Source organism: Phodopus roborovskii, unplaced genomic scaffold (assembly GCF_943737965.1).
Source record: "Phodopus roborovskii unplaced genomic scaffold, PHOROB, whole genome shotgun sequence".
NCBI classification, from domain to species: domain Eukaryota; kingdom Metazoa; phylum Chordata; class Mammalia; order Rodentia; family Cricetidae; genus Phodopus; species Phodopus roborovskii.
In genome coordinates, this window is record NW_026126480.1 from 55,283,176 (window position 1) to 55,420,119 (window position 136,944).

The window sequence follows — 136,944 nt, forward strand, 5'->3', positions numbered from 1 at the left end:
CTCCTTGCACTGTGAGGATTGACCCAAGGCTGTTAGGCTTGGTGGCAAGTGTTCCTATCCACTGAGCCAGAGTCTTCCTGTGTAGACCATGCTGGCCTGGAATTTAATTAGCCTCGATCCTCCTGCCTCTGCTTCCTAAGTGCTAGGATTATACTTATGCACAACCCTATCTGGGTAAAAATTTTAAGATGGAATTGCAAAGGCTTAGTGTTACACTTCTGTTTCCCTTCAGAACTGAAGTGTGGTCTGGGCTCATTCAGCTTTCACTAACAAGTCAGCAACTGGGAAGCTGAACTCATGAACCTTGGGGTGAAGAGTTGACAAGGAGGGAAGTACTGACGTCCCAGTTAGTTTGTTCAGAGGGAGCAGAGGCTGAAAAGCCCTCCCATCCTACCTGGATCAATGTCAGCCTCACTCTGATGTCTCTCTGGCTTTGCTCTCCTGCAGGTTCATGTGTGCTCAGCTGCCCAACCCAGTCCTAGACAGCATCAGCATCATTGACACTCCTGGGATCCTGTCTGGAGAGAAGCAGCGCATCAGCCGAGGTAACCAGGCTCTGCTGGGGAGCCACTCCCCATGCTGCCTTCCAGGTCTCTTCCAGCCCCAGGCTTTACAAAATTGTGTTCAGGTGACAGACTTCTTACCTCATCTATGAAGTCATGACCTTAGGGGCCACAGCTGCCTCCCTGTGTTCAGGTGACCAGAATAGTCCAGCTGAGATCACAGTTTGGTCTGTGCTGGATAGCCAGCTGCTTTTGAGCCCATTGAAGCTTGAGCCTTGGGCTGTGAAGCAGAGTGGCAGGAAGTTTACTGATACCTGTGCTCAAGTGTCCCAGCCAGCCTCAGCTGACCCCTGGACTCCTTGCCCTTTTGCATGGGAACACTGTGCCTCTCAGGGTCATGTCAGTTCTCAGTTCAGCCAGCCAGGCAGAAGGAGAAACCTGTGTGCAGCCTGCCTGAACACTGGTGGAAATTTGCTTACATTTGCATAGCCCTTGCTGGTCAGCAGCCTCCCAGGGGCTGTCTGCTGGTGCAGGGGGTTTCCTGCTAGGTTCCAACGCCCTGGCCAGTCCAGTTATGTCAACTCTGGCTAGCTTTTTCCATGCTTTTAAAAATATTTTAGGCTTTGTTTGTTTGTTTGTTTTATGAAATAGAACTTTATTTCTATAAACATAAAGGTAACACCTTTTCCAAAGTAGTTTAAAAAACAGGGAGTGGGAGGCTGGGGATGTAGCTCCGTTATAGAAGCCCTGGGTTCAGTTCCCAGTACAGCATGAACAGAATGTGGTGGCACATGCCTATATTCTAGCACTTGGGGTGGCATAGAGGCAAGAAGATCAGTAATTCATGAAGGGTCATTCTTGGTTATATAGCAAGTCTGAGGTTACATGAAGCCCTGTTTCAAAAAATAGGCCCCCATCTCAAAAAGGGGCTGAAGCCTCAAGGAAAACTCTCCCAGAATGTATTTCTGACCACAGAGGCTTGGGGGTAGAGTGGGGTTCCTCTGATCTATCTGTCCGTCATGTTACTTTGAGGTCCTTGTTCAGGGCAAGCCCAACTTTGTTTTATCCTTGGTAGAGGGGTAGGTACCAGCCATTGGGTTGGAATACCTCCTAGGAGGAGACTAATGGCTGGTCAGAAGTGGAGTTAGCCACTACAGAGGAGGAAATAAAATACCCTCACTAGAAATGTAGTTCAGTGGGCACTGGGCTAGAATGCACAGGGCCCTGGGTTCAAACTGCAGCACTTCAAGGAAGGAAGGAGGCCAAAGTGTGTGTCGAGGGGCAGTGCTAGAGAAAGAGAAGGAAAAAAGAGGAAACAGTGAAATAGCCCAACGTGTAAACACCATACCTGGTGACCTGAATTGAATCCATTTCCAACAAGTTATCTTGCTGACCTACATATGGATACTACACGCACGCGCGCGCGCGCACAGACACTCACACACACACACACACACACACACACACACACGTAATTTAAAAGTTCAGAAGAGCCCATCGGTAGTGGTGCACACCTCTCAGCACTTGAGAGGTAGAGGTAGATGGATCTCTGAGTTTGAAGCCAGCCTGGTCTGCAGAGCGAGTTCCAAGACAGACAGGGTTACACAGAGAAAAGAAACCCTGTCTCAAAAAAAAAAAAAAAAAAAAAAAAAAAAAATGGTGGAAAGAAAGGAAAGGGGGAAATACAAGAGCCTGATGTAGCAGCTTTAATACCAATATTTGTGAGGCTAAGGAAGGAGAGTTATGTCCATTCTCAAATTCTACAAGCACCAGTGGTTAAACTTGTTTTCATTAACTTACCCTTTTCTTTGTCCCTTGCCCTGGGTGGGGGACATTGAAGCATGTGTGTGTCTGCTTGGCTGTGCTAGGCGGTGCTCTCTCTTTTCTAGGGTTGTGGGGCCCCAGCCATCTTGGTGGGGCCGTGTACAGACTACAGAGCAGTGAGCTGGCTGTCTCCAATCAGGTTAGAAGCTGCCAGTTTTTTTTTTTTTTTGAGACAGGGTCTCATGTAGCCCAGACTAACCTCCAACTCTTTCCCTCTGTCTCAGTATCCCAGTGCCAGGATTACAGGTGGGCCTCATGCCTGACACTGGTTAAGCTTTCAGTCTCACCCACTCTTACAGAGTGACTCTCTTGGAAGTTCAAGGGAACAGATTTTGAGACCCTGTGCAAAAAAGCAGGGGTCACATTTCTTCTTTCTCACTGCTGTTACTATTCAACTTGTTGTAAGAGGACATCTTAAAACAAGGTGAGCAGGTGGTACAAGCCTGTGACCGCAGCTACTTGGGGATGGGGCAAAAACATGACATGCTTAAGGCCTGCCTGGGCTACAGAGTAAGCCCAGAATAAAAAGAAGGGGGGTTAGAGAGATGGCTCAGTTGGTAAACTGCTTGCCACACAAGCTTGTTCCTGTAACCCATGGCTGGGTATGGTTGTAGACAGCTATAATACCAGTACTGGAGGACAAAGACCAGCTAGTCTATTTGAGTTAGTGAGTTCCAGGTTTGGTGAGAGACGCAAAAAAAAAAAAAAGGTAGAAAATTGACAAAGGAAGACACCTGACATTGACCTCTGGCCACCACACAAGAACACACTCACACACTCATTAACGTGTATACACACAGAGAACTAGGAAGACTAAAAATATAGCTCAGTGGTAGACCCTTCACCTTGCATGCATAAGGCCCCAGATTCAATTCTCACCACTAAAGAGAAGAGAAAAGGCTTGGTAAGCAATACACTTTTCTTTCTTTTTTTTGTGTGTGTGTGGATGTTGAAATAGGGTTTCACTATGTAGCTCTCTGGCTTTCCTGTAGACCAGGCTAGCCTTGAACTCAGATCTGCCTGTCTATGCCTCCCCAGTGTTGGGATTAAAGGTGTACATTGCCATGTTTGACATGTATTACACTTTTCTTGCTAGAATGGCATTGCTCATGGACCTTCAGGGCTGAAGTGAATGAAGGTGTTGGGGCTTTGGGATTCTTGTGGTCCTTGTAGATTCATAAAGGAAACCCAGAAGTAACTCTTGCCAAAGCCAGAGTAAAGCTGGAAAATCCAAGTAAGCCTCTCTTAAATAAGAGAAGAGCTGCAGTAGGAGCCTGTTCAGCCTGCATTAGGCTGAGGCATGCTGGCCATTGTTTGAGGCCCACAGACTTATCTTTTGGCTGAGCCAGACTCCAGCAGGCTAGCTTTGTGGTGAGAGCACTTAGATAAGTGACAATAGCTCACCCTCAAAGGCTTATCTTGCCAGAATGCTGGGGCTGGTATGGCGGGGAGGCCTTCAAGCTTAGAGGAAGGCATGGAATGGAAAGGGCGTGAAGTTCTTGTGGCCTGTGTGGGCTCCTGAAAATGAGCTCAGAGGTCACCAGTACTAGGCAGGTGATGTTCATACGCTCTGCTGTCTGTTCTCAGTGTTTTCCAGGCAGAGCAGCTTGGACGTTATGCCCTGGGATGCCCAGCCTGCCACTGGGGTCCCTGGGATGTTCCTTTCCTGTTGCTTTCCTAGGAGAGTGACATGGCAGGATCTAAACGTGCTTGTGTCTGGGGGAAAACTACCAAAGTGATGCTTTGAGAATGTGATTTTTATTTTTCTCCTGTGCTGGAGATGGAATCCAGAGCCTCCAGCATGCTAGACTAGTGCTCTTATCACTGAGCCACACCATATCCCCAGCAGTGCTTTGGTTGGCACTAAAGAAGATACCAGTGTACCCAGACAGGATACACTTAGGTAGCCTGTGTAGGTGACATGGCACATTAGTACTGTGCCCTCCAGGTGGCTCATGAGTCCCTGCAACCAGGTTCTTCTCTATCTGTAGGAAGCTCTCTCTGATTAAAGGTAGGTTTTACAGTGAAATACCAAGATGAAACCAACTTTTCCAAACCATTTTCCCCCTCCATAGTCCTAGCAGTCCCCATTTAAATGTTACCCAGTTAGGATTTGAGCGTGAACATTTTATGGTGATGAGTATTGTGTGGCCCTTCAGAGGTGCTCAGTGTAGGCTCCAAGGTGGTCACAGGGTTATGGAGGAAGGAGGCCCCCTCTCAGAGACCCCACCCAGCAGTCTTCCTTTTGTACAGTGGAGGTCAACTGGGGAGTGTGTTCCTGTGGAAAGCAGGCATCTCCACTCAGAAAGGTAGGCCCTGAGGAGCGGGTGACATGTGACAGGCCTTGCTGCAGTTGGTAGTTGTTCCTTGGAAAACACAGCATCCCTGTGGAGGTCCTTCACACTGGAACGTTGCCTATTCCCTTTAGGTCCATCCCCACCCTGTTGGCTATCCCCTCCTAACTTTTTGCCCTTTTCCTTGTGGTCACTCATATGTGCAGGAAATTCAATCAAGAAAGACAAGTAGGGCTGGCATAGACCAAAGTGGTCAAGCTGCCCTGGCTCTGCTAGGGACTGTTGATAATTGTGTCCGTTTGGGGTCCCAGGCTCAAGTTGCCTGACATTGCTTATCTGCTGTGGCTTGAAAGATAACATTCTCTCCTGTCAGCAGGGTAAGGTGGCCTTTCTGAGCACCATTTATTCCTGAATGCTACTCGTGTGACTGATAAAGGGATTCAAAGGGCATCCAGGGCTGTATGGGGCTAGTGCCCTGGGTTCTAGGGTCATTACCACTACATAGCCATCACACTCTGCCTAGAACTGGGGTCTTTCCATGAGACTGTGAGCTTTACTGTAACTTTGGTGCCTTGCTTAACCCCAGGAAAGTTATATCAGCAAAGCGAGTGTGGCTTCGGCTTAGGTTACCAAGTGCTGTCCTGTCTGATCTAGTGCCTGCCTTCTTGCTAGCATTGCCTTGTCTGTGTGCTCCTCGCTGTTATCTCTGCAGCTATGCATAGAAGGAAGCCATTGTTTTTCTGAGGAGCACTGAGAGATGAGCCTGGGGACAAACAGATGGCTAGTGTCTGCACAAGACTCAAACCTGGAAGGGGCTCTCTGCCTACTGCAGTGTAGCCCAGAGAAACTGTCAGCATGGACTCTGAGTAGGGTCAGACCCTGCCGAGGCTGTTGCTGGGCTGGGCTTCCTGGAAACAGACCACCATGGCCATAGAGTAGCTATGCTGTGTTTTGGTTTCCCTCTGCCCTGCCTCTAGCCAGAATCCACCTCACACTATCCAAGGAAGGCTCGCAGAGCTCAAAGCCAGCCTGGCTATTCTTCTGAGTTTTCACCTGCCTTCCTACCACTGTCATGGTTCCCAGGCTCCAGCTAAGCTATGCTGTTCCTAGAGGTTGGATAGGACCTTTGGCTCAGACTCCCATCCATGCATCCTGGAGCCCAGTGACACAGAAGTAGGGTTACACCTTGGGTAGTTCTTCTGCCCTTGTGGCTATCTCCTGAGATGCTTGCCATGGACACCCTCCAGCCCAGTCTCACAATATTTTGTAGACTTCAGGGGTTGCCCAGAAGCCTGGGGCCAGGTTCAGTGCTGCACCCCTCTTGGTTTCACAGTGCTTACCACACAGTATGATACGGTGTTAACTCACAGGTTAGTACTGCAGGAGCCAAGTGGCTATAGCACATGGGCCTCTCAGGGTTGTTGGTAACCATGGTAGGGACTTTTGCATGCTTGGCTCTTACCTAATGCCTGGCGCACAAGTAAGTGTGCAAATGTCAGCCAGTTAATAATGAGACTGAAAACTCCAGGGTTTCCCAGACTTTCCTGTGTTCTGAGTAACGTCGCAGAAAGGAAGCTTAGGCAATACTGCTTCAGCTGGGCTTCTGAAACTCTGCAGCCCCCTGAGGGCTGACTGGGCCCAATGCCTTCAACTCCCATCCCTCCCTTTCTCCCTCTCTACGCAAACATGCTGCTTTGGCCTTGCTTTCTAATGTGGGTGCGCCGCCTCTGCCTGTGGAGGCGTCGTACCAGGCTGTGCTGGCCTTGGCACCTGTTCCCCAGGCTGTCAGTCGGCGGCGGTCTAGGGAGCAGCTGGCCCAAGTGCCTGCAAATGTTGGGTTTATATTTGGGGTAAGCAGCATTCTTCGTGCCTTAGAAGCTGCCCTTGCCTACTCATCCATCAGATCTGTGCTTTTTAGGCCCAGTGCAAATGCCTGAAATAAGTAGCAAACCCTTACAGAGTGCTGGCTCTGCCAGGCTCACACTGCACCCAGCTCTCTCAGCAGTCTCAGAGGCAGGAATTTACTATGTGTTACAGAAAGGGGCCTGGAGATTCAGAGAGGGCAAGTGGCCTGCTTCAGTGGCCCAGCTGCTTCCTGAGTCTAAAAGGATTCAAGATTGAAATGTGGGTCCAACCAGAGTCTGTCTGCCCCTTCTCCCCAACCCTGTACTGTCACTTATTTTCAGGTCAGATAATATATTTAGGGCCACATTGCGTGTGTTGGATCAACCCTTTTGACAACAGCCATACCCCTGCTACCAGGATAGAGAACATTCCATGAACTGGAAAACTTCCCTGTGCAGTCCCTCTCTCTCTGATGGAGCTAGGCACTTTTGAGATTGATCCATGTGTATAAGATCAAGGGTTTGTGCCTTTATAAAAAAGATTGTTTCTAGAGATGGAATCAGATGCTAGAGCCTCGTGTTCTTCAGAGAAGCTCTGTATTGGCTAGGCCACACCCCAGCCTTCGGGCTCTTCCTTCTGGAAAGGGGTGCCTCCTCTCTTTACCATGTTTTCTCACTCTCGAAGGAGGTCTGGGCCACCCCTGGTTTGAGGCAGTGTTTTGGTTTTTCGAGACAGAGTTTCTCTTTAGTCCTGGCTGTCTTGGAACTAGCTCTGGCCAGGTTGGCCTCATACTCACACAGATCCACCTGCCTCTGCCTCCTGAGTGCTGAGATTAAAGTCATGCACCACCATCACCTGTTGAAGGTACCAGAAACATCTTTGTAGAGGGCTTGATGTGGACCTGAGCTTTTGTTTCCCTGGGGCAAATGTTTAGGGGTGGAGGTCCCTTGCTTAACCTCTGTGCTATTTGGAGTAGACCTTTCTTAAGTTGAGCATGAGGAGGGGGCCTCTTTATGCCACTTGTCCCAGCTCTGAGCTCCTGTCTCCAGGGTCAGGGTAGTTGGAAACTGTGATGTAGCTCTTCGGTGAGAAATAATGAGGTCCATGCAGTTTGAATGACAGGAAGTAAGAGTGTATGGGAGAAAAACACTCCATTGTTTTATGTTCTAGAAATTTTTGGAATGTGTGAAGCAACTTTCCCTGGCTGCTGAAACTACCTGTGTTTGGAAGAGTGCTGCTGTAGGGTGGGGCTTCATCATAGCCTGAGTCCCCCTCTGAACCCCCTCTTGTCAGGAAGGTCAGCTAACTTGTCTCTGAACAGTAGCACCTGGGGCGACTTGGACTTCGCTCTCTGGCCTATGGAAGCTTGCTGGGAACAGCTCTTGTGATGGCCTTTGGCTTCTGTCACCCTCTTAGCAGCATCAGTACTTGAGGCTCGGCTCTGCTCCTCCTCCTCTCTATTCCTACTTCTCCAGCACCTGGTTTTTAATTTTTAAAAATCATTATTTTGAGCCAGGCGATGGTGGTACATGCCTTTAATCCCAGCACTCTGGAGGCAGAGGCAGGTGGATCTCTTGAGTTCAAAGTCAGGCTGGTCTACAGAGCTAGCTCCAGGATGACTAGGGCTGCCTCAATAAATAAATAAATAAATAAATAAATAAATAAATAAATAAAGCGCATAAATAAATAAATATATACATACATATATGTATATATATGCACACACTAATTTATGTATATGTTGTGTGTATGCATATTTGTGCAAAACATACCTGTCTGGTGCCCTTGAAGTCCAGAAGAAGGTGTTGGATCTGTTGGAACCGGAGTTACATACGGTTGTGAGCTGCTATGTGGGAGCTGGAAATTGAACCTGTATTTTCTGTAAGAGCAACCAGTGCTGAGCCTAGGTTTTAATTTTTTGAGACATCCCTAGATGGTATCAAACTTGTGTTCCTACTCGGCCTCCTGAGTGCTGGGATTATATGACATGTGCCACAATGCCTGTCTTATCTTTGTTCTTACAGACAGAGTATCACACAGGTGGTAGTGCCATAGACTTTTGGTTTTTGTTCCTTTTTGGTTTTTCGAGACAGGGTTTCTCTGTAGCTTTGGAGCCTGTCCTGGAACTTTCTCTGTAGAAGAGGCTGACCTTAAACTCAGAGATCTGCCTGCCTTTGCCTCTGAGTGCTTGGGACTAAAGGCATGCACCACCACTGCCTGGCAGTGCCATAGATTTTAATTCCAGGACTCAAGAGGCAGAGGCAGAGGCAGGAGGATCTCTGTTCAAGCCCAGCCTGGTCTACATAGTCATTTCCAGGGTGGCTACATATTAAGGTCCTGTCTTTAAAAACCAAGCAAGCAAAAAAACAGACAAACAAAATAGCATATAGCCTGGGCTGGCCCTAACTCCTTATTTCCCCTAGGATGACCTTTAATGCCTGATTCTCCTACCTCTACCTTCTAAGTGCTGGGATTATAGGCACGTATTATCACACCTGAATTTCTTTTTTTTTTTCTTTTTCTTTTTAATTGTTGTAAAATGTACCTAATATATAAGGTATACTGTTTTGTTTCATACATTCTTAGGGTATAGTTGAGCGGGTGGTTACCTTCACATTGCTGTGCAGTCATCACCCTATCTATCTTAGAACTCTTCCTTTTCCCAAAAACTTGTCAGTGAACACTGATCCCTTGCCTTATGCCCCAGCACAGACTGCACCACCCTTTCTGAGTGTGACTGCCCTGGCTTCTACATAAGTGGATCCCTGGTTGTTGGGGTTTGCCCTCTTAGGCTGGTTTATTTCATTTATGGACATGGCCACTTGTCCCTTATCTGAGGTGGCTTTGGTTTCCACTGAAGTCCCTCTGCCTTCAGCTTTGCTCCTCTGTCTCACCTCCTGGACTGTATGTGTGTGTTGTGTCTTTGGTGGAAACTGGTGTCTACTCTGTCTAGCCAGTCAGTGCGGTGTACCTATGTAGCACCTTCTTTTCCTTAGTGTGCACATGGTTCCCTTTGTGCTGTGGGCTTGCTTCTATGTGTATGTCACAGACATATGACCCTACCTGGTATGTCTAAAGAGTCTGAGGCCTATGGCTTTGCTAGCCCTTGTCACCTGCCTGAGCTCCATGCCAGACAGTGTGCTATGAGGCTTGGGCACTGTGTGGATCTCCTAAACCTCACACTGCTGCTGTGCTATGGTCTCCAGTGTCCCTGGAAACTGGTTTGTGCCTGCTCTCTAAAGCCACATAAGACACCTCTAAAGGCAGTGAGAGACACTGGGTTCAAGAGTGTCAGACAGGGGCTGGAGAGATGGCTCAGCAGTTAAGGGCACTGACTGCTCTTCTAGAAGACATAGGTTCCAATTCCCAGCACCCACATGGCAGCTCACAACTGTAAATCTAAGATCTGACAGCCTCATACAGACATACATGCAGGCAAAACACCAATGCATGTGAAATAAAAATAAATTATTTAAAGAGTACCAGACATGCCTGTGGGTGGCCTGCAGTTATATAGTCATATTCCTGTACTACGGTGGCTGCTATCCTTTAGGTAATCAGTGAGTGTATTTGATCACCCATAGTGGCTCCCTTCCTTTAAAAGCATATTTCCACAGTGAACAGAAAATCAAACATGGCAGCTCTTGCTATAATCCTACCCCCCCCACACACACACACATCACACACACATACACTCCAGGTTGAGGCAGGAGAATTGCTGCCACCCTGGGCTATGGAGTAATAGCCTGTTTTAAAACTCCAAAAATACCCAGGAGGTAGTGGTGCACACCTTTAGTCCCGGCACTTGGGAGGCAAAGGCAGGCAGATCTCTGTGAGTTCAAGGCCAGCCTGGTCTACAGAGCGAGTTCCAGGACAACCAGAGCTACACAGAGAAACCCTTCTCAAAAAAACAAAACAAAACAAAAAACCTCCCCAAATAATTAAATAACCAGAAAATTCTCTTCACCTGTGGGAGGGGAAAAAAGAAGAAAAAGACTGGAAAAGACCTTAAATGACGCTGGACACGGTGACTTGGTTCTTTAATGCCTGTACTTGAGAGGCAGAGGCAGGTGATCTCTGAATTTGATGCCTGTCAGCCTGGTCTCATAGTGAGTTCCAGGCCAGCCAGGGCTACATAGTGAGTCCTTGCCCCCCCCCCCCAGTAATAGAAGAAGAACAAAACAAAACAGAAAGACAACTAACTTGAGGTGATGACCAAGAACCAGCCTTGTGGATGGAGGAGGAGCAGGCAAAGAGCCTCCTCCCATTTCTGTGTTCCCTTCCCCCAGCCAGAGGGAAAGGGGTTGAGGCCTTACTGGGTAGGGCTTGGGAAGGTGACCTCAGCTTCCCTGCTGTAGTTCTGGCTGCCTAGCCAAAGCCAATAGGACCAGTGGTGCTTGGCCCAGAGTGCCTCTGTTCCCAGGAACTGGAATTTGGCCTTGCTGCTGCCCCAGCTGTGTGAATTAGCTTCAGTTTTAGATGAGGCCAGATGTGTGGCTGGGAAGGAGTGGAGGCTTCACTTTGTTGAACAGTAGAGTCATAGTTCCTGAGTCAGCACTTCTTTAGCACTGTGCTGTGTTCCTAGAACTCACTGGAGGCTTCAGGGCCCCAGGCAGGCCCTGGGGGTAAGCTGGGGTGCAGTCTAGGGAGCCTTGGGCGATAGCTACCTCTCCTGGCCTCTGCTTCCCCACTGTTCTGCTGCTCTAGACCTTCCCTTCCGGCTTTCTGCTGACATATCACTCCTTAGGTATCCCCTCCCTACTCTAAGAGCCAGCTGCAGGGAGCAAGGGAGCCCTGGGCCTTGTACTTTGGAACTGACCATCTGTGCTAGTAGCTACCTGCTGACACTCAGTGACCTTGCACTTGCTGGAGCTGTGCACAGAAACCTGAAGCTGTGACACCTAACCAGCCACCCACAGAAGAGTCCCTTCTCTTCCCAGACTGCAGCTTAGTGTACCTCCATCTGGGAGGAAACCCAGCTTGCTGACCACTGTGCCCCAAATCCCTGGGTGCTGGGCTTGTGGAGGTCAGCAGACAACCTTATACAGAAGGTTCTCTCCTTCCACTGTCACATGGGTGACAGGGATCAAATTCCAGGCTCCTGTGGCAAGTGCCTTTATCTGCTGAGACATCTCTTTGGACTGGCTTAGTTTTCGTTACACGTTTTCTGGCATTGCCTGGGATTGAACCCAGCGCCTTCCTCATTCTGTGCAAATGTACTGCCATGTTTCAAAGCCTGTGTACTTCCTGAGTACCTCATTGTGGGAGAGAGACTCACTTCTCTGTGGCATTGGCTGCTGTCTAGTCTGAGCTTCATTTCTGCTTGGCCTATGTAGCCTAGCACCTCCAGAATGCCGTCATCCCAGAGCCTAGGAGTTTTATACACAGGATGGGGAGCACTGGCCAGGCCAGGGCCATGCTGCCTCCCTGGCTGGATGATGCAGTACCTATCAGTAGGCCTTCATGAATGGGATGGTTGTGTGATGTGTGCCAGTATCCTTCCCCCTGCAGCCTTCCTTCCTTCTACATCTGGAAATTGCATGTCAGCCCTTCCAAGATCAGGCTTGGTGGAATAGTTTTTCCCAGAGAGTGCTAGAGCAGGCTGTGGGACAAGAGCCTGCCTGCCAGGGTCCTGGACTGTGGTCTCTCTGAGTGTCTTCTCTGGCTCATCTTTTGGGGTCTTGAAAACTCTCTGGGGAATACTTAGTGGTTCTTAGAGGGCTGGCCTACATCTGGGGTGACCTGGAACCTGTGCATATTAGGTGAGTGACAGAGACTGAAACCAGAACCAAGGTGAGTTTTGACGGACAGGTCAGGCTGTTCCTGAGACTCTAAGCTGTTGTTTCTAGCCTTCCCAGCTCTGCTTAGTGTTCTTAAAAGATGAGGAGTCCTCACTTCTTGAAGCAATGTGAAAACGTTTGAAGAAGCATAATTGGGATGAAAGTTCAAGTGCTATTCAAGTCCAGAAGCCACTGACCTAAGTTTATATGGAGAATGACAGGCTCAGGCTGTGTCAGCCGTGCAGCTTTCTTTTTGAATCTCAGGCTGTGACTCCAGGACCTAATCACTACATCTGCATCACAGTCCTCAGAAAACCACAAAAGGCTCATGCACTTTTTCACACTCATGCATTTAATTTTCTAACTTTATTTATGTGTGCATGAGCACATGCCACAGTGCAGTTGTAGAGGCAAAAAGGACAGCTTTCCGGAGCTGCTCCTCTTCCTTCCTCTGCAGGTCCCAGGATCATGTCAGCAGTCATGCATGGCAAGTGCTTTACCCACTGAACCATCTTGTTGGCCCTAAATCAGACTTTATTTTGGTTGTTTTGTTTTGTTTGAAACAGTTGGATGTCTCCTAGGCTGACCCCAAATTTGTTCTGTAGCTTGGTCTTTCTGCTTCTGCCTTCCAAGGATGCCAGCATGTAGTAACCACCATGCATGGCTAATAGTACTGTTATTAGTGGGGAAATTCCAGTTATATGTCTGTCATAGGTGACTCAGGTCACTCCCTCCACCCCACAGTTTCTTTGTGTAGCCCTAGCTGTTCTGGATGGAAGGCTGGCCTCGAACTCACAGAGATCTGCCTACGTCTGCCTCCTGAGTGCTGGGATTAAAGGTGTGTGCCACCACTACTAGGCCTCGGGTCACTTTAATTGGGGTGGGAAACAGCATAGAGTATGTACAATTTAGGCCTAGAGTCTGCCCAGATCAGCAACTTGGTTTAGAGAAGCAGTTAAGACCTACTGAAAAAGGAAGTGGTCTGTGGTACTTTTGAGGGCTTGTTGGAAAACAGAGGTCAATAGACCTTCTGGGAGGGTTGAGAGTTGGTATTGTCAGCAATGTAGATCTTTTGATTGCTGTTGCAACAACTGAACTCAGCTATTACAGATAAAAGTTGGCATAGATATGTAATGAATACCTTTGTTTCAATAAAAAACATTATCCATACAAGCAAGTGATGGGCCAGTTTTAGTCCCGGAGCTTGCAGTCCCTATTGTAAAAAATAAGTGAGGCTTGCACAAGGATCTAGTGTTTATAGACACTGGATGGATAATAGTTGCAGTTGCTTATTGTGAGTGCTGTTGCTTATTGTCACTACTGTTCAGGGCACACAAGTGGCAAGTCTATCTCTGCATGTGTTACTGTACTGAGCTGTCTCATAAGCTTAGTGGCTTGCTTTACCTGAGAAGCTGTGAATGTCATATGGGTAAAAATACCCCTTGAGGCAGGAGAGATCAATGAGTCTGCCTTTGGGCTGCTATACTGTTCAGATCAGAGCATTTTAGGAATTTACAAAATAACCCCTGGCCTAGAAATTCCAGGCCACATCTGTGCTCAGAAGCACTAGGGAAGCCTTGGGGCCATGCTCAGTCCTCTCCTCCCTCAGGTTATGACTTTGCGGCTGTCCTCGAGTGGTTTGCTGAGCGCGTGGACCGCATCATCCTGCTCTTTGACGCCCACAAGCTGGACATCTCAGACGAGTTCTCAGAAGTTATCAAGGCCCTCAAGAACCACGAGGACAAGATCCGTGTGGTGCTAAACAAGGCTGACCAGATTGAGACCCAGCAGCTGATGAGAGTGTATGGAGCTCTCATGTGGTCTCTGGGGAAGATCATCAACACCCCCGAGGTGGTCCGGGTCTACATTGGCTCCTTCTGGTCACACCCATTGCTCATCCCTGACAACCGCAAGCTCTTCGAGGCAGAGGAGCAGGATCTCTTCAAAGACATCCAGTCTCTACCCAGAAATGCTGCCCTTAGGAAGCTCAATGACCTGATCAAGCGGGCCAGGCTGGCCAAGGTAGATCCTGTGGCTGGGTGAGGGGACTGGCTGCTGCCAGATAGGTGCAGGGGCTCTGGGACTGGCACTTGGGGCCCAGCTTTTACCAATCATGTGTCACTTTCCCTGTGTGTGGAAACCACTACCTTGTGTACCCACTGTGCAACCTGCTCTTGACTAAGTCCTTATTTAACCTGTGTCATCTTAGCCTGTACTCTGAGGCTTATGCCCCACCTAGATCAGAAAAAAATGCAAAGAACATGCATTCGACTTAGAAATGTCAAACAGGAAGTTACTACAGAACAAAGGAGGCCACCAGGAAGTGGAATGTGCTGGCCTGGTTGGCTTCAACAAACCCCTTGGGTTTGTGTGTGTGTGTGCGTGCACGTGCACTACTGTGCTCAGCTCGGCACTGAACAGTGGGGACTAGTAGGGAGAGGGAGTGAGACACACAGCATCATTCAAGCCTTCGTGGGAGAACAATGCACATACGAAGTAGAAACATGGATGATTTCGTGTTGGTGGTTAGGTACAAGGTTCTGTCTGAGTGGAGGACTGGGGAGCCATCCTGGTGGCTTCCGTGGGACTGCTGTGTAAGCTGGGACAAGAAGTAGCTAGGACAAGATGGATGCCAATCTGTGGCCTAAACAGTGCTGGATGCTACAGTCCAGACCCCTGGTGACTGCTTTCTGCACAGGCCATATAAATACCCTTTCCCCTTGGTGGGAATGTGGGCCTTAGGGTATCCAAGTCTCTGCATCATGGGTTGCCTAGACAAGTCACTGGGAAGGCTGTTCAGTAATGGCTCAGGTGACCCTTTGAACATGGAGTGGATGGTAGGGTAGTGACCCTGTCCAGACACTGTTAATAGGGTTCCTGTTAGCAGGGTTCTCATTGTCAGACTAGTCTGGAGGCTGAGGCAGGAGGATACCTTGAACACTTGGTTTGAAAGTAGCCTGAACAATATAGCAAGACACTGTCTTAAAACAGAAAAGTAGGCTTCTGCCTGGCCCCTCCCTTGAAAGGAGTTGACTCAAGAGACCTGTCCTGTGAGCCACCTAGTCTCCAGGGAGACATCTCAGGGCAGGGTGTTTGCAGCTGGCTGAGGCACATGGAGAAGGAAAGGCAGACATCAACTGCCTATGGCCACCGAGACAGTCACCTCAGGACCTGAGAAGTACTTCCCAGCCACCCTGTGCCATGACTTTTGCACTGCCGAGGCTGGTGTCTGCATACCAGATAACAGGCACTTACCTCTGCCTCAGGACCAGTCATGAGGTGTCTGGGGGATTCCTTGGCCAGGGCAACCTAGGCTGACACTTTATCCTTCACTGCTGCCAAGTATATGCCATTGTCACTCAAGTACTCCAGCTTTTCCCTTCCTCTTTACAGGGTACAGGGGTGGAATTTTTTTCCCCCAGTATCTCCAAATGTCTGTGTATGTAGGGCCTCCTCATGAGAACACTCATGTGACTGCCCAGGTTCCTAAAGAGCTAGCAGACAGGTAGTACACAGCTCTCTGGGCTGTAGTGCCCACAAATGGAAATCCTATGGTCTCCAGTGCTGCTCCACACAGGTTGTATACCACTGCTTTTCCTGGAGTGAGAGAGACTCCTTGGCTTGTGCAGGCAGAGCTATGACTGGCTTTGGGTAACCTGCCTACCATGGCTCTCTTGGGAAGGCCTAGACACTAGTCCCAGGATCTGGGAAGGGCTGCTCCTCTTGGATAGTCTTGGGCCAGGCTGTTCCCTGGACTGAGTAGGTAGGTAGCAGTGGATTGGGGGGGGGGGTAGTTGAAGAGAGCTTTCATGGAATTTTCTGGTTCTGAGTCATCCAGGCCTATTCCGGTGACACCTACCTGGCTTATTGCTCAAATGGGATTCAGCTTGGGAACCAAGCACTGCACAGAGGCATGCTGGGATGAGGCTTCCACACCACACAGCTCTCTGTGGCTGTCAAGTGTGTTGTATTTTTGGGAGGGCAGTGCAGGGAGACCACAGGTAGAAAAATGGGCAGAACTGAATTGTGATTCTGTACAAATGTATCATCTGTCCTCTGAAGTGCCCTTTCCTCGTTTCCGTTCCCATGTCATTGAGCTGTAATAGCCCTTGTCAGAATTGTGTGCCACTCTTAGGCCTTTGGGTTCTTGTAATAATCTTCAAATTTTAGCTTAACTTTGACCTTTTTGCTTCCCTCTACTCAAGCAGTGAACTTCAGGCACTAGAGGCCTCAGAGACCCTGAGAGCAGTGTGCCAAGCAAGTCCCTGATGCCCACTGCTTCCTGTCCATTCAGGTCCATGCCTACATCATCAGCTCCCTCAAGAAGGAGATGCCCAATGTCTTTGGGAAAGAGAGCAAGAAGAAAGAGCTGGTGAACAACCTGGGAGAGATCTACCAGAAAATTGAGCGGGAGCACCAGATCTCCCCCGGCGACTTCCCAAGCTTGCGCAAGATGCAGGTACTGTCTCCAGGCCAGATTCTGAGTGCCCTTGTGTGGGGCTGAGGCAGGGCCAGGGTGCTGGCAGTGGTTCTAGGGGAACCACAAAAGAAAGCAGCTGGGTTAGTCACCAGTTCCCCACCCGAATCAGAGTTGACCTGGGTCGAAACACTGACACAAAAGAGGGGAATGTGGTGACTCAGCTTGGAGGTGTGGCATGGCTGTCGATGAATCTGCACTGCAGCTTGGGCGAGGATGGGTGCTGCTGTGACCTCATGTACAGCGTGAGGAGCCCAGGTCTGCAGCACTAGCTTAGTGGCCTGAACTGGTAAGTGGGAGGTGTACTCTCCCTACCTGGGTAGCCTGGCTCTGTCTACTGTACCTGGAGTCTAGGAGGCTGCCCCACCAGGCTTTCCTTTCCACTCACAGGAACTCCTGCAGACCCAGGACTTCAGCAAGTTCCAGGCCTTGAAGCCCAAGCTGCTAGATACAGTGGATGATATGCTGGCCAACGACATAGCCCGGCTGATGGTGATGGTGCGCCAAGAGGAGTCCCTGATGCCTTCACAGGCTGTGAAGGGTGGTGCTTTTGATGGCACCATGAATGGGCCCTTTGGGCATGGCTACGGCGAGGGGGCTGGCGAGGGCATCGATGATGTTGAGTGGGTGGTTGGCAAGGACAAGCCCACCTATGATGAGATCTTCTATACACTGTCTCCTGTCAATGGCAAGATCACTGGCGCTAATGCCAAGAAGGAGATGGTGAAGTCCAAGCTGCCCAACACGGTTCTGGGGAAGATCTGGAAGCTGGCTGATGTGGACAAGGATGGCCTGCTGGATGATGAGGAATTTGCTCTGGCCAACCACCTTATCAAGGTCAAGTTAGAGGGTCATGAGCTACCCTCTGACCTTCCTCCACATCTCATCCCACCCTCCAAACGGAGGCATGAGTGACAGCCATGCCTGACAATACCCCCAACCCCCAGGGCTGCTGGCACTTTCTACCCGCTAGCTCCTTGCCTGCCCATTTGGGCCTGGGCCTAGAGGGGCAGAGATAGGGGGAGGGAAAGGGTCACCATTTTTTCAAGGTCCATAAAGACTGAGCAGTGTTTCCTCAGCTCTTGAATAGGAAAACCACCATCTTTCTTTTAAGGCTGTCCGGGCTTCAGCGGGAGGCATGGGTGATACTTGGATGTGAACAGTGGGATTTTGTGCATAAGAACCATGGATATTTTTAATATATAATGTTAGAGGCAGCCGTCTTTCTTGCCTCTTCCTCTGTCTGACAGCCCCACACTTAGTCTCTCCCTACCCGAGCCTTTCCTTCTGTCCTACCCTGGCCAGGCGGCAGCCACAGGAACTCTAGGGAACCCCTCTCACAACCTACTCTGGCACGCCCTTGTGGCAGCTGCCCCAGGACTACGCAGACAGGAGAGCCCCCACCCAGCTTCCTCAGTTTGTTTTCAGACTGAGGTTAATTCATGGGGGCAGTGGCTTGCTTTCTACTAGTGTTCGGGTAAGCTGCTTCATGCCTCTGCTGTGGTCCGGGGTGCACACCCTCTCTCCCTTTGCTTCCACACCCTGTCTCTGACATCCCAGCCATCAATAGCAGCCACAGGTAGAAGACCCAGCCACTATTAACTTTTGTGGGGATTGCAGAGGTGAGAGACAATGTCTTCCAGGAAAATACATAAGCTAGGTATTGTTCTGTGACATTTTATACTTGACCAAATTTTCCAGTAACTTCCACAACACTGTTCAAAGCTGTGATTTTTGTCTCCCCTTTCCTATACTCCAGCCTTGGATCAGTTCCACCTCAGAGCAAGCATAGAGCAGACCCCTTGGGCTTGAGTTGCTTTCTGGCTGAGGGGAGGTCATCCCAGCTCCTGATCTGAGGGGTCTGAAATGTACTCAATTAAAATCAACCTTCATGGCAGCTTCCTGGAGCCCCTGGCTTGGGGTGGGCAGTGGGCCCTGTGACCTGGGGTGGTGTGCTGGTAAGAGGAAGCCTGTGGCTCTGGTCTGGGTGTAGTATCCAAGCAGCAGGACAGGGGAAAACCCAACCCCTTCCCTCACCCTCTCATTTCCTTCCTCCCCTCCTCCCCTGCTGAGCCAAGGTCTGGGTGTCCTGAGATCCCCAGACTGAGCAATAAGAATCCAGAGCTAGCAAATGACCACTTTAGCCACCTCACTGCAACCTCGGGAACCTGGACACACCCTATGGCCAGTGGTTGTCTGTCAGGGTGGGCTTTATACTGAGGTGATGGAGCAGCTGCAGCCTGCTCATCCGACACTGCCGGTGGGCTTCAGGGAGCTGCCTGCCATCACCCAGGTCTGTGCTGGGCCTTGCTGGGGCTGAGCTCCAGCCTGGCCTGTTAGCTCCCTGCCTCAGCCTTCCACCCATACCGTTGTCAGAGGGTAGGTGAGATGTCCTCACAGGTCCACTAAAGTCCAGCTAGCTTGGTCCTCATCTGTGGGGAGAGTAGCTGAGCGAAGACTTTGTTCCTTGCATTAAAGAAAGTTTAATTGTGCCAAAGCTTCTCGTGCTCTATTGTCTTCCTAGCCCTGGAGCCTTTGGAAGGGGTGCCCCTTGGAGCCCATGACTACCCACCTGCTGTGCGGTGTGGAAACTGGCAAGACTATCTGGAAACTGAACTTGATGGTGTACATTCATAGTCCCAACTCTTGGCATTTGGAGGGAGGACCAAGAGTTCAAGGTCAGCTTGGGCTACGTGAGGAACTGTCAAAAAATCAAAACACCAATAGAGATTGACAGTAGAATTTTTCCATTTCCACATTATTACCTCCACTCAAGAGTTCTTTAGCCACAGACTGGTGAATGGACTCCATGGTTAGTACGTTTAGGATTTGGGAGGGATCTTCTAAACAAAGGTTCCAGGGCTCCTGAGGCTCCTGGCTCTTCACTTGCCTCAAGGCAGGTTTGGAGACGGCCCAGCCAGCACTGAAGACAGACAAAGCAAACAAAATCCACAGTTCTGGGTGGGGTAGGTTAGAGCCAGCTGATGTCACAGATAGGGACCTGTTTATGACAAGAGAGGAAAGGATGACAAATTGGGAGTGACATGCCCGGGAGGGTGCAGATGGGAAGTAGGGCTGGGGAGAGACTGTTCTAGGCAAGGCTGGGACAGAAGTTGGGACAAACAGGTGTTTATCTCTGAGCCAGTGCTGCCTCCAGGGTCCTGCTGTGGCTAAGACAAGCCTGATAGTCAAGGCGTCATACACTTGACGGAAGGTAGTGTGGTCCTACCATGTGCCTGAGTTGTTCTGTGTTCTCCTATTTCACAGATTAAGGGTCCAGGACAGGGCAACATGAAGCACTGGTAGCCATGGGGATTCAAACTCGGGTCTACCAGCTCTGGTCCTGTTCTTGAAGTAGTTCTCAGGGAAACAACTTGTAAAGCTAAGTCGGTTTCTGGATCCCCAGCCCACCTCACCCATAAGCCACTTTTCCCAGGCTCAAAAAGATTCAAAGTTGCCGCTCCACCTGAGGTTTTAGACCCTTAGGGCCATCTGTCAGCTTGCAGAAATGCCCTGTGCTTGCTCAAGCTGTCAGCACCTAAGAAAATGGGTCCAAGTAGCTGCCTGGAATGTGGTAGGACCCACCTTTACCCTAGCTGTGGGGGCTCGTGGTATTCTGTCCACTCAGCCCCATCTCTCTCAGGTGATACCCCCAAAGGACACCCAGATGATACCCACTGGACAAGAAGTTTGAGGGAGCTGGGCATTGGTGGCACATGCCTTTACTTCCAGCACTGGGGAGGCAGAGGCAGGCAGATCTGAGTTCAAGGCCAGCCTGGTCTACAGAGTGAATTCCAGGACAGCCAGGACTGCTTCACAGAGAAACCCTGTCTCAAAAAGAGAGAGAGAATAAAGGCAGGCATTGTCTGATTGCTGCCCCTGCCTCCCCTGAACTCAGGTAGGGTATTTTGGTTCCACAACTTGAACTCCTCAGGGTTTGAAGGAGAGATGTGGGATGTCCACCTCAAGGGCTGGCCTTACCCCTTTGCTCCCTTGTCCCTTGTCCCCTTGTTCCCTTGCCTCCTTTCTAGTTTCCTAGAAGCCAAAATCTATCTGGAAGCAAATTCCACTTCTCTCAAGCCCTAGGATAAGAGGCCTTCAGGACTGTCTGTCATCCCGGCCTACAGCACACAAATCTGAGACCAAGGAGGCATCTGGCCCTCTGCTGTTTAGGGTGATGAGGCTTCTTGCAGGGTCATTCTCACCTGGTCACAGGACTTGCCCAGGGCCAGTGGGCTGGTAAGAGGACAATGGAGACTGAGGATTGGAGAGAGGGTTTGGCAATTTAGAGCACTGGCTGCTCTTCTAGAGGCACTGGGTCTGATTGCCAGCATTCCCATGGAGGCTCACAACTGTCTATAACTCCCAGCAGATCTAATACTGGCTAATGACTTCTAAGGACATTGCTTGAATGTGGTACACAGACATGCAGGCAAAACACCCATACACCTATAATAATAATAACAACAACAACAATAAAGGACAACCAACTACTATTCCTGTCCTCTGCTTTCAAAACCAAAACTTCCAAGCTTGGGCTGGGGTAATGGCAAGTGTGAAGACCTTTGTTCAATCCCCAGAACCCTCTTAAGAGTCAGGGTAGTGGTACATGCTCAGAATCCTTGTACTGGAGAGGCAGAGACAGGCAGACCCCTTGGCTGGCCAGACAGCCAGTCAAACCCATGAGAGACCCTGTCTGAAAACAAGGTGAATGGTATCTGAGGAAGGACACAGGCATATATATGCACCTATACATATAACCTGCACACATACATGCTTTATAGCTTGTATGTATAGCACCCATGAGATAATGGGCTTAATCCCCCAGCACTGCAAATAAATAAGTAAATTAATGAATCACTTGTCAGCTATCAGCATTCAAACAGCAGCCTTGACCAAGCAGCTGTATGTTTAAATTCTAGCTCTGCTACTTGCTGGAGTGGAGCCTGGCTTTTGCCTTCTAAGCCTATTCTTTGGGCTCCAAAGAAACCTGTGCTTAGCTTCCCTGAGCACCTTGGGTAGGGCTACTCAGGGGTAGGGAATGTGGGGAACATGGTACCCCACCCAACACTCAGAATAAAACGGGGACCCACCCTTCCCTGAAGCATCTCAGACAGGGTGGCGCCCATGAGCTGCAGGGGTACAAGGAAAGGGGGCTCTGGCCTGGCTTCCTGTGCACCCTGAGAGACTGGCAATTGCAAAACCACATGGGCTGCAGCTGAGCAGAGCGTGGGAGCCCCTGTGGTGAGCTGGAGCAGCACAGGGGAGGATTTGGGAAGAAAAGCCAGGATGATGAAATCACCATATGTCCACACATTTGGAACATTGGACATTTCACAGGAAATACCCATAGTGTGGCCGGCAGGGAAGTGGTGTGGGAGCTGATACCGGTTGAAATATGAGGAGTCTGCACTGGCCCGACAGAAACCTTCGAACAAGCCCTGAGCAGTAGAGGCAAGGATATTGAGCTCCCCATACCATAGCTATTCCTAGATAGAAATGTCACGACAGGCCAACAGGAACCCCATGCCACCTCATTTTCCCTAGTATCCAAGCAGGTGCCCCTCTCCATTATACATAAAAAGTGATTAGAGAGAGGGCATGGACTTGCCCACAGCACGCAGACCTGTGTGACCTGTCACACAGCCATTCTTGGAATGCAGAGCCAGAACTTTTGCACTGCTTCTGAAACTAGGGCTAGGAGACTCAGCCACCCCCATGGGGCCAAGTCTGGATTTTAGAAGGGGGAACTGCAAACCTGGGCTCAGGAAGCCTGAAATGTGGCCACAAAAATTACAGGCATCCTTCCCTTAGCCCATCTTGAATCTGGGTTCCTTCCAGACTCAGAGGGTGTCAGAAGCACCTAGGTTTCCTGCTCCAAATACCTTCCCCTTCTGGGTCTCTCCCTGTAGGAAGTTGCTCTATTTCTCCTAAGCCTGGGGCTCTGAATTGACAACTTTTCTTCATCCAAGGAATTTTACAGGAGTATTTACCCAGTCCATCTAGGTAGGACTTTGCATTGTTCTTTATGCCTCATAGCCCATGGTACCCTTCTGCTGCTGGCAGGGTGTGGACTACAGGAAAAATCTAGAGCTGTTTGTCACTGCCTTCTGGCCTCCCTGTGTCGATCTGTGAAGGGGGTGGATAATAATATGCCTGTCTCTGGAGATAAGAGATCTCTGGCCACTTTGAAACACCAAGGATCTTCTTAAGAGAGTAAGGTGTTATCTACTGCCAGGGCCTCTCCCAAGAGCTGGTGCCAACACCTCCACACCAAGGAAGCTTGGGAGGCAAGGGAAGGCTGTGGAGTAGCAGGTCCCTCCTGCAGACCTGGTTGAGCCTCTAGGAGGCAATGACACAAGAATAAGCCTTTTGAAGAGACAGAATGACAATGCCTGACTGCTCAGAGTGGCTGGGGCCCAGGCTCTGAGCTGAGAGATTCCCTCATGGCTGGGCTGGACCATGAGCCAAGTGCAGTGCTCAGCTGTGAGCAAGGCCTCTCTGGTCTGGGAGCCTAGTCCACTGGGCATCAGAGAACAGAACAGTAGGATGAAGGTTGCCAGGTGTAGGAGTGTTTGTGAGTGTTAGGGCTAGGAGTCTGGCTATCTATTGAAGCCAGAACAGTCTGGAGGAGAGTGAGCCTGCAAGGGCTTTGTGAGACACAATGAAGTGTGCAGAGGGTCCTGTTATACAAACAAGGAAGCAGCATCTTGCAAAAATGATGACACAAACACTAATACAGGGGCTGAAGGTGCAGCTCAGTTGATTGAGGGCTTCCCTAGCATGATGAAGACATGGGTTTGCCTCCTTGAAACTTCACGAGACAGGCACACAGGAGGAGGTGGAGGCAAAAGAATGAGTTCAAAGTCAACCTTTGCTAGATAGTGTGGAAAACTGAAGTCCAACCCAGGATACATACAACTGAGTTTCAAAACTATCAAACAAAAAATTAATACAGAATCTAAAAGAATTGAGTGCCTGACAGGTCTGGAGTTCTCATTTATTTACTTATTGAGACAGGGTCTTTCGTTTTTGTTTTGCTTGTTTTTCTTTTTCCCCACAAATAATTCTTTTTACTTGTCACTATTAAAAATTTGGCCAGGTGGTAGTGGCACACACCTTTGACCACAGCACTCGGGATGCAGAAGCAGGCAAATCTCTTTGTGAGTTTGAGACTAGCCTGATCTACAGAGTGAGTGCCAGGATAGGCTACAAAGCTACAAAGCTCTCAAAAAAAAAAAAAAAAAAAAAAAAAAAAAGAATATGGAATGCTTTGAGAATTTCATGTCATCCTTATGCTTCTCCATATCGTTTCATTTTTACTAGATGTGCTGCCCAAGCGAGCACTTGTTTGTTGTTGGGTTTCTTTGTGTAACATATCTGGCTGTCCTGGAACTCACTATTCGATTTGTAGACCAGGCTGGCCTCAAACTAACAGAGATTCACCTGCTTCTGCCTCCTGAGTGCTGGGATTAAAGGTGTGTGCCTTTTAAAAGTGTGTACCTGGTTTTTTTTATATAGCCCCTGGCTATGGTAGAACTCACTCTGTAGACCAGGCTGGCCTCAGTCAGACTCAGAGATCTGCCTGCCTCTGTTTCTGAACAGCTGAGCCACCATGTCTAGTTGGAGTATTCAATACAAATATGAGTCCCCTCTCTGCCCCTGCACTTTGGTATGGTGTTGAAGGCTGCTTGGAGATGGGCTTTTCTCAGAATTCAGCTTTCAGAGAGGTTAAGGACCTTGTGGAAGTGATGCAGGGAGTGAGCCAAGACTTGGAGGCCTGGGCAGACTGACCCCTATAGCTAGAGAATCAGCATTCCTGGACCGGGTCCCAGCCTCCTAGTTGTCCAATGAGAACGTGCCTACGCCAGACCAATCCTCCCCTGGTCTCTGGCGCCGCCTTGTGGTTTCATACCTTCTGTGGGCCCCGATCCTTGCCTGGCACTGAGGAAGGCTCAGAATCCCTCAGGTAAGACCCTGCAGGGCTCCGTCAAGCCACCAAACAATGTCAGAACCTCTTGGCTACTTAGTGTGTCGCAGACCAGCCTGAGTTATCTGAGACCCTATCAAAAACATAAACAAACAAAAAACATCAATCCCAACTCTTGCAGCAGTGCAGAGGCTGCTCAGATTTGAATTTGAATCTAAAGTCTCCTTCCCAGCCTGACTGATCTGAAAAAGAAATATGCGCCCGTGTTTTCCCTCATTTCAAACTGTGGACCCCACGGAGAAGGGGCTCTGCAAAGATCAAATGAGAGACCCGCAGTGTTTCTTAACCCCGTGTTTGACAGGAGTGGGGTGTCCCATTCAGTTTGTCCCTGCAAACATCCAGAAGGATTCCTCCCTCAACACTGGCAACCTGATCCTGTCATGCACCCTTCCATTTAGTGTCTGGTTCTGATGAGAACTATGGTCTCGTAGGGTCGAGGCCAGCACAGCTGGACACAGCTGGCCAGAATCAGAAAATTCGCTGGACAGAGCCAACACCTCCTCCCTCTTCTTTCAGCACAACTCGGACTTCTCGCGCCCTCCACGTTCCAGGTCAGGCCGCTGGCCTTGTTCCCGCCAAAGCCTTAAAAAGCGGTACCACCTAGGTCCACACGAGGGTCTAGTTTTCAGAAGCCGCCACTCTTTCTTCCAAGCCTCAGTGTATTCATCTGCTAAATGAGTGTGTCCATCCTCAACTACATGTCTCTGAGTTAACTTTGACGATGTAAAGGAGATCAGAATCTTTTGCGGGGGAGGTGGGTGTGTTGCCTTAGCGCGGCTTGCAAACCCGGGCGAGAGCGGACTACAACTCCCATCCGGCTCCAGGGCCGCAGCGGTCCCTAGCCCCTCTGGCCTGGCTAAGGGACAGACCGCTGCCCGGGGCGCACGGGAAGTTGCGGTGCCCTGGGCATGCTCCACCTAGGTTAGGGCCCCATGAGGGTGTAGGTGGGGCTGGGACTGAGGCAACACTGGGATCAGATGGTCTTTTGCGACCCCAATGGAACCCCTCCAACCCCGCCCAGGAGTTACTTTTCGTGGCCCGCCCTCCCACTTCCTGGCCGAGGGTCGGCCCCGCCCCTGCGCGCCTCCGCCTTCCCACCTTCACCTTTAGTCGCGGCTCCCATTGGTCGGTGCGCACCTGCCCGTCCGTCGGGGGCGGGCTTGGAGGGCGGGGCGGGCGGCCAGGTGAGGAACGCGGGTAGCGACAGAGGAAGGTGACAGCGGGGAGGGCGGGAGGGTGGGGGGAAGCCGTGCAAAGCGAGCCGCGAAACCACGGACGGACCGCCGGACGACGGACGGACGGGGCATGCAGGCGGCCTGGCTCTAGCCTGGGTTGCGGGGCTCCAGCCGCAGCTATGGAGCAGCGGCTGCGTGCGCTGGAGCAGCTGGTACGGGGCGAGGCCGGTGGCAGTCCGGGGCTCGACGGCCTCCTGGATCTGCTGCTTGGGCTGCACCACGAGCTCAGCAGCGCCTCCCTGCGCCGGGAGCGCAACGTGGCGCAGTTTCTGAGCTGGGGTGAGTGGTCAAGGCAGCACCCGGGAAGGGAGGCTGGGGGGACGCCACCCCGAGCTCTACCTCTCCGGACCCTTCCCCAGAGATGGCACACTCCAGAAACTTCTTCCTGAAGACACACTAACTCCTCGCGTTGTCTCTAACGCTTGCCGTGGGACTCCACAGCCTGCTCACTCACCTGCACCTTCTCTCAAACTCCCAGACACAGGGACAGGTACACAACGCACACTTAATGCACACTTTCATTCCCAGCTGCAGACCCCAGACATAATGTTGCCAATACACATCCTCCACAACGGTCACCTACAGGATTCCTTGATCACACGTCATGCTCCACCCAGAACACACATTCAGGTGGACGCCCGTTTTGTGTCACAGAAACACACAGACTTTCTTAATCTCCTTCGCTCTTCAAGAAATTGCGACTTTGCCCTGGGACCCCTCCTACCTGTCTGGCTCTGTCACACACTCACAAATCTTCACACTTCACCTTGCAGACCAGACTCCTTACCCCAATCCCTAGCCTGGACTAAGGACAAACCCCGACCCCTTTGGGGACTTGGGTCCTCATTGGAAGTGGATCTGCACCCTTTTCTATTTGACTCATCTGAACTCTTGGGAACAATGACCTAGGGTGACTCTAAACCCAGAATAGGCACTAGTGCCATCACAAGGGTTCCCTGGTCACACCTGGCCAGGCTTTGGAGGGGAGGGCCTGGAGGGTGAGGTGTTTGCCCAGTAGACGATCAACGTTCCTGGCGCTCCTGAGCCATGGACAGGTACGAGACTGGGCCTGGTGTGGATAGGGTCTACCACCCAGACTTGCCATTTCTGCCTGAGAGCAGTTTAGGGCCCTGCTCCTGTTGCCTTCCTATTTCCCTGTGACTTTTGTGTATTATGCATGTGTCTGAGTTGGCGTAGCCTGGGACCCCAACATAGGGGATGTCTGTTGACATCTGAGTTAACTCCAAGGCCAGCCGTGACTCACGCCTCTCCTGCCCCAACTTGTCCCTTGCTCCTGCCCAGAGCCCCCACCCCTCTGGCAAGACAAAGGTACTGGGCATCTTGTCCAGAGGGTTGGATAGTCTTGGTTCTGGGCACCAGGTTTGGCCTATGTGGCTGGTGGTCACCCCTGACAGCCCCACACGGCTGGTAGCTGCTCCTCCTGAGCTCTGTGTACAAACCTAGGAAGAGACAACTAATTTCTGTAGTGACGTTTTCCAAACCGCCCCCGCTGTGGGGTTCTGCCTGATAAACCCGTGGAGCAGCTCTCTGCCCCACCCACAGGCCCGCCCAGCTGGCAGGGAGTTTACCTCTTGGCAGGGGGAAACTGAGGCAAAATGCCAGAAGATAACCCCAAATCCTCACTGGTCACTCCTGTCTTCTTCATTTCCCAACCCTCAATGACCTCCCTCCTGGGGAGAGCCTGGGAGTGGCCAGATATGGCCCTTGTGGAGGGGGGGTTGTGTGCAAAAGCCCCATCCAGAGAGGAGGCAGGGCTCCAAGCAGCAGGGCTGTGAAGCCTGGAAGGAACCCTGTGTGCACACGCCCTCAGGTGCTGGCATTGAGCACCAGGTGGAGGGTTTGGCCCTGTTTTCAAGTCTTGTGTCTTGTGAGTACCTGAGCAGACTGGCTCTGTTCCTGACCCAGAGGCCCCACTTAGGGAGCACAGAGCCCGTCTTTCTGGAGCACAACAGAGTGTCTCCCTGCCCTCAGGGGCTGCCCCAGACCTTTCCTCCACCAGATTGCTCTGTGCATACAGGGTCCCCAGACCCAGGCCCACAGCTCCTGAATGGCAGAGAAGCCTTTCTGGGGACAAGGAATGTCACCTATCCAGTTTCCCAGATAGGCTCTGGGCTAGCCATGAGCTGCCAAAGGCTGTGAACTAGGTAGGGTAGGAGTGGTATCTTCTGTTGTCTCTGGGGTGAACTGGTCAGCTAGGATCAGGACCCTGGCTGGGGAGGACCACAAAGTCCCTCTGTATCTCAGATAGAGGTAACAGGGTCTGGGGCATGGTGATCCATGGACTCAGGACCATGACCAAATGAGCCCTGGCTCTGATCTGCCTCTTGGCTGGGCCGCCTCTGGGAAAGTAATCCTGGTCCTAGTCTCATGGGAGGTCCCAAGGAGAAGGCTCTGAGTCCACTCTGTCCGTCCCCTCAGCCAGCCCCTTTGTAACAAAAGTGAAAGAGCTGCGCCTGCAGAGAGATGACTTTGAGATCTTGAAGGTGATTGGCAGAGGGGCCTTTGGGGAGGTAAGTGAATGTCCTGGGTGGCTGGGAAAGGAGGGGCATTATACTCAGTCTGGTCTAACCCAGTGCATGCTTGGTGCCCTCAGGTTGCTGTGGTTAGACAGAGGGACAGTGGCCAGATTTTTGCCATGAAGATGCTGCATAAGTGGGAGATGCTGAAGAGGGCTGAGGTCAGTTTAGGGTACAGGCACCCTGCAAATGGGTAGGGGGACGTGTGTGTGCTGCCAGAAGAAGGGGTGGGGTATAGGATGCCATTCTCAATAGTTACTTATCTCCTACCCCTCACAGTAAACTTTACTTATGATGAATTGGGATGAGTTCCCACCACCAGAAGCTGGGCTCAGGCTCATCCAAAGCCAGCCAGCCCAGCATGGGGTCTAGCAGAACTTCCTTTGATCAGCCTCTGGGCTTTTGAGTCCTCCATTCTCTGGGCTGGGGAAGGGGAGTCTCTGGGAGTTGGTCCCATTCTACCCCCTGCTTTCTAAACTTGCTTCAGACGGCCTGTTTCCGGGAGGAGCGAGATGTTCTGGTGAAGGGAGACAGTCGTTGGGTGACTGCTCTGCACTATGCCTTCCAAGATGAGGAATACCTGGTGAGGATCTTTGAGTAGTGGAGGAGCCATGCCTGGGAGGAAAGGAACAGTCTGTCTCATTTCCTGGGCCTAGAATCTCCTTCCTTAGGTCTGTTGGGCATGGTGGTGGTGGGCATATTTTAATCCCAGCACTTGGGAGGAAGAGGCAGGCTGATCTCTGTGAGTTCAAGGCCAGCCTGGTGTACAGAGTGAATTTCAGGATAGTCAGCCTCCAGTAGTTGCCATAGTCACTGCTCAGCCCTGTCTTCCCTGGGTCTCCAAGACACAGTGTGAGGTCAACAGTTGTCCCCATTCTGAGTCTGACTCTTGGCTCTACCCACTGCCCTCTAGTACCTGGTGATGGACTATTACGCTGGGGGGGACCTCCTCACACTGCTGAGCCGCTTTGAGGACCGCCTCCCACCCGAGCTTGCCCAGTTCTATCTGGCTGAGATGGTGCTGGCCATCCACTCACTGCACCAGCTGGGCTATGTCCACAGGTGAGGCTCAAGTTCTGTCACTTCCTAGTCTTCCTCCCAAAAGTTGTTTGGTAGGGCCTGCTAATATGTCTATCTTACAGTTAAGCAAGTCAGAGATTAGTACAAGTAAGCCCCTGGCTCAAACCCACCCAGTTCATGGTGGCAGATGAGTGGTGTGGTGTCCTTTCAGGGGACAACTAATTCCAGCATCCTTCACAATACACTTTGCAGTTCCTAGAGTCAACACTACAAGCCTTTTCCTCCAGCCTCGCTGCCTGTTTCCTCCTTGGCTCTTGCCTTCACTAACTCTCACGTGCATATACACACAGAATATGTGTGAGCACATACACAGGCAGGTGTGCACCTGAGCACCTGTCTAAACACATACACACATATTAAGCCCTTCAATCTCCCACCTTCCTTCAGGGATGTCAAGCCTGACAACATCCTGCTTGACATGAATGGCCACATACGCTTGGCAGACTTTGGCTCCTGTCTGCGTCTCAACAACAATGGCATGGTAAGGAAGCCCACCTAGAACTGGAGCTGAGGGTAGCAGGCCAAGTGCAGGGGCATTGGGTTCCAACGGGGGGGGGCACCTGGAGAGTGGGGTGCCTGGTCCAGTCCCATGGCCTCATGGCCTCTAACACCCCTGCCACAGGTGGATTCATCAGTCGCCGTTGGGACCCCAGACTACATCTCTCCTGAGATCCTACAGGCCATGGAAGAGGGCAAGGGTCACTATGGCCCACAGTGTGACTGGTGGTCACTGGGAGTCTGCGCCTATGAGCTGCTCTTTGGGGAAACACCCTTTTATGCAGAATCTCTGGTAGAGACTTACGGCAAGATCATGAACCATGAGGTTAGACTAGTCCTGGGACCTCCACGCTGTATGAGTATAGGTGACTTCAGGCCAAAGTGGGCTCCCAGCCTGACCTGGCTCCTCCTGTGACCCACAGGACCACCTCCAGTTCCCCTCTGATATGCCTGATGTACCTGCCAGTGCCCAGGACCTGATCCGACAGCTGCTGTGCCGCCAGGAGGAGCGGCTTGGTCGTGGTGGGCTGGACGACTTCCGGAACCACCCTTTCTTTGAAGGAGTGGATTGGGAAAGGCTTGCAACCAGCACAGCTCCCTACATCCCTGAGCTCCGTGGGCCTATGGACACCTCTAACTTTGATGTGGATGATGATACCCTCAACCATCCAGTGAGTGACAGATGCCTCTGAAAGAAGTTTGGCTTGACCTTCTGAGCTATGAACACCTACCCCAGATTTTCCCAATAGCAGTTGAAAGGCTAGGGTGAGGCTTTTGGATCCCTGGGGCTCATGAGAGTTATGGCTTTATGGCTCACCTTGGCTGGCTCATCTGCATGGTGGATTGTTCCAAGTACTTTGGCGTTAGCTGTTTGGAAGAAAACTCCTTGCAGCCTCTAGGACATCTTGAATACAAAGGCTCATGGGAGTTGTGGTCCCTTTCTTGGGGGTGGGTGGGGGTGGGCAGGCTGTGTTATTCCCCAGGTGCACACCTGAGTAAATGCCCAGTTTGTGGGGCTCTTCTGGTTCTCACTTCGTCTGTGGTCCTGACTCTCTTTCCCTTTCCTGTAGGAGACACTGCCACCACCCTCCCATGGGGCCTTCTCAGGCCACCACCTGCCGTTTGTAGGCTTCACTTATACCTCAGGCAGGTGAGTCTGGTCTTTACACCTGCTGGGAAGATCCCTGAGGGAAGGGACAAAATGGCTTCAGTGTGTGAAAGGCACTCCTCAGTTCTCTGTCCTTATGGTCAATCAAAGTCATGGCTATGCCCGTGGGACATCACCTTGTTTGACAAATTGTTAAATGTACTAGGCCCATGAGAGAGGCTATGCAGGGCCTTTACTGTCCAGCCTCATTGGCCTCCGTAAAAAGGGTGAGCATCACCCATTCAAATGGGTTGTCCTGAGACCCAAGAGAAGCATAGGTAGAAGGAACACTTAGAGCGGTGCACCTGAGGGCCACTGGGTCCTGGGTGTGGACTAGCACACTCATCTCTCCAGTAGCTTTTCAGACCCTTGTTAACTTTGTTGCCTTTTTTTACATTTTTTTATTTGATTAATATTTGTGTGTGTGTGCACATGCGTGTGCACGAGCGAATGTGCACATGCTCTAATGTGCGTGTGGACATGATGGCCGCAATGCACTTGTAGAGGGCAGAGAATAACTTTCAGAAGTCAGTTCTCTCTTTCCATCTTGCGGGTCTCAGGGATGGGATCAGGTGGTTAGGCTTGGCAACAGGCGCTCTTACCAGCTGATACAGCTCACTGGCCACTGAAGAGCCCTTTGGCTTTTCGAGACATGGTTCCTCTGTGTAGCCCTTCCTATCCTGGAACTCACTCTGTAGATCAGGCTGGTCTTGAACTCACAGAGATCTACCTGCCTCTGCCTCCCGAGTACCGGGATTAAAGGCGTGTGCCACTGCCTAGCTCAGGCCTTGTTTTCCATTTCCCTGTGAGGAAATAGGCTCAGATGTTGTCCATGACTGACCAGGTCACCCTGGTCCCCAGGGTCCCCAGCTCGTCCAGGTCCCCAAAGCCAGGGTATAGTCTGATGGTTCTCTCCCAGCATAGAGCCCAGGCCTGGGTCTAGAGCGATGTGCTATTTCTTGGATGGACAGACGACTGGTACATGAGGATGGTTTTCTGCTGACTGTTCCCTTGTTCCCTTTCAGCCTCAGAGATGAAAAGAGCACTGAGCTATTGGCTGTCCCAGAGCAGAAGCTCCACGGTGTGGAGCAGGAGAAAGTGGAGCTCAGCCAGAAGTGTCAAGGTATGAGGGCGTCTGGGCAAGGTTGAGACTGTCAGGCCAGGGTGAGGGTTGACTGCTGCAGGCCTGGCTACTCACCCAGAGGCCCTTCTCCTGCCAGAGGCCCTGCATGGCACCTTACAGCCCCAGGAGCTGGTGCGGCTGCAGAAGGAAGTACAAATTCTTCAGGAGAGACTAGCAGGTATCCCTTTCCTGTTCTTGTAAATGTCTGGTCCTTTCTGGGTACACTGTGTGATCAGGGACATAGATCATCCCCTCTAGCTGTGGAGAAAGTCTGTGAGATCCTACACATGGAATGTTTGACTGAGATGAGGTGGTCCTGTGTGCAAGTCTCAATGACTATTCCTGACAGAGACACTGAGGGACAGCAAGGCCTCCTTCTCACAGACTGACGGCCTCCCTGCTGAGAGCCCAGGCCCAGATATCCAACTCCAGCAGGAGAAGGACCGCCTCCAGCAGGTGAGCCATAGGTGAGGTGGGTGAATGACCTAGGGTTTCATGTCCCTGAGGTCAGTGTCCTGACTTGGCCTTGTCCTTCTTGCCCTGGCTCTCAGGAGCTGACTGAAGCTCAAGCAGCATTGCAGGTGCAGGCTGCCGAACTGTGCCAAGCCCAGGACCGGCAGGAAGAATTCCTACAGAGGCTATGGGAGGCCCAGGAGAGAGAGGCAGCCACAACCAGCCAGATTCAGGCCCTGAGCTCCCAGCTGGAGGAAGCCTGGGTTGTCCGCAGGGAGGTTAGTGATGGTAGTGGGAGGGGAGAGCAGCCAGGATTTAGGTTCAAAGTGTTGGGAACCCCCTGTCCTTTTGCACCCTGTGAGGCTGGTATATGCCAAGCAGGGCCTGGTGATAAATGGGTACCTGGGGCCATCTGTGTCTGCAAGTCTTTGTCAAAACGACACAAAGAGGGTTAGAGCGACAGGGTTAGCATTACCTTGACCCTGTATCCCATCACAGCTGGAAAGCCAGGTGGCCACCCTGAGCCAGGAGGTTACACGGCTCCAGGGACAATATAAACGAAGCCATGAGAAGGAATCTTCCCAGGCCAAGGTATGGAGTGTCATGCCCCCACACACACACTTCCCCCCTGTGGCAAGAGACACTCCCCCTTAGTCTAACCCCTCTTAGAGTCCCAAGGTGAGGTGGGCCATGGCTCCTGAAACCCCTGCTTTGCTTCCTCTCTACATTGTCAAGGTCATCCATGCAGCCGTTGAGACCGATGGTATGGGGTCACCTGAGGGTCAGTCTCAAGAGGCCCAGCTGAGGAAGGAGGTAGCTGCTCTGAGGGAGCAGCTGGAACATGCCTGCAGCCAAGGGTGAGCACATGACAGGGACGGCCGGGAGAGAACAGGGCAGCGCTGGCCTGGGAGTCAAGCCCAACTCCTTGGCCTTCTCCCCAGGATCAGTGTTGGGAAAGAGGAGGCTCTGTGCCGACTCCAGGAGGAAAACCAGCGGCTGAGCCGGGAGCAGGAACGGGTGAGCAGAGGGGACAAGCAAGGCATAGGCTGGCTGCCAGCAAGGTCAGGAAAGAGCTCCAGAGTCCCAGCTGCTGGGCACACTATAGCATGTGGAAGCATGGACAGAAATGGGGCTCAAAAGGGTGGGTGACCTGTGGGGAGACTGAGGGGTGAGGCAACTGGTATATAGGCAGGACTGTGAGGTCTCCTGGGGACTGAGCCCTCCTCCCTCTGTGACCCCAGCTGGCAGAAGAGCTGGAGCTGGAGCTACAGAGCAGACAGCGTTTGGAGGGCGAACGGCGGGAGACTGAGAGCAATTGGGAGGCCCAGATCGCTGACATCCTTACCTGGTGCGTGCCTTGGGGCTGGGTGGGGCCTGGGCACGGCTAAGGACCCGGACCATGACACATAGCCCATTCCTATTCAGGGTGAATGATGAGAAGGTCTCAAGAGGCTACCTACAGGCCTTGGCTACTAAGATGGCTGAGGAGCTGGAATCCTTGCGAAATGTGGGCACTCAGACACTTCCTACTCGGCCTCTGGTGAGCCCCATGCATAAAAGCATGGCATCTGTGTTTGTGTAGAGGTCAGAAGACAGCTTATGGGAACTGGTTCTCTCTTCCTACCTGGGGGGTCCCTAGGGATTAAACTCAAGTTCTCAGGTTTGGCAGCACACTTGCCTTCTGAGCCATCTTGTCACCCCCCAAGCTCCAGGTTCATGCTGAGGGTCAAGGAAGGGAAGAGTGGGGTCTTTGGGTCTGGCCAAGTGGCATTGGCAACCATGTGCTCTCGTGGGAGGGAGGGAGAGAGGGAGGGAAGTCTCTGAAGCTGCCAGTCCCAGAGAACACCCTTGACTGCTACCAGGACCACCAGTGGAAGGCACGGAGGCTGCAGAAGATGGACGCCTCAGCCCGGCTGGAGCTTCAGTCAGCACTGGAAGCTGAGATCAGGGCCAAGCAGGGTCTGCAGGAGCGGCTCACACAGGTGCAGGAGGCTCAGTTGCAGGCAGAACGGTGAGGCCAAGGGCAGATACTACAGGAGTGGGATCCATGCAGAAGCCCGTAGTGAGCCATTGCTCTCTTCCCCCAGCCGCCTGCAGGAGGCTGAGAAGCAAAGCCAGGCCCTGCAGCAGGAGGTGGCTGAGCTACGGGAGGAGCTTCGAGCCCGTGGGCCAGGAGGTGAGTGCCCATTGCCTGCCTACCCTGGAGCCAATCCCCTGCTCCAGTCTCATGGATGCTAGGGAACTCCCATGGCAGCTGTGCTCATATGAGAGAACTGTGTTCCTCCTACACATTGCTGTTTACACCAGCACCTGTCTGTCACCCAGCACTTAATGAACACTGTTGTGTGCCAGAATCCCCCCAAACCCCACCTGTGGACATTTCCACATCTTACTGAGATAGAAACTGAGGCTCACACCCACCCCTGGCTCCTGAGGCTAGGGACAGCAACCTCAGTTACTTGTACTCTTTATCTACAGATGCCAAGCCTTCCACCTCCCTCATCCCTCTCCTGTCCTTCCGGAACACAGAGGTAAGAACCAGGTAGAGGGACCAGTTAGGGAGGAGTCCTGGTGAGGAACATGGTGACTCGACTTCCTCCCATCCTCACTCATCTCCCAGAAGGATTCTGCCAAGGACCCTGGCAATTCAGGAGAGGCCCCGAGGTCTGGAGCAGAAGCAGAGCTGAGGCTGGAGGGCCGCCGCAGTCTGCGCATGGGGGTGAGAGCAGACAGGACGTCCCCAGGTGGGGCTGGGCTCTCAGCCCACTCCCTTCTCATTCGCTCACTCACTTTCTGCAGACTGTGTTCCCCAGAGTGCCTGCTGCCACCACTACCCCTGCAGAAGGTCCTCCCGCTAAGGTCAGTGGCCAGAGGGCTACTGTCCCACGTTCCTGTAATCCCTCTGGGACATTCCCATCTCTACCCCACCCCTGCAGGCCATGTTTAGGGTGATGGTGCTGGTTTCTTGACATGGCCTCATAGGCACTCAGAATTGACATGGCCACCTGGCTCATCTTCTTGGCCATCCTAACCCTTTGGGGTGGAGCTCGGGGTGCCCCAAAGGCTGGGAGGCCCTGGCAGAATTGGTGACAGTATGTACCCCTTCACAGCCTGGCTCACACACACTGCGTCCCCGGAGTTTCCCATCCCCTACCAAGTGTCTCCGATGTACCTCGCTGATGCTGGGCCTGGGCCGCCAAGGCCTTGGCTGTGACAGTAAGAACCCTTCTCCTTCAGCATCTTCCCTCACACCACAGCCCCCAGGGTGTGACCCTGACACACCCAGGCTGTTCCTCAACCCAACATTACCCATGCCTCTTGGTCAAATTTCCCCTACTCCGTTATTCCTTTCTCACTTGGTGGCAATGGGTGACAGTTCAGGGAGCTGTTCAGCAAAGCTCAGGTCCTTGTTCTGAGCTCCTGACCTGCCTCATCCTTCCAAAACTCTCCATTTCCCCACAGCCTGCGGCTACTTCTGTCACTCAGCTTGTGCTCCACAGGCCCCGCCCTGCCCTGTGCCCCCTGAACTCCTCCGCACAGCCCTGGGAGTGCACCCCGAAACAGGCACAGGCACTGCCTATGAGGGCTTCCTGTCGGTGAGCTGCGGCTAAGGGCTGAGGACGATAGGCATGGGAGCCAAGGACCTGTGCAGCCCTCCATGTTTGTCTTCCCGTCAGGTGCCACGGCCGTCAGGTGTCCGGCGGGGCTGGCAGCGAGTGTATGCTGCTCTCAGTGACTCCCGCCTGTTGCTGTTTGATGTTCCTGACCCACGAGGAAGCCTGGCCAATGGGGTCCTCCTGCAGGCTTTGGATCTGAGGTAGGTGCCAGGCAGTGACATGGGACAAGGCCCAGGTGATGAGGGGTTCATTCAGGGACAGTACAATCTCTTGTGTATCCTTTGTTCATCTCAGGGATCCTCAGTTCTCAGCTACCCCTGTCTTGGCCTCGGATGTCATCCACGCCCAATCCAAGGACCTGCCACGCATCTTTAGAGTGAGTGCTCAGGGCAGGATTGGCCCAACCGCCATTTGCCTCCTATGCTGGCCCTATCTTTGCCACTGCTGCATCTCTACTCTGTCCTCTACCAGCCATCTCACCTTCACACATTTGTCCACAGCCACACAGCAACCTGGCTATGTCTTGCTTTGTTTATGGCCCTTGAATGGCTGCCCCGTACATTCAGGAGGCTCTCAAGCAATAATTACAGACACCCAGCATCTGAGCCTACAGACTTTCTCAACCCTCAACCCGAGTCCTTACCTTACTAGCCATACCTTGTTCTTTCCCAGAGTGCCTTGCATTCATGTATAACTCCTCCTTGGTCTCATTCCTCTGCACAGAATTGCCAGAACCTTCTAGGCCCAGTCCCTTGGACCCAGGTTCACTAACACTGGGTAGTATTCTTGTCCCCTGGACAATTATCCTTCATCTCTTGGCTTGCTTTAGGGATTCTATTCTGCGTTCCCACAGTGCTTATCTTTCCTGTTATGGCGCCCATCACTGGGCTCTGACATTGCCAGGGTGCTTGTCTGATACTCTGTCTGGCTTACTCCCTGCCTAGCACTACAACCAGCTAGCGTGCTAACAAACATCAGGAGGGGAAGGAGGGAAGGACAGATGAATGCATGGCTCTTGGTTGTAGCCCTCCAGCCTGACTCCTTCTCTGCAGGTGACAGTCTCCCAGCTGACGGTGCCACCAACCACATGTACTGTGTTGCTGCTGGCTGAGAATGAGGGAGAGCGGGAGCGTTGGCTTCAGGTGTTAGGTGAGCTGCAGCGGCTGCTACTGGATGCACGTCCAAGGCCCCGGCCTGTGTACACCCTCAAGGAGGCCTATGACAATGGGCTGCCACTGCTGCCTCATACTCTCTGTGCTGCTGTCATTGGTGAGTCTTACACTGAAGGGCTGTCACTCTGAGTGGCCTGTGGGGAAGTTTAGGCTAGTAGGGAGGTACTGGCTTAGGTCTGTCCCTGATACGTAGCCTCTCATCCCTCCTCTGTGTTGCTATGTGATGAGCCATTATGGGTCATGGACCACACCCTGGTTTCTCTCCACTTCATTTCTGTAAGTTCTGATTCTCTTGTTGTCAATGTTTTGTTGAGACAGGGTCTCCCTACATAGTTCTAACCCTGTTTCACAAAACCAAAAAAAAAAAAAAAAAAAAAAAAAAAAGATTAAAGGTGAGCACTACCATACCACACCCAGCCGGTTCTCCTTTTTCTAAGAGAATTTCAAATAAGTGGAAGGGACAGGGGTTTTAGGGAGAAGCAGAGATGTCCTGAAAGGCTGAGGCAGAAAGCTCCAGAGTTTCAAGTTAGCCTGAGCTGAGCAACATATAGAGACCTTGTCTCAAAAAAAAAAAAAAAAAACAAGCATGGCTTGGTGCCTGTATATAATCCCAGCACACGTAAGATCACAACAGAAGGATCAAGAGCTCAGGGGCATCCTTAGCTAATAAGTAGCTTAAAAAACAAAACAAACAACAACATCAAACTGGATTGGAGAGCTGTCCCAGTGGTTAAAAGCACTAGCTGCTCCTCCAGAGGACCTGGGTTCAATTCCCATCACCCACGTGGGGAGTTCACTATCATCCATAACTCCAGTTCTAGAGCATCCAATACCACCTTCTGTCCTCTACTGACACCAGGACCACACATGATACACAGACATTACATGCAGGCAAAACAAAACACCCATACACATAAAATAATTCTTTATATACATACACATATATACATATATCAGGTGGGAGGACACGCCTTTAATCCCAGTACTCAGGAGGCAGAGACAGGTGGAGCTCTGCATTTGGGGTCAGCCTGGTCTACTGAACAAGTTCCAGGACAGGCTTCAAAGCTACAGAGAAACCCTGTCTCTAAAAACAAACAAAATATATGTATGTATATATATATGTATGTTTGTATATGTGCATACATGCTTGCGTGCATATATACGTATACACACAAACAAAACCACCCGAGTCAGACCTGGGAGTAGCACCACACACACCTATAAATCTGGCACTTGGGAGAGGATAAGAAGTTCAAAGCCAGCCTCATCTACAGTGAGTTGAGTGCAGCCTGAACTATTTAAGCCCCTGTTACAATAAAACAAAAGGAACAACCAATTAGGGGAATTACCCAAAATTCATGCTAGCTTGGGCCAGCTACATAGTGAGTTGTAGGCCTGGGTTATGGAATAAGACACTGTCTCCACGGAAACGCAAATGAAGCTCTTGACTTTCTTCCTGGCAGCTGGGTGAACAAAAGGGTAGGTGCTTGTTATAGAGTTAAGTGAGTTTGGAGCCTAGGCCTCAGTAAGGGTCCTCCCTCCATAGCTGACAACTGGGAAAGGGGCTGGAAGCTGAGGCCCCGAGCCAGCTTGCAGGTACTCTGGTCAGGTCAGGAGCCATAGCAGAGACTGTGGGTCCCCTGGGTCAGTCAGGGACCAGAGATGGGGGTATTTGTGGATCTGTGTGCTTGCTAGTGCTTGCCCTCTCCTCTGTCATCTCTTCTTATGGCAGCTCTGTAAGAAAGGTGCTGTCCTGACTTTATAGAAGGGGACACTAAGATTTACCCAGAATGCCACAGCTCAAGCCAGTGGGCCTCACCCTGACCTCTGCCGCCAAGCCCCTTCCTCATTACAGCCAGTGTAAACTGAACAAGGAGGGCACAAGGATGGGGTTGGGTGGACAGTGTGTGGGATCACCGGTTCTATTGCCTCAAGGTGTCACTGACAAGCTCTCTGACCTCTGATCTCTCTTCCTCTATCAGATCAAGAACGGCTTGCCCTGGGCACTGAGGAGGGACTGTTTGTGATTCATCTTCACAGCAACGGTACCACATGGCTGGACTAGGGTGGGTGTGGGCCTGGGCAGGGTCAGCCCCCGGGTACTCATGACTGTGGTCACTTGCTTCTTACCCACATGCTTCTCCCTCCTGCCCACCCCACAGACATCTTCCAGGTGGGGGACTGCCGCAGGGTGCAGCGGTTGACTGTGAGCTCTGCTGCTGGTCTGCTGGTCGTGCTCTGCGGCCGTGGTCCTAGTGTACGCCTCTTCCCCCTGGCTGAACTGGAGAATGCTGAGGTGGCAGGTGCCAAGATCCCGGAATCCCGAGGTTGCCAGGCTTTGGCAGCTGGGCGCATCCTACAGGCTCGGACGCCGGTGCTCTGTGTGGCAGTCAAACGCCAAGTGCTCTGTTACCAGCTGGGCCCAGGACCAGGGCCCTGGCAGCGCCGAATCCGAGAGCTACAAGTGCAAGCTCCAGTGCAGAGCCTGGGGTTGCTGGGTGATCGGCTCTGTGTGGGTGCTGCAGGCACCTTCGCTCTCTACCCACTGCTCAATGAGGCTGCGCCCTTAGCGCTGGGGGCTGGCCTGGTGCCTGAGGAGCTGCCAGCGTCCCGCGGGGGCCTGGGTGAGGCACTGGGTGCTGTGGAGCTCAGCCTCAGTGAGCTCCTGCTGCTCTTCGCCACTGCTGGTGTCTACGTGGATGGCGCTGGCCGCAAGTCACGAAATCACGAGCTACTGTGGCCAGCGGCACCCACTGGCTGGGGTAAGGCCAGTAGAGGGCCTGGCAGGGTGGGGCCAGGCACTGGAGGTCCAGCCACCCTGTTCTGTCCTGAGTGGCTTGGCTAGGACCTTCCTCTTCCTAGCCTTTGCATTTATTCTTCCTGACTTCGTTTTCTACCTGGCCAACTTCAATGGCTGCTTGGGCCTGGAGCAGTTATGCCAGTCCATAAATGCCCATTGTGATTGCTGTCGTTGACAGCTGCCTTTGCGTTCCTTCCCTTGCCCATCACCACTCTCTGGCTTCTATTCTCACGCCACCTCTTGGTTTGGTTCAGACCTGTGTCCTGGGTCTTGTCATCCCCATTGTGACTGCTTTTGTGCACTAGGGCCTGTAGAACAGGCTAGGGTTGGCTCCTTCATCCAGCACTAGCCTGGGCAGGCACACCCTGGGGGCTATGCTTCTTTGGAAGAATGAACAGATGAATGGAGCAGGGTCATGAGCTGGTGTGGTCACTTGTAGCTGGTGTGATGGGGTGGAGGCTAGAAAGAAGGACTGTCCTTCGTGATTGAGGCCCACAGACTGCCATTGGCCGTGTCCTGCTCTCCATCACTAGCTGTATGACCTTGACCATGACTTTGCTCTGAGATTTCCATTACCTCATCTGTAATGTCCAAGATTCAGGTGATTATAGTACCTGCTCCTGCTTGGAGCTGCCCAAGAGTTAGGAGAGGACAAACATACCAAGTATTATGAACTGTGTGGGCATGTAGCGAATGCTGGCTATTATCTCATCTGTTAAAGAGCTGGGTGGGGCAGGCCTCCCTGTGGGACAGACAGGTACCTGGCTTGCCTGTGGCCACACAGTACATATAGGCTGTTCCTCACTGCAGGTTACACAGCGCCCTACCTAACAGTGTTCAGTGAAAACTCCATTGATGTGTTTGATGTGAGGCGAGCAGAATGGGTGCAGACTGTGCCGCTCAAGAAGGTGAAGGTCTACCCCAACCTGGGTGGGGTAGGATGGCTGACGTGGCCTGACCTCCGTTTTCTGCCTCAGGTTAGACCCCTGAATCCAGAAGGCTCCTTGTTCCTCTATGGCACCGAGAAGGTCCGCCTGACCTACCTCAGGAACCCATTGGCAGGTGAGGGAGTGTGAGCCTGTCTACATCTGTGTGCGTTCACTTGCGCACAAGTGTGAGCTCGTGCACCAGCTGGCTGGGACATGTGAGCACCTCCCCAGCTCCCTGAATTTCCACAGAGAAGGACGAGTTTGACATTCCCGACCTCACTGACAACAGCAGGCGCCAGCTGTTCCGCACCAAGAGCAAGCGCCGCTTCTTCTTCCGGGTGTCTGATGAGCTGCGACAGCAGCAGCGCAGGTATGTATGTGTGGTGTGGCTGTGGCTGCTGGGCAGAGCTTTCTGCTCTTAGGGGCGAGGCGTGGTTTGCAGCCCCCCTCCCCCTATTGTTTACACCCCCTCTGCCTTCAGGGAGATGCTGAAGGACCCTTTTGTGCGCTCCAAGTTCATCTCACCGCCCACCAACTTCAACCACCTGGTACACGTGGGCCCTACAGATGGGAGGCCTTGTGCCAGGGACGGGGCCAGGGTGAGTCCTCCAGAGCCAGTCACAACCTCCCTGTAGTGGTTGATCCAATCACAGGCTTCTGTTGATTGCTTGGCTGTTGAGGCAGGTGACTCATCCCTCTGATAACCAGACCTCAATACATCCATGCCAGAAGCTGAGTTCCCATGGCCAGTGCTTCCTGGTCCCAACCATTCTGCACTGTTCTCTTCCAGGAACAGAAGAGCAGAGGTCCTCGCAGCTCCGGACCGCAGCGGCCCCACAGCTTCTCAGAGGCATTGCGACGCCCAGCGTCCATGGGCAGTGATTGCCTCCCTGGAGAGACAGACCCCAGTAAGGACAGCCCTATAGCCTCTAGTACTTGCATGCCTCCTCCAAGTTACCACTCCTTCCAAGCCCTTAGATCTAATCCAGGCATTTTGTCTTTCCATCTCCCTAACCCTGCTAGTAGTGAAGAGGAAACCTTGGACATCTCTGTCCAGTGAATCAGTGTCCTGCCCCCAAGGGTCCCTGAGCCCTACAGCATCCCTGATCCAGGTGAGCCAGTGGGTAGGGCTTTCCTTCCCCCACTCAAAGTTTGGACACTTTTTGACTAAGCTCTGCACTGGGACAGGAAGTCAACGACCCCTCTGAGCACATAAAGCCGCCAGAGTTACTTACCTAGGCCCTGGAGGCACATGGACCCATCTGCAACTCTTAGCTCTCCTAGCCGTAGCTGTGTGCTCCCAATCAGGGAGGACCAACTGCCCTGACCTTGTCTGACCTGCAAAATGATGACGTTATTCTGGCACCTGTGTGAGGTGATGGTACCTGCACAGTATCAGATGCATGGAAGGGGTGCCCCATAACAGGAGCTCTTGAGATTGTGTGTGTAATGTGTAAAAGTGCAGGTGTGTACATGCCACAGCACACATGGGGAGGGAAGGTCAGAGGACAAGCTGGTTCTCCCCTTCTGTTAAGACAGGGTCTCTCTTGTTTCTGCCTGTGTGCTCCAGGCTGGCTGGCACACAAGCTTCCAGCTGATACTCCTGTCTCTGCTTCCCATCTCATGGTAGGTGTGCTGGGATTACTGATATATGCCTGCATCTGGCTTTTTGGGGGGATTTTTTTTCCCCCATGCAGGGTTTCTCTATGGCTTTGGAGGCTGTCCTGCCTGGAACTAGCTCTTGTAGACCAGGCTGGTCTCGAACTCACAGAGAGCCACCTGCCTGTGTCTCCCAAGTGCTGGGATTAAAGACTTGCACCACCAACACCCGGCCTGCATCTGGCCATTTAACCTTGGTTTTGGAGCTCAAATTCAGGTCATCAGGGTTGTGTGGCAATCATTTTTATCTGCTAAACCATGCCTACCTCTTGAGCCATTTCCCAAACTCTAGAATTTTGTTGTTTGTTTTTGTTTTTTTATGACAGGGCTTCTCTGTGTAGCTTTGTAGACAATGCTGGTCGAACTCACAGAGATCCGCCTGCCTCTGCCTCCTGAGTGCTGGGATTAAAGGTGTTTGATGCCACCACCACCACCTTTTTAAAAGAGCCTCCTGTAGCTCAGGCTAACATTGAACTCATGATTCTCCTGCCTCCACCTTCCAAGTGCTGGGGTTACAGCCATGCGTCTCTACACCGTTTGTGCGGTGGTCTTTGTTCTAGGCTTTGTTTCTTTGTTCCTCTGTGGGATCCATGGTGGATGGGCCTAGTTTTCATTTTTCTGCCTAGAGTAAAGCATGTTTTTGCCTGAATGTGGAATGGGACGAATGAGCAACAGCACCCTGGGTTTGTTCTTGGCAGTTCTGGATTCTTTGAGGACTGTCACCACACCTCAAGTGCACCTTCTTTTATGGTCCTGCTATGGCAAGTGCTGGGTCCTTAGAGACCTCTGAGAGGCACTGGCACCATGAGAAAAAAGTTCTCTGTTGCTTTCCCGTCTGACTATCTGTTCTTCCCCACAGGTCTCAGAGCGGCCCCGAAGTCTTCCCCCAAATCCCGAGTCAGAGAGCACCCCCTGATGCCCTCTGGCAGTGCCCACCCCAGTCCCAAGACAGAAGGAGTGAGGAAGCAAAGAGCTTGTGGGATGCCATACTCCGGCTGGCCCGGACATGTTGAAATTCAGACTCAGGGAGAGCCTGGGTGGAGGGCTAAGAGTAAGGCTTGCCTGGGTCTCCAGGAATAGGGGTCTGACCACTTGCCCACATCCTGCCTTTCCCCTGGGCTTCTAACATTGGCCTCTGCGAGTGCCATGGCTCTAATGCCCAGGGATGATTGTGCCAAAGCTGTGCTTCAAAGGGCCAAGCCCTGGGAAGCTGGTAGGAGTCCGGATGAGGAGTGGGAAGGGACAGGTCCTTGGGAGTATGCTGGGTGTCTTGTCAGTGTGGCTGGGCCCCAGTGAAAGCCAAGATGGAGCATGCCCAGGTCTCTGCCCAGGGTCAGGCTAGGAAATATGGACTCTGATTTAGACGGAAAGGATGGAAAGGAGAAGGAATGGTGCAGGTGAAAGGGGTGAGAGAAAGGCGAGGGAGCAAAGGATGCAGAAGAGGAAGTGATGCCGGCGGGGGACCCGTCTAACCGAGAAGGAGGAGAGAAGAGTGCTGGAGAGACAGAAATGTGAGGAGGTCAAGCAGCAAGGAGAAAACCAGACCCAGGAACTTTTCTCTGGGGAGGGGCTTAGGATGAGAACAGGACTATTGCCAGCTAATCCGTCCAGGAAAAATGGTTCCTAGGCAGGGAGGGGAATGGGAGGGTATTTATAAGGGCTTCTTGGTGGGAGATGGACACCCTGCGGGGGCCGCTGTAAATCTCCAGACACACTTTGGTCCTTCCCAGCAAGGAGGGTCCTTTTTTTGGAAGCTTCAACCAAGTGTATTAGGGGAACATAGGGGGCATTTTATTATTGATTACAGTCATTATTATTGTTATTATATTGCTATTTTTATTAAACCTCACCCTGCTACAGTGTAGGGAGTAAAATAAGTATTTATCTTATTAAATGGCACATTCCCGGGAGGGATGGACCATAATGCTCTGATATGCAGCAAGAAACCAATAAAGCCAACTTTGTAAGCTGCTGGCCTCCCAAACTGGGTCTGTCTTGATGTGCAAACATGTGAGTGGGAGGTAGGAAGAGTGGTGGAGATCATGGACAGTTGAAAGCTGGCCTGTGTGTGTGTGTGTGTGTGTGTGTGTGTGTGTGTGTGCGCGCGCGCGCCTGTGAGTGTGAGTGCAGGAGCATGCATGAGCCCTCAAGAAGGCCATAGGACAGCTTTGAATGTTCTTCAGGAACTGTGAATCTTGGGTGTTTTTGTTTGTTTTCTGGTTGTTTATGTTTTTTTGTTTGCTTTTCAAGATGGTTTCTTTGTGTAGTCCTGGCTGTCCTGGAACTAACTCTATAAACCAAGGTGGCCTCGAACTTGATAGAGATCCACCTGCTTCTACCTCCCAAGTGCTGGGATTAAAAGCATGTACTACCACCACCTGGCATGTTTTTATTTTTGAGATGGGGTCGTAATTGTGTCTCTGTCGGCTAGTCTGGAACTCACTGTAGACCAGGGTCACCTCAAAATGACTGAGATCTTCCTGCCTCTGACTCCCAAGTGCTGGAATTAAAAATGTGTGCAACCACACCCAGCCATGTTAGGTTTTGAGATGGGATCTCCCTATCCTGGAGTTGGTAGGCTGGCCTGCTGCTGCCCATTTTCCTCTCTTAAAAGCTGAGATTATAAAATGTGCCACCATGCCCAACTTTCTCGCCTATGTTCTGGGAATCAAACTCAGGTTCTTAATGTACAGAGCATTTTACCAACTGAACCATCTCTCGATACCCTTAGTCTGTGTCTTAAAGAATCAATGACTGAGGCTGAAAAAAAAAAAAATGGTTCATCGGTTAAGAGCACTGGCTGCTCTTCCAGAAGATCTGGGTTCAATTCCTGGCACCCACATGGTGGTTCACAACCATCTATAACTCCAGTTTCTAGGGATCTGTTACCCTCTTCTGACCTCCAGGTACCAGATACATACATGGTGCACTTACATACTTGCAGGCAAAGAATGCACATAAAATAAACCTTTTACAGCTAGAGAGATGGTTTAACAGTTAAGAGCACTGGCTGCTCTTCCAGGGTCCTGAGTTCAATTCCCAGCACCCACGTGGTGCCTCACAATCACCTGTAATGAGATCTGGTGCCCTCTTCTGGTGTGTATGAAGATGGCACACACATATTTATTAAATAAATAAATCTTCCAGCCTGGTCTATAAGAGCTAGTTCCAGGCTAGCCTCCAAAGCCACAGAGAAACACTGTCTTGAAAAAACCAACCAACCAACCAACCACAATCAATCAATCAATAAATAAATCTTAAAAAGATTTATATAAAAAAGAATCAGATGACATGCTCAAATAGGATAAATGAGGACAATTTGATAATGAAAGGCTGGCTTAACCATGTGTGGGCAGTGTTAGGGAGCCTCCCCAAGAACGGTGGCACCCCAGGGACCTGGGGGAGGGTGTTAGTGCCCCAGACTGTCCATAGGAAGACATAGTGTTGCTATCTGACAGCTGTGGTCTGCCCAAGATAAACTTGGCTGTGGCTGAGCAGGAAAGGAGGCCTGTAGGTAATTTTCTCTTTTAACTCTGCCCCCACCCTTCCCTCTCCCACCATAGGGGCAAACAACCAGCATTAGAGGCCCCAAGAGTTCAGGTTTGCAATTGGCAGAAGGCAACCTTGAAGGCAGAGGCTGAGGACAGTGTAGGAATGGATCTGAGGCTTGCTAACATCCTCTGCAGTCCAGTGTTTATACTTGTAAGCCTCTGTGGAAGTGTCTTGTTCTTAGCCAGAGTTCCCATGACTGGGAGCCCCCACACTGGGCTGGACAGAGAAAGAGGGTAAGGTCTAAACCCTGGGAACGGGCAGGCCATAACGCTGGAGGGAAAGTGGGTCAAGAAGTTGGGGCGCCACCATGTGGTTGAGAGGAGGTCACAGGTGCACTATAGTAATTGGGGCTAGAATCAGACCCAGATTCCTTTCCCAGCACCATTCATGATTCCAGTTCCAGAAGATCCGTTGCCTTGGTCTGATTTCTGTGGGCATCAGGTGTGCACATGTGGTACACAGTGACAAGCAGGCAAAGTACACTCACAAAATCAACAGTGTAAAAAAACAAAACCTACTTCACAAGAGGCTCTAGAGAGAAGAGTGAAATGACAGTGGCAAATGCTGTCAGGCTGTTTGGAGAATGTTTCTTCTGTTTATTGGGAGATGCTGTCCAGATGGAAGGGATGTTCACGCCTCTAGCAAGTTAAGACCTGAAGCCATCCCTCGTCAAACTGGAGAAATGGCTGCTGCCCTGGCTCCCAGAAAAAGTCAGTCAAGCTTTTACATTTGTAAATATTTTCTTAATTAATTACATTTTAAAAATTGCATTTCCTGGGGCTGGAGAGATGGCTCAGTGGTTAAGAGCACTGTCTACTCTTCCAGAGGACCTGGGTTCAGTTCCCAGCACCCACATGACAGTTCACAACTATGTGTAATTCCAGTTCCAGGGGACCTGACACCCATGACAAAACACCAATGCACATGAAAATAAATGATTTTTTTAACATTGCATTTTCTATGACCATGCACGTATGATGTGTGTGATTACAGGTATGGAGGTTAGATGATAAGTGTGTGAAGTCAGTCCTCTGTAACTTTTAGGTGGGTTCCAGGGATCAAAGTCAGATCCTCAGGATTGTCCTGGCTGTCCTGGAACTTACTCTGTAGACCAGACTAGCCTCAAATTCACAGAGATCCACCTGCCTTTTACTCCTGAGTGGCAGGATTAAAGGTGTGAGCCACCACTGCGTGGCAATTTCCTCCAATACTTCACAAAAAAAAAAGATTTATCATTTTTACTTTATGTGCATGAATATTTTGTCTGTGTATATATGCACCTTGTACATTCAGTGCTCTTTGAGGCCAGATGGTGGCACTGGATCTGCTGGAACTGGACTTAGAAATGGTTGTGAGTGGTCATGTGGGTGCTGGGAACTGAACCAGGGTCCTCTGCTGCAAACGTGGAACCATCTCTATAGCCCTGAGAAATTGTTTTTAGATTTATTTACTTTATATGTATGAGTATCACTGGAATGTCTTTCCCATCTGGTCCCATAGCTGCCCTTCAGCCCCTAATAAACACACAGAGACTTATAATCATTATACATTGTTGGCTGATGGCTAGGGCTTCTTATTGGCTAGCTCTATCTTAATTATTAACCCATAACTACTAATCTATGTATTTCTACATGGCCTTATGTTACCAGAGAACGCCTGGTGTGTCCTATCTTCCCAGTCTGTACATGGCATCTCCTTGAGTTATTTCTCTCTGCCTACCTTTCCCAGAATTCTCCTCATCTCCTACCCAACCTATTTTCCTGCCTCTATTGGCCAAACAGTGTTTTATTAATCAACCAATAAGAGAAACATATATACAGGACACCCCCCCATCATATGAGTATTCTGCCAGCATGTATGTCAGTGTACCACATGCATGTGTCTGTCTGGTGCCCACCGAGGTCAGAAGAATTATAGGCTGACTTGCTCCAGCATGTGGGTGCTGGCAATGGCAATTGGTTCCTCTGCAAAGGGCACTGAGCCATTTCTCTCTTCTCTCCGGTCTATGAACTGAGGCCTGAAGTTGTCTTCTGACCTTGACACATGTGCACTGTGGAATGCATGCCCTTAACTAATAAATAGGTGTAAAAAGAAAGAAAAGGCAGGGCTGGAAAGAAGGTTCAGCAGTTACCAACACTGGCTGTTCTTCCAGGGGACCCCGGATCCACATGGCAGCTCACAACTGTCTGTAACTCCAAGATCTGACACCATCACATAGACAAGCATACAGGCAAAACACCAATACACATAAAATAAAAATAAATACATTTTTTAAAAAGACATGGGGCCACCTAGGGGTGTGTTGCTGTGTCACTGAGGACGGGGTACTGCCTCGGCCCTCAGAAGGGATTAAGGTAATTCTGTGTGACCCTGAATTGTTATTTTACAAGAAGTTGTTGTTAGGGTGTTCACCCCAAGTAAAGAGCCTCTGGACAGACTGTCAAAATGTTCTGAAGATTCTGGTAAGTCCAGGTTGATGGAGTAAATAAATATAAGCAGCATGCTTGCCTGCCCACCCGCCCACCCTCCTCCTCTCCCTTTCTTTCTTTCTTCTTCTCCTCCTTTCCACTTCCCCCTCCCTTATTTCCTTTGGTCTGACCATTTATTTATTTGTTACTCTTAAAGACTTATTTTTGACTGGACTAAGTAAGACCTAGCAGTAGACACTCTCAGTGAGGATAGCCTACACCTGTTTCTGGCATTTTCCTTGGCTTCTTTCATGCTCTTGGCCAAATGGTGAGCATATTCTTCTACAGCCTCCTCATTTTCTTAGTGCATTATTTCTTCAGAACAATGTGAAATAACAAGATGCTGAATCGTGGGAATGTTGGTCCTGGCCTTGTTATCTTCTTTGTTTAAGGGCTTTCTGAAAACATTTGGGGATATCATCTTCAGAGAGAGTGAAAAACATGTGGACTCTGCTAGATCTTTTCAGCTCTAACCACTGAGACACAGTATCTGTTGATCAAGAAATAGTCTTCTCTCTTTTGGGGGGCAGGAAGCTAGTTTCTTAGACAGAGTTTTTCTGTGTAGCCTGGCTGTCCTGGAACTCCCTGTAGACCAGGGACTCACAGAGATCCGCCTGTCTCTGTCTCTGCCTCCCAAGTGCTGGGATTAAAGTTGTGCTCCACCATCACCCAGGCAGTCTCTCTCTCTTTTTTTAAACAACCAATTTGAGAACATTAGTCAGATTGGAACCCAGTATGCATCTGCACTTCCTCTCTCCAGTTCCCCTTGGTCTGTAACAACAACCGCACTGTGCTGTGCTGTGGGTTAAGACAGTGGTGGTGTACACTTTTAATCCCAGCACTTGGGAGGCAGAGGCAGGCAGATCTCTGTGAGTTCAAGGCCAGGCTAGCCTGATCTACAGAGTGAGTGCCGGGGCAGGCTCCAAAGCAACAGAGAAACCCTGTCTCAAAAAAACCAAAAACCAAACAAACAAAAAGACATACATTTATTTATTTATTTAGGTTTTTCAAGACAGGGCTTCTCAGTATAATAGCTCTGGCCGTCCTGGAACTCCCTTTGTAGGTCAGGCTGGTCTCAAACTCACAGAGATCTCCCTGTTTCTGCCTCCTGAGCACTGGGATTAAAGGTGTACGCCACCACTGCCCAGCTAAAATGAGATGCTTCAGTGGAAAATTTTGTTTATCATCCTCACCACTAATTCAAATGCAAAACCGCAAAACCCCTTCCAGATTCACTGTGACCATCAGCAGCTACATCTAACCCCATAAGTTTCTCAAAGAAAGTACAAAGTTTGCCGGGGCAGTGGTGGTACACATCTTTTATCCCAGCACTGGGAAGTTCTCTGTGCATTCTAGGCAAGCATGGTCTACAGATCGAGTTCCAGGACAGACTGCAAAAAAGAGAAACCCTGTCTCAAATAAAAAAGAAAGAAAGAAAGAAAAGAAAAAAAGAGAAAGTTTGAAGTTTGCATTCATCATCTGTTTCAGTGAATTTCTGACAGTTCGTGCCTGGAAAGGAGATACTCAGCTTCATCCAAGCCTAGGAGATACCTCGAAAAAAAAAAAGAAAAAAGCCTGTATGAAGTAACTTTCAAGATCACAGGCCACACCACACCACTACACCACCCACTATGCACCTATTATTTTATATGGCTTGAGGTCCACAGCAGAATCAATGCAAACCTGTGTTCAGAGCGCCACCTAGTGTTAAAGACATAGAGGAGACTTTGGGCTCCGACTAAGAAGACAAACAAACAGTCTGGGAAAGCCAGTTTCTGGGAAGTCTGGGAAAGCCGGTTCTGTCAGACAGAACAGCTAAATGACCTTTTGTGGCAATGTGGAGTTATTCTAAGACTGGCTGTAGTGGCACATTCTGTAGTTATAGTACTCTGGAAGTAAAGGAGTTCAAGGACATCAACTACCTAGCAAGTTTGAGGCCAGGGGTCAGAGGACTACTACTAACGTTAGTGAAACCTTGTCTCAAAAAGCAAACTAAAGTACTAGAGATTGTTCAATCATTAAGAGTATGGTCTTTCAAAAGAACCAACTTTGAGTCCTAGCACCCCTGGGAAACTCAAAACTGCTTATAACCCCAGCTCCAGGGGATCTGATGGTCTATGGCTTATTTAGCACCTACACTCATGTGCACATTCTTACACACACACACACACACACACACACACACACACACGAAATGCACAGAGAACTGAGAGAATGAAGGTGGATGACATTCCTGGGATAGCCTTGGACCCCTGGGGCTGATCAGAGGGTTAAGGTTGGTAGAACAAGAAGAAAGACACCTACTTCTTTCTCACAACAAGGAGCCACAATTGCAGCCAAATCTGCACAGAACCAAAAGACCCCTAAGTTGTTTCATTCACACTGTTTTTGTATTTTCTGTACCTTCTGGATGATTAATCTATATTAATTAATATAGATTTTTGCCTTTGTCTTTCCCTGCCTGTGCTGGCTAGTTTTATGTCAACTTGACACAAGCTAGAGTCATTAGAGAGGAAGGAGCCTCAACTGAGAAAATACCTCCATAAGATTGGTCTGTAGGTATTTTCTTAGTGAATGATGGGGAAGCACCCAGCCCATTGTGGGTGGGGCCACCTCTGTGTTGTGGTTCTGGGTTCTATAAGACAGTAGGCTGCACAAGAACAAGCTAATAAGCAGCACCCCTCCATGGCCTCTGCATTAGTTCCTGCCTCGTTTGAGTTCTTATCCTGACTTCCTTCAATAATGGATTGTGATGTGGAAGTGTAAGCCAAATAAAATTTTTCCTCCCTCCCCCAAAAAAAGAAATAAAAAAATAAATATTTAAAAAAAGCAAAATAGAGCCGGGCTGTTGGTGGTGCATGCATGCCTTTAATCCCAGCATGTGAGAGGCAGAGGTAGCTCTCTCTGAGGTTGAGGCCAGCCTGGTCTATAAAGTGAGTTCCAGGACAGCCAGGGCTACACAGAGAAACCTTGTCTAGAAAAACAAAACAAAGTTTGTCTCTGTGTATACATGTGATGTCTTTGTGCCCGTGCAAGGACTTGTTCAGATTGGGAAGACAGAAACACCTCAGGCACCCTGCCCCAAGATTCTCTGCCTTATCCCTTTCACACAGGCTCTCTTGTTGAATCTGAAGCTAGGTTGGTAGGCAGGAAGCCCCATGGACCCTGCTGTCTCTAACCCCCACCCCACCCCAGTTCTCTGCCCATGCTCCACAGTGCTAGGATCCCAGACACATATGTGAAATCTGGGAATTTGAACTTAGGTCCTCATGCTGGTACAGCACAGTGCTCATACCCGCTAAGTCATCTCCTTAGCCTCATATACTGAAGTCTTGGTCTCAAACAGACTTCATTTGGGGAAATAGGGTCGTTAGTTAAGATGAGATCATAAAGGTGAAGAGTTTGTACTGGTAGTGTGCATCTGTACATCTCTAATCCCAGTGTAGTGGAGGCTGCAGCAGGAGCGGAGGGTGGCCAGTTTAAGCTAAAAAGCAAGATTTTGTCTAAAGTGAGACTGACATTGAACTCCTTATTCCTTTCCCTCCTAAATTTTATTTTACATATGTGTGTGCTTAAGATGCCTGCCTGAAGCCTGCAGAGGTCAACAGAAAACAGTGGATTCCCTGGACCTGGGTTAAAGACCCAGTTGTGGGCTGATATGTTTCTGCTGGGAACCCAGCTCCTCTGCAAGATCAGCCAATGTTCTTAACTCTGACCCATCTCTGTAGCCCACCTTTATTTTTTCGCCTCTAATTCCCAAGGGCTGGTATTGCATTATACTTGGCTAGCATGAAGATCAGACTGGTCTTAAACTCACCAAGATTCTCTTGTCTGTGTCTTGTCGTGTCCAACTCGGCAGTCTTTTTAGGTGCCAATGTTTTGTCTGCATGTTTTTATGTTTGTGCACCACGTCGGCGTTTGGTGGAAGTCAGAGGAGGGCATGGATTCTCTGGAAATTACAGCTAGTGAGCCACAATGTGGGTGCTGGGACTTGAATCCAGGTCCTTTGCAAGAGCAACAATTGCTCTAAACAGCCTTGCCAGGTCTCCAGCACTCTTGTAGTATTTCAAAGCAAGTCCCCTTGTAGTGTTTTAAAGTACCAGTTTCCCTGACATCTTGCAAAATGGCCATAATGTACAGTGGAGCAGCGCCACCGTAGCTTTAGAGCGTTTAGTTCCAGGACTACAATCTCCCAGATGGCACCACGGAACCTCTGGGTTGCGTGACCATAAAATGACCAATAGCTGAGGAGTTCGAGAAGATAGCGAGGTCCCTCAGTCTACCAGCACTGGAGCAGCAAGACTACTTATCCCATAAGCCATTGCGGGCTTGAGTCTCATCTTTTCCCGACTTGGCGAGGGCGGGGCGAATAAGGACTCCTTTTTCCCGGCAGGCGGTGCGGCCAGAGGAGGCGCGGGACTTCATTTCCCAGCAGGCTTCAGGCGGCGGGCGCCGCGGTGCCTTGTGTGGGATGTAAGCGCGGAGGTGGGCTCGGGGGACCGAGGCCAGGACTCTCCTTGGGATTTGTGGGAGGCTGGTTTGGGTTCGTCTTGTGGACAGGCTCCAGAGGGCCCGGTAGAGGTCATAGGGACCTGGAGGGGTGACCTTTGAGGGTCCTCACTGAGGTCTTTGGGACGCAGCCTCATCGGGGCTGGGGGTCCCGGGATTGTAGGGAACAAGAAGGCCCCACAGCCTTGGTTGAAGGGTCTCAGCGACCGAGCCTCCGCCCGTGAGCGCAAGACGAAGAGGCTGGCGAAGCAGAATTGTGGCGGAGGGTAGAGCCTTAGCTGAGCCTGGGAGGGGGCTCTCCCTCCGAGCCCGACCCTCCCTCCCTCGGCTCGCCCGCAGGCCACCGCCCGCCGCCATGGGGCTGAAGGCCGCCCAGAAGACGCTGTTTCCTCTGCGCTCTATCGACGACGTGGTGCGCCTGTTCGCTGCGGAGCTGGGCCGAGAGGAACCTGACCTAGTGCTCCTCTCTTTGGTCCTGGGCTTCGTGGAGCATTTCCTGGCTGTCAACCGTGTCATCCCCACCAACGTGCCCGAGCTCACTTTCCAGCCCAGCCCTGCACCTGACCCTCCCGGCGGCCTCACCTACTTCCCGGTGGCCGACCTGTCCATCATAGCTGCCCTCTATGCCCGATTCACCGCCCAGATCCGCGGCGCTGTCGACCTCTCCCTCTATCCTCGAGAAGGGGGCGTTTCCAGTCGCGAACTGGTAAAAAAGGTCTCCGATGTCATATGGAACAGCCTCAGCCGCTCCTACTTCAAGGACCGTGCCCACATCCAGTCCCTCTTCAGCTTCATCACAGGTTGGAGTCAGACAGGTGGTCAGGGGAGCAAACGAATGTTGGCTTACTTCTTCTAGTGTCTGAACAATATAGTTCACAGCCAATTTGAGACCTTGTATAGTGGGGGCAGGTATTGTTTTTCCTTTGCAGCTGTGGAAGTAGAATCCCGAAGAGGGCAAGTGATGTTCTAATGACAGAATGACAGGGCTGGGACTGGAACCTGATCATTTGGTTCCAGATCTTACCCTCTACTCCTTCAGCACCCCCAGCCCTGCCATTGATTAGCCACAGGAATCCGGCAGCCCAACACATGGGGAAAGAGGGTGGCAGCCGATTGGGAAAGTAGGACAAAGGGATGGATACATTTGAGAGAATTAAATGAGATGATACCTATGAAAATATTTTGAAAGTAAACACAGGCTTGAGCTCAAGAAGGCTAAGAACTTGCAAAGTGCTTCAGGTCCCGGTGCATGGTGTTGAGCGAGAATCTGAGGCCATTTCTGAGCTTAGCGAGGATTAGTCAGGGCATGGGCCCAGGGTGTGTGTGTGGGGGGTGGGGGATTCGTGGGACCATGGGTTTTTTTCTCCCTGTTACAGCCTAATAGATATATAGTAAGGCTTTGGGTTAAATCATTATGCTAGTAGAAGTACATGATGTAGAAAAGGGAGGGACAATTTCTGGCTGGATGGAGCTGGGACCCCCAAAGGTTTGCTGCTGGGGTTGGGTTAACAGGAGGGAGGGGTTGTGAACATAGAAGTATGATGGGAAGAAGCATGTAAGGCTTGGATACAGGCTTGGGAGGTGTTGGAGGGGCATGTCCCTTTTTCCAGGCCAGCGCTCTTATTACCACCCTCTTCTACAGGCACTAAACTGGACAGCTCGGGCGTGGCCTTCGCAGTAGTGGGGGCCTGCCAGGCCCTGGGTCTCCGAGATGTCCATCTGGCCCTGTCTGAGGATCATGCTTGGGTGGTGTTTGGGCCCAATGGGGAACAGACAGCTGAGGTCACCTGGCATGGCAAAGGCAATGAAGATCGCAGGGGCCAAACAGTCAATGCTGGTGTGGCTGAACGGGTATTGCATTTCCCCTCAATCTCACCCTTTTCTTACTCTGTTAGCCCAAGTCATCTGAGGGATTCTACTTCCCTGGCCATGCTCCTTATCACAACAACCATCTGTGTATTTGTATCAAGGGGGAAGGCAGGTTGAAGTTGCCATGCCCTAGAGCAGGCACAGGGTGGGACATCCTGAGATGTCTACTTTTGTGCCTTTCCAAGAGCTGGCTGTACCTGAAAGGATCATACATGCGTTGTGATCGCAAGATGGAGGTGGCGTTCATGGTGTGTGCCATCAACCCTTCCATTGATCTTCACACTGATTCCTTGGAGCTTCTGCAGCTGCAGCAGGTGAGGAGATTGCCTCTGCCCAGCCCCCACCCCCTTCCCTTCTATAAAATGGACTGGCTGTTCTCAGTGCTCAAGGGAGAGTGGAGTTGAGACATGAAGGGCTTTGCTTCATGAAAGGACTCTACTTGATAGGGCTCTCCCTTCTCACTCACACCTTTTTCCCTTTGGCTCTAGAAGCTGCTTTGGCTGCTGTATGACCTGGGACATCTGGAAAGGTCAGTAGAGGAATATGGTCAGACTAGACCTTGGGGGAGCCAGGGGACTGGGTGACAGGGGACTGCGCTTATTATGTGCTCCTAGGTACCCCATGGCACTAGGGAACTTGGCGGATCTGGAGGAGCTGGAGCCCACCCCTGGTCGGCCAGATCCACTCACGCTCTATCACAAGGTGAGGGCATCTCAGAAAATAGCAACTCCTTTCTTGAAATTGCAAGGAGATAGATGAAAAACGAACTTTGTGTGCTGGAGGGTATTTCCTGCCCTACTTTGTATCAGGCACATGTATAATGAGGGTAGTTGTATGTTTAAGAAGTGCCCTGAGTTCCCCAGCCTAGGCCTGGCAGGGCTTAGATTTGTCTCAAAAGCCCTCATTCTTCAGCTGCCCTTCACTATCCTGGCATGTGGAGAGATGTTAGGTTGCTCAATGTGGTAGGGGGTGATTGAGCTTGGAAGAGACCTGCCCTGGGCCCGAGTACTGCCCTGCCACTCCCTAGGCCTTGTTCTGTAGGGTCACCGCTCCTGTTGTCTGCCCTTGCCTTAGCAATCAGGCTTGTATATTCAGGCCTGAGATGGAGGTGTGAGTGAGTGGGGAGCACCAGGTAGATTGGAGCAGGGAGGACTCTTTGGGGTCCTCCTTTTGAAGCATATCAATTGATGAAGCATTTGTGCTAGCCCAGGCAGCTGGGGGTTGGTTCCCTCCCTGAGGTTCCTCTACTCCATTCTCCAGGGAATTGCCTCAGCCAAGACCTACTACCAGGATGAGCACATCTACCCTTACATGTACCTGGCTGGCTACCACTGTCGCAACCGCAATGTGCGCGAAGCCCTGCAGGCCTGGGCTGACACTGCCACTGTTATTCAAGAGTAAGGATTCTCCTGCCAGGGCCTCCAGCTTGTCCTTTCTATCACTTTCCAGTCACTGATGCAGGAGTGAGACCTTGTCTCAAGCCCTGTCCCCTCTCTGATCAGCCCCTACACAACCAAGCTACCATTACCCAGGAAATGAGGACCTCTGGTTAGAGCCCTAGGCCTTTTCTTCCCCCTTCTCTCTGTCCAATTTCTTCTGTTTTATAGTTAGTTGTGTTTTCTATGGTGCCACTGTCTCTGCCCCCACATCCCACTCCTTATCTTGGCTTTGAACTTATATGGTCACCATCATCTGGATGAACAAGGACCCCAACCTCTTACCTAGTCAGTGCAATGTACAATTGTGGGGGTCACTGTCAACCTAAATCCTACATGTTCTCACAGCTACAACTACTGCCGGGAGGATGAGGAGATCTACAAGGAATTCTTTGAAGTGGCCAATGATGTCATCCCTAATCTGCTGAAGGAGGCAGCCAGCCTGCTAGAAGCAGGCGAGGAGCGTCCAGGGGAGCAAGCCCAGGTGAAGGGCAGGACTCCATTGGTCTAACCTCCTTCCTGGGCATATTGGACTGCATGGACAGAACTGGGGATCCTCTGTTGCTGGGGCTGATGTCTTGGGCTTGGGTTTGAAAGGACTTGAGGGTGTTTTAGAGCTAAAGCCTTCAGGTAAATGGATTGATTGATGTCCATTGATGTCTTTCATGGCCAGGTTCTCACCTGGGTTAAGCTGTAGGTGAGAAAAGGTACACTCCCTCTCCCAGCATGCATACCAAAGGTTGACTTTGTAATAGGAAGGAGGTCCTGGTCTACAGTTGCCTTAACTGAAAGCAGAGCTTTGCCCAGATGGAGCCTGGCTGGACACTGTGTCTGACCTCTTCCCTATTCTGTCCAGGGCACCCAGAGTCAAGGTTCTGCCCTCCAAGACCCAGAGTGCTTTGCCCACCTGCTGCGATTTTATGATGGCATCTGCAAATGGGAGGAGGGCAGCCCCACACCAGTCCTGCATGTAGGCTGGGCCACTTTCCTTGTGCAGTCCCTAGGCCGCTTCGAGGGACAGGTGAGAGGGCCCTATGCAGGGGGACTGGGAACTACAGGTGGTGGCAGTAGCCACAGGGGAGTGAGACTATTACATATGCCTGTCTGAGTACAGAGACTTCTAGAAGGGGGGCCAGGGGCTGAGCTTGGAGCTACCACTGTTGATTCACAACCTTTTCCTTGGCTTGCACTCTTGCTCAGGTGCGGCAGAAGGTGCACATAATTAGTCGTGAAGCAGAGGCAGCAGAGGCTGAAGAGCCATGGGGGGATGAAGCCCAAGGAGGCCGGCGGCGTGGTCCTCGACGGGAGTCCAAACCCGAGGAACCACCCCCACCCAAGAAGCCTGCACTGGACAAGGGCCCGGGCTCTGGGCAAAGTGCAGGGTCAGGACCACCCCGGAAAACACCAGGGATTGTCCCAGGTACTGCCCGTGGCCCAGAAGTCAGCAGTGCTGCTCAGGCCCCAACACCTACAGCATCGCCACCACCAGAGGGTCCAGTACTCACTTTCCAGAGTGAGAAGATGAAAGGCATGAAGGAGCTACTGGTGGCCACCAAGATCAACTCGAGTGCCATCAAGCTACAACTCACTGCGCAGTCACAAGTGCAGATGAAGAAACAGAAAGTGTCCACACCCAGCGACTACACACTTTCTTTCCTTAAGCGGCAGCGCAAGGGCCTCTGAAACTGTTGGGGATTCCCTGAGCAGGCCCTAGGCCCTGCCCTCACTCCTAGCAGGCTTCACCCTAGTTCCCTAATTCAAGCCCAGACTCTGCCCACAGTCCTAGGGAACCCAGAGCTGTCCTGCAGTGACTGGGAACCTTCGGTTAGCTCCTATTGGCTGTGGCTCAGTTCTTAGAATTTAGGTTTCATCTCCCACCAGCCAGCCAATTGGAACCTCATTGTAGGTCTGTGTAACCAGTCTTTAAAGGTCCAACTTCCAAAATTCAGTGGACCATGATGGAAACCCTAGTCAAGCCTGAGCAGTTCAGCATTCCTCCCACTTGGGGGCTGAGGTTGACCTTAGCCCAGAAACAGATGCTACCTGGAAACCGGAGAACCAAGGATTCCAGTCCCTAGAGTTATATCCTTTGGGAATCCAGTCCCCCACCCCAAAGAACTTACGTATTGCTGCCTGAATTTGGGAATATTCACTTCCTCACCTCCCTAACCCTAGAGTCCAGGACACGAAGCTTCGACTCTTGTCTGTGAATACTGAGCCTCGCCCCCTTCCTGACCAAACTGGCCCCAGAACAGAGGAGGAACCTCTTCCAACCCTCTGGGAACCTCCCTGAGGTCCCGGGAGGAAATCTGCACGGGGTGGGGGAGGATCAGTCTCTTCCTGTTTTGTACATAGATTTATTTTTTAGTTCAAGGAAGATAAATACATTTTGTTAAAAAAAAAGAAAAAAAGACATGTCCGTGTTTCATCTGGGAAGTTGAATATGGGGCGGGGAGTGGACGTCCGCTTTACTCTGCCTTTGAATTTTGAACTACATGCTCTGCACCTGTAGCGCGAGAATCCGGGTGGGGAAGAACCTAAGCTCCGCCCCTAACTAGGGGACTTCCCCGCGCAGCCAGGGCGCCTCCTCCTGGCCAGGCGCGCGGAGGGGCATCCCCGACCTGGCCCCGCCCGAGCTTGGCCCCGCCCCTACGGCCTCCGAGCCTCGCCGCTGCCCCTGCCTGCCCTCCCGCCTCTCTCCGCCCCGCCCCGCGCCGCTCCGCGCCGGCTCCGCAGCTTGAGCCGGCCGGCCGGTCCGGCGCCGGGCCATGGCGCTGTTGCGGGATGTGTCGCTGCAGGATCCGCGGGATCGCTTCGAGCTGCTGCAGCGTGTGGGGGCCGGGACCTATGGCGACGTTTACAAGGTGCGCTGTGCGGGGCGGCGGGACGGGCGGGAGCGCAGGAGGAAGGTGTATCTGCACGTCCCGCCGCGGGAGCCCCGGCCCCGGCCCCGCCCCCTCCTCATCCCGCTTCTTGCTCTGCGCCCCTCAGGCCCGTGACACCGTCACGTCCGAACTGGCCGCGGTGAAGATCGTCAAACTAGACCCAGGTGTGGGCCCGGGTGGGGCCTCTGCGCTCCAGGGAGGCAGATGGGGACGCGTGAGCTGGCGGGGGCGAAGAGTTGACGTTTCCGGGACCCCCAGAGAGACCGACCCTGGGTTAGACTAAGAACTGGCACCTGCCTAGCCAGGAGAGAAACACTCGATGCCCAGTTAGGGGCAGAGTCTGGGTTATCCCTGTGTGCCCCCCCCATAATGCCTTGTGCTCCCCAGGGGACGACATCAGCTCTCTTCAGCAGGAAATCACCATCCTTCGTGAATGCCGCCATCCCAATGTCGTGGCCTACATTGGCAGCTATCTCAGGTGAGGTTGTTTACCCTCTTACTCCAGACCGCCCTCGTGTGCTCTTCTGTGTGCCAATTCCAACTCCCGCCCCCCCACATTCCCCCAGGAATGACCGCTTATGGATCTGTATGGAGTTCTGTGGAGGGGGGTCGCTGCAGGAGATTTACCACGGTGAGAACCAGGCTCCATGGGACATGGCCTTCCCCTATCCCAATATAGGAGAGCATCCTCCAGGCTGAACTTGGGCTCCTCTCTGCTTCTGACTGGCTGTGTGACCTTGAGAGAAATGCTGTCCTTCTCTGGGCTCAATATCCCAGCCTGACATGGCTAACATCACTTTTCCTGTAGTGGTGCCTTCTGCTTCCTACTATGCAGGGTGGCTAGGGAGGGTCAGCATATCCCTCAGGCTCTCTCTGCAGCCCTCATGCTGTCCATTTCAGCCACTGGGCCCCTGGAAGAACGGCAGATAGCCTATGTTTGCCGGGAGGCACTGAAGGTACTGGGCTCATAGGCAGCCACTTTGGAATCCTCAGGAGTGTGGACCTAACCCAGCTGGCCAGTGGGGGAGTGGGACCTTGGGATGGGCTGTCCCAGGGGCTGTGGGTTCTAAGGGGGAGGGGGCCTTAGTTCTGTTGCCGGAAACAGCCTGTTTCCCTCTTGGCTCAGTCACTTCCTGTTTGGGGAGAGGGGAGGAGGAAGCGGCTTGGGTGGGGGGCCCCAGTCCTGAGGAGGGGCTCAGGAAAAATGATTAGTGCTAAGTAGCTGTCCTCAAAGATCCCTCTTTGTCCCCAGGGCCTCCACCATCTGCATTCTCAGGGGAAAATTCACCGAGACATCAAGGTAGGGGACAGTCAGGGCATGGTTCAAGTGAGGAGGAAGCTACCAGTCACCTGACAGGCTCCTTTCTGTGTCTCCCGCAGGGTGCCAACCTTCTGCTCACTCTGCAGGGTGATGTCAAGCTGGGTCAGTACTGGGGGATGCCATGTGGGTAAGGGTTTAGCAGGGACTCAGAGGCCGTAGAATTGAGTGCTGTGGATCCTAGTCACTTCAGTGCTCCAGCCTCAGTTTCCCCGCTTGGGAGGTGTAGCAATGTCACCTGCCTGCCAAAAGTTGGCTGAGGTTAGGTTGGGAGGGGCCTGACATGAGATCAGGTTTTCAGGGATGGGAGCTTTGTGACCCCTCTCAGAAGAGAGGCCTGGCCTTGCTTGGGGCCATTGTGGCTGGACCCAAGCTCTGCCCTAGTATAGCCTGGCCATGGGATGGGAAGTAAGTGAGGCCCTGGGGCTGGCAAGGTCTCTTCTCCCTGCAGCGGACTTTGGGGTATCAGGTGAGCTGACAGCATCTGTGGCCAAGAGGCGATCTTTCATCGGCACTCCGTACTGGTAAGATAGTGCTCTGGCAGTAGGGGCAGGGGCCACAAGTAGGGCACCTGACCATCCCATCTGTGACCCTCACTTTAGGATGGCGCCAGAGGTTGCTGCTGTGGAACGCAAAGGTGGCTACAATGAGTTATGTGACGTCTGGGCCCTGGGCATCACTGCCATTGAGCTGGGCGAGCTACAGCCGCCACTGTTCCACCTGCACCCCATGAGGTCAGCCTAGCACATGCCCCTTGCCTGACCCTTACCCTGCTGACCCTTGACCCATGACCTCACATCCTTCCCAGGGCCTTGATGCTCATGTCGAAAAGCAGCTTCCAACCACCCAAGCTGAGAGACAAGACGCGTTGGTGAGGGCTCACCCACAACTGAGATACCCTTTTCCAGCCAAGGCCCATGGGGTGGAAGCTCTTGCCAAGGGTGAAGCTCAGCTCCTACTCTAGGCCCAGGACTTAATATGGACGGGAGGGAAGGGCTGGTGGCTTGTGATGGAGGAATTGCTATGGGGCAACTGCATCACTGTCCCAGTTGTCCCTTCCTTAGCGGCTGGCTGGGGCAATTGACAGGATGCTTCTATTGCAGAGCTTAACCTGGGTCTGGGTGGGCGGGGCTTTTGTGCCCACCAGGACCCAGAATTTTCACCACTTCCTCAAGCTGGCCCTAACCAAGAACCCCAAGAAGAGGCCCACAGCTGAGAAGCTTCTGCAGGTGGGAGATGGGATGGCCTGGGGAGAGTGAGGCTCAAAAAGAAGAGCTGGAAGGTAGGGGCCAACTTGATCAACCCTTGCTCCTCCAGCACCCATTCACAACCCAGCAGCTCCCTCGGGCCCTCCTTACCCAGCTCCTGGACAAGGCCAGCGACCCCCACTTGGGAACCCTCTCCCCTGATGACTGTGAACTGGAGGTAAGGCAAGGGCTGGGACCTGGGTCAGCCCCACCTGGCTGAAAGGGGCCTGCAGGTGATGTAAAGCAGAATCTCTTTGACTGGTAGAATTCCAGTACAGAACTTCTCTCTAGTCCAGCCCACGTGCCATGAATCTTTTGAGTGGGTCTTGCCTCCCTGCACACCCTCAGGTCCAAGCCAGCCATGACTATGACTAAGCTGTCTTCCTTTCTGTGTGGCCTTTGGCAAGTTTCTTGACTTTTCTGTGCCAATTTTCCCATCTGTGAAACGAGGGCTGTTTTATCATAGTAACCTTAGAGGGTTGTCATGAAAACAGAACGCCGGATGTCAAGACCTGGAAGAATTCCTGGCCAGGGGTGAGTACTGCGTGCAAGTTTGCTGTGTGTTTTTTCTTAGACCCAGGATATGTTTCCAGATACCATCCATTCCCGGGGCCATCATGGTCCAGCTGAGAGGACCCCCTCCGAGATCCAGTGTAAGTCTTCTAACAGGGCTAAATGCAGCCATGGATCTGGTGTTACTTTGGGGGGGCTGTCATGAAACTTTGACCTCTCCTAATCCAATACTGTGGACCCCTAGTTCACCAAGTAAAATTTGGCGCCCCTCGCCGGAAGGAGACGGATCCTCTCAATGAACCGGTGAGGCATTCACTGGCTGTTGGGGGGGAGTGTCTGTGGACGGGTGTGCAGATGCAGGTGGGATGCCCCAAATCAAGGCCAGTCTGAAGCAGGGGTTGCTGTGTCATCTGGAGTCCTGGGCTGGGGGTTCCTTCCAGGCCATTTTCTCTAAACAGCACTGGAAACTGGAAGGCTGGCCACCCCCTTCTAAAACCTGGGTTTCACAGGACTGAGGGCCTCCACTTAAGCATAATCCCCACTCTGCCTGTCACAGGGTTGTGCCACACCATCTGCTTTCACTCTCCGATCATAATGTCCCCCTCTGCCCTGCTGTCCTACTGTCTCCCCCTCTATGCCTTGGCTCTTACCTTTGTCATTTTGTCTTTTGTAAGACTTTTGTCTGTTGCCAGAATAGTCTCCATCTGTCTGTCTAGTCTAGTCTCTCCTGCTATCTTTCTCTCTCTTTGTTAATGTTGAGACAGGCTCTCTATCTAACTTAATCTAGCTGGCCATGAACTCTCCCTGTAGTCTGTAGTCTAGGCAGGCCTTGAATACCAGATCATTCCTGGCTATCCCCTTCCATCTTTTGATACCCATGTCTTTTTCTTCACCTGTCTCCTGATGTCTTTGCCTTGGTCTCCTCCAGTGGGAGGAGGAATGGACGATGCTGGGAAAAGAGGAACTGAGTGGGTGAGTGATTGAGACTGGGGAAGCTGAGGGGCAGGTTGGGCCTTACATGGGGCTGACCATTGGCCCCTTTCTCTGGCCCAGGAGCTTGTTACAGTCAGTCCAGGAGGCCCTGGAGGAAAGGTGAGGGGCCTATATCTGGGATGCAAAAGGCCTCCAGGCCTGGGGGTCAGTCTCACCTCATCTCACACCTCATCATGCCATCTGCTGTGTCCCTGTAGGAGCCTGACTATTCGGCCAGCCTTGGAACTCCAGGTGTGGATTGGAAGAGGGTAGAACTGGGAAGCAAGCCGTGTGCACAGGGTGCCTTTGGGGCAGAGAGTGCAATCACAGGGCACCTGCTGATGACCAGACTGTTTCTGACCCTCTTGCCAGGAGCTGGACTCCCAAGATGATGCCATGGGAACCATCAAACGGGCCCCATTTTTGGGGCTGCCCCATACTGAGCCAACATCTGATGACAATGCCCAATCCTGTTCCCCAGGTGAGGCCCAGGCTTGGCAGGCCGGGAGAAATTCTGGGGTAGGGCTGGGGCTTGGAGTCACTATGGTCTGTGTGTGCAGGAACCCCATCTGCACCTTCACCTGGCCCTGGCTGCCCACCATTGCTGCCTACTGCCTGGGCCACCCTGAAACAAAGGGAGGATCCTGAGGTGAGAGGACACCAGAGGCGTGGGAGGTAGGTTCTAGAGTGTCACCTTGGCCCTGACTCCTTCCCTATTACACAGAGATCATCCTGTCATGGCCTTCCTCCCACCCCCAAAGTGCACGTAAGTGTTTACTGGGCATCCCTAGGCCCTGCTGTCCTGGTATTCCCACTGACCCCTCATCAGCTACTTGCTTCTTTCCCAGATGGGTGCCTGCTTCTCCAAGGTCTTCAATGGCTGCCCCCTACAGATCCATGCTGCTGTCACTTGGGTTCACCCTGTGACTCGAGGTGGGCCAGGGGTAGAGCAGAAGCATTAACCTAGGACGCCCTTAGGTTTGGGCCAGGGTTTGTGGCAGCTTCTGACCCCATACCTGTACCTGCAGACCAGTTCCTGGTTGTAGGGGCTGAGGAAGGCATTTACACCCTCAACCTGCATGAGCTGCATGAGGATACACTGGAGAAGGTGAGGCCTTTTGGCGTTGGGGGCAGAGGCACCAGGATGCTGGGTGCTAATCTCCTGTCTACTGTCTTTGGTCCCAGCTCATCTCCCAGCGCTGCTCCTGGCTCTACTGTGTGAACAATGTGTTGCTATCACTCTCAGGTAGGAGGAGGACAGTGCAGAGGCAGCCAGAGCACTCTTCTCCAAACTTTCTCTGAGCTCTGTGATCTTCTCCTCCTGCTTCAGGGAAATCCACGCACATCTGGGCACATGACCTTCCAGGCCTGTTTGAGCAGCGGAGACTGCAGCACCAGGCGCCCCTCTCCATCCCTACCAACCGTATCACTCAGCGCATCATCCCCAGGTCAGCAAGTGTGAAGTCTGGAGGAGGCCCAGAGTAGTATGGTACTCTGCTCACCCTTGAGACTGCCAGGATCTTAGCTAATCACTTAGGCACTTTCCGTCTCTGAAGCTGTTTCCTCCTGGTTAGTACAATTGGTGGCCTCACCTCCTGTCCACCTGGCTTGTTGGAATGCACAGAGGGATTGTGGCTGTGAAAATGCTTTGTAGATGGTAGGACTGTTCCAGCAGTTTAGTGGGCCCTGTGCTGGGCCTGGTACATGAGTCTGGAGAAACAAAGGACATGGGCATTTATGGCAGACTGCTTGGTTCAGGGCAGGGACAAAGGTAGGGTTAGAGAGAATGTTCTGGAAGCCAGGAGGCCAAGACAGCTCAGAATTAGAGGCTACATTCCAGTGTCTGAGGGGAGGGGGGAGTGTGTGCAGGAGGGACCACAAAGCAAGGCCTGGGGAACCCCCCATGGTGGTATTTGGCTTGAGGGCTCAGGGCTGCACAGGTGGCCAAACCCTTCCTCTGTTGCCAAGCCTAGGACTTGGACTTTGTCCAGTGGACACCAGCACTGTCAGCATTTCAAAGGATCTTATTGTGTTCTGGTCAGTATGCTTCCCACGGGAGGTGGTTCAGCTCACTGTCTAAGAGCCAGGCTGCTGGGGTGGCTCATGCCTGACATCCCAACAATCAGAAGATGGAGGCCAGACCATTGCAAGTTTGAGGCCAGGCTGGGCTGCATAGGGAGACTTTGTCTCAAAAACAAAGTAAAACATAGCTGGGCACGGTTGTGCATGCCTTTAATCTCATACATGAGAGGTAAAGGCAGGAGAATCAGGAATTCATGGCTATCTTTGCCTGCCTATTGAGTTTGAGGCCAGCCTGGGCTATGTGAGTTCCTCTCTCTGAAAACAATATACTGGCCATATAGAGGGCTACAGTAGGAATGGTATTTGGGAAGCAGAATGGTTGGGTCTGGAAACTGGCTACAGAGGAGCCCATTACAGAAAAGTGAACCAGCATTACTAGGTGCAGCCATTTCACCAGTAATTATGTAGGCAGTGCCTTCTTCATATGTTGTTGGCATTGTGCAGGGCTCAGGCATATCTGTGGACTGAAGGGCCTTTGCCCCTTCTCTTAATGCCATTTTCTGTGGTGAGGAGGTAAGACAGTAGACCAAGAAAAATGAGGCTCTTTGGCAGTGATGGTTCAGAGCTCACACCATGGGGAAGAGCAGGATGAAGAAGAGGATTTAAAGTGCTGTTCCGGAAGCCTGTTCTCTGACCTCCACATGCACACCATGGTGTGTACACACAAGCACACACACATACACACACACACACACACACACACACACACAGCGCACGCGCGCACATAATAAGAAAAAATACATTTATTTTTTGTTTTTTTAGAGACAGGGCTTCTCTATGTAGCCCGGGTTGTCTTGAAACTTGCTCTACAGACCAGGCTGGCCTTGAACTAGATATCTGCCTGCCTCTGCCTCCTGAGTGCTGGGATCAAAGGTGTGTGTCAGTACTGCTGGCCAATAAATTTACTTTTTAAAAAGAATCTAGAAAAGGCAGTCTTGGTGGTGCATGCCTTTAATCCCAGCAGGCAGATCTCTTGAGTTTGAGGTCAGCCTGGTCTACAGAGTGAGTTCCAGGACAGCCAGGACTACACAGAGAAACCCTGTCTCCGGAGGGTGGGGGTTGTGGGAGGTTAGAGAGCTGTGGGTATGTAGGGAAAGTTATCCAAGAAGAGATGCCTAATTCAAAGGTCCTAGTGCAGAAGTGAGCATGGCTTCTTGAGGAATAGATCATAGATGGTCTGTCCACAGGGAGGCCTTGGGCTTTTGACTCACAGCAGGTTGGAGGAGGCCACTGGTAAGGCATGACTGGCACTGAGCTCTTCATGGGCTCTCTAGCTGCTGGGTGAGGACTAAGCCACTGATGAGGGAGGATGTTGGGGGCCTGTGAAGCCTGTTGCAGTGGTCAGGTGGCTAGCAGTGGAGGTGTGGGCTGCAGTAGGAGTAAAGAAAATAAAAATTGGTCTGCTTCTGTTTTGTAAGTGGAACCAGCAGGATTTCCTGGTGATAGGTGGTGGTTGAAAGGGAAAGGGAAGTCAAGGCTGAGGGAAGGATGGAGCTGTCATCAGTTGTGAGTGATGTAGGAGTCTGGGCTGAATTCAGATTTGCCACGTTAAGTAAATTATATGCCTGTCATCCCAGCATTCGAGAAGTTGAGGCAGGAAGATTACTGAAGTTTGATGCTACAGTGTGAGACCTGTCTTAAAACTTGCATTTCAAATGATGCATGCACATTCTCTGTGAGTGGGATCTCCCTAGTCCATCTGGGAGAGCTGGAGCGCCAAGAAGAGTGGGCTAGGCAGGGGCTTCAGTGTTGTTATGACCAGGCCAGGCCAGGGATAGCAGTAGTAGGGAGACCTAAAGGAGAGTCCTAACGATTGCTCACACCAAGCCTGTATGTGATGCCCTGTGGCTTCTGGGCTTCCTGACCCTCCATTCTGACCCACAACATTAGGCAGAGGGCTTGCCATAGTCCCGGTAAGCTGGGCAGCTTTGAACCTGTGTCTACTTTGAACATAAAGAAGGGAAGAAATGGAATTTTTTTTAGAGGAAACACGGGATGTAAAAGTATATGCCCCTGACCTATCCAGATGGTAGCTGGGTATAGAGTGGAAGGAAGAGAGAGGGCAGAGGGCAGTGGAGTGAGGCAGACATTGCTTCCTCCCAGGGGCTTGTCCTGGCAGGCACACAGACAGGACCTGAGTCACCGGTAGGAGATTGCCCTGTTAACAGCTTAGTTCCTCAGATGAAGAAACAGTCTCAAATGGTCAGTCCCCTGAGGGCCTGGGGGACTCCTCATAAGACAGCCACCCACTGGCCCAGCTAGGCGCAGAAGGCAGGCCATTTGCTGTTTGAAGTCTACATTCCCCAGGGTCTGTTTTGTCAGTCTTTGAAATGGGTTGAGTATACTCAGGCTGGTACCTGCCTCAGCTTCTGGTCTCCACACTAGCTGCTTCCCCTGGCAGTGAGGAAACAGACACAGAGGGCAAAGTGACTTGTTTAAAATCACATGGAGCTGGGTGGTGGTGGCTCACACCTTTAATCCCAGCACTCAGGAGGTAGAGGCAGGTGGATCTCTTTTGAGTTCAAGACCAACCTGGTCTACGGAGCGAGTTCCAGGACAGCCAGGGCTGTTTCACATAGAAACACTATTTTAAAAAACTAAAACCGAAACAAAACAGAACCAACAAAACAAAAAAAAAAAAAAAAAAAAAAAAAAAAAAAAAACCCACACAGGACCTTTCACCTGTAATCCTAGCACTTTGTGGGACTAAGGCGAGGTAGGAGGATTGCCACAAAGCCCAAACTAACCTGGGCTACAGAATAATACTGTGTCAAAAACTAAATGAGGGCTGGTGAGATGACTTACCAGGTAAAGATGGCCGCTGCCAAGCCTGATGACCTGAGCTCAATCTTAAGGATGCACATAGTAAAAGGGAAAACTGGTTCCTGCAAATTGCCTTCTGACCTCTACAGACTAGGCTAGTCCTGAAGTCAGAGCGACCCTCCTGTCTCTGCCTCCCAAGTGCTGGGATTCCAAGGGTGCGCACCACCATGGCCAGTTTCATTTATTATTCTTTGGGGAGAGGGGTGATGGATCATGTGCCAGAGTATACAAGTGGGAGGTCAGAAGACAACTTACAGCCTACCACATGGACCCCAGTCCCAGGAGTTGTGTTCAGGTTTTAAGTCTTGATGGCTGATGCTTGTACCTAATGAGCCATCTAGCTAGCCCAAGAAAAGTTAAAAAAAAAAAAAAAAGAAGAAGAAGAAAGACAAAAAAATGGGGGGTGGGGCAGGCGGTGAGGCAGGGTGGCATCAAATCTGGTGGCTCAGGCTTCTAATATCAGCACCGGGAAGGCTGCAGCAAGATGATCAGGAGTTTGAGACCAGTCTGGGTTACATGAACCCTGCCACTGGCAACTTACAAATGACCTGGCACTGGAGAGGTGGCTCAGTGGTTAAGAGCACTGACTGCTCTTCCAGAGGACCTGGGTTCAGGTTCCCATCATTTACATGGTAGCTCACAATAACCTATAGCCTCAGTTTCAGGAAACCTGATGCCTTCTCACCTTTGCAGGCACCAGATGCAAATGTAGTATCCATACATAGATATGTGCAAGCAAACACTCTCACACCCAAAATTAAAGTAGTCTTAAAAAAAGAAATCCATAACAAAAGAACAAACCCCTCCTAGAGTGCCCCAGGTCAGGGAGCCCAAGATGCTCACAGAGCCTCAGTCCCTTGCAGCTCTGAAAGGCACATTGCTGTGCCTCACTGAGCCTAGTGTCTCATCTGTAAAGCAGGAAGATGACAGTGACCACCTCACAGGGCTCAGTGGGGGCCTTGCCTGTGGATGACTCCCAGAATGTATGCTGATTTTCACCTCCACAGGCGCTTCGCCCTGTCCACCAAGATTCCTGATACCAAAGGCTGCCTGCAGTGTCGTGTGGGTAAGAGCTGGCTGCATGGGGCTGGGAGAGGGAGGCACTGTGAGTCTGAGCCCTTGCCCACCACCTCCTTCTCCCACAGTCCGTAACCCCTACACAGGCAGCACTTTCCTGTTGGCCGCCCTGCCTGCCAGCCTGCTTCTGCTGCAGTGGTATGAGCCACTGCAGAAATTCCTGCTGCTGAAGGTAGGATTCCAGAGAGCCCGTGGGTTGCAGGATGCCAATGGAAAAAACAAAGCCTAGCTTCTCTGCTGTCCCCCAGAACTTTTCCAGCCCCTTGCCCAGCCCGGGAGGGATGCTGGAGCCGCTGGTGCTAGATGGGAAGGAGCTGCCACAGGTGTGTGTGGGCGCCGAGGGGCCCGAGGGACCTGGCTGCCGAGTTCTGTTCCATGTCTTGCCCCTGGAGGCTGGCCTGACTCCAGACGTCCTCATTCCGCCTGGTAAGCAGCAGAGCTGGGTGTTGCAGGGAGGGGACACTTCAGGTTTTCTGATCTGGGCTTCCATGGAAGATTTCATTAGACTAATCTGGGTACAATGGCACAGGCCTGTGGTCTCTTCTGAGGCTGAAGCAGGGGGATTGTATAAACCCATGAGTTAGATGCCAGCCTTGGCAGCATAACAATCCTAAGCTTTAAGAAATAAGAAAAAAAAGGCGTGGTAGTATAAGCACTTGGCAAGCTGGGTCAGGAAGATTCTGAGTTCAAGGCTAGCCTCAGCTATATAGAGTTCCAGGGCAGTCTGACCTACATAGTGTGGTTCAGTCTCACAAGCAACACAGGTTTGGGCACGGCAGCATATAACTTTAATGCTAGCACTCAGGAGACAGAGGCAGGTGGATCTATGAGTTCGAGGTCAGCCTAGTCTACATAATGAGTTCCAGAACAGCCAGGGCTACATAATAGACCTGTCTCAAAAACCAAATAAAAAGTTGAGCAGTGGTGGCACACGCCTTTAGTCCCAGCACTTGGGAGGCAGAGGCAAGTGGATCTCTATGAGTTTGAGGCCGGCCTGGTTACAGAGCTCGTTCCAGGACAGCTAGGGCTACACAGAGAAACCCTGTCTTGAAAAACTAAACAAATAAAAAGACAGAGCAAACTAAACCAAATGATCTCAGATTAAAAGGCTTGGTAGCCAAGGCAAAGCTGGCTGCCTGTGCCTAATCCTGAGCAAGCAGTGGCACGAAGAGGGGCTCTAGCCAGGTAGGGGCTGAAGGCTTCTACTCTGAGCAAGAAAGAGTGACCTCTAAGCCATGGGGACAGCTGGGTCAGTGGGTAGAGAAGGAAAGACTCCTGGTACTAGCAGGCCCTCAGGGGATTTTATTTATAATTTTTCTGCTGCTTTTTAAAAACACGATTTATTTATTATGTAGAAAGTATTATCTACATGCCAGAAGAAGGCACCAGATCCCACTAGAGATGTTGTGAGCCACCATGTGCTGGGAATTGAACCTCTGGAAGCAGTCAATGCTTTTAACCTCTGAGTCATCTCTTCAGCCCCTTTCTTCTGATATATATATATATATATATACATGTATATATATATGATTTATTTTACTTTATGAGTATGAATACTTTGCCTCTGTGTATGTATATATCACGTGCATGCAGTTGCAGAGGATTGTTAGCCACTGTGTAGGTGCTGGGAATCAAACCTGTGTCCTCTGGATGCCTTAACCACTGAGCCATCTCTCCAGCCCCTCAGTCTTAATTTTTACAACAACCCTGCACAGTAGACTTTGTTATGTCTGAATGACAAAAGAGGAAACAACAGGAAGTGACTTGTGCCAGATCACACACCTACTGAGTCTCACAACCTAGTTTGTCTGACCCTGGAGCCTTCTGTAGGCTCCACCTGGACATAAGCCTAAGGGCAAGTCTCTTGTTCTGAGGATGATCCTATAGGCTACTGGGAAGTGAAATACACTGTTGGTTTAAGACTGGCTGTAGCGTGTCCCCTCAGTCCTTGGGATACTAGAGTGGCTGGTGGCTCACCCAAACAGGCCTTGTCTTCCTTCTCTGCCCACAGAGGGGATACCAGGCTCTGCTCAGCAGGTGATCCAGGTGGACAGGGACACAGTCCTGGTCAGCTTTGAACGTGAGTGCTCTAGGATGAGGGTCAGAGGACTCTATTAGGCCCGAGCATGGCAAACAAGGCACCAACAGTTTTTGTGTTCCCCCTTTCCCTCATTCCCTCTACCTCGCTAAACCATCAGATAACATTCCTAAAGCAAGGTCTGTTCCTAAGGTCTAGCTATCAAAGTATTGAAATCCAGCAATCAACCCCTCCTATTGGCTACTCTAATTAACATGCCCAATCAAAATTCACCAGCTCATCCTGACACACGTTTCCCCTTTCCCTTTATAAACTGCCATTGGCCCATGTGCCAATCTTTTGTCCCTCTGCGGCAAATATGTCTTCCCCCTCTCCCTTGTTCCCCTGTCCCTCATCTTGTGTCTCTTTGTCTCTTACTCCTTGCCCTTCATCTTTGTGCTGAGAACTTGATCTTGGGTGTCTTGTGGATTTTGAGGTCCTTTCAGTGGTGAAGAAGGCTTTGTGGGTCTGCTATCCAAGAGGGGAGCCAGGTCTCTCTCTCCCTGTGTAGGCTGTGTGAGGATTGTCAACCTGCAGGGAGAGCCCACGGCTGCACTGGCTCCTCAGCTCACCTTTGACTTCCCCATTGAGACTGTGGGTGAGTAAGCCCAATGCAGGCATGGTGGCTGCCACAGTCCAGAAGTCTGTGATTGGCTCAGGGCTAGGGTTAGGAAAGGGACCATGGTAGATTCCCTACTCCCATTGGGGAGCCATCTGGTCACTCACACAGGATCAGTGAGGACCCCTGAGGGTTGGCAAGGGCCAGGGGACTCATGGAGTGTGGGAGAAGTGTAGGGCCAACAGAGCCCATTCTTCCAGTGTGCCTACAGGACAGTGTGCTGGCTTTCTGGAGCCATGGCATGCAGGGCCGAAGCCTTGACACCAACGAGGTGAGTGGGGCTCAGGGACCTGACTGCCTCCAACTCTGAGGGCCCTGTTTAGAAAGGACCTGTGGGATGGTCTCAGAGTCCCTTGTCTTCCAGGTGACTCAGGAGATCACAGATGAGACCAGGATCTTCCGAGTGCTGGGAGCCCACAGGTAGATAAAGGTGGCACCTGAAATGCACTTTCCACTGCAGACGCCACCGCCAGGCTAGAGATGGGGATGGCCTCGCGTGGCGGCTTTCCTTCCCTGCTCACCTTGTGCCTCTCCCCCCCCACCAGGGACATCATTCTGGAGAGCATCCCCACTGACAACCCGGGGGCACACAGCAATCTCTACATCCTCACAGGTCACCAGAGCAGCTACTGAGCTATCTCCTTAATAGCGCCCAGGCCTCAGTTGTCGCCTCCAGCCTCTTGTTGGGGCCCCAGAAGGCAGACCTAATTCTGAGAAGTGTGTGGGGGCAGGGAGGGGAGGTAGCCCACCCCCTCAGCAATAACTGGACCAGAGGAAGCTGTGACCACCTTCCCTCCCTGCAGTTTGTCCCCAGCACAGGAGGATGGGGCTGCCTGGGTGATCCATTCCATTTTCTCATTTTTCCTTTCTAGTCTTTCTGCCAAGAGCCTGCCCCAGGTCCTATCCTGGGCAACGTGTATTTAATAAGAGAATTATATTGGTATTAAAGCTGGTTGGTTTTATCCCATTAGTCCCTCTGAGGTGGAGGAGTTGGGCCCCACCTTCTGCCCTGTTTGTCTCTCTCTTCTCACTGTTTCCTGCAGAACACTTTTCTGGAAGTATTTGGTTGGTCTCAGCATGCACCAGGAAGGGCAGTCCACTGGTGCTTGGCGGAGTGGAGACTCAGGTGGCAGAAGCCAGTGATCCAACAGCCATCTTGGGCTTTTATCCTGCTGGTGCCCGCTCAGAGCAGCCCTCACTTACTTTTGTAGATTGAGACATCTGCTGTAGTCTGGCATCTTGTGGACTCATGCAGGGGAGTTGTGAGCAAAGGGAACTGTCCAGGGCTGTCTTGCCCCAGGTAGGATCTTGCTTATGGTCTGTGGGAGGATGCTGGAAGCTAGCCAAGGAGCTAGCTACCATGTCCGTGACCATTTCTGGGATCTGGGCCCTGGCCCTGGCCCTGTCTACTGCAGTGTCCCATGACAGGCCTGTAAGAGCAGTGAAGTCTCAGCTTAGCCTGGGAAGATGGATGTGGATCTCTTTGGTGTTCAGTCACTCCATGCTAGGCCTGGGGTCAATACCGAGATAAAGCTCAACACCCAAGAAACATGCTGGGGCTCATCTCCCTCGTGGCTCAGCTTGTACTCTGTATTGTCTTCCCCGAGTCCTCTTGCAAATGGCTGAGAGCCCCTAGGTCCAGGTACCCCCTCCCCTGTGGCCCTAGATACTGTCTGGCTTGCCAGTGACCAAGGCCGCTGAAGGACGAGTGGGGCACAGAGAGCCATGTCTGGGATGGCTTAAGGGGGTTGTGGTGCGAAGGTCCAGAGCTCAGTGCTCCGTTCCAGCTCATTGTCAGCCTCCTGACATTTAGAGCAAATGTTGGCAGAAGGTCTTAGGCCTGGTGTGCTGGCTGCAAGTGCTTGCCAGCTCAGTGAAACAACGGGTGGGTGAGGGTGGATAGGCGACAGCTCATGTGAATGGGATTTGTGGCCCTTGGGGTTGTCACTGTCCCTTCCTTTGAATATTCTCTTCAGAGTCCTGACTGCTTGGTTTCTAGTGACCAAGAAGAGGGTTGCTTGGCTGAATAGAGAGCCAGACCAGGAAAAGGAGTGGAGTGTATGTCGTCAGCGAGACCCCAAGTCATATGAAGGGTCAAGGGCAATAGGGCTACACAATAAAATCCTAGCTTCCTATCCCACGGGCTTCTTGGGAGCATAATGGTGGTGAGAGTGAGAGGGGTGTATTCCACCCCACCCATAACACTTAAGCAAGGTGCCCTGGGAGAACTGGCCCTTCAGACTTCAGAATCCTGGGCTGTACACAGTGCCACCTTGTGGCAGGGAGCCCAGCCCAGTGTCACCTGAAGAGGAGGTTTAGGGATGTGATATGCCAAAGTGAAAAGCCGGGCCCACTGATAGTATTTGGTGCCATAAGCCAAAGACAGGGAAGCCAGGAATATGCACTGAAAGGTGTAATTTTATTTATATATTTGTTTATAGACAGATTTTTCAAATCTTCAAAAGAGAATTTGATGAAGCTAGCCTGTGGTGAAAGCCTGTGGTCCCAGTACTCAGGGGGCAGAGGCAGGAGGACTGTCTGTGAATTGTAGTCTAGCCTGGTCTACACAGTGAATTCCAGGTCAGCCAAGATTATATGTAGTCAAGATCCTGCCTCAAAAATAAATAAAAATTTCTCTCATTTGTCCTCCATTCCCTTCTAGAAGTATTTATGATATTTAAACAACTTGGTATATTTTTATTCACACGGCAACAGTTCATATATCCTGCTGACTCTCTGAAAATACATACTGGAGATCTTTCCATTATCAACCTGGCCTTTTTTTGTATGGCTTGTGCTGGGTTGCACACATTTCAGGTGACTAATGTTAACTGAAAGATTCTTATTGATGGAATGTATTTCTATTTTAATATCACAAACCACACTGCAATAAATAACTCCTGTGTCAGAGCCACTCTGTGTACTCAAGTGTTTCTAGGGGATCAATTCCTGAAGTGGCATTGCTAGGTTGGAGTGGCTGTGTTTGCCGTTGTGAGGTACCATAAAAGTACCTTCTGTGGGTGCTACCCATGGGATGGAGCCTCTTTATCATTCTGTGGATAGATATATCACTAGTTATGGTGACTCACACCTGTCACCCAACACTTCAGAGTCTGAGGCAGGACTGCCAGCCAGTGCTACACACCAAGACCTTCCTGAAAAAGGAAGAACATGGGCAAAGTAGCATGTTCTACAAGCAGGCCTGTGCCAGAAGGGAACATGGGAAAATACTGATACAGCCCATCCTTGAATGTGCAGAGCCTCTGGAATGAAAGGGAAAGTGATGTGGAGCACAGGGCAGGTGCCATATTCACTGAGCTTGATTTACCCCCAGGGATGACCATCAGCTAAAGCAGGTCTTTGAGCAGTCAGGAAATGCTCTAAGTCCTTAATGTAGTAATGCCAACAAGTCTGAAGCCAAAATATTAAGTCCCATAATATGGCAAGTGTGTGCTGGGAAGTATACTAGGAAACTCAGAAACTAGCAAAAGTACAAACTGACCATGCATTCCTACACACACAAAGTCATGGGAGGAGGCTGAGCACAGTGGTGCACATCTGTAATCCCAGAACTTGGGATGTTTACTTAGGCAGGAGATACCAGTTTAAGGCCAGCTACATAGCAAGAATGTTTGGGATGTGGTGGGGACAAAAAGTACGGAGAAGAAATGAAAAAAGCAGCTTTCAAGCCTAGGCCTCAGCAGGAGCAGGGACTGCACAAGGGGTTGCTACTGACTCATCTGGAATGGAGAATTAACAGCAGGGACCGTAGATACTATGTTTATGGCTTTCTTTTGGTCTACAATGGAGGGAGTCAAACCCAAGGCCTTACATTAGACATGTACTGTCACCCAGCTTCATCATCAGCCCCAGAAACTGTTTATATTAGAAAAATGTTCAAAATGGTCAATTTATTAACTTGATTATTTTGAAGCTGAGGGAGATGGCTCAGTGGGAGAGATGGGAGATGAAGACAGGAGAATCAGCTTGAGGGCAAACTAGCATGGAAACCTCAATGCAGCATCAGAAATGAAAGAAACGTCAATGTGGAAAGGGAACTGACTCCTAACATTGTCCTCTGACCTCCACACAAGCCCCGTGGCATGAATGTGCCTGCATTCACACACAACACACACACACTTGGGGGAAAAAAGTTGGTTATTGGGATGGTTAGTTTTGCCAAATTGATGACAACCTGCAATTGCCTGGGACTGTCTAGATCAAAGCCTGTTGGCATGTCTTAAAATAGGAAGATAGAGTGCACTGTGAGTGGCACTATCCCCTAGACAGGGAGGGAATCTCAGAGTGGAAGAGGCATTTTTTGCTCTGCTTTTGACTATGACTATAACTGCCTCAATTTCCCTTAAAGGATAGACTGTAACCTGTAATTGTAAGCCAACTAAACCCCTTTTTCCCCTTAAAGTTACTTTTGCCAGGGCATTATAGTAATTCTGAGTAAGGACTGAGAGATGGAGATTGTAGTTCATGCCTCCCTCCCCTCCTAATCCTTTCTCTGTTTTTAAAATGTTCATAGTTGGGTGTGGTAGTACATGCCTTTAGTCCCAGCACTCGGAGGCAGAGGTAGGTGGACCTCTGAGTTTGAGGCCAGCCTGCTCTACAAAGCAAGTTCTAGAACAGTCAGGGCCAAAGAGAAGCCCTGTCTCCAAAAACCAGAAAAATAAAGTTAACTTTTACTTTATGAATGAGTGCTTTGCCTGTAAGTATGAACATATGAACATGTACTATGTGTGTGCCTGGTGCTCTTGGAGGCCAGAGGGCATTGGTTCCCCTCAACTGAAGTGATGACACATGTGAGACACATGTGGTTGCTGGGGAACCTAACATGGGTCTACTACTGCAAGAGCACAAGTGTCCTTAACTACCGAGCCATCTCCCCAGTGACTCCTTTTCCTAACTTTAATGATCCATTCTTTCTCTTATTCTCCATAGCATCCCTTCCCTCTTCATATTTATATGCTTTACCTAAAAAGAAACTTGAACTCATAGAGCTGCAGGAACTCACTTTTAATCCCATCAGAAGCAGACAGATCTCTGTGAGTTTGAGTCCAGCATGATCTACAGAGTGAGTTCCAGGACAGCCTTCTCCTTGCCGCTCCCAGGGCCATGATCAGGGTCCCAAGGGTTGCCATGCTATGCCTCCACCACCACTTATTTTCTATTGCTATGAAGAGACACCATGAGTAAGGCACGTTATAGAAGAGAGAGCTTACTGGGGGCTTCCAGTTCTGAGGGTAAATCTATGACCAACATGATGGGGAGCAGGCATGTAGTAGTAGCTGAAAACTGTATTAGTCAAGTACAAGGCAGAGAGACAGACAGGAGAAAAACTGGGGTGGGGTATTCCCATTCAAACTAACACAGCTTGCTATGGCTGGCTCCATATTAATTACTTTCAGTGTGTGGGAATCAAACCCAGGTTCTTGGCCATATTAGACCAGCATTCTACTTGTGAACTACAGCCTCAGTTCCTGTCTTTTTTTTTTTTTTTTTTACATTTTTTGATGTGTATGAGTGTTTGGCTGCATCTATGTTTGTTTGTGCACCACCTGTGAGCAGTGCCTGAGGTGTCCAGAAGAAGGAGTCATGATCCCTAGAACAGGAGTGGATGCCAGGTCCTCTAGAAGAGTAGCCAGTGTTCTTTACTGCTGAGCCATCTCTCCAGCCTAGCCTCTACTTAGTCTTGAAGGCTTCTGTGGGTATAACAGACATTTGGTTTTTCTTCTATTTTTGCAGTTCTAGAGGTGGAATCAAGGAATTGGCACATGCTAGGCAAAAGCTCTACCACTAATGTTTATTCTCAGCCCAGACATTTGCTCCTTCTCTGTTGCATGGAAATTTCCTCCCTAACCTGCCACAGTCTGTTGACTTGTACCATCCAGCATATTTGAGTTTCTCTAGTCTCTCAGTTCCTAGATTACCCCAAATCTTCTAAATTATCCTCTACATTTTTCAGATTTTATTATTTTAAATTTTGTCTTAACAAATATGGGTGTTTTGTCTGCATGTAAGTCAGTGTACCCCATGCATGCAGTCCCTGTGGGGCCAGAAGAGGGCTTTGGATTCCCTGGGATTGAAGTTACAGATGGTTGTTAGCTACCTAGGAATTGAACCTAGGTCTTTGGAAGAGCAGCCAGTGGCATTATCTGCTGAATCATCTCTCCAGCCCTTCTACATTATCTATTAAACATCTTTCTCTTTACTGGGTTGAAGTAATCCGCTTTATGAGAATCCTATTCCCAGTTATATTCTGTTGTATTAACCTGTTTTTGCGGCAAGAAAATTGTTTTATTGCTCTTATGTTTACTTTATGGGAAGGCATTTTCTTTCTTTTTTTGGGTTTTCTGTAGCTCTGGAGTCTGTCCAGGAACTAGCTCTTGTACACCAGGCTGACATGCACCACCAACGCCTGGTTTCTGGGAAGGCATTTTCATGGTCATACACTTTTTGTGAGATTTTGATGGAAGTACACACTTGGAAAATACTTTTGAATTGACTCTGTGTGTGTGTGTGTGTGTGTTTTCTCCTAAGAGTGACTGTGAGCTCCTGATTTTTCTTTGCAAGAGTAGGGATTACAGGCATGTGCCACTAAGCCTGGCTTTTTTTTCTTTTGGCACAGATATACTCTATCCCAGGATAGTCCCAAACTCATGGCAGATCTCCTGTCTTAACCTCTCAAATACTCGGGTGGCAGGCCACTACTTTGGCTACCTTGTCGTCTTTTATCTGAGGTTATATGATGTTCGTTTCATCACTTCAGATATTATTTTCTTACAGATATCAGCCTGCCGGGCGTCAGTGGCGCCCGCCTTTAGTTCCAGCACTCGGGAGGCAGAGGCAGGCTGATCTCTGTGATTTCTAGGCCAGCCTGGTCTACGGAGCGAGTTCCAGGACAGCCGCCAAAGCTACACAGAGAAACCCTGTCTCGAAAAAAAAAAAAAAAAAAAAAAAACACACCAAAAAAACAAAAATCAGCCTGCCTCTGCTACCGTAGAGCTGGGTTTAAACAGAAGCAGGCCTAGTCTAAAGTGAGTTCCAGGACAGCCAAGGCTACGCAGAGAAACTTCTCGAAGAGAAAAAAAAAAAGCAAATCAAGACCCAAAGCAAGAACCAAACCACAAACAAAAAACACCCTATTCCGTAACTGAATTTTTTTTTTTTTTTTAAAGAAAACAGGAAGTTATTTTCTACCTGCGCTACCAACGTATCCGGTTCATTCACTCGACCCCGCCCATTCCCCCGCGGTTCCTGGTTACCTCTGGCACAATGACCAACGTCACTTACGGCTTCCGCTCCCGACCGGCTGGAGAAGGGGGGTGGCAGAGGCCGTTTGGCTTGACGACGCATGCGCACCTCCTGCTCTCCGCCTTCCCCGATCTGCGTTCCGGATTCTCCTCCGGGGTTTCTCGATTCCCGAGCAACTCGTCCCTGGGGAGGGGAGTCGTTTCAGCCAATCCTGCGGCGTTACGACGCCGAGGAGCTGAACGCCATCACCTCCAGCCAATGAGCTAGCCGTTCGCCCTACGTCATAGACTTTGCCCCACCTTACTCCCCGCCTCTCCGGCCTCGGAGCTCAGTCCGCGCAGTAACAAATGAAGTGCGCGCTGCGACACCTCCCTGCTCACCCGGCCCCGCCGCCATTTCGTCGCCCGGCCTAACGGTTCGGCCAATCCCGACACGTATTGGAAAGGGCTAGCGCTCCACCAATCGGAGGCCGCTGACTCCGACCTCACCTTGGGCCGGCCCAATCCAGGCCTCGGTCCCGCCGCCCTCAGACCGCCCCCGCGGCATCCTCTCTCCTCCCTCTTTGTGCGTCTGGCGCCGCCGCCGCCCGCCGCGTGAGAGGACTGGCTCCCCGCGCTCCTCGGCAGCGTAGTCGGGTCCCCTCCCCCCCGGAAGGTTCGCGAAGGAGAAGCCGCCGCCGAGGACGAGAAACCGCTGGTGCCGGTCCCCTGGGGCGCCATGGCGACCGGAGCGAACGCCACGCCGCTGGGTAAGCTGGGCCTGCCAGGCCTTCCCCCGCTTCCTGGGCCCACAGGCCGCTTCGAGCTGGGCCTGCTGGCGCTCGGGCCTTCCGCGCCGGTGGGATCGCTGGGGGCCCTGACGGCGGCCTTCTCCTTAGCGGCGCTGCCGCCCCCATTCTCGAACCCGCCACAGCAGCCGCCCCCGCGCCGCCCCTCCTCTAGCGAGTTAGCCTCCGCGCCAGGACCAGCAGCCGGGCCCGTCTGGCGGCGGCGGAGGTGAGTCGGGCCGATAGAGCGCGGGAGGCGTCGCGCGGACCGGACCGGCCGGCGGAGAGGCAAGCGACCGAGGTTTCACGCGGCAAGGACGCGCGCGCGTGCACGGGAGGTCCGGGCGGACGCGCCTCAGGGTACGCGCGGCCTGGTTTTGGAGCCTTCGAGTGCGCATGCGCCCTCCGAGAGGAAGAAGGGCGGGAGGAAGCGGCCATTGCGCAGACGCAATGAGGCGTTCAGGCTTTGTGGCGCAATTCTGTTTGCTTGAAGAGGCCACCTGTTGCCCCTTGAGCTGTTGTGGACAGGAGAGTGTAAAAAGGTTCACGTATGATGTGGTGTGAGTGGCTACTCTTATGATTTTAGGAACCTGGAAGGGAGACCAATCCCGTGTCAAGAGTATCTCCTGTTTTGCAGTAAGGCCAGATTGAAAGGCTCCTAGTGATGTTTTTAAGGCTGTTTATCTCCTTTTGTTTTCTAGAAGGTTTTGAGTAATCTCTTTCCCCGTGCTGATTTAAAAGGCTTTTCCCCTGGCCTGTAATCTGAGAAGTAGAAAAACCTTGTGTGGTAAATGTAGGGAAGAATCTGATGGCAGGTGTCCACTGGTCAGGATGCTCGTCTTGCCATGTGTGAGCATGGTCTTACTGAAGCATGGGAAATTTCACTTAGTGATAATGTAGGAAGAGTTTTGGCTGCTGTGTCCTCTTGGAGCTAGTCTCCTGCTACTTTGTAGATAGGATTGTCTAACTTTACTGCTGTTTAGAGCGTTCAGAATTGATGTGTATCTCATTAGCACTTCTACTCTGGGTTTCTATTTAAGAATTGGAAGCAAGGGTGCAGTGGCTCATGCCTTTAATCCTAATAGAGATGGGAGGACAGAAGGCAGGTGGATTGAGGCCAATCCTGTTCTACATAGTTCAAGGACAGCCAGGGCTCTATGGAGACCTTGTCTCAAACAAAACAGAACTACAAAAGAATAGGTGTTCCTGAGTAGTGTAGAACCCTTACCTAGCATTTGCAATGAATGACCTGGGTGTTCCCAGCACCTCAAGAGGAAAAAACGAATATAATTGTGAAGTATTCATTAACTCTTCTGACAGGACCAGATACCTTTTAGTGTCTGCTTGTTTTCTTCTTTGACCTCTGAGATTCCTTTTAAAATTTAGGCGGATTTCTGTTTTAGTCTTAATTGTCATGAACTACCTGTTGGTAGTCACTCTCATGGTTCATGTTTCCTCCTGACTCTGTCTGTCTTTAGACTTTCCAAGTAAGAAGAGGAAGAGGAGCCGCTGGAACCAAGATACAATGGAACAGAAGACAGTGATTCCAGGCATGCCCACGGTTATCCCCCCTGGACTGACTCGAGAACAAGAAAGAGCTTATATAGGTAAATAGATGTTCTGCATCCAGGTGCATTTTCAGTTTGTGACTGCTTATTCTGAGTGAAAAATCTATTAAAAATCTGAGGTTTTAGTCTTGGGACAAGGTGTGATCAGGTGTGCTTTTTATACCTTTGGCATAAACTGTGATTTGCTTGGCCAGTCCTAGGTTTGTAGCTTGTTTGGGCCTGCTCTCAGCAGCACATAGGCCTTACTAAGCAGCCTACTTCTCAGCTGCTTTTGCTCATGAATGAGGTGCATGCTATCTGCCTCTCTGGACAGGCCCCAGGAGAACACTGCAGGTATTGTAAACCAGGTGCCTTTTTTGTAGCATGGCCTTTCACCATAATGTCATGGTTCCCTTTCCTTAAATGTGGTTTTGCTTTTTTTTTTTTTAAGGTTACAAAACATTTCAATCAAAAAGTGGCTCTGAAAGTATTTACAGCTCACCCATTTTTACTATTTTGTTGAACTTAATCCTTCCCTTCAGCATCTTTTGCTTGGTCTTTATAGAGAGCTATCTTAAAATTGAAAGCTCTTAGCTAGCTGGGCAGTGGTGGAGCACGCCATTAAGCCCAGCACTCCGGAGGCAGAGACTGGAGGGTCTGATCTACAAAGCAAGTTCCAGGACAGGCTCCAAAGCTACAGAGAAACCCTGCCTTAAAAAGAAAAAAAAAGAAGGCTCTTATAATTTACCACTAAAGAACTCTGCTGGGAAGGGTTTGCTGTTTGATTTGAAATGAGGTGGTGGCTGTATTTTAAAAAATATTAAGTTACTATCCACAGTTGAATTGAAATCAAACCTCAAAATTACTTAGAAACCAAGGTCATTAATACAAATTATATATTTGTTCAGCTGTCTCAAAGTACACTTGATAAACATTTCAACTAACCAAATAAACATCCTCTTTGGGCAGAAACCTAGTGGATCCATGAAGCTGTGACCTTCACAAACACAGCTTCAGGACCAATGTGGTTAAATCTGGAGAGTCTTCATTTCCTGGTTTTAGATTGCTGAGAATTTTAAGGCGTTGGAATTGTCTGCTTCTCACAGTACTACTAATACTACTTTTTCTCACTGTTGCTGTTTACTCTTACCCCCAACTCTTAGGTGTCATTAGACCAGTGTTGGACCTTCCAACCTTGTAAAATTTCCCTAGTGGTGTCATGGCCCAAGAACACAGAATCTAAGAAACACTTATTACTTTATAACTGTCTTTCTCTTCCTCTAGAGGCCTTGTTAATGCACTTAAGCCCCTAAAGACTATTTAAATCTTTCATCAAAGTAGGTAGACTCAGAGTTTGAGGCTAATTACAAGTTCTTTGCTTCATGGGAGATAATAGCTTTTTATTGTTTATTTAGTTCTAGGTATTCAAGTTAGATCCCACTATTAAGAATAGCTGTGGTAGTTACTGTTCATCTGAAGTTCCTGAGCTTAATTTAAGTCTGACTGTAAAGCTAGAACTTGCTTTGGAGTAAAGGAGTTTGGAAAGCAACTATGTCCCATGGTATATACTTGTCCAGATGTCCTCAGTATCTCTCACTATTCAATTTTCTTTTACTTAGTGTTTTTAGCATTGTATACCCCTGTGAGAAATACTTTAAAATTAGAGTTATTAGAACTATAATTATCTGTAGTTCTAATGCACTGATCCTAATTATAAGTAAGCCATGCCCTCCCTACCTGCTCAGAAACCTGGGGCATGATAAAGATATAGGATAGGTAGTTACACACCATTTTGAAGTATCCACTCTGTCTGTTATCCTGCTGTTACATTTCCCATGAGTTACTGGAAGCTTTTAGTGAAACCCTCATCTCATGTCATTTCAAACTTTAAAGCTCATGCATTCTTCTTGACCCTCATTTTCCATCTTTTATACACCTCCCCACATCAGTCTGAAAATAAACTCATAGCCAGGTGTAGTAGTTGCAGTGCATCCCTTTTACCCAATCACTGGGGAGGCAGGAACAGGTGATCTCTGAGTTCTAGGTCAGCTTGGTCTACATAGTGAGTTCCAAGATAGCTGTTTTTGAGACCCTAACTCAAACAACCAAAAACAAACCTGGCAGTGGTGGGGCACATCTTTTAAACCCAGTGCTCTAGAGGCTGAGGCAAGTGGATCTCTTGAGTTGGAGGCCAGCCTGGTCTACAGAGCAAATTCCAGGACAGTCAGGGCTATACAGAAATACCCTGTTTCAACAAATAAACAAACAAAAAGATAAAGGAAAACAAAAACTTACAGAATCTAACTTAGGCCTATTGGTTCATAAAGGTGTGTGATTTGTTCAGTATTTTAAGTAAACACTGCAGGTATTGGGGGACTTCTAGTACAAGTCTGCTTGTACAAAAAGTATATGAACTTGTAAGACGTTGCATTGCTTATTAAATGTCTGGCTTAAAGAGTTAAACCTGGTCTTAATGAAGATGGTCTTTGCTCAACTATTTTTTTGTTGTCCCATATTAATTGAGTAATTTTGGGCTGTGTTTAATATTAAAGAAATAGAAGCTTAAGTCTTGCCCTGAGTTTGGGAACCAGGTACTGGTGATATCTTAAATGATGTTGGTTCAGGATGCTAGTTGTAAGCAAGTGTTGGTGGGGAAGGGAAGAGGTGAATATATACCTCCTGATAATTGCAATCGTAAGCTGTAGTGAACAGTCTTAACTGCTAACCCCTCTTCCAACAAACTGTTTGCTTCCTTAAGTGATAACCATTTTGAAGTGAAAATTAACTGTAGATGTAAATGGACTCCTGCTGCTAGGTGGTTGGGGGTTTTTGCCTCAGTGTGTCACTGATCAGTCATCCCTTTCAAAGTCTCCGAGTTCTTCATGCTTGTTATTGAGATTTGAGATGTTTTTTGGTAACATTGTCTTTTTTCCATCCTTTTTTTCTTTCCTAACCTGGTTTCTTCCAGTGCAACTACAGATAGAAGACCTGACTCGTAAACTGCGCACAGGAGACCTGGGCATCCCCCCTAACCCTGAGGACAGGTTGGGAAACAGTTTTAACCAGCTGACAGTAACGATTTTACCTTTTTCTCAATATGTTTTTACTGGTGGCAACATATTGTGTCAGTTCATTAAATCCTAGTTAAGACAACTGGTATTCTGTCTAACCAGGGTTTAGCAGATTGTATGCTCAGTCAACAGTTAGAAAAGTTGGAATGGTATTTAATGGGAGAATAAGTTAAAGGAAAATGGACAACTGGTTTCTAATTGGTAAGCATGTAGATTTTAACTTGAAAATTTACCTACCCCTAGGGACAGAGAGGGGTGGCCACTGACTTGCCTTTTCACTGGCTGCTTTGGCTGAAAGCACAGGGGAAAGTTTTTCTCATGGTATATATTATGCAGGGATTTGAGAGTATTTTTAACCATCACTGAATTTGAGCAGGCCAAGCTTGTTGAAGTCTTACCTGCTTGTGGTTTTGAGATTGTTTTAAAATCAGGAGATTTCTAACCAATTTCCTTCGTTGCCAATTAATTTTCAGCCTTGGCCATTGCCTGCAGGTTTTGGGAGGGAAAGGCAAGCAACCAACCCCTAAATTACTTTTTCCTTTTTTAAAGGGAACATGGGCTTCAAACAGCTGTGGTCATGTCATTTCAGTTTATAATTTCTCTCGCCTCTGAAAAGTTAAAGTTCATGTGAGAGAGGAACTTTTTAAGTGGAATTGTATTGTCAGATAGACCTTTGAACAGCTAATGTCTGGTCATTTAATTGACAATAAGCTTCCACTGAAATCTTCCTTAGTGCATGTAGTATAGTTGAAAAGATTGCTTTGAAAGTATTTCTGGCTTTTGTTATCCTGGTAATGGCTTTACAAGTTGCACACACTTCTGCAGCCCCTTGCCATGAAACAAACGAACTTAATGATTTATCCATATTGACCTTTTGCTTATCAAGTGTGTTTTTTTTTTACATGTAGATTTTGATTGGAAAGTTGTGTTTTATATTTATTTTTTGATTTGAAGATTTTTATTTTTTGTTTTTAAAGATTTACATAGTAGGTTATAGACCACAACTGTTTAGTGCCTTTTTGGCCTTTTCCCCTTTAATGGTATGTCTACAGGTTACCAGGCAATTCCTCCAAAGGTTGAGCTTTTAACAAACCTTGTTTGCTTCCTGGAGAACTGGGATTAGAGTGCAGTTGATGTCTCTGATGCCTCTTCTAGGTGAAGAAGTCCGGCCAGTCTAACCTCTAGATTGCTAGCTTTTGCTTTTCACTTCCACAGTTTGAGAAGAGGTTAAATGGTTATAAAGCCTTTAAAAGGCCAATTTGGTTCTGGTACAATTTGGTATTTAGCCAGAAACATTTCAAATCTAGATAGCAATGGGGTGGGCATGCTAGAAATGAGTAAAACCAGAGCAGGGTTTTTCCTCCTTGTATATGCTCAATTTTGAAAGAGGCCCTAATGCCTTACTGCTTTTGCTTTTAAGCCCAGGTTGGAGGGAAATACATGAGTTCCTTACCTTACTAAGATGATTTCTTAAGATGTATTTCAAAATTAAGCCACTTTCTGCTATTTTGATGTTGCTTAACTTGCACAATTAAAATGTTTTAAAATCTGTTGTAGAGTTAAATGTGTAAGATGACAGTCTAATGAGCTGGGGACATTTGGCTTGTGTTTACTATGGTTGGATTATGCTAACAGTTCATACAGATGCTAGAAACGGAGGTATCATTTAGCCGTCATTAGCCATGAACAAACCTGACCTTTTATTTCATCGTGTGTGTAACCTGGTATGACATGGTTCCCTTTAGGCTGAAGACAGTGGGAGCAGGCGAGTTCAGTTCTTGCTCTCCAACTAGGCACAATTATCTCAACTAAACCAAGGGTGTAGGAGTCGGGACTACTTTTCAGGATGTTTTTTAAAATAACCTGATCCACACGGTCTCTTCCCTTCTTGCAGCTGCTACTAAATTTTATACAGAGTATCAAGCTATGGTCCTTTTTGTAATCTTAACTCAGAATTCTGGGAGTATAACTTCTCTTTTTTGTTACCGCAAAATCAAGCTGTGGTAAACTGACCATTTTATCATATATATATATATATATATATATATATATATATGTATGTATATGTATATATATATAATATTTTTATTTTTATTTTTTGCTTGTAGCATCAGCATTTTACTCCTTAAAAATGAGAGAGAAATTTCTGCTTTCTGGACTTGTAAACCCTGGTGGAGAATTGTAGATCCCCTTGCTGTTGGCATGTTCAGACCTTAGACAAGTGTTTGACTAAATCTGCATTTGCAGCCTCTTGCAGAAGCTGCTTAGCACTTTTAACGGTTTTCTCTACCCAGACTTCCCACCTCGAACAGCCAGCCAGGCCATTGAAGGAAAAGCAGAGACGAAGCCTTGCACCATTTCTCTCCATTGTGGGGGCTAAGTAGCTGTAGTAGCTTGAGTCCCAGCTGCTTTGGGTGAACGAGCTTTTGTGTTCACTATGTGGCAGGGGTACAGGTGCTCTTCCTTCCTAATAAGACAGTTCACCTCCTAAACTCGTGATTCTGTGGTTCATCAAGTTGGGTTATTATACATTTTTTCAAAAGAAAGAATAATTTGGCAAGAAGCCTCCAGAGGATGATAACTGTTCTTGCCAGTTGCGGTCCAAAGGTTTCCCTTTAATGGACCATTCCTCAGTCAATTTTAGGAGTGAAAGAATTTTTCCTTTTCTCACATATACCCCACATTGCTTAATGTTAAGTCAGCTTCCATCTCCCCCATTCCACACGATCTTGAATAGCACACGTTATGGTCGGTTCCTCCGAAGAGTTTTGTTAGGATCTGAGAGGCAGAGGGCTGGGGAGACTTGTTATAGTCCATATGGGAGCAAGGGGAGTTGGGGGCAGAGCAGTAATGAGGATCTGTCTCCCACAGGTCCCCTTCCCCTGAGCCAATCTACAACAGCGAGGGGAAGCGGCTTAATACTCGAGAGTTCCGTACCCGCAAAAAGCTTGAAGAGGAGCGACATACGCTCATCACAGAGATGGTCGCTCTCAACCCGGACTTTAAGCCACCTGCAGATTACAAGTAAGCAGAGTCACAGGTGGTTTGGGACAAGGACACGTTCAGATCATATGTGACATGCTGGGACAGTTCTGGCTTACTACTTAACCATTTGGCCAAATTATCCATCATAATTCTCACATGTATATCCTTGATTAATTGTAGAAGAACTTAGGTTATGTGTACTACCTCCCAGAAATTGAGATGGTGACAGTCTTTTTCTTCCTTAGGCCTCCAGCAACACGTGTGAGCGATAAAGTAATGATCCCCCAAGATGAATATCCAGAAATCAATTTTGTGGGTCTCTTAATTGGACCCAGGTGAGTAATAACTAATCCATGACATTCATTGCTTTACCTTCCCTACCTTCAAGGTTTTAGATTTTAATTGTGTTTGGGTTTTGGTGTGGTATTTTGAGTGAATTGTGTTCCTCTCCTCCCCTCACCCCCCATCTTCATTTTTTGTAGAGAAGTAAAATCTTGAGATGACGCTGCTGACTTTAATGTGGAATTCTTAACAAGAGTCCTTGTTGGGGGAATCTTGGTGCTCTGCATTTTGTAGTTTTCCACCAATGACTACTCAGCCCAGTGTTTTTACTCTGAGATAAGAATTTGTACTGAATGTATAAACACTCTTTTCTGCCTTTCAGAGGGAACACCCTGAAGAACATTGAGAAGGAATGCAATGCCAAGATCATGATACGGGGGAAAGGATCTGTGAAAGAAGGGAAAGTTGGGCGCAAAGATGGTCAAATGTTGCCAGGGGAGGATGAACCTCTTCATGCTCTGGTTACTGCTAATACAATGGAGAATGTCAAAAAGGCAGTAGAACAGGTGTGTGGTGAACCCAGAAAGAGGCTTCTTGCTGGAAACCTAGGTGATGGCCCCAGGCACTTTCACAACTAACTGCTGGTGTGTTTTAATAGATCAGAAACATCCTGAAGCAAGGTATTGAAACCCCAGAGGACCAGAATGATCTACGGAAGATGCAGCTTCGAGAGTTGGCTCGCTTGAATGGCACTCTACGGGAAGATGATAACAGGTCAGTGGTAATGTTGAGAAGACTGTGTAGAAACCTAAAGAACATTGAAGTGGAAAGGTGGTCTCTACAGGTCTTTGAATTCATTTTTCTACCTCAACAGGATCTTAAGACCTTGGCAGAGCTCAGAGACCCGCAGCATTACCAATACAACTGTATGTACCAAGTGTGGAGGGGCTGGCCACATTGCTTCCGATTGCAAATTTCAGAGGTGAGACCTGGCTCCTGTTGAAATGGCAGCCCACTGGTCTTGAGGATTCTCCTTTCCATACTGGGATGTGGCTGGGTGTTGTGAATTTTAAACTTAAGAGTCTTTACTAGAAGAAACTTAGAGCCTCCTGTTGTTATCTTGTCCAGAAGCTTACTCTCTGGCTATAACTATTTCTATTGGGTACAATATTAATTCATGTTCACTGCTAGGATTTGTTAAGATTAAGGGGTTTTATTTCCATATGGCCTTTTTTAGGAGGAGATGGATATAGTTTGTTTCTCTAGATCTTACATAAAAATTCTCTTCTCTCAAACAGGGAAGACAGAGGTAGAATTTTGTCTTTTTTAGATTGGGTTTTTCTTGTGCCTTGGTGGCTGTGGAGATTAGAAGAGGGTTTTAGAACCCCTAGATTTGAAGTTAGGGGCAGTTGTAAGCTGCCATGTGAGTTTTGGGAATTGAACTCAGGTTCTTTGTTGTTAACTGCTTACCCATCTTCTCCAGCCCATAGAGGTAGGATTTGGTAAAAATGAGAGGTGAGGGTCTGGTATGGTGGTTGGTCACTTCTGTTCTAGGACCTTGACTGTGGCTGACAGTAGAGAACCATTTCCAGTGAAGGATTAGAAAGGGGATACACATTCAAACTGAATTAAAGCTTTCTTGAGTATTTTCTCCTTTGTATTTCTAACCTTACTTTAGGCCTGGCGACCCTCAGTCAGCCCAGGATAAGGCACGGATGGATAAGGAATATTTGTCCCTTATGGCTGAGCTAGGGGAGGCTCCTGTCCCTGCATCTGTGGGCTCTACCTCTGGACCTGCTACCACACCCCTGGCCAGTGCACCAAGACCTGCTGCTCCTGCCAGCAACCCACCACCACCGGTGAGCCCTGGGACAATTCTCTGGTCTAGCTCCCCCATTCTCTTCTGCAGAGTCTAGGAGCTTTGGCCAAAGGTCTGGGGTAAAGCTTACAGGTGAATGTAGCTGGCAACATTGTTCTTCTGGGATGTCTGGCCTTTGTGGAGTCTCAATATGGGAGAATCCTGTCCTTGTGTTCTCTGGTCCTCTGACATAATCAGAAGAACAATGTTGCCACCAGGGGGAGCAGACATGGACATTGGCAGGAAATGCTCTCATGTAGTCTCTCATGTCTACAACGCAGAGTCGCCCACCCTGGATGAATTCTGGTCCTTCAGAGAATCGGCCTTACCATGGCATGCATGGAGGTGGTCCTGGTGGGCCTGGAGGTGGCCCCCACAGCTTTCCACACCCATTACCCAGCCTGACAGGTGGGCATGGTGGACATCCCATGCAGCACAACCCAAATGGACCACCACCACCTTGGATGCAGCCACCACCACCGCCGATGAACCAGGGCCCCCACCCACCTGGACACCATGGCCCTCCTCCAATGGGTAAGTAAGTGTCAGACCAGAAACCTTGGGGTTTGTGGGGGTGGGTAGGCTCATACCAAGTGGCTGAGTTGTAAGCCAGTGCTCTGAATCTTGCTGAGGCCTAGGCTTATGGAGTAGCTTCTATGAGGGAAGGCTTACAGGTTATTACGGCAGAACTTTTGGGAGGTTACTCAAAGGTTTGTAACTGAGAAAGCTATTTATTGGGGGTGTCTCGCCTTGCCAGTTCAAATGACCTGCTAAGTCCCTGCTCTTTCCTTCCATCAAGATCAGTACCTGGGAAGTACGCCTGTGGGCTCTGGGGTCTATCGCCTGCATCAAGGAAAAGGTAATGCTACTCACTCGGGATTTCTGTCTAGGGCTAGGAGTGAATGGAGGCTCTAGCTTAGGTGTCCAATTCTCTAAAGCCTAACTGTTTGCCTGCAGGTATGATGCCGCCGCCACCTATGGGCATGATGCCACCTCCTCCGCCACCTCCCAGTGGGCAGCCCCCGCCTCCTCCCTCTGGTCCTCTTCCTCCATGGCAGCAGCAGCAGCAGCAGCCTCCACCACCCCCTCCGCCCAGCAGCAGTATGGCTTCCAGCACCCCCTTGCCATGGCAGCAAAGTGAGTGGAATATGTTGGGCTTGTGGGGGTGGGTGGGATGTGGGTTGGGGCTGAGAGGAACGAGAACCTCATATCTTACATGGGCTGGAGACACCTTGGGTGAGGAGACTGTGGTCTCAGTAAGGGCAGTGGGGTGGAGGCCAGGCTGCCTGGCCCAAAGGAATGTCTTGGGGAGGAGAGCTGATGTTTGGTGTGGTTGTGTTTGGGAGAGACTTGGGAGGTCTGGAGGGGAGCCTGCTATTGTAGATAGAGCACTAGAAGTCCAGGCTAAGCTACTGAATGAGCTGCTGGTATGGCCGTGCCTTGTGCGCGGAGTCAGAGTGGGATGGTGCATGCATGTTCTGGAGGGGGCTGTGATTGGGCCTGAGAGACTGCAGAGACAAGGGGTCAATGGGGAGAGAGCAGCTGTGGGCTTGAGGTTGAATGTGCCGTTCGGTGGTGGCGGCGGCTGGGCGGAGGGACATCAAAGCCGGTTCTTGTGTCTGGTACTTTCCCCTTAGCCCCTCCAGGGGCATTGGTGACAAAGGGCTTAATTTGTTAAGCCCAGAGACCATGAGGCTGACCCCAGGGTAGTCCTGCCCACCCCTCCACTCCCATCACGAGAACAGCCCTGCCCGCCCGCCCCCACCACCGTACCGCATGCCAAGCAAGGAGCAGGCGCCCCTCGACCCCCATCCCAAGGCAGCAGCCGCAGAGAGCCGCGGTGTACCCCCCGCGCGTGTGACCTTGGGCTTCTTTACTACCCCAGATACGACGACTACCACCACGAGCGCTGGCACAGGGTCCATCCCGCCATGGCAACAGCAGCAGGCGGCTGCCGCAGCTTCTCCAGGAGCCCCTCAGATGCAAGGCAACCCCACTATGGTGCCCCTGCCCCCCGGGGTCCAGCCGCCTCTGCCGCCCGGGGCCCCTCCCCCTCCGCCGCCTCCGCCACCTGGTTCCGCCGGCATGATGTATGCCCCACCCCCCCCTCCTCCGCCTCCCATGGACCCTTCTAACTTTGTCACCATGATGGGCATGGGGGTGGCGGGCATGCCGCCCTTCGGGATGCCTCCAGCTCCCCCACCGCCTCCACCACAGAACTAGACTTGTTTTTTTTTTTTTTTTTTTTTAAGAAAATATATATTATATACATAGAGAGTTGGTCTCGTTTAAACACACGCCGAACCTCACCATATGGAGCCAGACATTGGGATGCACGCATGTGATTGTGTGTGCACGCATGTGTGTGTGTGCACGCACTGGGCTGGGCCAAGTGACTGTGGACTCGCTTGGGAATGGGCAAGTGGTATAGTAAGGGCGCCAGTTTGGGCTCTCCTGGCGCCCTGTAGCATCGAGTGTCTTTGTCTTCTTCTCTCCTCACCCAACTCCCTTTGCCTCTCCCCAAACCGGGCCACCAGGATCCCTCCCCGCATCAGCGATGGCCCGAGCCATGAGAGTGAGGACTTTCCGCGCCCATTGGTGACCCTTCCAGGCAGACAGCCTCAGCAGCGCCCTTGGTGGACAGGATGGTTCGGCAAAGCAGCCTGAGTTATTTTTGTGGACGGAATCGGAACACGCTGGCTCCATATCGTGAAATTTTATTAATTTTTATCTTTTTCCTTTGTTATTTCCTTATCTTTTCCTTTCTTCAGACTCCGTCCAAGGAGATGCTCTCCCCGGTCTTCTGCTGCAGATAGAATACTTTACCTTGTCTCCATTTATTTCTCTTTTCCCAAGGAGAGAGGAGCAAATGGTTTAGGCGCAGACTTTCACCATTAATGTCCTGCTTGGGGTTGTGGGGGTGAGTCCTGTGTTTATTTTTTGCCATCTTGAGAATTTTGACATTGCTAGAAAGGGTTAATCTTCCTGCACTGCTGCCAGCAGTGAGACAGCCCAAGCCACCATAGGTCTGCCTGACAGCCTGGAGTCTCCTGATCACCTAAGCTGCTGCAGATGCCATTTGCTTCTCTCCTTCCTGGAAAGCTTCTTTTTTGTTTTATTTTGACCCCAGACGTCCAGATGTTTTGCAGTGTCTGGGGCTTGTGCCCCATGTTCTTTGTTCTGCTTCTTTGCCCCCTTCCCTCTTCATGGAGTGATTATGTTGACAATAATGTGTAATGCGCGTTCTTTTCACTGGTTTATCTACAGAAATTTCTCGGGGCTTTTATTCGGTGTTTGATTCAACACTGCGCTAAAGTGGGGGGGGATGTTCCATTGAATAAAAGAGCAGTGTGGTTTTCCGGTTCTGTTTGTTTTTTTTTTCTAAATCTCCTTTTCCCCACCAGCAATAATACCAAAGTTCCCCTTACCTATCTTGTTTAACACCTGGCCCATGTGTGGGGTGGTTTCAGCCCTTACCCTGTTTCTATTTGATGTAACTGAGCATTAGGCTCACTCCACATCTAAGTGGTCTCTCATTTTGAAGGCGTTTTCTTGGCTCTGACTTCCACATTTGATGAGCTCCAGTTAAGGTTAGTGTCTACTGGCTGCCACCTGACTTAAAGACCTGGGCCTGGGGAGGCAGCAACACTAAAGGTCAGGCCAACTAATCCTGCTTGTCAGGCATAGAGCTGCTAAAATTAAAACCGCCAAGTGGCTTTTTCTTTCACTGCTGGTGGCTCTCAGCCTGTCAGCACTGCAGGCTTTAGGGGGAGTGCTGGGGGTGAAACATGGTGCCCTTGTCCTAAGTGGGCATTTCTGCATAGGGTCTTCTGCAGTCTGTTCTATTTTGGGTGGTAAATAATACTTAGATGGCACCTCAGAATTCTCCCTTTGTAACAGCCAGCCAGGTCTTTTGGGCTGCTGCTGCAGCTGTTGCTGGGTAGAGATTTTTTTACTGGTCTGGTCTGTTCAGTAGCTTTCTTGCAGTTATAGCCCACCCTTAGAAGTTCCTTAACAAAAGGTTTTCCCCTTTGTCCTTAATCCTTATGGTGTGGAGGCAGGGCCTGGCCACCCTCTTTGACCTTGGCTTCACCTCATTGCTTCCCTCACAATCTTGGTTTCCCTGGTAGGCTCATTGGGTGGTTAATTAGCTCTTTGAAGCTCTGGAAGCAGCAAAGTGGCACTATGTGGGTTTTAGAAATACAATCAATAAATGACTTAACCACGGCTCAGCTATCCTCGGTTTTGCGGGTGGTGTCTAGTGTGCTCCTGTGGCCCCTTCATCCTGCTGCCAGCCTTTGTTACAGTTTCAGAGAGCAAGCTTGAAGGCCCAGCTTTAGCGAGCACTTGTCCCTGCTGGTAGGAGGTAGGAAACACCCACTTGGCCTATGGCATCTTAGGCAGAAAAGGCCCTGTCAGTCCTATTGTGTCAGGACTGTGCCTCATTTGATGCAGTTTCTGATGATGGCGGCAGTAGCTGCACCCCTTGATGCTGGGCAAGGGACATGCCAGGTAGAAAAGGTCAGCCTGAGGTCTCTTTATTCCTGAGACTAAGATAAGTATACAACGTTGGTCCAGGTAGGGAGGCCAGGTTTCTGGTTAGAAACATAAACAACTCCAAGTTAGTCTGGGTTAGATGCACTTTCAGGGTTCTGGGAAGTAAACTACCCTGATCCTGAGTAAGGGTGAAATACAAAGGGTAAAAGAGGATAAGGATATGTAGAATAAATGATGAATCCCAGAAAGGCCCAGGAGGAAGTCTGACCAGCATGTGTAGCCTTTAGATTTTGGCAGGGGTGTCCAACCTTTTGGCCGTGTCATGATTTCAAGTGTGTTGGGCTGTATTCATGGCTGTCTAGCTGTGTGCTATTCCCTGGGTTGGAATAGAAAAGGAAGTGTGAGTGGGTAGGAGTTGGGTTGATAGCAGGGATGAACAGGTCTGAGGATGTGTGCTGTGCTTGATGGGTAAGGTGTTTTGTGTGTAGCAAAACTGAGCAGACTTGGCGATAACAGGTTTAACATGGCCTCAGCATGTTGGCCACAATTGAGGTATGAGTGGTAGTATGGATGACAAGCTTTGGCTCTTGGTGGATGCCTGCCAAGAAGCTAGGCTCTGGCCACTGCAGCCCTCCTGGAGACAGTGCAGGCCACAGCAGTAGAAGCAGGCTAGAAATCAAGAAATGGTAGTGATAGAACTTCAAATGCTGCCAATTATTAGGGCCTGTGTTTGGTTCTTAAAATCTGAAAATGCCAGTACAACTGGATGTGAAGACCCTTTAATTCCAGAACCTGAAGGTAAAATCAGGAAGATTTTTGAGGCCATTTTAAAGTTTTAGGCCATCCAGGGCTACATGATAAGACCCACCAAGCGTATATGGGTCACATAAATTATCAGTGGTGTCTTAAGAGTTTCTATTGCTGTGAAGACACACCATGATCATGGCAACTCTTACCTCAAAGCTTACTCTCACAGGGACATTTCTTCCAACAAGGCCATGTACAAGCCACCTAATAGTGCCACTTCTGTGAGATTATGGGGGAGAATTATCTCAGAGTACCACAGTGGGTTTTTTTATTAAAAGTACCAAAAAATTGGGTGAGCATGGATGGATATGAGATAAAAATGAAACCCTCAAAGAACTAATAAATCCAAATGTGAGCTGGGCAATGGTGGCTCACGCTTTTAATTCCAGCCTGTATCTCTGAATTTGAGGTCATCCTTGTCCGCTGATCCAGTTCCAGGACAGCTCCCAAAACTACAGAGAAATCCTGTTTCGAAAAGCCATGGGGAGTGTGTGTGTGGCATATGGATCCAGGTGTGATTAATAGTGCTGGGGAGATTGGAGACAGATTTCCTGCAGCTCACTGGTCAGCTGATCTAGCCTAAGTTGTTTAGGTTACTGAGAGGTTGTGTTTCAAAGCTGGTAGACTGTTCCTGAGGTGGATGCTGGGAGCTGTTTGTTCCCTTGTCTCTACATGGACCCACACACCCATACACACTGAAAATAGCTTAGAAGCATGTGTTTTGGCTAAAGTCCCCAAGGTCCTGTTTTCTATCATCCCCATCACTCCACTTTTAAACCTGGACATGCCCGTACTGTAATTCTAGCACTTAGGAGGTGGGAGAAGGATGATCAGAAGGTCATAAAGGTGGTCACAGAGTTGAAGGCTAGGCTAGGCTTCATAAGATTCTGTCTTTATTTGTTGGTTTCTCAAGAAAGTGTTTATTGTTTTGGAGCCTGTCCTAGAACTCGCTCTGTAGATTAGAATGGCCTTGAATTCAGGCATCCACCTGCCTCTGCCTCCGGAGTGCTAGGATTAAAGGTGTGTGCCACCAACACCTAGTCTCTCAAAAAAAATTTTTTGACGGTCCTAAATTTTTTGGGTATGTTTATTGGGTATGAAATTTTACAAACATCGCATATGTTTGTAACAGTGGAGCTGCAGAGTGTTGCACCTTCTCCAGGCCGCTGATAGTGTGGTGGAACTTGTGGCCCTTTCCAAGGCCATGGCTTTTGCGGGCAGCAGATGTCAGCCCATGCATTTCTGTGTGTTTGTGGACTGGTTTGGTGATCCACTGGGTGTCAGGGTTCCTTCTTAAAGCTTTATGGAATGGATCAATGAGGATGACCTCGAAAAACTTATACATGGAATCTTCACCAACCCAATAAGAATTGAGGACTCTCAAAGCCCTACAATGACGGCTAGCTCTCCTGGCAACAGACTGAAGGCTTCGGGCAAACTTTAGCTGGTTAGCACCATGATGAACGGGCTTGCCGTAAGTTGCACCCTTAGGAACTGGGCGTTTGAGGCCACCACGGTGGACACGAATCCTTGTACTCCAGCCTTCCAACCTTCAATCAAGCTGGGTGGGGCGGGGAGTCCTGTGCAGCACAAAGCTGGCAGTATTGCCAGCACCGGACCCTCAGCAAAAAGCGCATCACATCACATTGGACTGCTTCTTCCTCCATTGCCCCTGGATGCACCCACCTTGGCTCACCTGCCTCCCTGATGGATGCTGCCAGAGAAAAGGCCTGTCTCAGTATACAGTGTCCTTCCTGCAGGCCAGAAGAGGGCACCAGATCTCATTATAGATGGTTGTGCGCCACCAAGTGGCTGTGGGAACTGAACTCAGGACCTCTGGAAGAACAACCAGTGCTCTTAACCTCTGAGCCATCTACCTCTCAAACTAAAATTTGATGAACCAAGCTTGTGCATGATTTTGATCCCAGCACTTGGGAGGTGGAGACAAGTGGATTCCCAAGCTCCAAGCCAACCTAGGTTATATAGTTTCAAGTCAGCCAGAACTATGTAGTAGTGTAATCTGCCTAAAAACCATTATGATGAACCAGACCATTGTGTTTTGGTATTTACTGCAGTGGTTCAGTAGGAAAGAGAACTTGCTATGTAAGCACAAGGGCCTGACTTCAGATCCTAGGAACACATGCACCCTTAATTTAGCTGTTGGGACAGGAGAAAGAGTGGAGTGCTTGCTGATCACCCTAGCTCTAGTTTCAGTGAGACCCTGTCTCAGGAACAGGTGGAGAGTGATGAATAGGATTCCTCACCTCTAGCATGCACAAAGAAAAAAATCAGGAAGGCTCTAAAACAATACAAACTGACACCTGCTCTTTGCTCACCAGAACTGGATGGCAAGACTATGGTTGATGTACCACATACTCGGTCACATGACAAATCAAAAGCTGGCTGTGGGTGTGGAAGACAGCCATGTAGTGCTGGAAGTACTGTGCAAGCTGATGGGAAAGAATTGTCACCAATTTTACTGAGCTATGGACTCATGCAATAGGAACAAATGTCAGAGGTAATTAACCACTTTGAAACCTGAGACTTCACAGGAAGAAATTCACATCTGGTGATGTAAGCTGAATTAAATGCTCATGGTTAGGGAGGTTGTAGGCCCCACTGGGGAGGTGACTACTGTAATTTGTGAAATGGATTGTATGGTCTCATCAAACTGCCCTCTAAATACTTTTGGCTATAGGTTAGTGTTGAGGTCTTTAATTCACAGAGATCTGCATACCCCTTGAGTCCTGGAATTAAAGGTATGTGCCACCATGCCCAGCCTATTTACTTTTATATGTGTATCCATGTATGCCATGTGCCTTGGTTGCCCAAGGATGGCAGAAGAGGGCATTGGATCCTCTGGAGGTGGAGTACAGGTGGTGGTTAGCTAGCTGCCTGACAGGGGTCTGAGTCCCCAGGAAGAGCTCCAGTGTTCCTTGACTACTGGGCCATTTCTCTAGTTCATAAGCTTCATTTTGCATGGGTCTGAGGGGGCACAGTGGAAACTGCAGATATTCCTAACTAGTCAAAATGCTGAGGATAAGTGACTTGAATGCTCAGTCATAAATGATATATTCGTTTTACCCCAAGGAGAAAGAGGGAACAGAGTATAGGAGTTGGAGGATAGAATGGGGTGACATTTTCGGGGCATGGCATGGCTGTGGCAGCCTTGAGCTCCCAGCAGCTGTGATTACCTGCACAAGATTGCCCTTGCCAACATCCAGTCATGGAAAAGGGAAGAGATTCATAAGACCCTACTCCTCCAAGATGGGTAGGTAAACGGTTGCTGGGGGAGGGAAGGGACATTTTCTACAGTGTAGCCACTAGTAAGAAGCTCCTCACTACTGTCTGTAACTCCAGGATCTAAACTCATACAGTCACATGTATAGGCAAAACACCAATAAAAGAAAGATTTGGGGAGTGAATATGATCAAAATACATTAAATTCATGCATGAAAATATTGAAAGCCATTATTACACATAATAATGCTAATAAACATTGAAAAATGTATGAAAGACTAAAATGTGTCTGGCAAGATGAAAGTAGAGGTGGGAGTGTAGCTCCATGGTAGAGTGCTTGCCTGGTACTGAACAATATAGAGAAAAATATCGGTGCTGTACTCCCACCGTCTGTGTAAGTTCCGTTTTCATCTTGGCTTTTGTATTTGATAACTTTGTTCCTGGAAACAGGAATAGGGCACTGTGCCCATGGTAGGGGCAGAGGCAGAGCTTAGCTTAAAGACTTGAGGTTAGGCCACACACTGAGCTGTTTGGGAACTCCAGAACCCCGCCTGCTGGAGGTCAGAAAGTTCTCAGAAACAGCTTGGCTGTCCCAGAACCCGGTTCAGTAGCACCCTATAGCTATCCAACTCCTTGGCCCTCAAAGTAGAACACCCAGTTCTCCCCCTCAGTTAGCTTGCTATACTGGAGGCACTGGTAGCCTTTGAAATAGCTTGAGGACCTATGTGGTCCTGTCAAAGTTTGTAGGCAACAGCTGATGAAGCAGGATTTATTTATTTTGGTTTTTTGAGACAGGGTTTCTCTGTAGCTTTGAAGGCTGTCCTGGAACTCACTCAGTAGACTAGGCAGGAATTTTATTCAAGAGGATATATACATTGGATAAAGGAGTCTAGGATTCAGCTGGTTAAAACAACCAGCTTAAGGACACAGCATGATAGTATATGAGCAGCAAACACAGCTGAAGTCTAGAAGGGAGAGTCTGAAGGACTAGGCTGTAGAGGTGAAATGGAGGAAAGGGACAGAATAGGCTTTTGGAAGTCACAGGACCAGGACCTAGCACACAAAATCCTTGTCCACTGTATAGCCTGGGTGGGAACAGGAGGAGAGAAAGCCTCCAGTCACCTACCCACTTAGCAGTGGGTCATGGGGAGACCTCAGTGCTGGTATCCAGGGGTTGGCTAGTTTGTTGGGGTTGGTGGTACTAGAAAGTGAGGACAGGTCCCAGACAAATGCTCTAACACTGAGCCATATCCCAGCCCTCTTTATATTATTTTGAGATTGCATCTCAGTGATTTGCTCAGGCTGGCCTTGAACACTTGTAACGCAAACAAGGCTTGAACTCCTGGCTAGGTGCGGTGACACAGGCCTTTAGCCCAAGCACTTGGGAGGCAGAGGCCATGTGGTCTCTTAGTTCAAGGCTAGCATGATTTACATAGTAAGTTCCAGGACAGCCAGGGCTACAGAGTGAGACCCTTAAAATAAAAAAATAGAAATATAAAAAACAGGAAAAGATGAACTTATGGTCCTGCTGTGGCTGAGGCTGCACCTGGAGGTGTCATGAACTGCATGCTGTCTCACCCATGCAGACCCACAGGACTATAGTTCCCAGTAGCCCCTGCTTCAGGCTGCAGCCTCAGCCAAAGCTGTCCTGTAACCTGACTATCCCTCTGGAAAAGGTCACTTCAGAGCTCCTTGAGGGACAGCAACAGGAGGAAGCTCAGAGCACTGTGCTTTGGTGGGGGTGGGGTGAAAGCAGTGGCCCTCTGTCTTAGGCATCCATCATTCCCCACAGCAGTCCCTGCAATACAGGGTCTTGCTCTTTATTTTCTTATTTAACTTATTTTTATTTTATGTTCTTTTTGTGTTTTGCCTGCACATAAGGTCTGTGTGAGGATGTCGGATTCAGTTGTGAGCTGCCATGTGGGTTCTGGGAATTGAACCTGTGTCCTCTGAAAGAGGACCCTTGGCCTCCCTTTTCATAGCTGTCCACCTGCTTCTGAACTAGCAGCACATTCTCAGCTCATAGCTTCTTTTGCCCAAGCACATGACTTCACTTGTGCACAGGTGTCCCACCCAGGTGAGGAATGGCTATGTCCAGCTCTACAGAAGTAGAAGGCATTGCATTCGAGACAAGTGTCACAAGCAAGCCTGCTGCTCTGTGGGAAGGAGAATGTGTCTTGTACTTGTGACAACCCCTTGGCCTTTGGGCGGTTTTGTTTTGATTTTTCAAGACAGGGTTTCTCTGTGTAGCTTTGTAGATCATACTGGCCTTGAACTCCCAGAGATCTGCCTGCTTCTGCCTCTGCCTCCCAACTGCTGGGATTAAAAGCATACGCCACCACCACCTGGCTCCCCTTGACCTCTTTAAGGAGGGTTCACAATCCGGTCCTACCTTTTGTCTTTGCTGGACAAAGAGCCTAGATTGGATAATATCACAGACAAGGTCTCAAACAGAATGTTTTAGGTAGTCCAGCTCTTTCTGAAGTATCCTGTCTTCAATCCTCCAAAAGCAAGAGGCCAGAAGAAGGCTTAGGAAACCTAGAAGAAGTGGGTCAGCTGTGAACCCGCCCCTCCCTTATTCCTCCCTCCCTTCCTCTCTTCTCTCTACTTGCCCCCAAAATAGCTCCCTGAGCTTCAAGGCCAAGACCCTCCCATGTCCGGGGAGGCGTGTCATGCTGCCCTGAGCCAGGCTTTAAATCCCCTCACAGCCAAGTAGCTCCACTCCCTGGCTGGAGGCACCGAGGCCAAGTCAGTCTGTCTAGTCCCGCCTGCCTTCCTGCAGCCATGTCCAGACCTCTTTCAGACCAGGATAAGAGAAAGCAAATCAGTGTTCGCGGCCTAGCCGGAGTGGAGAATGTGTCTGAGCTGAAAAAGAACTTCAACCGCCACCTGCATTTCACCCTGGTCAAGGACCGAAATGTGGCAACCCCGAGAGATTACTATTTTGCTCTGGCCCACACCGTGCGAGACCACCTCGTGGGACGTTGGATCCGCACACAGCAGCATTACTACGAAAAGGACCCCAAGGTGCTACAGTAGGGTACACCCTGTGTGGGAAATGAGCTGGGAGTGAGGCCTGGAAGTGAGCTGTTTATTCCTGAGGCCCAAGTTCTCTACAGCAAACTAAATTGCTGTTTTAGGATCCTGGGGATGGAGGATCTAGGGGTGCTGGACAGAAAGAATACTGAGGAGGGAGACCCAGGGTGCTCAGGGTAGGCAAGCTCCTTAGATACATGCCAGACAAGGTTGGAGGGGACTGCTGGGGGCCAGGAAATGTATCCCCCCTGTTGCCCAGTTTGGACCTGGCATGGAAGGACATATTATCAAATGTGTGCATGGCACAGTCTGCTTGTGCCACAGGCAAGGCAAGGCTGGGGCAGCTGGGGCAGCAGGTATCAAGTGTCTGGTAGGGTCATTGGTAAATGTCAGGAAACTAAAACCCCACAACAGGAGTGGGGGAGGGGCAGGACGGGACCTAGGAAATGGGGAGACTGGGCACCCTCAGCATCTTCAAGCTTCTGTTCATCTCTGGATGGAGGCTTGAGGTGAAGGCAACAACAGTGCATGGGCAGGAGATGGCAGGTCCAGCCCTGAGTCACTGTGTGACCTTGAAAGTGACTTTTTCCTCTGGGCCTTGGCAATGCCTTCTGGGGGAGCACTCAGAGGTGCTTCTCGTGTTCTGACTTCCTGATGGGCTACATTAGGAGGGGTATGTACTTCAGAAGGGTACCACTTCTCACAAACACCTTAATTCCGGAGACAGGCCTGGCCAGCCTCCTTCTCTAGAAGAGGAAACTGAGGCCAGATGGAAAGGCATTTCAAAGGAATATAGGGACCAACACCTTTCTTGTCTACTAGACCCCAAATCTGAGTGGCTCTTCTGAGCAGGGGGAAAGGAATTGGTGACAGAGATGAGATGTGCTGGAGCCTGGCAAATAAGACAGGAGGCTTCGAGGTCCAGACTCAGCTGTGCCTGGGTGAATGTCAGTGGGTGGCCCTGACCCCTCTTCCCTGTCTCTGGGCAGAGGATCTACTACCTGTCTTTGGAGTTCTACATGGGACGGACACTTCAGAACACTATGGTGAACCTGGCCTTGGAGAATGCCTGTGATGAGGCCACTTACCAGGTGGGGGAAGCACTTTAGGTTGGGGGTTCCCATGCTGGCACTTTGGCCTGACCGCTGCCACGTCTTCTCTCAGCTGGGCTTGGACATGGAGGAGCTGGAGGAGATCGAGGAGGATGCAGGGTTGGGTAATGGGGGCCTGGGCCGCCTGGCAGGTGAGTACACAGCTTGTGGGGGTGGGGCAGAGGAGCCCTTCTTGTTAGATTCCTGATACCCACTTCCCTGTACCCCCAGCCTGCTTCTTGGACTCCATGGCTACACTGGGACTAGCTGCCTATGGCTATGGGATCCGCTATGAATTTGGGATTTTTAATCAGAAGATCTGTGGGGGCTGGCAGGTGAGCAGCCCTAACCCCATAGGTCCCTCACTTGGTCATCCACCTCTGGATACACTCAGAACCCACCCCAGGTCCCCCAGACAAACATTTTTGCTTCAGAGCCAGCTGGTGACCCCCGGAACAGGTGGTCCACCCCTGTGGAATGCTTAGGACATACTATGTCCTGCTGAATGACTCACCAAGCCAAGGCACTGTTCCTGCCTTGTTCCAACACTCACAGTACAATACGTGAGTCTCTGCAACTCATGTGGCCTATGTTGTTCCCATTGGCCCTCTAGATGGAAGAGGCTGATGACTGGCTTCGCTATGGCAACCCTTGGGAGAAGGCCCGCCCTGAGTTCACGCTGCCTGTACACTTCTATGGCCGAGTGGAGCACACCAGCCAGGGTGCCAAGTGGGTGGACACACAGGTGAAGAGGAAGATGGGTACAGGTTCTGGGGGGACTCAGTGAGAGGCAAAAGGGAGGAGAGCTCCTAGCAAAAATAGAACACGGGGAACAGGCTGAAGGCTCTTGAACCTACTGTCATTTTACAAAGGAGGGCACTAAGGCTCAGAGAGGATAAGAGGTCACATAGCCAGAGCTGGGAGATATTAGGATTATCAGGGAGGCCAGGCAGTGTCAACCCTGGAAGGAGGAGGGAATTGTCCCTGCTACCCCAGAATGCTGCCCTGGCCAGCTCCTGTTTCCAACACAAGACTTAGCATAGCAACTGTCTGCTGTGCTGGGGACCTGATAAAGACAACAGCTCAGAGAAGGAAGCAGGAGAGGAAATGAGGCCTCTGGGGTGGAACTGGCTGCACGGAGCTCCTTAGACCTTCAGAAATGATGTTTATTGCTCTTTCATCTAGGGCCCAGTCAGTGCTGCTGCTGTACATGCCAGGTGCTCCGGCAGCCTGGCACCTGTCTGCTTCCCTTTGGTTTTCAACCTGGTGTTTGTGGGGTTGGGTAATGGGGGTCATTGTCCCTCTCACCTGCATTGAGGGTGTTAATACCTCAGGGCCAGGCAGTCCTCTGGAGGTGACCCTGGCATCTTGAACCCAGGTTCCCCCAACCCTCTCTTGAGTCCAGTGTGCTCTCACATGATCAGGCCAGGCTGTGGAGTAGCCATCAACAGAGACCCACTTGGGGTTCAGCGTCTGTCACTCCCTTCCCATAACCCTCATGGCAGTCTAAGGAGGCAGGTGTTGGGATGTCCAGTGGGGATGTTGGAGAGGTCTTGTTTACTTCTCTGCAGTGCCAAAGAGTGTACAGTCCTTGCACCTGCTTGACAAGTGTCTTACCCTGAACTGCATCCTCAGCCCTCTTTCTTTTACTTGACACAGGGCCTCACTAAGTTGCCCAGATTGGCCTTGAACTTACCCTGTAGCCTGGGCAGGTCTTGAATTTGTGATACTCCAGCCTCAGCCTCTCCAGTGGCTGGGATTCCAGGCCTGCACCAGTAGGACCAGTCTTCTCTTCTTTTTATAGATGAGGCCCAGAGGTTCCACAGCTTGCTCCTGGTAACCTAGCTAGTAAGCTCTGTGTTGAAACTACAGTCTGCCTCAGGCACTGGCAGAGTTCAGTGCCTGTGGCTTGAGCTTTAACTCTTGGTTGGGGAGGCCCCACAAACCAAACTCCAGCACTGCTCTCAGGACGGGACCCTGGTGGCCTGTCCAGCTTCTGACTCAGGCACCTCCTATAGGTAGTGCTGGCCATGCCCTATGACACACCTGTGCCTGGGTATCGAAACAACGTTGTCAACACCATGCGGCTCTGGTCGGCCAAGGCACCTAATGACTTCAACCTCAAGGACTGTGAGTCCCTCTGCTGGTAGCTAGCCGTTTTAGTTAGCCCTGTGTGGCTCATGCCCAGCCCCAGCCTCACCCCAATCCACTTTGTTCCTCAGTCAATGTTGGTGGCTACATCCAGGCTGTGCTGGACCGAAACCTGGCTGAGAACATCTCACGTGTCTTGTACCCCAATGATAACGTGCGTTGCCCTTCAGTCTGGAGGCTGGAGAGGGACAGGGGAGCTGCTGGGGGTGGGGACCTTTGCAACTGTCCTAGTCCCACTGTATTGCTGTCCCTATGTGTCCTATCAGATCCTTCGAATCCCAGGGGAGGGGTGGGGCATGACATTTCTTGGGAGCTGTTTCCCTGGGGAAACATCTATGTCTTTCTGATACCATCTACTGCCCTTAGTTGGTGGGGCAAAGACTCCTGGGTCCAGAAGATGGGGTCAGTTTAGGGTTTGGGACATAGTGTAGTAGGGGTCTCCTGGTCTCACCCACAGCAACTTTGGGCCTCACACCCTGTCATCCCAACTATGCTCTGCCTTGTACCTCCCTTAGTTCTTTGAGGGGAAGGAGCTTCGACTGAAGCAGGAATACTTTGTGGTGGCTGCCACCCTCCAGGACATCATCCGGCGCTTCAAGTCCTCCAAGTTTGGCAGCCGCGACCCTGTGCGCACAAACTTCGATGCCTTCCCGGATAAGGTAGCCTGCTGGCCCGAAGGCTTCTGTCTCCCCATTTCTTAAGTCCCATGGCCGCCTCCTTCCAGCCTCACTCCACAGTTGCGTGGAGGCTGCATGAGTGTGGGGGAATGGCTTGCTCAGTGTCTTCCCTCACCAGACATAACACTCTAGCTTGCCTTCTCAGTCAGCTGCACCCTACTCCAGCTGTCACCGTGCCTAGCCCCAGCCCAGGCACAGAACTACATTTGGCCTTTTAGGGGCTCTGAAGGGGCAAGGAGCACTCACAACGGTCTTGCTCTAGAATCCATCCTGACTTCCCACTCATCCCCACAGGTGGCCATCCAGCTCAATGACACCCATCCCTCTTTAGCTATCCCTGAGCTGATGAGGATCCTGGTGGACCTGGAGCGGCTGGATTGGGACAAGGTAGGTTCCACTCTATTCACTCTTACAGGAGCCACTTTGCCTCCAGGGTCTCCTTTCCAGGGTGAGGTGGAAGGACAATAGGGAGCTGAACCAGGACTATGGACCAGAAAGCTGGTTGAAACCCAGCTGGGCTCTGGCGGGGCTGCAAGCTACACAGCCTGTGGAGAGCATTTCTTGACTTCCCTCCTTGTGTGTCAGGCCTGGGATGTGACAGCGAAGACCTGTGCCTACACCAACCACACAGTGCTGCCAGAAGCCCTGGAGCGCTGGCCAGTGCACCTCATGGAGACGCTGCTGCCCCGGCACCTGCAGATCATTTACGAGATCAACCAGCGCTTCCTTAATGTGAGCTGGGCTGGTGTGGGAGTGGGCCCTCAGCCTTGAAGTCAGGAGGCCTATGGGCTGACTCTGGGGCGGGGGACTGGAGACTAAGGTTCCTGTGTGGGGATCCTGTCTTAGCTCTGGACTCTTTTGGGCATACAGCGGGTGGCGGCCGCATTCTCTGGGGACGTAGACAGACTGCGGCGCATGTCACTGGTGGAGGAGGGCTCAGTGAAGCGCATCAACATGGCACACCTGTGCATTGCTGGCTCTCACGCAGTCAATGGTGTGGCTCGCATCCATTCGGAGATCCTCAAGAAAACAATGTGAGCCTCTCCACAAGCCACGCCCACACTACTCTTCCGCCTTGCCCCTTCCCAAGGCATCAAACAGGGTCTCCCAGGCTGATCCCTCCCCTGAGTGTGTCAGTTCTAGCCTTCCACTCTGTTGTCACTCAGGGCAGTTTTAGTAGGAAGCATCCATAACGCCGAGTCAACAGTGACACATTCTTAGAACGCACTAGCCCCTTTCTGGTACAATCCTGTTCCAGATGATCCCCTCTTACCCGCAGCACCCAGGGCTGTACCTGCATCCAAGCCTCTTTCAGGAAAAAAATAAAGTAGGGGGCTGGGTGGGAGGGCTCTGCAGAGGTGAATGGTGACCCTCACTCAATCCCAACCTGCAGCTTCAAGGACTTTTATGAGCTGGAGCCTCATAAGTTCCAGAACAAGACAAATGGCATCACCCCTCGTCGCTGGCTGGTCCTGTGTAACCCTGGGCTGGCAGAGGTCATTGCTGAGGTGAGAGGTCACTGTATGGCTGATAGGATCGATACAGGTCACTACAAGACAGTCCAGTGGGTAGTTCGCTGTACAAAGGCTACAGTCCTGTACTCTGTTCCCAAGACTGGTGTCCACTAGAGGAAGAGACACGGCTTTTTGGGGGATGAAGGGGGGGCGTTGAGACAGGGTTTCTCTGTAGCTTTGAAGCCTGTCCTGGAACTCACTGGTAGACCAGGCTGGCCTCGAACTCACAGAGATCCGCCTACTTCTGCCTCCCAAGTGCTGGGATTAAAGGTATGTGCCACCACTTGGCCAGGCACTGCTTTCTTACTTGAACAAGCTTGCCCTATGGTTAATGGAGGCCTTGGCTACAGAGGCCAACCTGGTGGAGTTCAGTTTAATGTTGTCACATCTGAAGTGAGACTTTGACGGGGCAGATATCTGGTGGGAAGGCTGGAGGTCAGGAAGCCTGCTGGGTCTGGTGGAGCAGCCACCAGAGAGCTCAGTGTTAGTCAATGTAGGAGGAAGACGAATGTATTTTTACAGTGCTCTGGCTAGGAGGCTTTGGGAAGAGAAGTTCGAGGTGGAAGAGTCTATCTAGCTAGCCTGGAGGAGGGAAGCCAGGATGGGGTGGTGTTAGCCGAAAGCTGTCTTCCCACAGCGCATTGGTGAGGAGTACATCTCAGACCTGGACCAGCTGCGCAAACTGCTCTCCTATGTGGATGATGAATCCTTTATCCGTGATGTGGCCAAAGTGAAACAGGTGGGGAGGACTGCAACCTGGGATTCCTGGACCCGGGCTAGCATCTGAGAGGATAGGAGTAGCAGCTAGAGAGCCCATCTCCCCTAACAGACTCAGCCATTGGTGAGAATCAGTGGTGAAAGGCAGCATCTACTATCATTGAGAGAATGCCAGCATAGATTAATAATGTCTGCTGTGGTGCAGGGGTTGAGAGAAGTACTATTGGCAAGCTGCCTATCATCTGCTTTCCTGGGCCTGAGTTATTGGAAAACAGTGGGGCAACAGGGTTTTTTGTTGTTGCTTGGAAGCTGAAGCCTGCTGGTGATCCCTCTGTCTCCTCAATCTGCAGGAAAACAAGCTGAAGTTCTCTGCATACCTCGAGAGGGAATATAAAGTTCACATCAACCCCAACTCTCTCTTCGACGTCCAGGTGAAAAGGATTCATGAATATAAGCGCCAGCTTCTCAACTGCCTTCACATCATCACCCTGTATAACCGTGAGTGGCTGGGACCCACCTGACTGAATCCCCAGCTCTGGGCATCTCCCAGTGCACCACCAATGGCTGGGTCAGTGTCTCCTGGAGTCTGGTGACTACCCTTAGCATGTGGTGTTATTCCCACATCTTAGTTTCATTTCCTATTGCTGTCATAAGATTCCCTGACAAAAGCAATGAAGGAGAAAGGGGTTTATTTGGCTCAGTGTTCTAGGATACAGTCTGTCACTGTGGGGAAGTCAAGGCAGCAAGGGCTTGAAGCAAGAAGTCACACTGCATCTACAGTCAGGAGTATAGAGTGAGAGCAATGGATTAACCTATGCATGCCAGTGACTCTCTCTCTGAGACAGAACTTCACTAAGTAGTCCTAGCTTGCCTGGAATTTACTCTGTAGACCAGGCTGTCCTTGAGCTCACAGAGATCTGTCTGTCTCTGTCTTCTGCATGCTAGTGCTGAAGGCATGCACCATCATGCCAGAGCCTCCATTCTTTTATAAATTTTACTTTACATTTACTTATTGTATGTTGTGTGTATGTGTGCTTGCCATGATGCAGCATGCCTGTGGAGGAGGACAACTTTCAGAAGTTGGTTTTCTCCTTCCCTTTGTGTATCAAAGATTGAACTCAGGTCATCAGACTTGGCAGCAAGGGCCTTTACCTGCTAAACCATCTTGGTGTCCCTACTTTCTCCACTCTCATACAGTACAGAATCCCCTATTCAGGGAAAAGTGCCACCCACAATGGGCATGATTTCCCACATCCATTAATATAATCAAGACTGATATGGCCAAAGGCCTGCCTTCCCTCCCCAACAGGATTCTAGATTTTTTCATATTAACAGCATTAACCATCATACCCCACATCACAAAACAAACTGAGGTTCAGAGAAGGAGACCTGACAGACACAGAACAAAGTGACCAGGCCAGGCAAGCACTGTCCATGTCCCAGCCCTAGCCCTGGCTGCCTCTAGTGGCGAACACCCCTGATGGCTCTCTTCTCCACAGGCATCAAAAGGGAGCCCAATAGGTTCGTAGTTCCAAGGACTGTGATGATCGGAGGCAAGGTGAGAAACCTAGGGCAGATTGGCCCTGGGGCTTGAACATATGCCTGGGCGGTCACAAAATCAAGGTGTGGGAGTGCTGAAGTGCTGACCCCAGGCTGCCCCATAGGCTGCACCTGGGTACCACATGGCCAAGATGATTATCAAGCTCATCACTGCCATTGGGGATGTGGTCAACCATGACCCTGCCGTGGGAGACCGCCTCCGAGTTATCTTCCTGGAGAACTACCGAGTTTCACTGGCTGAGAAAGGTGGGTTCCACAGTGGCTGCATGAAGCTCAGACTTGCTCAGTCCTAGAGGAGGCAAGCTAGCTTTTCCTGGTCTGAGGTCAGGATAAATAAGAAATTAGAGGGGCTGGAAAAATGGCTCAGAGCTAGCTGCTCTTCAAAATGGTCTGGGTTAAATTCCCAGCAACCCACATGGTAGCCCACCTTTTTTAATTCCAGTCCTAGGGGAACTGATGCCCTCTTCTGGCCTCTGTAGGCACTGCATGCATGTGGTACATACACATGCTGGCTGTTATTTAAAGTTTTACTCTTTGGCTCTTTGGGGAGGTCATCACCCAGCTTCCAAGTAAACCACACACGGAGTTTTATTATTGCTTGTTTTTTTTTTTTTTTTTTTTTTTTGCCAGCTTTCTTTAACTTAAATTATCCCATCTACATTTTGTCTCGGGCTTTTCCTGTTCTCTTTTGTAAATCTTACTTTCACTCTGTGGCTGATTGGGCGGCTGGCACCAATGTCGTCCTCCTCCTCTTGTTATCTCTGCCCCCTCTTTTTTGTTCCTTCCTCTATCCTCTCTGCCTGCCAGCCCCGCCCATCCCTGCTCCTGCCTCGCTTTCGGCCATTCAGTTCTTTATTAGGACCACTAGGTGTTTTATTCTGGCACAGCAACACAGTTTTACAGAGTTGAACAAGTACAATATAAACAAAAGTCACACACCTTCAAATAATGTTCTAACAGCTGACAAAATGCCTATCCACTAAAATACAATAAAAACATTATTTTAAAAATAATAAGATGGAAAACACACACACACACCCCATACCCCTCCAACACACACAGCACACCCCCCACACCATATCACACACACCACATACCCACCCACACACACAGACACACACCCACCCACACACCCCCCACACCCTACACCTCCACACCCCCACCACACACACATCACACCTCCCCACACCCCCACGCACACACACCCTCCACACACACACACACACACCCTACACACACACAGACATACACACACCCTCCACACATACACAGACATACACACACACCCTACACACACACACACACACACACAGAGACATATACACACACAGACATACACACACACATACCCTACACACACACACACAGACATACACACACACACACACACACCCCACACACACATGTACAAGGAAACTAAACAAAACCCAAAAAATATAGCAAAGAAAAATCATATCGTGTGGTCCACATAGTGAATTGCAGGTTAGCTAGGGCTATATGATGAAACACTATTAAAAAGCAACCACAAAAACTGGAGGGCAGGGTTCAGGTTGGAATTGATGAAAAGCATTGGGTTGAGGGTGAGAGACTGGGATGTTAAAATCTCAGAGGTTGGGGTATAGAGGTGCCTGAATCTGTCTAGGACTCAATTCAGACTGCCAGGGCTGTCCCTGGGACTGACCTTGTGTTCCTACTGCCACTCTGCAGTGATTCCCGCTGCTGACCTCTCAGAGCAGATCTCCACCGCGGGCACCGAGGCCTCAGGCACTGGCAACATGAAGTTCATGCTCAACGGGGCTCTGACCATCGGTACCATGGATGGTGCCAATGTGGAGATGGCAGAGGAGGCGGGGGAGGAGAACTTCTTCATCTTCGGCATGCGGGTGGAGGACGTGGAAAGGATGGACCAGAGAGGGTATGGGTATGGGGTCAGGAGCACCAGAGTGCATGGTTCTCAGTCAAGAGGCATGCTGGGAGAGGCTGGCCAGCCTGTGCAACATCTTAGGACTGCCTGTGGGGAATTCTGGAAAACTTAAAAGGGAGCTTGTGGCAAACAAGGTTAAAGAAAAGGAAGTAACAGGACAGAAGGAAAAGAAAGTAGAAATTATGAAAGATATAATAATATCGTTCTGACGTTGGAAGTAAAATTGAATCATTGACTCTCTATCTGGACACCATGGCAGAAAGAGACAAAGGCTTATCTTAAGCAAACACTTTCTTGGTATTACACTGGACTTGAACTTAAAGAGCTCTGCCTGCCGCCTCAGTGCTGGGATTAAGAGCATGTGCTAGCATAACAAGCTTGACACTACATTTTAAGTTTTAGTTAATTATTTATGGTTAAAATGGAGACTCAACTCTGTTCTTGGAATTCCTGGGCTCAAACAATCCCTGTGGCCCTGCCTTTTAAGTGCGTGATTGCTATAGTTGTGTACCTAGATAATATAGAGTTCTATTACATAAGTATATATATGTATATTTTAAATATTTTATGTGCATAGATGTTCTGTTTGCCTGTGTATCTGTACATGGCATGCCTATTTGTACCTATACAGTCTAAAAGAGAGCATGGGATTCCCTGGAATTGGAGTTACAGATGGTTGTAAGTTGCCATTTAGTTGCTGGGAATTGAACTCCGGTCATCTGGGAGAGTAGCCAGTGCTCTTAACTACTGAGCCATCTCTCTAGCCCCCATATACATATTTTTTGAAACAAAGTCTTTCTTTTATTTATTTATTTATTTATTTATTTATTTATTTATTTATTTATTTATTTTCAAGACTGGCTTTCTCTATGTAATCCTGGCTATCCTGGAACTTACCATATAGACCAGGCTGGCCTCAAACTTAGAGGTCACCTGCCTCAAGGTGTGAGCTAGTACTGCTCAGCTGAAGCAAGGTCTTTCTATGCAGTATAAATGTGTATTTTTTTTGAGACTCAGCCTCTCTGGGTAGTAAAGGCTACCCTCTAATTTACTGTGTAATCCAGGATAGTCTTGAACTTCAGCTTTCTTCCTATCTCATCTTCTAAGATTCTGGGATTATAGGTCTGTGCCATCATGTAGTCTTAGGGATTGGACCAGGGTTTAAGGCATGCTAGGCAACACTCTATATTGAGCTACATATATAGACCTCTTCTCTTTTTTAGACTTATTTTATATGTGCAGTGTTTTGCCTGAATGTGTGTCTGCATAGCACATACATGCCTGGTGCCCTTGAAGGCCAGAAGAGGGGTTGGATCCCTGGAACTCAAATTATAGGTGATTGTGAGCTGCTGCTAGGTGCTGGAAAATTAGGTCCTCAAAAGAACAAGTATTCTTTTAACTGCTGAGTCATTTAGCCAGTTCAAATGTGTTTTTGTTTTGTGTTGTTTGTGTTTGTTTTGTTTTTGTTTTTTGAGATAGGGTTTCTCTGTATTGCTTTGGAGCCTGTCCTGGCACTGGCTCTGTAGACCAGGCTGGCCTTGAACTCACAGAGATTCACCTGCCTCTGCCTCCTGAGTGCTGAGATTAAAGGCTCAAATGTGTTTTTTAAAAATAGGATTTACTTGTATTATTATTTGTTTGTGTGTACTCCATGTGTGCAGGGGCCAGAAGAAGGTGTGGACCTCCCGGGGCTAGAGTTATAGATGGTTGTGAGCCAATTGTTGTGGATGCTGGGACAGAACTCAGGTCCTCTGAAACAGCAGCAAGTACTCTTAACCATTAAGCCCTTGCATTGTGAAAATTTTAAATAAGAATAACATGGGATGAGGAATAATTCTGCTGGTCAAGTGCCACTTATACCATAAGCATGAAGATGCCTGTTTGATTCCAGAACCCACATAAAAAGCCAAAAGTGGTCCCAGCTCTAGGGAGATAGAGAAAAGAGGCCAGCCAACCTAGCCTACATGGCAAGTTCCAGGCTGGTGAGAGACCCTGTCTCAGAGATGCAAGGAACTTGAGGAACACCCAAAGTTGACCTCTGACCTACACACACACACACACACACACATACACACACACACACACACTACATGGTCACTAACTAGAAAAATATAAGGCTGGGAGATGTTTCATTAGATAGTGCTTGCTATGAGGACCAGAGCTTGGATTCCCCAGCATCCATATAAAAGCCAGGCATAGCAAAGACAGGAAAACCCCAAAGCAAGCCAGCCAGCTAGGCTAGCTGAAATTTGCTAACTCAGAGCCCAGTGAGAGGCCATGCCTCAGGAAATAAGAGACATCCAATGTCTGCCTTTGGCTTCAACAAACACATGCATACATACACACATACACACCACAACAAAAATGAGAAATATAAAACATCAAAGAAAATAACGGGCATCCATAATCTCACATGTCTCATGTAGCCTAGGCTGGCCTTGAACTCCTTTCCTCTGGCTTCCACCCAGAGCACTGGAATTACAAATGTGCACCACCATACCAGTCCCTACCATTTGTAAATGTTTATTTAGTGTTCTATGCTACATCCAAGCCTTATTGGTTTTGTTACTGTTGTGGCTTTTAATGTTTTCTTAGCCTTTATTTTGTTATTTGTATGGGTTTTCTGCCTGCATATGTCTGTATGCCATGTTCAGGTAGTACCCAGAGGCCAGAAGAGGGTCTTGGATCCCCTGGAGCAGAAGTTACAGACAGATGTGAGCTGCCATGTGGGTGCTGGGAATTGAACCCAGGTCCTCTGAAAGAGCAACTTTTGAAGGCTGAGCTTTTCTCCAGCTTCCCAGCCAGCTGTATTGTAACCAGTTCCAACTGACCAGTTGCTGTAAACATTACTACAGTAAGCAACCCTATCCATCAATCTGATTATTCCCTTAAGAATTATTAGGCGCCTGCGCCTGATGGTGATGGTGTCACATGCCTTCAATCCCAGTACTCCAGAGGCAGAGGCAGGCAGATATCTGTGAGTTCGAGGCCAGCCTGGTCTATAGGGCAAGTTCTGGGACAGGCTTCAAAAGCTACAGAGAAACAAAACCAAAAAAAAAAAAAATTATTAGGTAAGCCAGATGTTATGGCTCTTGCACGTAGTCCCAGCGCTTGGGAGGCAGAGGCAGGAAGGTCAGTGTTGAGTTCAAGGCTAGCCTGGTCTACACAGAAAATTCCAGAATATCCAGGACTATATAATGAGACCCTATCTTAAAAAAAAAAAAAGTTATGCTATAGCCACTGCCCAGCCCACTGTTGTATGTAGTATGCTAAACAAATTGTTCTCTATGTGGGGGAGAGATTTTTGGATTAATATTAGAAGGTGAATATTTGTGGATCAAAAAAAAGTTCTTGGGCTAGGCAGATGGCTCAATAGGTAAAAGTGCTTGTGGTGTTTAAGTCTGGTGGTCTGAGTTTGGATGCCCAGAACCCATGTAAAAGCAGTAGCACAACAAGCATATGTAATCCCAGCAAACCTGTAGGGAAAGGGAGGCAGAGACAGGAGACTCAGAAGCTGGCAGGCCAGCTAACTGTCTTACACAGTGCCAAAGAGAGCTGTCTCAGAATCAAGGTCAAAAGGTGATGATCCCCACCTAGATTGTTCTCTGACCTCCACATGTGTGGTGAGGCATGCTCACCATCCCCAACACAGAGACAAACAAAACAAAACACCCCCAAAACAACAACAAAACAGAAAAACGGGCAATGGTGGCCGATGTCTTTAATCCCAGCACTTGGGAGGCAGAGGCTGGTGGGTCTCTGTGAGTTCAAGGGCAGCCTGGTCTACAGAGCCAGTTCCAGGACAGTCAGGGCAACTCAAAGAGACCCTCTCTTGAAAAACCAAAAAAAAGGAGAGCTGGCATTTGCTGCTGAAAGGGCTTTTTCCTAGAAATTCCTGACTTGCAGTGAAGTATGGTGGCACACACCTTTAGTTCCCACACATTGGACAGAGTGTGACGCCATTCTGGTATATCTGGAGAATTCTAGGCCAGACAGGGTTATGTGGCAAGATACTGCCAAAGGAAGAAAGAAAATTCCAGATTTTGTTTTCTTGGCCCTAAGATGCATTTAATGAGATCTGGGGTGTTGAAGACTTCAGACAAATTCTGACTGCAGAGAACTGGGTGGTGCCAGTGTGGAGGCTGTGCACAGGCAAGGAGAGTCACAAAGTAGGGCACAAGGGCCTGGGGTCACTGTGGAAGAACTCTGTTGTTGACTGTAAGGGGACAGTGAGCCAGAGAAGGAGGGAAAGTGCTCTTTGTGGCAGGGTTAAGACAGCAGGTGGATGGATGTTACCTTGAAAGTGAGAGAAAGCTGGCACTGGCCTACAACGAGCTTGGCCTGATTATGTGAGTTTAAGGGTCACCCCTGAGAATATGCCTGCCAGAGGTGGGCTTGGGATTGTGGAAGAAGATTTTATTTATTTATTTATTTGTTTGTTTTGGATGGAACCCAGGATCTCCCACATGCCTGGAAAGCTCTCTGCCATTGGAAAAAACTGTCCTTGCCTGGAGCCAAGACTTGTCTCTTTTTTTTTTTCCATTGCTAAAATTATAGGTGTATGTTTATGTGTGCATGGATACACTGAGCCATCTCCCCAGCCCCAGATTTGTCTTTTCTGACTCCTTTGGGCCTAAGTATCTTCATCTACAAAGTGGGTGAAGAAAAGCTGAGTGCAGTGTGGCAACTGTGGAGGACCTGAGCCTCGGGTCTTCCCAGGTTTTCTTTGGGAAGCTGGGGACCCTTTGCAGGGAGTTGACCACAGGTGTGCTCTGGCAGGTACAATGCCCAGGAGTATTATGATCGAATTCCTGAGCTTCGGCAGATCATCGAACAGTTGAGCAACGGCTTCTTCTCCCCCAAACAGCCTGACCTGTTCAAGGACATTGTCAACATGCTCATGCACCATGACCGGTGAGCTGGCTAGCAGGCTGCACGGAGGCTCATGGATGAACAATGGCTTGGGTGGGTGGGAGGCTGCCTGGGGTTGCAGCTTCATTCACTCCAGTTGTCTGCTGCACCAAGGACTTGACCCTTAATCTCACAGAGTTCTGGCCTCTCCATTCTCCTCCAGGTTTAAAGTCTTTGCAGATTATGAGGAGTACATTAAATGCCAGGATAAAGTCAGTGAGTTGTACAAGGTGAGGGGCCTTGGGCCAGGGGCTGGCCCAGCTTTGACTCTGGCTGAGATGGAGAAGAATGGGGCCAGCCTGCTAGCAGAGTGAAACTAGAGATTCCCTTCCCGTTTTCAGAACCCAAGAGAGTGGACACGGATGGTGATCAGGAACATAGCCACCTCTGGCAAGTTTTCCAGTGACCGAACCATTGCCCAATATGCCCGGGAGATCTGGGGTGTAGAACCTTCTCGCCAGCGCCTGCCAGCCCCGGATGAGAAGATCTGATCTCCTACACCAGACCCCACATCTGCCCTTGACTCTGTTTGCAATTCCTGGGATCAGGCTCACTTTTCATACAGAGGGTGGGCCCCTGGAATTACTACTCTACCTTTCCCTTTTTGGAACCCTCTTTTACCAGTCTCTAGGTCCTGATGCCCAGTGTGACTAAGAACATTGCCCCCTTCTTTTTCCTCAATATCCTACCCCTCCTATTTATGAATGGGGTCTGACCAAGTGCACCCACTCCCCAATAAATTGACTCTCCTTGAGCTTTCTTATTCTCTTTTCTGTTGCGAAATATTTTTAGCTTTTGGAGAGCTTAACAGCTGCTGCGAAACCATCTTATTATTCCCCCCCCCCAACACACACACACCACACACACCAAAGCAGGTGCATCATCTGGGGGGAGAGTGGGGCGGTCCATAGGCGGTTCCTGGGAGTCAGTCCCTTTTCCCTCCACGCCTCTCTTCCCAGCGCTGTGTCCATACTAGGTCAGCGGCCAGCTTAGTTGGTCGGGGGCGGGGCGTCTGTCTGGGTGGGGCTCACCAGGTCAGGGAGTCGGGATTTGGGCTGGAGCCTCCCGGACTACAGAGCATACATGCTGTTAGGGGAGGGTCCCGAGAAGGCTGGGCACCTTCTTTGCTCCGCCCCTAGACCCGCCCCACTGCGGCGTTTTAGGGTCTGTAGCAGGTGGCTATGATATATCCAAAATCAGGGGAATGTTAAGGCTTAGGGCATTCGCAGACGGTTTAGGCGAAGGCAGTGACATATTCCCGGCTCTGGAGAAACTGAGGCCTATAAACGGCCTGTTCTGAGTCTCACATTACCAGGACTGAAGAGAGGAGGTTCTGCCTCCCTCGCTCAAGGCAGGGAGGGGCAATCCTCGGAAAGGGTTTTGGGGCCCCGGGTTTCACAGTGAGTCTAAACGGCCGGAAACTGTTACCTATCCCCTCGGCCAACCTGCGAGGGACCCCAACTGCTTGTGGCTGCCCCTCCCAAGTTTCTCCTCGCCTGGGCCCCTGCATCCAGGCCTCCAGTTACGAAGGTGGAGAACCCACTCAGCAGATGCCCTGTGGGATGCCCATTGCCCCACCTCTGGACATCGAGCCTGGGTCCCCAGGGAGCCGCGTGTTCATTCATTCCTCGCCCCATGAGGCTTCATTGGACCAAAACCAGCTCGCATTTTGTCCTAGCCCCTCCCCCAGGCCATCGCAAGGACCCGCAGCCCCACGCCTGCGACCTCCACCAGGCCTGGGCCTCGGCTGCCCGCAGGAAGACGCCCGGGCCCGGGCAGGGTGAACCTCGTGGGAACGGTTTGTCTCGAAAACAGGAACCCGGGACGGGGGGCTGGGCGGGGCGCCCCTTCCCCACCGCAGTCCGCTTCCTGCCCCTCCCGGCTTCCTCCGTGCGACACCCAGGCGGGGCGCAGAGCCCGGGGGTGTCGCGGTGGGGGAGGGCTTCAGCACGAGGTCCCCCACGCCACTAGTGGTGCAGCCCCCCGCCCGCGGCTACGCGCTTTGGGGTGGCAGGGGAGGGGTTAAGCTGCTGCAGAGCCCTGTGCGCGCGGGGCGAGAGGGGGAGTCCCCAGTGGAGGAGGCGCGGCGCGGGGTGCAGGGGCGGGGAGGGGGCGGGGCGGCGGGGCGCTGGGCCGTGGCGCGGAGAGCCGGCTGGAGCCGCAGCCGCAGCGAGGCCGGCGGGCGGGAGCGCACGGAGGTGGTGCGGGCCGGGCAGGGTGCGGGCTCTGCGCTGCGGGTCCCAAGAGTGAGTGAACGAGCGCGCGCGGGCGGGGCGTAGGACATAGAGGGCGCGGTCCCTTGGGATTCCCTTGGGGCAGGCCGGCGGGGACTGCGGGTGGGTGGGGAATATGCGGACCCGGTCCTGGTAGCAGAGAGATTGCAGAGAGGCTTAGGCACTTAGAGCCACCCGCGGGAGGTGGAGGGGGGTTGTCCGTGGCACACCGGTGCTATACTGACACATCTCTACCAGGCCCTTCCCTTCAAGTCCCCATTTGACAGATGGGAAAATTGAGGTTCAGAGAGGCCAAATGATTCTCAAGGTCACCCAGCTAGGAAACAACTGAGTCAGGAGGGAATGGCTCTGAGAAGTCCTTGCGAGGATTCCCTAATGTGGAGGAGTTTGTGTAGGGCGAGGTCCCTTTCTTTGGGACAAAGCTCTGGCAAGGTCCAGGAGTGTGAGGAACCCCGAGCGCTGGGGCTGTGTGTCATGGAGCATGGTTGGAGGGGGAGGGGCGGCGGAATGGGTGTGTGCGCAACCACGGGGTTATGTGCATGTGTGTGGGAGTGTACAGGGGTGGAGATGCACACTGTCTTTTCGTGTGTGTGCACACGTGTACAGATGTCAGAGCTACTGTGGCTGATGGTTCAGAGGCTGGGCTGGCTCAAGTGAACAGAAGGTCTGGGAGAACTGCGTGCGGGTTTGGATTCTAGAGTTAAGGACCTAGGTTTGTGTGGTTGAGGATTTTCATTGCAGGTGTGCATGGGGTGTGGGTGCCATTGTGTGCGACAGGACAGGAGGTGAGTGTGACCCTGGTGTGTGTGAGGAGGGTCTTGCTCTTAATGTAGGTCATTGGCCTCCTGCAAATAACTTGTCTAGAGAATGTGTGTTTGTCTCTCTATGGGTGCTTTTAGCCCTCACTGGGGACCAGGGTTACTTAATGGTGTCATGCAGGCCATGGCCTCCCCCGTGGAGCTAGCGGCCCCTTCTGGGCATTCTTGGTGCTCTCACGCACAATTTAACTATGCAGCAGGGCGGGTGGGAGGTCAGAAGCCTAGGCTGGGGAGATATATGACAGTTCTGGAGAGGCAGAGCCAGCACCCCTGGGACCATCATACATGTGGCTTGGGAGCCCGCGGTTCCCAGGCTCTGGCTTCCCACTGATACCTCCCAGCCGCAGTGGGCTACCCCCATACCCCGCCCCAGGAATGTTCTTCTCCACTCCCGGCCCTCCTCCCCAAGGGCAGGCCCCTGGGGGATGCTATGGCCCCGCCTCCCACTCGCGGGGAGCTCAGGAGGGGGCGATGTGGGCAGAACGCCTGGGTTCTCTCTTCCCTCCTCCCAACCCAGGGAGAAATTCCTCCGAGGTCCCCTCAGGCATTGGGTTCCCAAAATAACCCTGCGGGGGAAGGGAGGCTGTTAAGGGAGGGGAAGCGGGAGGAGCGCAGAACCGAGCTGCGGGGTGCTGCAGGTGCCTGTGGGGAGCAAGCTCAAGGAGAGCAGGACCCGCCGGGAGGCTTGGGGCACCATCTCACCCCTGCGGTACTGCTTTGTGCCTTATTTTCGTAGAGCCCTTCTACCTTCCCGCGACTCCGCGGGTGGGCCGGAAGCCTCTCAGCTAGTCCATTTCCCAACTAGGAGGTTGCACCATCCCGGGGTAGGACCGTTTAACCTCGGGAGTGGCAGCAGCAGGCAACTCCGCCCCTGACCAGCAGGGGGCGTGCCTGTCCCGCCCCGTTCCTGTGCGCCCGGCCGCTCCCCCGGTTCCTCTGCTGACTGACTCCCACTCTGTTTCTCCCGGGACAAGGACAGGGTTCGAGCCCTGTGGGAGGTTTTCGGAGCGTAGTTTGGGTCCAGCCCATCGGCACTGGAGGCCATGGCGAGCACTCTGGATTTGGACAAGGGTTGCACGGTAGAGGAGCTGCTCCGAGGCTGCATCGAAGCCTTTGGTGAGTTGCCTGCAGCATGAGGGGCACACCCAGGCTGAGCCTGAAGCAGACCCCTGGCCAGGATCTACTCAGGCTCCCCCCCCCATCTTTCAGTCCACTTAACGAAAGCCCCTTTCTTTGCAGAGAAGTGCTCAAATATACCCTATATCCAGACGGCAGGGAATTGGGGGACAGGGGTCCCAACTCGACCTGGGATGGACATTATCTGTCTCCCTGGGGAATCCGGAGGAACTCTGTATCTCTAGCCTGGGAACTGTTTCCGGCAGATGGGGTTGGTTTATCTGGTGAAGGGGTGCCCCTTCCCCCAGCACTCAGGAAATGACCTCTGGATTCTTGACCCCGGGGAACCCAGGCTCCTTCCGCTCCAGCTGGTTCCCCTCTGGACTATGGGCTTTCTCCAGGCTCCCCTCCTCCAGTTCCTGGATTCTGTGGTACCCCTTGCCCACCCAGACTTCTTTCACAACTTTGACCTCCTGGCTTTGGAGTGCTAGGGAAAGCAGTAGGTGGGTGGGGTCGGGAGTACAGACCTAGGGACCTGACACCAGACTTCAGACTAGGCTGAGCCTCCGGATCAAGGGTCAGCCGCCTTCTCTTTGACTTTTGGAGCAGATGACTCCGGAAAGGTGCGAGATCCGCAGCTAGTGCGCATGTTTCTCATGATGCACCCCTGGTACATACCTTCCTCTCAGCTGGCTGCGAAACTGCTCCACATATATCCTTGGCCCGCATGGCTGGGGCCCGGTTTTCAAGTCTATGAGCCCATCCTGCTTGGCTTGCTCAGGGCCTTAGAGCCTCGAGTACAGGCCTTGCTTGCACTATATCCCACAATTCAGACACCGTCCTTTCTCCTAGGGCATAGGCTTTGTCCTGTACCTACCTGGACTTGGTCTCTTCTGTGAGCTAGGCCTTGCCCTCGCTCTCCCCTAAGATCTTGGATCTGCCCTAGTTCTGCCCAGGGACCTCTTCTTGCCCATCTCCTAGACCAGTGGAGTAGGACCCTCTACCTTAATCTATGGCCGCTCTCACAGTGCTCACCCCCCTCCCAACCTTCCTGGAACCCAGGCTTTGCTAGAGTCCCACCCCCTGGGTTCTCAGGCCCAGCCCTCTGCTCCTAGTCCTGGCCTTTGGTTCCTGCTATTGTGCTTAACTCAGTTCTACCTATCAGCAATCCCGGAAGGACAACTCCAATTCTCTACAGGTGAAAACGTGTCACCTGGTCAGGTGAGTCTGGGTCCTGGCCCCTCCTCTTGCTGCTTTCTCAAGCTTCAGGTGGGCTCCAGGAGTGGACAGCATCCAGGGGACTAACCGTTGGGTTTTGCCAGTGGGCGCTGTCCAGGTGTGCTGCTGGCCTTGTTATTTTCTGCTGGTGTGTGCTGGGGTTGGATGGAGAAGGAAAGGGCTGGAGGATGGGGTGGGTGGGGTGAGTGGGTGTTGCAGCAGAACATACTCGAGACATTTTACCTCACCTTTGGGGGGTGAATACAGTCCTTTCCCACTCGGGGATGGTGAGGGGAAGGAGGGCTGCCTTAGGTGACTTGACTCTGCCTGCCCCTCCACCAGGTACTGGATCTCAGCATTCCCAGCAGAGTTTGATTTGAACCCAGAGCTGGCTGAGCAGATCAAAGAGCTGAAAGCTCTGTTAGACCAAGAAGGGAACCGAAGGCACAGCAGCCTCATCGACATCGAGAGTGTGTGCGTGGGGGGGGAGTTTGGGGGCTCTAAGCATTCTATACCATATGTGCTTAATAAATGTCTGTTTAATTGAATGAGTGAGGGTCACGTCACTCTCTTGCTTTAAAACCTTCCATGGCTCCCTATCACCTTCAAAACACTTCCACTATTAAGGCCCTACGTGGTGTCAGGCCAGCCTGACGTTCCTGTCCTGCATCCCACACACTTCATACTGCGGCTCTTTGGGTCCACTGGCCATTGTCTGTGTCCTGCATCCTTCCTCTCCATGGTACTTGCTCTTGTTGCCCTGTCTCCTCCATTCTCACCAGACTCAGCACAAGCGTGACGGCCCTGCCTGGTGAGGGTGTGCTACTCTTCCAGGGCAGGGTTTGCCATTCTTTCCTGTGTTTTCCCAAGATGCTTTGTGCAGACTCCTGCCCAGAGCCCTGGGAACATGTGTCCCACTGTTTGATGATGGCATGTTTCTGTGTCTGTCTCCTCCAGTAGATTGTGAGCTCCTCGAGGGCAGGAACCGTGTCTTGCTCATCTCTGTACCTCGGTGCCTAGCACAGCGCCTGGCACAGAGTACGTTGTCCATCAGTGTATTGAATGCATGGTGAAGGGAACATGCGAGGGAGTTGCTGGGGCTTGGGGATCTTAGTGCTTAGGATGGTGGCTCCTGCCGTTTAGGTCCCAAGTCAATTTGAGTGGCATGTCTGAGTGTGTGTGGGTCACAGGAGGCAGGAGACATCTCTAGCACAGGGCTTACTACCCCTGCTCCCCCAGCCCCACCTACAAGTGGAAGCGGCAGGTGACGCAGCGGAACCCTGTGGAACAGAAAAAGCGCAAGATGTCCCTGCTGTTTGATCACTTGGAGCCTATGGAGCTGGCAGAGCATCTCACCTACTTGGAGTATCGGTCCTTCTGCAAGATCCTGGTGTGGCCTGAAGGCTTGTGGTTGGGGTGTAGTATGGGTTGAGAAGGGAGTTCCAGAAAGGGCTAAGACTTGGGGATAGGCTACCTCCCAAGGATGGTTGGGTGGTTCCATTATTAAGACAGTTGGAGGGTGAGAAAGGCTGGTAGCAATGGGAGAGGCCAGCAGGGCACTCAGGCCAAGTCCACCTGCCCACAGTTCCAGGACTATCACAGCTTTGTGACTCACGGCTGCACTGTAGACAATCCTGTCCTGGAGCGATTCATCTCCCTCTTCAACAGCGTCTCACAGTGGGTCCAGCTCATGATCCTCAGCAAGCCCACAGCCACGCAGCGGGCGCTGGTCATCACACACTTCGTGCATGTGGCAGAGGTGCCCACTTTCCCTGCGTGCCCAGCCTCCCCGTGGCTGTTAAGCCCTTCCCCTTCTCTCCAGAAGGGTGGCTGGGTGACACACTGCCTCCCCCTCCATATTTGCCTCCCAGAAGCTGCTGCAGCTGCAGAACTTCAACACACTGATGGCTGTTGTCGGAGGCCTGAGCCACAGCTCCATCTCACGCCTCAAGGAGACCCACAGCCATGTCAGCCCTGAGACCATCAAGGTACCTGGTTCTGGAGGGGCCTAAGCTTCCCAGTTGCAGCCTTCCCAGTGCAGTGCTGGGGCCTAGGCACACTGTTCTTGTTTGACAGTTGAGGAAAATGCATGTGACGGTGGTGGGTCCCCAGACCTGCTTAGTTCCAAAGCTATTTTTTTTTTTAATTTTATGTGTGTATGTATAGTGCATGTGTGTGCACAAGTGCATACAGGAGAACAAGAGCTGACATTTATTTTTTCCTTCTGTCACTCTTTCCATTTTATCTTTTTAAAATTCTTACTCATTTTATTTACGGGTATGTGTGTATGCCACATATGTTCATGTGCCCTTGGAGACCAGATGGCTCCTTTGGAGCTGGAGTCAAAGGCAGTTGTGAGCTGCCTGACATGGGTACTAGGAACAGAACAAAGGGCCTCTGGAAGCTCAGCAAGTGTTCTTCACCTCTGAGCCATTTCTCCAGGCCCATTTTTATCTTGAGATAGGATCTTTTACTGAACCTAGAGCTCACCAATTGGCTAGACTAACTGGCTAATGAACTCCAACGATCTGTCTCTGTCCACCCACTGAGTGCTTTGGTTACAGACATGTACACAACTCTGCCTGGCTATTATGTGGCTGCCAGGGACCCACATTTGGGTCCTCATGCTTGCATAGCAGACACCATACTGATGGGCCATCTCTCCAGTGGCTGCATCATGAGACCCTGTCTCAGAAAAAAAAAAGTAAAGGGGGGAACCACTATAAAGTTTACAAAGTAGAACACTGGAGTGTGGAGAGATGTCTCAGTGGTTAAGAAAGAGCACTTGTTCTTGCAGAGGACCCAGGCTCAGTGCCTAGCACCCACAAGTTGGCTCAGGGTACCAGGCATTCACATAATGTACATGCAGACAGAACATCCCACATGTATAGAATAAAATAAATCCCTTTTTGTGTGTGTGTTTTCAAGACAGTGTTTCTCTGTATCCCTGGCTGTCCAGGAACTCACTCTGTAGACCAGGCTGGTCTTGAACTCAGAGATCTGCCTGCCTCTGCCTCCCTAGTGTACTTTCACATTGTTTTTGTGATTGATTGGGTCTCATATATTCCAGGCTGTCCTTGAACTTGCTGTGTTGCCAAGGATGACCTTACATTTTTGATCCTCTTGCCTCCACCTCTCTTCTGAGGTATACACTCCCACACCTGATTTATGTAGTGCTGGGGATCGAACCCAGGGCCCTCTGCATACTAGGCAAGCACTCTACCAACTGAGCCATACCCCCATCTCAAGCTTTTCTTTTTCTTTTGAGGACCCCACCACCATTTGTTTTTGTTTTGTTTTGTTTTTCTGGAGGGTTTCTCTGGGTAGCCCTGGCTGTCCTGGAACTAGCTCTGTAAACCAGGGTGGCCTCCAAATCAGAGCCCTAACCACTTTTTGAGACAGTTGCATAATGCATAATCCTCATGCATCTGCCTCCCCACTGCTGGGATTCCAGGCTTATGTGACCATGCTCAGTTTAAGTTTCTTTCCATTATTTACCATCACCAGACGCCTGTCTAATAACACCCTTCTTGGTCAGTAGGCCTGTGCCTTAATGCTGAAAACTTGTGCTCAGCCCTGGTATAGTTGTTTCCTTGGACTCATAACCTATGAGCTCTGACTCCTGGGGTTTGAGAGAGCAATAAGGGAGGATTTGACCTTTTTGCCTATCCTTGACCTTGCTCCCCATCCATTCCCACAGTTCTAGGGCTGAGGTGGGAGATGGCTGAGTTGGTGTGTATGAGTGACATTCTGACCTTTCCCCCACAGCTCTGGGAAGGCCTGACAGAATTAGTGACAGCCACTGGCAACTACAGCAATTACCGGCGCAGGTTGGCAGCCTGCGTGGGCTTCCGCTTCCCCATCCTAGGTGTGCACCTCAAGGATCTGGTGGCCCTGCAGCTGGCACTGCCTGACTGGCTGGACCCTGGTCGGACCAGGCTCAATGGAGCCAAGATGAGGCAACTTTTTAGCATTCTTGAGGAGTTGGCCATGGTGACCAGCCTCCGGCCACCAGTGCAAGCCAACCCTGACCTGCTGAGTCTGCTCACGGTGAGGGGCTAGGGATGATGTCTGCATTTTCATCTGCTAAGACTGTAGGCTTGCTAGGTTCTGAACAAAAAGATGAGGTTAAGCTTGGGCTCTGGGGTTTGTGAGACACAGGCCTATAGTCTGGTCTCAAGGCTGCTGCGTGGACCGTGGGCTGGGTCTGAGATGGGGTCTGGGTCCTGATTTGAGCTCCTAACAGTGGGTTATATTCAAAGGGTAGGACTAAGCTGTGACAGATGATTTCTTTTTCTTTTCTTTCTTCCTTCCTTTCTTTCTTTCTTTCTTTTTTTTTTTTTTTTTTTTTTTGGTTTTTTTTTTTTCAAGACAAGGTTTCTTTGTATAGCCTTGGCTGTCCTGGAACTCAATCTGTAGATCAGGCTGGCCTCAAACTCACTGAGATCTGCCTGCCTCTGCCATGAAAGTGCTGGGATTAAAGGCATGTGCCACCACTACCTGGCAGACATGTGTGATTTCTAACATGATCCTGGCTCCTGATTGAAATTCTTTTAGTCTTTAATAATTTAGTTTTTGGAGACAGGATCTCTCTCTGTAGCCCAGGCTGACATGAACTTACTAGAGAGCCTCAGCTAGCTTTGGACTCGTGGTGGTGTATTTGAGCCTCTAAAGTGCTTGGATCACAGGGACCACTCCCAGCTTTGGGGGAACTCACAGAGATCCGCTTGCCTCTGCCTCCTGAGTGCTGTGATTAAAGGCATGGGCCAACAATGCCTGGCTAGTGCACTGTTTTTAAGGCTTGCTCTGTGGGCTGGCTGTCATGGAAGTGGTGGGGGTATATTCTAAGCTGGCCTTTGTCCTGAGTCTAGATTTCACATCAGGCTCTGGGCAGAATAGTAAGTAGTCCTGTGGTCCTGGGTTTGTAGCTCCTATGTAAGAGGGGGGCAGGAACCTGAGGGTATGACCAAACCTATGTGTCCCAGGTGTCCCTGGATCAGTATCAGACGGAGGATGAGCTGTACCAGCTCTCCCTGCAGCGCGAGCCACGCTCCAAGTCATCGGTAAGGGAGTCCCTCACCCCTCACTCTGCACTTGAGAATCCCAGGGTGCAAGGACAGAAGGAACATTCCCCATCCACTACACCCACTTGCTTGGCAGTGGAACCCTGGGGGTGCGGTTGGCCTTGGGTAGGCTCTCTCTATTTATTGGAAGCTTAGCTTCATTCCCACTCTGGCCCTGGCTCAGACCTGACTGTTCCCACAGCCAACCAGCCCCACCAGCTGCACTCCGCCTCCCCGACCTCCTGTGCTGGAAGAGTGGACCTCAGTTGCCAAACCTAAGCTGGACCAGGCCTTGGTGGCAGAGCACATTGAGAAGATGGTGGAGGTGAGAGCCCTGGAGTCTGAGGGAATCTGGTAGAAGCAGGGTCCATGAAGCCTTGCCCCGGGAGCCACTACTAGTACCATAGCTGATGGCCAGTGATCTGACCATTCCCCAGGAGGCACAGATTGTAGCACGATAGCTGCATTATGGGCTGATGAGGCAGGACTGAAAAGGGACATGGGAGACATCTCTGATACTCCTCATAACAGACTGACCTTGTGTATCCCTCTGTAGTCTGTGTTCCGGAACTTTGACGTCGATGGGGATGGTCACATCTCACAGGAGGAGTTCCAGATCATCCGGGGCAACTTCCCTTATCTCAGCGCCTTTGGGGACCTGGACCAGAACCAGTGAGGAGGACTAGGGCCTGGAGGGTGGGGTAGAGGGAAGGCATCAACCCACTTCCCCTTGGGTTCCAGTTCTAGAGTGTGAAAAGAGCAAGGCCTTGCCTGGGAAGCCACCATGTGGCTGTGATGTTTTGAGGTGGGAGGAAGCTCCCAGTTGTGGAGGGATAGCATTATCTTGCTAGTATGGACAGATGGGAGAGCCCCACCTGAGCCTGGCAAAAAGAACACTATTTTATTTGTGGAGTTCACAGCTGCCAAGAGTGTGGGGAAGTTGAGCCCCTGGGTAGCCGGCATTAATGAACAGTAAGAAAGGCCACAATTAGCAGCACCCACTTGCTTATCCACAATTCATATGCTGGCAATTTGGAAACACATCTGGTTCTCTGAATCAGGTTAAATGTGCCCTTTGAAGCAGGTTTATGCTCCATATTTGCTGAGATGACAAAAACCCAGTCAAAATTTACAGTCTGTCCCAGGTTGATTTATTTTTAAATGTGACCTGTATTTCAAAAATATGTGGTTTGGGGGCTGGGAATGGGTCTCAGTTGGTAGAGTGTCTGCCTAGCATGCAAGAAGCCCTGGGTTTTATCTTTATCACTGTATAATGTGGCATAGCCTTGCTCTCCTGGAATCCTAGCATTTGGGAGGTGGAAACAGGAGAGTCAAAAGCTCTTAAGTCATCATCATTTACTTAGCATATTTGAAGCTAGCCTGGGCTACATGAGGCTTCGTCTGAAAAAACATTTTTTTTAATTAATATTGTTCTCACATTACAAAAATTTATGGTAAGAACAAAATCCAGGGAGTAAAATAGATTCCCAATGAACAAACTGTTTAAAGTAAGCAAATGTTAAAAAAAAAAAGTAGGGCCTCACGCCGGGCATTGGTGGTGAATGCCTTTAATCCCAGCACACAGGAGGCAGAGGCAGGTGGATCTCTGAGTTTGAGGACAGTCTGTTTTATCAGAGAAACCCTGTCTCAAAAAGAAGGTAAGCTAGTGTTCCTTGGCTCATTATGTAGCCCAGGCTAGCTTGAATTCATTATTTAGCTCAGGTTGTCCTCAAACTGAAAGCGATCCTTCCTCATTTTCCCTAGTGCTGGGATCACAGGTGTGTGCCACCATGCCTGACTGCTCCCATCCTTTTGGGCACCCATGTAAAATGGATGTGGATTTTGATCTGAAGTGTGTTTTATAGCCAAATGGGAATCACACGAGGATCTATCCCCATTGGTGGCTAGACTGCAGCAGATACACCCAGTTCTGTGTTTTCTGCCTGGGCTGGTGGGTTTGTTTGTTTGTTTGTTTTGTTTTTTCTTTCTGGGCTCTTAACCCTGGAGGCTGTAGCTTCACAGAGCCTCAGCACTGGACTCGACCTTATGTAAGCTCAGACAGCTGAGTGGCCACCAAACCTCATCATTGGGCTCATAAAGAGAAAGAGGCTATTTACCTGGGATGTAGGTCAATGGCTGCTCTCAGGCTTAGCATGCACAAGGCTCTGGGTCTCATTTCCAGTCCCCTTAGAACTCAGAGGAAGTCTAGCTCCACTCAGTGCTTCTTTTGGGTTTGTTATTTCTGCCCCCCACCCCCTTTTTTAAAGTTGTTTAAGAGTTTAAGACAAAGTTGCTATGTATACCAGGCCAACTTCAAACTAAGTCTATAGCCAGGTATGCTGTGCAGCTCCTGATTCTCTTGCCTTGGTCTCCCCCAGAGCTCTTCTGATGGGAGGTCTGCTTGTATGCTGCCACCACATCTGGCTTCTGAAGCTCTTTGTTTCTGGAACTGGGAGATTTTTATCTCTTGTAAAATTATCTATGCATTAAAAAGCCTGTTGATTAATTTCAATACTCTCTATATTTAATACTATATTTATTTACTTCTTTTTTTTTGGAGACAGGGTCTCACTCTAGGTGGGATTTTGCTAGGAACTTACTAAGTAGCCCAAGTTGACTTTACACTACAGTCTTAGCTTCCAGAGTGCTGGAATTCCAGAGATGAGCCACCTTGGTTCACATTTTAGTTTTTTCTGTGCTAGCATTGAACCCAGGGCCTTATGAATACCAAGCAAGCGCTTCACCCGTGAGCCCCATCCCAGGCCTGTTTTTATGTTTGCTCTCTGCTAAATCACACCCATCTTTTCATGTGAACTCAGGTGAGAGTGTATCATTAGTATTTATTTATTTATTTTGGGGTCCTGAGGATTGAGCCTAGGGCTTACATGCTCCAGGCAAGCACTCTGCCACTGGGCTGTGGTATCCACATTACATCATCCTTTAGAGGACTGCACTGTGTGGCTGGCCACCCCTTCACCTGTGCCTCCTCCAATCGATGGACACACAGATGGTCACAGCTGCTCTGGAATGATCTGTTCCACTTCTGGGAAAGCCTTTGTATCCATTTCCTTATCCACTCCCTTGGCCCAGTGTGATCATTGGATCCAAATCACATACACCCTAAGTTAGGCGAAAGAGGCTGCCAGCTGACCTCGGACAAGGTCATACCTGGTTGCACCCCATCAACCGTGCCCAAGTACCAGTGTCCCGGCCTCCTTGCCAAGAGCAGAAGCTATAATAAGCCCTATGGTGTTGCCAGTTGAGTTGGAAAATGGTGTCTTTGTTAATTTGCATCTCTCCAACCTGACTTGGGTTTATCTATTCATATGTTTATTGGCCACTTATATTTCTTCTGTTAATTGTTCATATTCTTTGTCATCCTACTGGGTTGTGCCTCTTCTCATTGATTTCTTGAATATGTACTAATGGATATTAACCCCTTGCTATTGAGTATTTTCGCAAATATTTTCTTCCTGTCTGTCATTGATGTTGTCTTTTTCCACATAAAAGTTTTTTTTAAAAGCTTTGCGTATTTGATATGTCAAACTTTTCTTTGATGGATTTTTTGGATTTGTATGATGTGTAGAAAGGCCCTCTGCTCAGGGTCACAAAACAATTTTCAAGTCTTACTTTCACGATTTTATGTATTCATCTGTGTCTCATTCCAGGAGAATGTGATTTTCATATGTCATATAAAGTCTGTCTGTCTGTCTGTCTGTCTGCCTGTCTGCCTGTCTGCCTATCTATCTATCTATTTATCTATCTATCTATTTATCTATCTATCTATCTATCTATCTATCTATCTATCATTTTTCAAGACAGAATTCCTCTGTGTAACAGCTCTAGCTGTCCTGGAACTTGCTCTGTAAACCAGACTGACCTCAAATTTACAGAGATCTGCCTGTCTCTGCCTCCTAAGTGCTGGGATTAAAGGGCTGTGCCACCACCACTTGGCTAAAGCCTATTTTTTTTTAAACCAATCACCAGTTATCCCATTGACACGAGGGCTCTCTGTAGCATCAAATCATAGAACATCAAATTTCAAATAAGGGCTAGCTGTGGAAGTGACAGACACCGAGAAGTGACCAAGGTGGGATGTGGTGGCACGTGTTAGTAATTCCAGTTTCTGAGAGACTGAGGCAGGAGGAACAAGTAGCAAGGCAGGATGGCTCACTTTCTCAATCCTAGCTAGCATTTAGGCACTTAGGAGACAGAGGCAGGCAGGTCTCCGTGAGTTCCTGCCCAGCCTGGTCTACATAGTGAGTTCCAATCCTGCTAAAGCCATGTTATGAGAGCCTATCACAAAAAGCAAGCAAGTAACCAAGCAAACAATCAAACAAAACAAACAAAAAGTGGGAGGGGAATATCCCAAATTAAAATGTAAAAAACAGAAAAAAAAAAAGGAGAAGTGACTGAGGACCCACCTAGTCACTTGGACATTTGTATGCATTTTCTGACTCTCCACAGTACCTGGAGATAAGAAAACTCAAGCACAGGGAGATTAGCCGGCCCCAGGTCACAGGGCTGAGTTTTGTTTTTTTTTGGGGTGGTGGTGGTTGAGACAGAGTTTCTCTGTGTAGCCCTGGCTATCCTGGAACTCACTATGTAGAATTGGCTGGCCTTGAACTCTCATCAAAGCCATGAACCACCATGCCCAGCTAGAGGTGGGATCTGAACATCTATGCCTACAACACATTGGCGCCTAAAATACTTTCTTAGATGAGAAGGGGGCCTTGGGAAGCCGGGGTCTGCTGGAAACCCCCGATCGCATGCACAGCTGCCGGGTTCTCTTCGAAGTCCCAGTCCTCAGGCGCCCTGCATGTGTAGAGATGTGGCACAGAACACACTGTGGGAACTGTACACGCCCACCCTCTTTAGCCGACACCCCAACTTGGAGATCCCCATTGTCTTGAGGAGGAAACCCTAGGGAAATGACTTCGCCAAGCTCTTACTAGTTGGTGGTAGATGCTAAGTGTCCACTTGTTTCCTGCACGGACCTTTTCTCTGCCCATGGGGTTGGGGAGGTCCGCCCTGGCCCCAGGGGAGGACTGGAGCTGAGGTGTTCCCACGCTCACCAGGGATGGCTGCATCAGCCGGGAGGAGATGGTCTCCTACTTCCTGCGCTCCAGCTCGGTGCTGGGAGGCCGCATGGGCTTCGTACACAACTTCCAGGAGAGTAATTCGCTACGCCCGGTTGCCTGTCGCCACTGCAAAGCTCTGGTGAGCGTCCGCTGCCCAGACTATCCATCCACCTCTCCACCCCTGGCCTGCCGGCCCAAGTCCCGCCCTTCTACTGGCCCCGCCCCTGTCGGAGCGCGAGCCAACCCTCAAAACACCTTGGGTCCTAGACCCCAGGCCTTGTTCTCTGGACCTATAAAACCTTAACCCCCCCAGCATGATCCCCTCCTTTATTGCAGATCCTGGGCATCTACAAGCAGGGCCTCAAATGCAGAGGTAAGAAAAAAATAGAACAAATGACTTCGCTGCTGGACCAAGGTTTGTGGGAAGAGTTCCTGTTGGGGTAGGGATTTTTATTTTGATGGTGGCAATTTCCAGCAAGTGAAATATGTTATAACTAGGGTGGCATCCTGACTGACAAGAGGGGCTTGTCTTTTAAAAGACTGTGGTGGGGCAAGCTACCTATGAAAAGATACTTTGGAGAGGGCACAGTCTGGTATTAAATTAACATGAAGAGAGCAACATGGGAGGAGCCTTGTAGTTTGGTGGGGGTGATTTCTCAGGAGCAAAGAACCCTGGGAGAAGCACAGGCCTGAAGGATGGGATGGAGAGTTTTCTGACCCACGGCCCTTGTTGAGCTCCTCTTCTTCCCTCCCTCAGCGTGTGGTGTGAACTGCCACAAACAGTGCAAAGACCGCCTGTCTGTGGAGTGTCGCCGCAGGGCCCAGAGTGTGAGCCTGGAGGGCTCGGCACCCTCTCCCTCACCCACGCATACCCACCACCGGGCCTTCAGCTTCTCCCTGCCTCGCCCTGGTAGGCGAAGCTCCAGGCCCCCAGGTAAGAGGGCCCCCAGGCAGTCAGTGTCATTGTGGCTTATAAACTTATCCAGGATGCTGGCTGGTTCAGACTTTGATTATTTTATTTTGGTGGGACTATAAAGAAGGGTTGGGTAGGTAAGAGTGCCCTAAGAGCTCCCAACTTTCAGAGGTTGGTGTGGAGAGAGGCCCTGATTTAATTTAATTATTTTTGAGACAGGGTCTTACCCCATAGCTCTAGCCAAGTACTGGGATTAAAGATGTTCGTCCTGACTTTAAAGAAGCTTCAAGATACCAGTTGTACTTCTTTTTTTTGTCAGGGGATTGGTGTTCTGTGAACTATTTGCATTTCTCTTTTTTGCCTGTCATTATAAAAGTCCCTTCCCCCATAACCTCTGGGTGGTACTCTTGGGGTCTCAGTTAGTTTTGATCGGTTTGCTGAACGATGATTTGCCAAATGATTATTTTTCCCTGAGAATAGTCTGAACAAGAAGCTAAACTGAGGTCCAAGGCAATTTGACCACAATCATTTGGGCTGCCGTAAGTTCTCAAAAATAGAAAAGAGAAAACTGTTTGCAGTCAGTCTTCAGATGTGCTGGACTCTAAACTGTGCAATACACACAAAATCGACGTTTAAGTAAACTGCACGGAGATGTGGCTGTGGGAAGAGCTGCGGCAGAAACTTAGAACAAGCCTCAAAGATGGGGTCGTTTGGTCGTTCTGAGAATTGATTTTTGGAGGATGGGTCTGCTTCCAGGATGGGGAAAGGACGAGAGAAGGCTGCTGAGGTCACAGGGACCAGGGGTGGATTTGTGGACAACTCTCCCATCCCTCTCCACAGAGATCCGAGAAGAGGAGGTGCAAACAGTGGAGGATGGAGTGTTTGACATCCACTTATAAGATGGTGAGTCCTCATTCTCTGTACAAGCTGCCAGAGGGCTGGGGTAGCTTATGGGGAGGGCCTAGGAAATGATACCTAGATGGCCTGCATGTGGGCTCCTACTTTGACAAGGGGGTTGTCTTCCTTACAACTTCCATTTTTTTCTCTTCCCAGCTGTGACTATCAAGGACTCACGCCTGCTTTGGAGAAAAGACTTGGAGCAGAGCAGGGAGCCTGGGGTTCGGGGCAGGAAGATGGGTTGAGGGTTGGGGGGGGGTTGAGGGTGGCATGCACTGAGGTCAGGGCCAGGGCTGGTGTCCCTAAGGTTGTACAGATTCTTGTGAATATTTGTATTTTCCAGATGGAATAAAACGGCCCAAATAATTAATCTGAACAATTAGCCTAAAGTCCTTAGACATTGTACTTGTAGAATTCCATAGGTTGGACAGTTTTCAATCTCATGTACATCTGGATCTGGGGGTAATGAGACCTTAGAAGCAGAAAAACCTCAGAACACAAAACATTTGGGAAGGGTCTAGAATGAGAGGGGTCCTGAATCTTGGGGATTCTGAGCCTTGACACTAGTGAGTCTTTGTACCCTAGAATTGCTAGGCCTGGAGCAACTAGAGTTTTCAACCCATAAGCAAAACTCCCCTACCTTCCAGGTGACTTTTTAGGCCCTGGTTGAATACCCCTGTGACTAGGTACTCATGGCAAGAGGGAGAGGGCCACTCAGGGTGCTCGCTGTGGAGGCAGAGCTGGGAGCCAGGAGGGGTGGGAATAGCCAGAGGCTTGGGCTGGTGTGCCTCAGGGTGGGGGGCTGAGCTCCATGGTCATGCAGCCTCTTGGCCTGGTGCTCCTGCCAGCCGGAAGGACAGCGACTTCCAGAGGAAATGCATATTGATCCTGCTCAGCTCCGGAGGCCTCTCCTAACCCAGCTTGCTCTTCCCTCCTGAGCTGGCAGCACAGAGAACTTGGTGGGTGGGTGTCACCACTAACTGAGTAAGGCCAAGGCCATTTCTAAGGCTGCTTTGGGACAGGAAAGTGCTCTATGGGGGTCACTCAGAGGAGCTAAAGCCTGACCAGGCTGCCCCTAGGTCAGGAGGTACCAGATAGCAATGCTGAGAATAGGAGTTACCTCTCCAGATTTCCACACTGCAGGATGCCCTATAGCAGCTGTTGGATTGTTCTGGGGGTAGAGAAGGAGCACCCAAACCCCCGACCTGCACATCACCCTGTTCTGCAGACCTGGCTGTGGTCTCAGGTCCCTTGAAGAATGCACTGTCCCTGGTCCCCCACTTTGTCCATCGCTACCTTTTGACTCCACTTCCTCTGGCCTCCTAGTCCTCATTTAGATCGCCTCATTCTCCTGCCTTGTCACAAGGATCAGCTTTAGCCCTGTCCCTCACTGAGTCCCCTACACTGCCTCTCCTGTCCTCAGCCCCCTCCTGCCCTTCCCCCTCTTGAGGCTGTAATATCCGTTTCACGATTTGGGGGCTGAGTTGCTATAACAACAGACGGCGATTGTGTTGTGAAGAGCAGCTCGCTCCTGCTCTGCCAGCCTGCCTCCCGCTGCCTCCATCCCTGCAGCCTGGTCGGCTCCCCAGCCCACCCGAGCCCCTTCTTGTCCTCTTCCCAGTGTGTGGTGTGCCCTGGAGCTCAACTCTGCCTGTCTGGGATGGGACACGTACTTGTCTCTCCACTGTCATTCACATGTGTCAGAACTGGATGTCTGGGCTTCACATACTGTGGTTACCTGCAAATGTGTGTGGGACCTGCACCTGTATTTGCACAGTTTTTCCTCCCTATGTGTCCCTAGTGACCTGTGTACCTGCACAGAAGGGTGTTTGCTTCATGTGTCCCACCAATGTCCACACTAGGTGGAACCTGTGTATTTGAGGGGTGTATTCGGAAGTGGTGGGGCCCAGCTGCCATGAGGGGTCTGAATATGGACCTCCCTACTAAAGGAGGGCAGGGAGGTGTAGCAGGCTCCAGTGACCTTTTCTGCCCTTGCTGAGAAACACTGAGGACAGAGACAGGAGACCAGTGTCGCCCTTGCTCCCTCCCCACCCAGATTCTTTGGCTTTGAGCATTGTCATTGGGTCACTGCACCTGCTTGCTTGTCCCTCTGCATTTTGGTGTGTGTGTGTGTGTGTGTGTGTGTGTGTGTGTGTGTGTGTGTAGCCTGCAGGAGGAGGAGCAGTGGAGGATGGGTGGGGCAGTGGGCTGTGGGGGGGGTCAGATAGGCCCTGACTCAGCAGATCCTGTTCTTCCTTCTCCAGTGGCCTGAGGGGGGGCAGCTTGAGGGTCTTTCCAAGGTCAGGTCTCAAGTCTGGAACTTGGTTCAGGGATCTCCCTTTCCACTGCTTAGGAAATACCCTCTGCAGCTAGGTCCTCTCCTATCCCTTTTACAAGGCTATCAAAGGAGGCCCTCTGGAGAATGTCCATATTCACTAACTCAGGAATGACCACTCTCTGCAAAGTCCCTTCTAATGGTTAGGGTGACTCCAAAGGTGAGTCCCCTGTGAGCACCAAGGGTGTGTGCAGTACAAGTATGCAGGTTCTTGAGGGAGTGTGCTTTTCCTGTGGTGAGTGACCACGGTGGGGTGTCTCTGAAGTGTTCTTTTGTGTCTTTTGGAAATGCTGGGTACACAGGACAGGTGTGCATGGCTGTGTGCCCCCACGTGAATCTGCATACATTAGTGGTTGGATGTGTGTGCTTGCTTGCATATTGCCTCTGGCTAAGGAAATGCCAACTGCTACCAGCTGTGCAGATCACAGGCCCTGTAACAGAAATCAGGGTCCTGGGGAGAACTGGCAAAACGGTCTGCCACACACCCACCGCCACACCCACGCCTGCACACTGCCTCATTGAGAAGCCCTGTATCCAACTTAGCTAATGGTATACACACTTAGGCGCCAAATCTACCTTTTCTCGGTGGAATGAGTGAAGGAGGGTGTTCCCTTCTCACATTCTGACACAAACACGGCGATGCAGACATTCTCACCGCAGAAGACCTGCACCCCAGGACCACATTCTAGGGCTTGAAGGGAAGATGCTATGAGCCTCGCACTCAGTAACCAGGTGTGAGTAGCCTCAACCCAGCCACTAACCTTCTATTCCAGCCCAGCCTTCCACAGGGATGAGAAATGGCTCAAAACTCTGGGATTCCCAGGAGTCTGGGCTGGGAAGCCCCAGACCCCTAGTCTATTAAGTCTGTAGCTCAGCTGTTTCTTCCCCCACCAGCTTCGTCCTTATCTCTGCAAAGCTCTCTAGCTACTCAGTTCCGGAGGCTTCCAACTAGAAGATGATGG

General features: G+C 50.4%; 7 protein-coding genes and 1 pseudogene across 30 annotated transcripts in view; 7 read left to right on the plus strand and 1 right to left on the minus strand.

Annotated features, from left to right (window-relative positions):
• Positions 1-17,940, plus strand: part of Ehd1 (EH domain containing 1) — a 21,925-nt gene extending 3,985 nt beyond the window's left edge. Inside the window, exons 2-5 of the mRNA XM_051193761.1 lie at positions 448-545; positions 13,856-14,268; positions 16,541-16,705; positions 17,114-17,940. Coding sequence (XP_051049718.1) covers positions 448-545; positions 13,856-14,268; positions 16,541-16,705; positions 17,114-17,638 — 1,201 coding nt within the window. The 3' untranslated portion in view covers positions 17,639-17,940. The remainder of the gene's footprint in view (positions 1-447; positions 546-13,855; positions 14,269-16,540; positions 16,706-17,113) is intronic.
• Positions 17,941-25,989: 8,049 nt separating this feature from the next.
• Cdc42bpg (CDC42 binding protein kinase gamma) lies at positions 25,990-44,947 on the plus strand. 3 transcript variants are annotated; one of them, XM_051193716.1, is made up of 37 exons: positions 25,990-26,227; positions 28,388-28,479; positions 28,563-28,646; positions 28,973-29,068; positions 29,399-29,547; positions 29,953-30,046; positions 30,188-30,388; positions 30,486-30,734; positions 31,134-31,213; positions 32,236-32,333; positions 32,431-32,511; positions 32,683-32,789; positions 32,885-33,064; positions 33,285-33,377; positions 33,522-33,643; positions 33,728-33,803; positions 34,028-34,134; positions 34,212-34,326; positions 34,649-34,797; positions 34,874-34,962; positions 35,265-35,317; positions 35,407-35,505; positions 35,586-35,645; positions 35,897-36,002; positions 36,249-36,382; positions 36,464-36,603; positions 36,698-36,779; positions 37,456-37,672; positions 39,558-39,620; positions 39,738-40,337; positions 41,186-41,283; positions 41,353-41,437; positions 41,554-41,674; positions 41,786-41,903; positions 42,095-42,212; positions 42,328-42,416; positions 43,823-44,947. In XM_051193716.1, the coding sequence occupies exons 1-37, from the start codon at positions 26,068-26,070 to the stop codon at positions 43,877-43,879; spliced, it is 4,662 nt and encodes a 1,553-aa protein (XP_051049673.1). In that variant the 5' UTR covers positions 25,990-26,067; the 3' UTR covers positions 43,880-44,947. The 3 variants fall into 3 exon arrangements, with proteins under 3 accessions (XP_051049673.1, XP_051049675.1, XP_051049674.1); XM_051193718.1 differs by having other exon boundaries at positions 42,331-42,416; XM_051193717.1 differs by having other exon boundaries at positions 35,410-35,505.
• An 8,384-nt stretch (positions 44,948-53,331) lies between these two features.
• On the plus strand, positions 53,332-59,202 carry Men1 (menin 1). 2 transcript variants are annotated; one of them, XM_051193745.1, is made up of 10 exons: positions 53,332-53,456; positions 53,832-54,292; positions 55,135-55,343; positions 55,547-55,675; positions 55,850-55,890; positions 55,976-56,063; positions 56,622-56,758; positions 57,146-57,281; positions 57,654-57,818; positions 57,998-59,202. In XM_051193745.1, coding segments are annotated over exons 1-10 (1,851 nt in total). In that variant the 5' UTR covers positions 53,332-53,454; the 3' UTR covers positions 58,481-59,202. The 2 variants fall into 2 exon arrangements, with proteins under 2 accessions (XP_051049702.1, XP_051049703.1); XM_051193746.1 differs by having other exon boundaries at positions 53,341-53,468.
• A 260-nt stretch (positions 59,203-59,462) lies between these two features.
• Positions 59,463-75,320, plus strand: Map4k2 (mitogen-activated protein kinase kinase kinase kinase 2). 4 transcript variants are annotated; one of them, XR_007835048.1, is made up of 32 exons: positions 59,463-59,661; positions 59,789-59,846; positions 60,070-60,160; positions 60,249-60,313; positions 60,583-60,638; positions 60,935-60,982; positions 61,063-61,105; positions 61,452-61,524; positions 61,603-61,734; positions 61,809-61,871; positions 62,148-62,229; positions 62,318-62,425; positions 62,822-62,900; positions 63,005-63,063; positions 63,689-63,732; positions 63,814-63,852; positions 63,951-63,984; positions 64,105-64,213; positions 64,293-64,381; positions 64,457-64,498; positions 64,581-64,665; positions 64,761-64,840; positions 64,918-64,978; positions 65,063-65,180; positions 69,645-69,703; positions 69,783-69,886; positions 69,963-70,140; positions 71,726-71,794; positions 72,303-72,389; positions 72,611-72,681; positions 72,758-72,830; positions 72,956-73,028. XR_007835048.1 is itself a non-coding variant. In XM_051193726.1 (32 exons), exons 1-32 carry the CDS (start codon positions 59,566-59,568, stop codon positions 73,041-73,043), a joined length of 2,466 nt encoding a protein of 821 aa, XP_051049683.1. In that variant the 5' UTR covers positions 59,466-59,565; the 3' UTR covers positions 73,044-75,320. The 4 variants fall into 4 exon arrangements, 3 of the variants coding, with proteins under 3 accessions (XP_051049683.1, XP_051049685.1, XP_051049684.1); XM_051193726.1 differs by having other exon boundaries at positions 59,466-59,661; positions 72,775-72,830; positions 72,956-75,320; XM_051193727.1 differs by lacking the exon at positions 59,463-59,661 and having other exon boundaries at positions 60,491-60,638; positions 72,775-72,830; positions 72,956-75,320.
• Positions 75,321-79,962: 4,642 nt separating this feature from the next.
• Positions 79,963-93,541, plus strand: Sf1 (splicing factor 1). 10 transcript variants are annotated; one of them, XM_051193738.1, is made up of 13 exons: positions 79,963-80,421; positions 81,918-82,046; positions 84,955-85,030; positions 87,929-88,081; positions 88,288-88,377; positions 88,707-88,890; positions 88,983-89,098; positions 89,199-89,306; positions 90,003-90,183; positions 90,464-90,720; positions 90,982-91,041; positions 91,140-91,319; positions 92,068-92,423. In XM_051193738.1, exons 1-13 carry the CDS (start codon positions 80,391-80,393, stop codon positions 92,315-92,317), a joined length of 1,815 nt encoding a protein of 604 aa, XP_051049695.1. In that variant the 5' UTR covers positions 79,963-80,390; the 3' UTR covers positions 92,318-92,423. The 10 variants fall into 10 exon arrangements, with proteins under 10 accessions (XP_051049695.1, XP_051049692.1, XP_051049696.1 ...); XM_051193735.1 differs by having other exon boundaries at positions 90,464-90,716; XM_051193739.1 differs by having other exon boundaries at positions 90,464-90,716; positions 90,987-91,041.
• A 3,049-nt stretch (positions 93,542-96,590) lies between these two features.
• Positions 96,591-99,137, minus strand: LOC127227829 (60S ribosomal protein L15-like; annotated as a pseudogene).
• A 2,299-nt stretch (positions 99,138-101,436) lies between these two features.
• Pygm (glycogen phosphorylase, muscle associated) lies at positions 101,437-117,070 on the plus strand. 2 transcript variants are annotated; one of them, XM_051193724.1, is made up of 20 exons: positions 101,437-101,753; positions 102,752-102,853; positions 102,927-103,005; positions 103,085-103,188; positions 103,467-103,598; positions 104,872-104,983; positions 105,076-105,158; positions 105,520-105,663; positions 105,976-106,068; positions 106,267-106,413; positions 106,552-106,715; positions 107,075-107,189; positions 107,833-107,934; positions 108,263-108,410; positions 109,412-109,470; positions 109,577-109,718; positions 111,180-111,387; positions 116,176-116,310; positions 116,471-116,537; positions 116,649-117,070. In XM_051193724.1, exons 1-20 carry the CDS (start codon positions 101,511-101,513, stop codon positions 116,796-116,798), a joined length of 2,529 nt encoding a protein of 842 aa, XP_051049681.1. In that variant the 5' UTR covers positions 101,437-101,510; the 3' UTR covers positions 116,799-117,070. The 2 variants fall into 2 exon arrangements, with proteins under 2 accessions (XP_051049681.1, XP_051049682.1); XM_051193725.1 differs by lacking the exon at positions 101,437-101,753 and adding an exon at positions 102,237-102,391 and having other exon boundaries at positions 102,754-102,853.
• An 875-nt stretch (positions 117,071-117,945) lies between these two features.
• Rasgrp2 (RAS guanyl releasing protein 2) lies at positions 117,946-133,893 on the plus strand. Of its 8 annotated transcripts, none has more exons than XM_051193752.1 (17): positions 117,946-118,105; positions 120,334-120,475; positions 121,085-121,187; positions 121,634-121,696; positions 122,036-122,167; positions 122,933-123,083; positions 123,279-123,452; positions 123,565-123,681; positions 125,462-125,743; positions 126,679-126,756; positions 126,959-127,081; positions 127,313-127,428; positions 131,835-131,976; positions 132,174-132,210; positions 132,595-132,771; positions 133,591-133,653; positions 133,804-133,893. In XM_051193752.1, the coding sequence occupies exons 2-16, from the start codon at positions 120,403-120,405 to the stop codon at positions 133,647-133,649; spliced, it is 1,827 nt and encodes a 608-aa protein (XP_051049709.1). In that variant the 5' UTR covers positions 117,946-118,105; positions 120,334-120,402; the 3' UTR covers positions 133,650-133,653; positions 133,804-133,893. The 8 variants fall into 8 exon arrangements, with proteins under 8 accessions (XP_051049709.1, XP_051049712.1, XP_051049711.1 ...); XM_051193755.1 differs by having other exon boundaries at positions 117,960-118,105; positions 120,339-120,475; XM_051193754.1 differs by lacking the exon at positions 117,946-118,105 and adding an exon at positions 118,413-118,553 and having other exon boundaries at positions 120,339-120,475.
• Positions 133,894-136,944: the final 3,051 nt, after the last annotated feature.

Bases quoted from the DNA above. Each gene is read 5' to 3' on its own strand.
- Cdc42bpg (XM_051193716.1), top strand. From the start codon at position 26,068: ATGGAGCAGCGGCTGCGTGCGCTGGAGCAGCTGGTACGGGGCGAGGCC. The intron at 33,804-34,027 runs GTGAGCAGAGGG...CTGTGACCCCAG, and splicing joins TGAGCCGGGAGCAGGAACGG to CTGGCAGAAGAGCTGGAGCT. The intron at 36,604-36,697 runs GTAGGTGCCAGG...TGTTCATCTCAG, and splicing joins CTGCAGGCTTTGGATCTGAG to GGATCCTCAGTTCTCAGCTA.
- Men1 (XM_051193745.1), top strand. The intron at 55,676-55,849 runs GTGAGGAGATTG...CTTTGGCTCTAG, and splicing joins AGCTTCTGCAGCTGCAGCAG to AAGCTGCTTTGGCTGCTGTA. The intron at 57,282-57,653 runs GTGAAGGGCAGG...TATTCTGTCCAG, and splicing joins GTCCAGGGGAGCAAGCCCAG to GGCACCCAGAGTCAAGGTTC.
- Map4k2 (XM_051193726.1), top strand. From the start codon at position 59,566: ATGGCGCTGTTGCGGGATGTGTCGCTGCAGGATCCGCGGGATCGCTTC. The intron at 63,733-63,813 runs GTGAGTGATTGA...TCTCTGGCCCAG, and splicing joins GGAAAAGAGGAACTGAGTGG to GAGCTTGTTACAGTCAGTCC. The intron at 65,181-69,644 runs GTCAGCAAGTGT...TCACCTCCACAG, and splicing joins ACTCAGCGCATCATCCCCAG to GCGCTTCGCCCTGTCCACCA.
- Sf1 (XM_051193734.1), top strand. From the start codon at position 80,391: ATGGCGACCGGAGCGAACGCCACGCCGCTGG. The intron at 88,378-88,706 runs GTGAGTAATAAC...TCTGCCTTTCAG, and splicing joins GGTCTCTTAATTGGACCCAG to AGGGAACACCCTGAAGAACA. The intron at 90,184-90,442 runs GTGAGCCCTGGG...GCTCTCATGTAG, and splicing joins CCAGCAACCCACCACCACCG to TCTCTCATGTCTACAACGCA.
- Pygm (XM_051193724.1), top strand. From the start codon at position 101,511: ATGTCCAGACCTCTTTCAGACCAGGATAAGAGAAAGCAAATCAGTGTT. The intron at 103,006-103,084 runs GTGAGTACACAG...CTGTACCCCCAG, and splicing joins GGGCCTGGGCCGCCTGGCAG to CCTGCTTCTTGGACTCCATG. The intron at 109,719-111,179 runs GTGGGTTCCACA...GCCACTCTGCAG, and splicing joins AGTTTCACTGGCTGAGAAAG to TGATTCCCGCTGCTGACCTC.
- Rasgrp2 (XM_051193752.1), top strand. From the start codon at position 120,403: ATGGCGAGCACTCTGGATTTGGACAAGGGTTGCACGGTAGAGGAGCTG. The intron at 125,744-126,678 runs GTGAGGGGCTAG...TATGTGTCCCAG, and splicing joins ACCTGCTGAGTCTGCTCACG to GTGTCCCTGGATCAGTATCA. The intron at 131,977-132,173 runs GTGAGCGTCCGC...CCTTTATTGCAG, and splicing joins GTCGCCACTGCAAAGCTCTG to ATCCTGGGCATCTACAAGCA.